We start from the raw sequence: 144,179 nt of genomic DNA, 5'->3' as shown, positions 1-144,179 counted from the left end.
GTTGATTCTCCCCAACTGAGCAAGATTCGTATTCTCTGTAGAATCGAATATCCATCCTTTAAACAAGTCTGCTGTTCTAGCTTTCTTTCGGATGATGAGTGTCTTGGAACACACACCAATTCACGTTTTTTGCCCATCCTTTAACCAGTTTGCGTTTTGGATGATGAGTGTCTTGGAACACACACCAATTCACGTTTTTTGCCCATCCTTTAACCAGTTTGCGTTTTGGATGATGAGTGTTTTGGAACACACACCAATTCACGTTTTTTCTCCATCCTTTAAACAAGTCTGCTGTTCTAGCTTTCTTTCGGATGATGAGTGTTTTGGAACACACACCAATTCACGTTTTTCCAGCCATCCTTTAAACAAGTCTGCTGTTCTAGCTTTCTTCAGGGTGATGAGTGTTTTGGAACACACACCAATTCACGCTTTTTTATCCATCCTTTAACCAGTTTGCGTTTTGGATGATGAGTGTTTTGGAACACACACCAATTCACGCTTTTTTATCCATCCTTTAACCAGTTTGCGTTTTGGATGATGAGTGTTTTGGAACACAAACCAATTCACGATTTCGGATCTTATCCTATAAACAACCCAGTAACCGGTTCAGGATAATTTTCCTTTTGAGTATATTATTCACGGTCTGCCGGTAATGAATAATATGTCTCGTTCACTCTTGGGTCAATCCTTTGTTACTTTCCCCTCAGAGTAAGATTTGCATTCTTTACAGAATCAAATATCCATCCTATAAACAAGTTTGCTTACGCTCACTTCAGGATGATGAGTGTTTTGGAACACACACCAATTCACGTCCTTGGTCGGTCACCTATTATATACCCAGTAACCGGTATCCTTGGTGTTCCCTCCTTTCTGCTCCCTATTATGACCTCGGTCCCCCTGTGGAGTCAGATTTTCCTGAGTTTGTTACCCTTATGCCTGGTAACATCTCATTTCTTTGTTGCTTCCCTCAGTGAAGTTTTCTGTTGCTTCTCCTCCAGGAGTCAGCTTGTGTCTCTCCAATGGATTTATTTTCCTTTGGAATTCTTTCCCAGTGTGAGTCCTTCACTCCCCAGTGAGTTCCCCTGTCTGTTTCTCTGTTTTTCTAATCAGAGTCGTGTTTTGATCACGTTATGTCAGTTTTATCTTCCCCAGTTTGGAGTCGTGTATTGTTCACACATTTCATTTCTTTTATTATCCCCAACTAGAGTCTTGTCAGAATCTCTGTTCCTGGTGAGTGTATTACTCCGATGGATCGTCTTTTCTTCTGTGTGAATCATATTCCCCACAGAATTTGTGTCTTTTGCATGCATACATTTGCATCATGAGGTCTCTTAGGGACCAAAATTTGTCTCATTACTGTTATTTAAGCCCATTCTACCGCGTCGAGATGAAGATTTCTAAACTTCACTTCTCCGGCTAGAATGACCTTAAATAGGGGCATCTGTAAGACCCCAATTTTGGGCCCTAAGATCCCTCATGGCCCATATCATATCATATCATATCATGGCCTCAAGGATCACTGCATGCCTTTGCTCCCCTCCTAGTGGGTAGATTGCTTTGTGAGTGTGGTTCTTGATCACCAAGCATACTTTGCATTTGTATATCTTTGCTTTTCATATGTTTATCATCCAAAAAGTACAAAAATATTGTCAGTCTAACCTTGTTGCTTGCAGTTGAAGCAATCATCAGCAATTAGGTCAAAGTCAGTCAACAGTCAGTCAAAGCAATGGATGGTGGCCATTCTTGCAGAATTTGGGCACCATGATCAATAATCAAGAGTTCATACAACTTGGGATATCATTTGAAATCAAGGTCTCAAAGAATTAGGGTTTGGAATTCATCAGAAGTGGTCCAGTCATCCAAAACCCTAGAAAAGTCAAACTTGGTCAACTGAGGATTTAATCAGAGATTTGATGGATAGAATTGATCTGAAGGAGCTCATTCATGCTTATATAAGCCTCATATATCATGCCAAACCTCATCATGGAAGAATTTGAAGTAAAATCAGAAATTTTCCAGAAATAGAAAGTGGACCTGTAATTTCAACTGCCAAAAATGGAAACTTCTTGATCTCAAACTTACATCATGATACAAGCTTCAAATGAATTTTTGCCCAACATGAAAGTTGAAGATCTTGTCTTCCCATTTTCAAAAAGTCCAAGAACTCTCAAATCCCATGTGTGGTTGTCAAGATATGATCAAATCATTTTCACCAATTTGTGAACTTCAACAAGCCATATCTCTCAAACCATAAGGCCAAATTTGGTGGGGTTTTTTCCTACAAACCACATTTTTCATCCTCTTTCCAAAAATATAAATTTCATTCATCAAAACCCTACCATTCAAAATGGCATTTTTGGACCTTTTTCATTTAAATTCAAAGTTTGACCAAACTTTGACTTTTTGAATTAAGACTTTTTTCACCAATTGGCCAATTGGGAAATGTTTCATATATCATTTGTGATTTGTTCCAAGCCTTAAACCATGTTCATTTCACCCTTGTGCCATCATTTTGGACCAAAAGGCAAAGTTGGCAAATTGTACAATTGGTCTCATTAAGTAAAAGCAAGGTACAGCAATTCATGAAGCAACAACAAACAGCAAAGCATGATGGTCCTTGGCAGCCTGTAGCAGGCTCAAATTCGTGCAGACAAACACACCTCCATTTCCACTTATATACAAACTTGGCAAAATGCATTTTTGATTCATTAAGCAAAACAAGTACAGCAGTTCTGCAGCACACACAAAACAGCATTTGCAAAGGCCATTTACAGCCTGTTGGAGGCCCATTTGAGCAGCCTACACCCTCCAACATTCACTTATTACACAATTAGCAAAATGGCATTTTGATTTCATTTGACAAAACCTGATTAGTACATGATTAAGCAAGGATAAACAGAGAATATAAAGCTCATTCTGAGCATTTTCCAACCCTAGTTTTTGACAGCCACCAAACAGAAAAACACATATTCTCCTTCTTGCATTTTGGCATTTTGGCTCGATTTGAAAGAAACCCTCAAAGACCACGAGTTCCCTTGCATCCTTCAACATCCTACCAACATTTGGAAACCTTTTGGGTCTTTAATCACCAGCTGGAGCTTCATTTTCTCACTCTGTTTTTTACCAAGCATCAGTCATGGAATTTGTGAACTCGAGCCGGATTTGAGCTGATTAAGTCAAGTTGCTTCAAACAATCATCATTACCAACTTGGACCTGCATCTTTTCAAGCACAGCAACATCATTCCATCACTATTTCCAGTTTTTCTTCAAAAACAAGTACTTTAGTTGCTTAAGTTCTCTGAACTTGCTTGCTTTGCTATTTAGCATTTGCTTTGAGGTATAAACCTTCTTCTTCATGTAGTCTGGAGACCCGGTCTGTTATTTGACCGGGCAAACTGTCTGAAGTCTTCCTTAAGAGGCAATGCCTGTGTTTGTTTAAATTTGTCCCAAGCAGGAAAAGTCCTTCAAGTAAGGCAATTGGTGGAAGGTAGGGATAAGCAATCTATCCCCCACTATTCAGTGTGTCCTCTCTTTGCTCCCATTACATGGTTGAAGCATTGAGATAAAAACCCAAGATCTAATCGAGTCAATAATGGGGAAAGAGTTCCATCTTTCTGAACTCCCCCACTTTCTATTATTTGATGCTCTCTCTGATCTGAGATAGAAGCAATGAGGCACACCCCTCATCTCCTATTCATCTGCTTCACCTTAGCCTCTCAATGGCAAGGTTAAGAGCGACCCTTACCTATTACAGTGGACTTTTAAAGTCAAACCCTCTTGTGTGAGCCCCCATTGTTTGGCTATAGAGTGTGTTGTTTGCTATTCATTGATTGACTGTTTGCTTCATGAGCACTTGCTTGCCTATATGCTATGCATTTATCATCATCATCAATTGCCATTAGTGCATGCTCATCTCATTTGCTGTTGTGTGCTATCATTGATTGTTTACCCATTGAGGACAATTGTAAGTCCATCTCTTTTGGCCATTGCTCCTATGACATGGAAGTGAGTATAAGACCATCACTTTGGCCACTCATCTTATCTCTGCTCATTGCTTTGTTTATTTGTATGTGAGGATACAACTGTAAGTCCCTGCAAGTTGGCGTTTGTTATCCTAGGATCATACTGTGGATGTTAGAGTAAGCCCAGACAGATTGGCATCTTACATCCATGTTTTGCTTTTGTTTGTCTATGTGAGGATACAGTTATAAGTCCCTGCAAGTTGGCATCTGTTTTCCTGTGATCATAAGTTGATTTGTTTGATTGTATGAGAAATTGCAATTGTAAGTCCCTGCAAGTTGGCTTTTGCTTTCTCATCATCTCATGTTGCATTGTTCTTGTATGTGAGGATCCTTGTAAGTCCCTGCTATGAGGCATTGGTATTCCTATGATCATGTGTGTGGAGTTAACCTAAGTCCAGACAGATTGGCAGTTGACTTCCACATTTCATATCCCTTTTCTTGTTTTCTTCTGTGGAGATTGGTGTAAGTCCATTGAGTGGCATCTGATATCCCATTCTGTTTTAGGAGATTGGTATAAGCCCAGTGATTGGCATCCGATATCCGCCTTTTGGATTTCATCTTTGTTTGTTTTCTATTATCCATTGCATTCCAAAGGACACACTTGAATCATCTCCCATATGATTTCAAGAAGTGAACCTTCTAAGAAGTTTTACTATCCATCCTCATCCATTCATCATTCATTATGTCCTAGACTTTTCACACTATACCTTTTAAACCTGACATAAGTATTGTGCAAACTTCTTCATGTTTTTCTAACTAAAAACCTGGACTCAAGTCCTTGACCTTTTTTCAAACTCCATTTCATAATACTTCTTCGAATCAATCTTAATCATACTTTGACTTCATTTTCATAATCACAATCAATTAACTTCACTCATTCACTTGTTTTGGCTTTGTCCATTAATCTTTTCATGCATTAGCCATAGGCTTCAATTATCTTTGTGGTTGATGTAAATCTTGCCTATCCTTAGTGAGTCGACAGTAAGACTTCCGTACTGAAAACAGGGCTAACCCCTCTAGTACGTCGAAGCTATCCTCGCATGGTGGATGTTTTTTTGGTCGAGTGTTCTCCCATTGATAATGAAAAGCCTCAGTGCTTGTGTTTAAAACTGAATCCACCCACTTTTGGAAATCTTTTAGCCGAACTACGGCGTTCTGATCCTTACCTTTGATGGAAGGTACGTAGGCAACGGGTTCATCCGTTCGAACCCAATACCCAATAAAAAATGTATATTCTTTTCTCATCATCCCAATCATGTTTGCACAATATTTATGTCATAACAAATAACAATCTTTTACAACAAGTGTGAAAAGGGCTCCCTAGGAGTACCTAGGACGTAGTGGGTGCCTAACACCTTCCCATTGCGTAATTTACCCCTTACCCAGAATCTCTGATCTTTTTATTAGTTTTCTACGTGTAAAACTTCTTAGGCTTTTGTTCGCTTTTTAGCCAGTCCTTTGGATAAATAAAAGTGCGGTGGCGACTCGAAATTTCAATGTATCTCTTAGCTTATGGTTTAATCAATAAATCATATAGCGACGAATACACCGCTACAATATGGTCAAAGTTGACTTAGAAGTTCAATTCAAAATAAATGTTATGAAAAGAAAGTTTGAAAATCAAAAGCATAAGGCTTAGGTTTTTAATGTTTGAAAAGAAATGTTAAATGTTTGCACAAAAGTTTTGGCTTGGGTTAGAGTGGAGGGAATAAGAAGAATGGATAAGTCCTAAGTATACAAGAGATGAAGGAGAAGAAATAAGACCACAAATGGAGTTCCTCTCTTGAGATCATATTGATGATCCAAGTAGCTCCCATCCTTTGGAATATGCAAGCAAAATAGTAGTAAGCTCAAGCAACAATCAAATAAGCCTCTTAAGAGATCCTCAATGCATCTTGTATCTTTCACTTCGGGTGAATATGGCAATGGTTCTTCAATTTGAGCTCTCATAGAATTCCCTAGCACAAAAGCACACACATCAAAAGTTCCATGAAGTAAATCAAGAATGGACAAGAGTGAGTTTAGAGGTTTGGGTCCTTCTAATCCATCTTCAACATTAAGATCCTTTTACTCCAATTTGCATAGGGAAAGTCCTAGAAACTAAGTCCATTTGTCCATTTCTTTGCATTTGGTCCACAACAATCAAAACAAAACACAAGCACAATAATATATACACAATTATGTGCTCAAGTGAGCAAAAGGCAAATTGCATTAACATAAACATGTGCTCAAGTGAGCAAAGGGGAAAAGAAAATGAATAATATGGACAAGAATAGTAAATTTCAAAAATGTAAAAAGAAAAAAGTAAATGTTAATGGTTAATGGTTAATGTTAGTAGTTAGTGTTCCATAAGGCAAATTTAGCGCTATGTTAAGCAATCATAATTGGACTTATGTAGAAGTCATAACTATCTGAGGCCGGTCAATAATAATGTAGGCAATAACACAAGTTAGAGGTCTTGATTAGTGAATCAAACTCCAACAACTTGCCATGCCAAAAAGAAAATGAGAAATGATCTTGTATTGATTTAGGTCATTTGCATGATTTAGAAAGCAATCTATCCTTAATGCAAAGCCATTCACTTGATCCATGATCAAGATGAATTAGATTTGAATCAAGGGAGATTAAACTTCCCTAATCAATGCTAACCACCAATCTTTAACTCATTGATCAAAAAAGAAAAAGAAGAAGGAGAAGAAGAAGAAAGCAATGAAGAAATAAAGTGCATTAAATGAAATGGTATGTATCACTTAACAAGTGTTGACCAAAGATAGAGAAGATCAAGGTCAAACAATAGAAAACAGAAGCAAAATGAATATTAGAAGTCAAGAAATAAACAAAATATTTCTGGCATTTTTAATATTTAAAATAAAACTTGAATTAAAATATTAAAGAAAGGTCAAACTTCAAACTCACTTCAAATCAACTTTGAAAAGTCCAAGTGAATTATCCCAAGTTCAACAAGGTCAAACAAATTGCATAAAAAATCAGAACTTATTTTTAATCAACTTTAAAAACCAGAAACTACTTTTAATCAATTAAAAACGCATAAAAATAACCTAATTGAACTAAAATCTCAAATAAATCTCAAATCAATTAATAAATTGATGAGAATATTTTTCATAGATCTATCATCATTCAAAGAGGTTGAGAAAATATTTTTGTATTTTTTGAATATTGTAACACCTCAAAATTTGCCCTCATCTTTTTGGGACTATTTTAGCATATTGCATTTCATTTTAGGACATTAGGCATTGCATTTTGCATATCATCTGAAAATAAGAAGATCATCCTCCAAAGTCTTTTCAGAAGATTGGAAGTTACATGATTCAAGCCTGAGGGTTTCTATGAATCGATGATCAACCATCTGAGGGTTTGCACTTCAATTAGGGTTTCCTGATCCTTCAAAGGTCTTGAGCATTATCTTGTTTGCAAGGGTATATTATCATCATCATGGTTCTATCATCCACAAGGGCTTCATTGTTCATTCTCAAGTTCCTTTGGATTAGGGTTTTGACCTCTGGTCAACCCTAATCAATTGCATTCTTTCAACCAGGGTTTCTCAAGGAGATGAGGCATTCTATTGATATGGAGGTCACATGGTTATATTGAAGAGCTTATATGAGCTAGGGTTTCATTTTTGAGCAATTTCCTCAGGTGGTAGAGGCTCAAGCTGATCAGGGCATGTCAAGGTCATCTGAGGACCACATAAAGTCAACTGAGGGCTTTGAGGTGGGGAAGTGAGTTGAGACACCTCTTTCATGTTCAAATGAAGTCTATTTGTCATTTCAATCATCTATCTTGAAGATTTTGAAGTCATGGCAAAAGCTTCCAAAAATGGAAAGTGACATGTAATTGAAAGTTTCCAAAAATGGCAAGTTTTTGGTTCACATTAAACTTGATTTTTCAACATCAAAGACGCTTCAAATGGATTTTTGGTTAACACTAAAGTTGAAGATCTTTCTCTCCTCTTTTCAAAAATTCCTATATCATGATCATCTGATGAATGGTTGAGAAGTTATGGCCAAGTGATTACAAAGTATGCATGGAAGTTCAACATGGCATAACTTTTGATTCAAAACTCCAAATTGGTCCACTCTTTTTGCAAAATGCTTGTCTTGACCAATACTTTCCAAATCAACCATTGCCTTGCATTGAAAAAGCTCATGTGATAACTTGTTGATTCATGCACATTTTGGAGGGAAATTCAAGAATTTAAATTTGGTTGATGCTACAAACAAAATACCACTTCCATTCTGTTTATTAGATGATTTTAAGTGGATTTGCACCTCAACATGGCACTGTTCACGTGCACTTTGGCCATGCTACCTCACACTTGTCATTTTTGCAAAACACCTCTCATTTCACTAATCTCAATTAACCAAAGCCTAATTTGATTAACAGCTTGATTAGCACATCATATATAAGCCTAATCATAACTAGTTTTGCTCATAACAACAATTCTAGATCTGAAAATTCATTTTCCCTCCAATTTTCTCTCACTTCAAACTTCATTTTTCTTCACACAATTCATCAATTCCTTTGCATATTCATGATCCTTGTGGAGTTCTGAGGAAGATTCATCCATTATTTGTTGGAATTGAGCAAGATACGAGCAGATTCATAAGCATGAACATGAAGATGGAACTGGAAAATTGAGCTGGATTCGAGTGCTTTCAACCATCATTTCTTGCATCAAGCTTCAAAGCACGCATAGAGGAGTAGATCTGGAGCTCCATAGCAGCTGAGGACACTGTTTTCGATCACTGCAAGTTCAGGTAGGTGAAATTCGATCTTCACCATTTACTATTTCAATAACATGATTATGTAGATCGTGTTGTGCTGGTGATGCTGATAGCTTTAGAATTTGATTTGGTTAAGTATTGAGTTAGATATGTTGATTTAAAGTTTTGATTCCAAAAATGTTTTGCCTCGATCTGTTTGATTCATGGAGAATTAGGATTAGATGATCATAGATTTGGATTCCTCGTGGCGAGACCTTTCGAATGATATAGGGCACGACGAATTCTGGAAATTTTCGTGGCAGAGCTCCGCCTGTCTCGCTGGAGAAGACGGTTGCTCCGCCGTCTGCAACTGTGCGCTAGGGTTTGCCTGGATGTTGATCAAAACGCCGCGTTTTGGCACTTATGGACCGTCCACACGCGGGTTCGAACCTTCGCTCGCGCATTTTGTTTTAAATTCCATTTGAGGGCTCATTTTGGACCTTGTATGCGCGCGCTCGATTCCTGGCTCTGGCATTTTGTGAATTTATTTTGATTTCGCTTGTTAACCTTCATGCCATGTGTTCGAATCTGGCTTGGCGCATGTTGCTGATTTTTCATTTCATATAACATTTTGCATTATTTTCACTATTATTTCCTTTTAGTTCATCAACTTCAAAAAATCATAAAAAATGGTAAACATGTCCAAATTGATCCAAACTTTTTTTCACATTCTTGTTTTGATGTCTATTATTTTGTGATGTTAATTTCCTGATTTTTGTGTTGCTGGATTTTCAATTGTGCTTGATTGTTTGAACATAATGCCAATTTACTATGTTGTGCTAATTGTTTTATGGAATGCTCATGTTTAATCCAATTGCCTTGGAATTTGACATGCTTGATCATAACATGTGAAATGATGTTTTGGCTTTTGTTTGGCATTTTTATCATTTGATACCACTGTTTTGGACACATGAACATATGTTGTCACATTTGGTGTAACATTTTGTTCCTTACACTTGTGCATTTTCATTCATACACCAATTGCTGTCTTCTGGATTTAATTTTTGGTATGATGCTTGTTCATAACATGTTAAACTCACATAAAAAATTTCATGATCATTGGATACATTTCTGTTTTAATGTGGATTTTCTATTCCTGATGTCCAATTTTGATCACATTGCTTGTCTTTGCCTTATCTTGTTCATGTCATGGCTTTGCCTTTTGAATTGGCTTTGGTCCTTTTGAGGACTCTTTCTTGTTTGATTGGATGTGCTTCATGTGAAATATTGACTTCTGTGTTGACTATTTGACTTGCCTTTGACCCTAGTCTTTGTACTAGTGGTTTGTACTTACCAATTGTGTTTTGTGTTTCAGGCTTGAGCATTTAACACTAACGGTTGATGTGATCTCATTACATGAGAGGCCATTTGCTTTGATCACTAACTCTTGTTGTATTGTAGGTCCATTGATGTGATGAACTCACTTGAGTGCTTGTATTTGTGACTTGCATTGTGTAGATATTGGAAAGTTCCACTGTTGTTGTCTGTTGGTTTTTTTTCTGTCTGAGATATTGACTGTTTGGCTTTTGTACAGGTACATTAGTCGCTTTTAGCTCTTGTATGAGCTTTGCTTTGGAGTGTGGTTGATACACCACTGAGGTAGTTTAGCCTTCTCACTCCATGTAGTCTGGAAGCCCTATCGCTTTTTTGGTAGGCATTTGGCTGAAGTCCTCCTTAAGAGGCAATGTCTGTGTTTGTTTATATTTGTGCCAAAGACCTCCAAGTGAGGCATGTTACTTGTTAAGTCCTCCTAAGTGAAGAGGCAATTGACAGATAAAAGGGATTTGCAATCAATCCCCTGTTATTCAGTTGAGTCTTTCATTATTCTCGCACTACGTGTTGATGCTCTTGAACAATGTACCCAAGATCCTTATATAGAGTCAGTCAAGTGGAACAGGGTCCCTCTTTCTGGACCCCATGCTTTCCTGGATTGGAGCTCACCCTGGCCAGGGTTAAGAGCAGGAGGTCTCATCCTCATTACCTTTCATTAGCTTCACCCTAACTCTCAATGTTAGTGGTTAAGAGCTTCAGCATACCCCTACAGTTTTGGCTTGTTTGTCGAGGTTGATATGACCCCTCTTGACTAAAGCCCAACCATTTGTCTGAGCCTCTTGTTTGTATATAGAGTGTGATGGTTGCTTTTGATGTGGTTATCTGCTTTCCACTTCTCATCTCCTTTTCTGTAGGAGTCGTACGATCAACTTTCGAGGAAGTTGAACGTATGTAGAGATAGACTTGAGTTGACTCGCTTCCTGTGTGAGTCAAACTCTTGTTAGAGACCTCAATTTAGGGATTATCGTTTGCATGACAACTATTAGGCTCGAGTCAGTCTCCCTTTTAGTTTGTTATTTCCCTGGTCTCTGGTTAGGGGAGTTTCTCCCCTTTTAAGGGGAACTACGTCGCCCTGATTTTCATACCAGATGAGATACGTAGGCAGGAGATCGAGCGAGATCTCTCCGGGCACCCTTTTTCTTTTTCAACCTCTTTGTTTCTTTTGACGTCTCAACGTCTCCTTCTCTTTGTGTTTGTGTGACAGCTATTAGGCTCGAGTTCCATACTCCCTTTTAGTTTGTCAATTTGACAACCTTTTTCCTCTTTGTGTTTGTTTGGAGTCGGATGTAAGACCATCTATTGGCATTCTGTTTCCTTATTTGTGTTGTTTGTTTGGAGTCGGATGTAAGTCCATGGATTGGCATTCCGTTTCCTATTGAGTGTTTCTTTTGACGTCTCAGCGTCTCTTTTCGGTGTTTTTTTTCGGCGTGCGTTAGCCGAGCTACGAGTGCTCTGATTCTTACTCTGGATAGAGAAGATACGTAGGCATAGGATGCGATGTCCTAGCGAGCATGTTCCCAATTTCCCCGAACTACGTCGACTCTGATGTTTGTTTCTGACAAACTACGTAGGCCTAGGATGCGACATCCTGCCGAGTCCACTTCCTCCATCTTCCTTCCCCTGTTTTATTATTCCAGTGTGCGTGCATTTCTTTGAGAAGTTTAGAAGCAACCTTTTCCTATTCTTTTGAGCGTGGATCCCGTCGAGTACGACGGACGTGAGGGGTGTTAATACCTTCCCCTCGCGTAACCGACTCCCGTACCTTGTAATCTCTGGTCGTAAGACCGTTCCTTTCCCTTTCTTAGGTTAGTCCTGCGCTCCCTTTCCGTCATAGGATGAATAGCGTCGGTGGCGGCTCTTTAAACCTGTTTTTTTTCCGCCCGTTGTTTTTCGCGTTGCGACAGCTGGCGACTCTGCTGGGGACTGAAGTTGACCTCTTGCTGGTCCATCTTCCCTAAGCGAGTCAATCCTAGCGCTCCTTAGAGTAGTTTTGGTTGCTTTTACTGCTTTATTTATTGCATTTATGATTATTTTACTGTGATTGTATATATTTGCCTATATGTTTGCATGCATCATATTATCATTGTGCTGGATTCTGGACAGGTTTGGTTCCTTTGATTTGGGGTGGGTGTTCTGAGTGGGGCTAAAACCCAGGCCCGAGTATACACCTAGGATTAGCATGGTCTCACGTTCCTCACATGTTGGTTGGGCATGTTGTTGTGACGTGACATACCACAAGCCGGACGAGGTTCTTTTGAGAGAGCTTTTCCATTGTGGAGTTTCCACTATGGTTGGGTTACCTCTTCTGAGTTGTTGACTTCGGTGACCGTTCTTTCCCGGATCTTTGGTTTAGATGATCTTATGAGAGCTGCAACGGCACACCCGAAAGGGAAAACCCGTTGAGTATCTTGTCCGATTATCGAGACCATTATCCGCCTTAGGATGACCTTGTTAGAATTCACCTATGAGGGGAGGGTTTGATTTTTACAGATACAGGTCCTGTTGGTGATTTTGGGCAAACCCGTTGAGTATCTTGTCCGATTATCGAGACCATTATCCGCCTTAGGATGACCTTGTTGGAATTCACCTATGAGGGGAGGGTTTGATTTTTACAGATACAGGTCCTGTTGGAGATTCTGTGATGGGGACTTTGGTTCAATCGGATTTATGGATATTTATTTCTGACACGCCGGAGTGTTGTCCGTAGTATTTATCAGCGGGTTCCTTTTATTTCGGATCCCCGGGTTGAATTTGAGGGTACTTATTCAGAGGATCTTGTTGTTATCCGATCAGTGGCTTTCTTGTGATGATGGTGATATATCCTCAGGTTCCATTTATTTCGGAACTCCCGAGTTGGATTTGTGGTTACCTAGTCCCTCAGATGGTTGTGATCAGTTCAGAGACCGGACCTTCCGTACAGTTGATGTTCAGATGACTTGGAGGATGGTACTGTGCATTGCATTCATGCATCTGCATCATTCCCATTTCGAATTCATCTGCATCTAACTCATGTCTATCCATACTCAGGGTACATTCTCGATTGAGATTCTGATTGAGAGACATCCTGATGTCAGAATATTGTTGTCGAATTTTTATCCGTCTCGATAAAGCTAGAATCAAAGGACATAATGTTCCTCATACAGATAGACATTGAATTCATGCATGAATCATAATAACTTGTCTTCTGTTTTGCAGGTGTCGGTTTCTAACGTGTTTGATTGTTTTAGGAATCATTGCTCGCGCACGTAGAATCATTCTTTTCCACGTAGCTCGTCCGCACAGATACCCTACCAGGCGCAACAAATCCAAACTGATGGATCTACCCAACGCTGACATTCTCGAACTGAAAGAGAAGATGGGAGAGTCGATCAGTGCCATGCAAGGGTTTGCCTTGGGGAAGAAAGCACTTGCCGATAAGGTGGAAAAGCTCGAGCGGGCTTCGGCTGCCAATAGTGGCAATAATCAGGAGGGTGTTTCCAACAATGGTCTCGGTGGTTCTAGGGATGGTGGTGATCCCAGAAGGAAGGCGACTACTGCTGGTGTAGTGATCAACAATGGGGGAGGTTTTGGTTTCGCTACAGGCGGAGGGCCAGGTCCTGTAGGCAATAATCTGAAGGATAATCAGTTTCCTCCATTCTTTGGGGCCATGGAGGATAAAGAAGAAGATCAGTTCTCTGTGTTGAATGAGCAATTTGGTCAGTACGGTGTTCAACCGCCAAACAAAGAAATTCAGGTGCTGGCAGAGAAGATCAGGGCTCTAGAAAGCCATGTTACTCCTGGGGCTATCAACATGACAAACATGGGGCTAGTTGAGGGGATTGTGATCCTGCAGAAGTTTAAAGTGCCCATGTTTGATAAGTATAATGGGAGTTCTTGCCCGGAAACTCATCTCCAGGCCTTTGTTCGGAAAATTTCTGCCTATACTATGGACCAGAAGCTATGGATGTACTTCTTCCAGGATAGCTTGTTTGGCGGGTCTCTGGAATGGTATACAAAGCTGAGGTCATCAGATATTAAGAGCTGGCAAGATTTGGGGGATGCCTTCTTTAAACAGTACCAATTCAATGCTGACATGGCTCCTAGCCGTACCCAGCTGCAGGGTATGTCTCAGAAGCCAAATGAAGGGTTTAAAGAATATGCTCAGAGGTGGAGGGAGTTGGCTTCCAGAGTTCAACCACCGTTGGTGGATTGCGAAATGTCTGATCTGTTCATGGGTACCCTGCAGGGGACTTTTGCTGAGAGAATGGTGGGTTGTCCCGTCACGGGTTTTACAGACATTGTGGTGGCAGGGGAGAGAATTGAAAGCTGGCTAAAGATGGGGAAGATATAGGGAAATGCTTCGTCGTTTGGATCGAAGAAGCCATTCGGTAACGGTCAGCGGAAGAAGGAGGGTGACACGAGTGTTGTGTATGCCCAGAGGGGACATGGTAGGGATCGTTACTACCAGCACACTGCTGCAGTAACAATTCCTGCTGATAATCAACCTGCACAACAACAACAACAACAGCCACATCAACGACATCCGTTTCAACAGAGAACACAACGGGTCGGGTATCAAGTGAGAGGACGGATGACTAATCGTCAGTTTGATAGGCCGTCTGTGACATATTCATTTTTGTTGAAGAAGTTGAAAGATCTGGGTTTGGTTCAGCTGAGAACATTGGCTCCGTTGAGACCGGATCAGAGGCCTGCAAATTATGATGAGAACGCCAAGTGCGAATTCCATTCCGGTGCCCCTGGACACAATGTTGAGAATTGTAAAGCCTTCAAGCATGTGGTTCAGGATCTGGTAGACTCCAAGGCCATCAATTTTGCACCATCGCCGAATGTTAATGTTAATCCCATGCCGGCGCATGGTCAGGTGGGGGTGAATGTAATTACTGAAGATCCAGATCATAGTTGTGCGGTGGGTGAAGAGATTGACAGTGACTGCGAGCTCGACTCGTGGATAAAACCGTGCGTACCAGGAATGGAGATCCAGAACTGGATGGCCGAAAAGATCATCACTATCACTCTGCACGAAGAGTAATGTTTCTGTTTTTCAATTCTGTCTGCATGCAAACCATACGTTTTGCCCGAAACGTAATGGTCCATTGTAAGGGCCACCTCATGTGTTTCATTTTGCAACATTTGCATCATTAATAAAAGGATGTTTTTCGCATTAAAAGCGGTGTTCCTTGTTTTTCATTTATTTTTGCAGTTTAAAAAAAATAAAAATAAAAATGGCAATGTTTATTTTCATTTTTCTTCCTTTTAATTTGCTTCGTTCCGGTTCTAAAAGCAATGCATGAATCAACATTCATGCAAATGCGATCATTCTCCGGATCTCATTGATAACAATCTTGTTACACCCTCATATGACTTCGACAATCCGATCTATCATGCCGAAGAAGAAGGCGAAGAAGATTGTGAACTGCCGGGAGAATTAGCCAGGTTGTTGAAACAAGAGGAGAAGGTGATTCAGCCGCACGAGGAGCAAGTCGAGGTTGTGAACCTGGGTACCGAGGAGGTCAGAAAAGAAGTGAAGGTTGGGGCTGCTTTGGAGGTGAATGTCAAGAGCAGAATGGTAGCCTTGTTGAAAGAGTATGTTGATATCTTCGCCTGGTCTTATCAAGATATGCCAGGGTTGGATACCATTATCGTTGTGCACAGGTTGCCATTGAGAGCAGATTGTCCTCCAGTGAAGCAGAAGTTGCGCAGAACTCGACCTGAGATGGCCATGAAAATCAATGAGGAGGTGCAAAAGCAGTTGAATGTTGGTTTCCTAGTTGTCACTAATTATCCGCCTTGTGTCGCGAACATTGTGCCGGTGCCGAAGAAGGATGGAAAGGTGAGGATGTGTGTGGACTACCGGGATTTGAACAGAGCTAGCCCGAAGGATGATTTCCCATTACCTCACATCCATGTGTTGGTAGATAATACAGCTCAATTCTCGGTGTTTTCCTTCATGGATGGCTTTTCTGGCTATAATCAAATCAAAATGTCGCCAGATGATATGGAGAAAACAATGTTCATCACACCATGGGGCACTTTTTACTATAAGGTGATGCCATTCGGTCTCAAGAACGCCGGTGCCACGTATCAAAGAGCTATGGTGACTTTGTTTCATGATATGATTCATCATGAAATCGAAGGCTATGTTGATGACATGATAGCAAAGTCCCAAACAGAAGAGGGGCATTTGGCTGATTTGGCCAAGTTGTTCGACCGGTTGAGACAATTCAGACTGAGGTTGAATCCGAATAAGTGCACTTTCGGAGTGCGGTCCGGTAAGTTGTTGGGGTTTATTGTAAGCGAAAGAGGAATCAAGGTTGATCCTGCTAAAGTAAAAGTGGTACAAGAAATGCCTGAACCGAGAACAGAAAAGGAGGTTCGTGGTTTCTTAGGTAGATTGAACTATATTTCACGGTTCATATCTCATCTAACAGCCACGTGTGAACCCATATTCAAGTTGTTGAGAAAAGATCAAACGGTCAGGTGGAATAATGATTGCCAAGCGGCATTTGAAAAAATAAAAGAATATTTGCAGGAGCCTCCGATTCTGATGCCTCCTGTGGAGGGACGACCGTTAATTCTATAATTGACAGTCCTCGAGGGGTCTATGGGGTGTGTACTGGGGCAGCATGACGAGTCTGGTCGAAAAGAGCATGCAATTTACTACCTTAGCAAAAAGTTTACCGATTGTGAAACAAGATATTCATTGCTCGAGAAAACTTGTTGCGCTTTGGTATGGACTGCTCGCCGACTGAGACAGTATATGCTGGTTCATACCACTTTATTGATTTCCAAGATGGATCCGATCAAGTATATATTTAAGAAGCCAGCATTGACCGGACGGGTTGCGAGATGGCAAATGATTTTGACTAAATACGATATCCAGTACACTTCTCAGAAGGCAATAAAAGGGAGTGTATTGTCTGATTACCTCGCCCAGCAACCCGTTGAGGATTATCAACCGATGAAGTTTGAATTCCCTGATGAGGACATAATGTTTCTCAAATCGAAAGATTGTGAGGAACCTATCCCGGAGGAGGGGCCTGACCCTGAATCCGAATGTATTCTGATGTTTGATGGGGCCGTTAACGTGAATGGTAGTGGAGTTGGTGTTGTTTTGGTTACGCCGAAGGGATCCCACATTCCTTTTGCTGCCCGGCTAACATTTGAGTGCACCAACAATGTGGCTGAATACGAAGCTTGTATCTTGGGGATCGAAGAGGCGATTGATTTGCGGATCAAAAACCTTGTTATCTATGGAGATTCAGCTTTGGTTGTGAACCAGGTTAACGGGAAATGGTATACGCATCAATCTCACTTAATTCCGTACCGGGACTATACGAGGAGATTGTTGACGTTTTTCACCAAGGTGGAATTACACCATGTGCCGAGAGAAGAGAATCCTTTGCCAAATGCTTTGGCTACTCTGGCTGCCTTGATTAAGGTGCAGTGGTGGAATCAGTTCCCTAGTGTTGAGGTGGGACGGTTGGATAGACCGGCTTATGTGTTTGTTGTCGACACAATGCCTGATGATGAAAAGCCGTGGTATTATGATATCAAGCGCTATCTGGAAACCCAAGAGTATCCCGAGGGGCGTCTTAGAAGGACCGAAAGACTCTGAGGAGGTTGGCCATGGTGTTCTATCTGAACAAGGATGGGGTTTTGTACAAGCGGAATTTCGATTGGGTTTTGCTTAGATGTGTCGATGACAAAGAAGCAAGCCAATTGATGAAAGAAGTGCACGAGGGGTCGTTTGGTACCCATGCTAGTGGGAATGCAATGGTGAAAAAGTTGTTACGGGCTGGTTATTACTGGATGACAATGGAGGCCCAGTGTTTCAACTTTGTGCGGAAATGTCATAAATGCCAGATTTATGCTGATAAGGTGTACGTGCCTCCAATTCGTTGAGTTTGATGTCACCTCCGTGGCCGTTTTCTATGTGGGGCATTGATATGATCGGGAAGATTGAGCCTACGACTTCGAATGGGCACCGGTTCATATTAGTGGCTATCGATTACTTCACCAAATGGGTGGAAGCGGCGTCTTATGCAAATGTGACGAAACAGGTTGTTGCCAGGTTTCTGAAAAGGGACATCATTTGCAGATATGGGGTTCCCGAAAGAATCATTACTGATAATGGTTCTAATCTCAACAACAAGATGATGGCAGAACTGTGTCGGGAGTTCAAAATTGAGCATCACAATTCTTCTCCTTATCGTCCAAAGATGAATGGGGCGATTGAGGCAGCCAATAAGAATATAAAGAAGATTGTGCAGAAGATGGTCGTGACCTATAAGGATTGGCACGAGATGTTTCCATTTGCATTGCATGGGTATCGAACCTCGGTGCGTACATCTACTGGGCAATGCCTTTCTCGCTTGTATGTGGGATGGAAGCCGTGCTACCGGTTGAGGTTCAGATTCCTTCGTTGAGAGTCCTGATGGACGTGAAATTGGAAGAAGATGAATGGGTAAGGACTCGGTATGAAGAGTTGAGCCTGATTGAGGAAAAGAGGCTGGCGGCCATTTGTCATGGGCAGTTGTACCAGCAGCGAATGAAGCGGGCTTTTGACCGAAAGGTGAGACGTCGTGTGTACCACGTAGGAGACATGGTGTTGAAAAGGATCCTTCCTCCTCAGAACGATCGTCGGGGCAAGTGGACACCTATTTACGAAGGTCCATTCGTGGTCAAAAAGGTTTTCTCTGGCGGAGCCTTGTTGTTGACGACCATGGATGGCGAGGATTTTCCATCCCATGTGAATGCGGGCGCAGTTAAAAAATACTTCGTATAAGAGACCCGCTGGACGAAAAGAATAAAATAGTCCAGGCAAAAATGGGCATCCCGGCGAACCAGAAAAAAAATGAAAAAGGTTCGGGAAAAAATTAGGGATAAAAAGAGAAAAACTGTACACCCGGCAAGTCGAAAACCCCACAAGGGCGGCTTGGGAAAAACAGGGTATCCCGGTGGACTGAAAACCCGAAAGGGCGGTCCAGGCAAAAGAGGGAATGAAACGAACAACTGCGTCTAGCATGATCGTTTGTACTTTGGTTAAGACACCTGGATAATCCCCAGCAGGGATCAGTCGGAAGCGTCTTGTTCAGAAGGCGGAGAGCACGGAGTGTCTTGAGGACATATGGGGTGTAACCGAGTTGGAACTCGATGAGATCACGGTTTCACATTGCCATTAGGATAGATTTTCCTTTTGTGCGCAATTACCTCTTTTCAGGGATTGCTTCCTGTGTACTGCTCGGTTTCGAGCCACCTTTTTCAATCAATAAAATGCATATTCAGTCAAATAATTTTGTTTTTGTCTTCATTACCGCTTTGATTGCAAAAACATCCAGTTTATTTTGATAAAGAATCTTTGCATTTTGAGACGTAGGGGTCCCTTCCAATGCATGTTCATAAGATTGAAAACATGAAATCTTATTCGGAAGGTTGAGTGACCCAGGTGTTGAAATTTTGGCACGCCTGGGGCACGATTTTATCTAACGATCTCTTTTGCAGGTGTTGTTAGACGTTTTCACTCACTTGCAGGTTGTGATGTGAAGCTTTTTGACAAAAGAATCCTTGGAGGTCCAATCAGGGACAAGAAGTTGAAGGATGGTGTAAAGACGACAAGAGAATTGCGACGATCCTGGAGGATTAATCAAGAAGACTCTTCAAAGTCTGAGGACTGGAGAGTTGGCCCGAATCTAAGGAGATCGATTGTCTCAGAGTAGAGAGAAGTCGAGAATACAAGATGATGAATCAGAAGAGACCAGATGAGTCTGGGAGCTCTCAAAAGTGGAAAGTTGACACGGTGGTTGGATGGTGAATGCTAGTGTTCGACGAGTCGACGGGCGTTCCGTGTCGAAAATTCCGTATCTCCCCAGCAGGTTTGAGATCGGTATTTCTTAGGCAGCCAGGCCTGGAGGTTGTTGTATCTCCCCAGCAGGTTCGAGATCGGTATTTCTTCGGCAGCCAGGCCTGAAGGTTGTTGTTATCCCTAGCAGGTCTGAAGATTGATGTTTCCCCAGCGGAGGTGCGGGTTGGTAGCTGTTTCCCCAGCGAAGTCCCCAAGCGGATCGGGTTCAGTGGAGGTTATCCCTAGTGAAGGGTTATTCTTTCCCCAGCAGCAGTGCTATTTCCCAGCAGGGTTGGAGATTGGAGCGATATCGAGTTCCTCGAGCTCCTCAGTAGAGTCCCCTGAGGGGGATATTTTTTATGCATTCATCATTTAGATAAGCATAGCATATTGCATACCTGAGTGCGTAGCATTTCCATGATTATGGAGCATTACGCTGAAAAACTCATGCATAAGCATTGCATGCATAAACTAGTCTCGAGCCGTGGTTACCATTTGAGAATTGGTTTGGCTGGTTGGTGAAGATGTTACTCTGAGGAGTTTAGCATCATGATTTTGACTTAACAAGTTTCCCCTAGTAGCGCGATATTGGAGGAAGAGATTCCGTCGTATGGAGATGGAGTTTCAGATGGAGAGTGGGGTTCATTCTTTGGCAGTAAGAGTGGCATAAAAGTTTTGGGGTTCAAGAAACGTAAAAAATAATAGTAATAAAAGAATAATCCCCAGCGGAGCGCGAATTGTTCGATTGATCTTGGTATCTAACCACTTTTTCACCAGGATCATCTGAAAGCCGAGGTTGTTCATATCGACAGGTTCACAATGGATTGAATGAAAGACCATCCTGTTTATGACTTATTATCCCCAGCATAGGTCGTTGGCCCGCGCGCCGCCTCAATTATCATTTTCCCTATTTTCTGTCGATGCTGACAGGCATGAAGAAGCTTCTGAAGTTCAGATCGACGCAGCTTGCGGCATTCAGGCCAGGTTTTAGGTATTCAGACTGAAGTGGTATTCAGACCAGATTTTCCGATGTTCAGATCGAAGAAGCTTCCGAAGTTCAGATCGATGCAGCTTGCGGCATTCAGGCCAAGTTTTAGGTATTCAGACTGAAGTGGTATTCAGACCAGATTTTCTGATGTTCAGATCGAAGAAGCTTCCGAAGTTCAGATCGACGCATCTTGCGACGTTCAGGCCAGGTTTCAGGTATTCAGATTGAAGTGGTATTCAGACCATTTTTACCGATGTTCAGATCGAAGAAGCTTCCGAAGTTCAGATCGACGCAGCTTGCGGCATTCAGGTCAGGTTTTAGGTATTCATACTGAAGTGGTATTCAGACCAGATTTTCCGATGTTTAGATCAAAGAAGCTTCCGATGTTCAGATCGACGCAACTTGCGGCATTCAGGCCAGGTTTTAGGTATTCAGACTGAAGTGGTATTCAAACCAGATTTTCCGATGTTCAGATTGAAGAAGCTTCCGAAGTTCAGATCGATGCAGCTTGCGGCATTCAGGCCAGGTTTTAGGTATTCAGACTGAAGTGGTATTCAGACCAGATTTTCTGATGTTCAGATCGATGAAGCTTCCGAAGTTCAGATCGACGTATCTTGCGACATTCAGGCCAGGTTTCAGGTATTCAGATTGAAGTGGTATTCAGACCATTTTTTCCGATGTTCAGATCGAAGAAGCTTCCGAAGTTCAGATCGACGCAGCTTGCGGCATTCAGGTCAGGTTTTAGGTATTCAGACTGAAGTGGTATTCAGACCAGATTTTCCGATGTTTAGATCGAAGAAGCTTCCGAAGTTCAGATCGACGCAGCTTGCGGCATTCAGGCCAGGTTTTAGGTATTCAGACTGAAGTGGTATTCAGACCAGATTTTCCGATGTTCAGATCGAAGAAGTTCCCAAAGTTCAGATCGACACAACTTGCGGCATTCAGGCCAGGTTTCAGGTATTCAGACTGAAGTGGTATTCAGACCAGATTTTCCGATCTTCAGATCGAAGAAGCTTCCGAAGTTCAGATCGATGCAGCTTGCGGCATTCAGGCTAGGTTTTAGGTATTCAGACTGAAGTGGTATTCAGACCAGATTTTCCGATGTTCAGATCGAAGAAGCTTCCGATGTTCAGATCGACGCAGCTTGCGGCATTCAGGCCAGGTTTCAGGTATTCAGGCTGAAGTGGTATTCAAACCAGATTTTCCGATGTTCAGATCGAAGAAGCTTCCGAAGTTCAGATCGACGCAGCTTGCGGCATTCAGGCCAGGTTTCAGGTATTCACACTGAAGTGGTATTCAGACCAGATTTTCCGATGTTCAGATCGAAGAAGCTTCTGAAGTTCAGATCGATGCAGCTTGCCGCATTTAGGCTAGGATTCAGGTATTCAGACTGATGGGCGGCATTCAGGCCATGGTTATTTCTATGTACCTTTTATTTTGGTATCCAGGTTAACATCTTTCGGTATCCAGACCAACTTTCACCGTACCAGACGGATTCTTAATTTAAGATCACCTCTTTGTCGATTCTGACAAGCATTGTTACTTAATTCCCAGCGGAGCGCAAATTGTTCGTTTGTTCTTTGTATTCAACCACTCTTCACTCTGATCATCTGAAAGCCGAGTAACTGGTGACGGGTTTTCTCCTATTTGCGGTCTTCTGCCCAGTAACTGATAGTTGTATATCCTACTTTCCCCTATGAGTCTATCCTTGATATGTTCATCCTATCCGGTGACGAATATTCTCTCTTCGATATTCTATCTAGTAACTGATAGATATAATTCCTACTTTTCTCCGACAGTCTATCCTTGATATGTTCATCCTAACCGATGACGAATATTCTTCCTCTGAGTCTATCCTTGATGTGTTCACTTTAACCGATGACGGATATTCTCTCCTTTTGGTCTTCTACCCAGTAACTGGTAGTTGTAAATCCTATTTGATATTTTCCCCAGTAGGCTATTATTACCCAGTAACTAGTAATGAGTACACTGTAGCGGGGTATTCGTTACCATTAGAGATATTGACTAAATCTAAGGTAAACCATACAAGTCGAGTCGCCACCGCACTTCTATTTATCCAAAGGAATGGTTAGAAAGCGAACAAAAACCTAAAAGTTTTATCGAATCAAAAACTAGTAAAAATGTCAGAGATCGGGGTAAGGGGGTTGGTTATGCAATGGGAAGATTTTAAGCACCCAATACATCCTAGGTACTCCTAGGGAGCCCTTTTCATATTTGTTGTAAGGTTGGTATTTTGTGAAAGTTTATTTGTGCAAACATGATTGAAGAGATGAGTAGAGAATATACAAGTTTATTTACATTGTGTGTTTGGATGGATAAACCCATTGCCTCGTAGTTCGGGGTAAAAATCTCAAAATGAGTTGGTGAATTTATTGGTCCAAAATCCTTAAGGTCTTTTGTTATCCAAGGGAGAAAACTCAACCTAATATCACAAATCCACCATGTGAGGATAGCTTCAACATGCTAGTGAGGGGTTAACCCTATAATAAGCATGGAAGACTCATTGTCCATCACTAAGGATATAGGTGAGTATTACATCTACCTCAAGGATAACTCAAACCTAATAGCTAAAGGTTATGAAAAAAAGTTTGATTAAGAGGGTGGCCATTGAAACCACAAAAAAGATATTTGAATGAGTGGTATTTACCAATGAAAAGTATATACAAAATATGGTCAAAGTTGACTTAGAAGTTCAATTCAAAATAAGTGTTATGAAAAGAAAGTTTGAAAATCAAAAGCATAAGTCTTAGGTTTCTAATGTTTGAAAAGAAATGTTAAATGTTTGCACAAAAGATTTGGCTTGGGTTAGAGTGGATGGAAGAAGAAGAATGGCTAAGTCCTAAGTATACAAGAGATGAAGGAGAAGAAATAAGACCACAAATGGAGTTCCTCTCTTGAGATCATATTGATGATCCAAGTAGCTCTCATCCTTTGGAATATGCAAGCAAAATAGTATTAAGCTCAAGCAACAATCAAACAAGCCTCTTAAGAGATCCTCAATGCATCTTGTATCTTTCACATTGGGTGAATATGGCAATGGTTCTTCAATTTGAGCTCTCATAGAATTCCCTAGCATCAAAGCACACACATCAAAAGTTCCATGAAGTAAATCAAGAATGGACAAGAGTGAGTTTAGAGGTTTGGTTCCTTCTAATCCATCTTCAACATTAAGATCCTTTTACTCCAATTTGCATTGGGAAAGTCCTAGAAACTAAGTCCATTTGTCCATTTCTTTGCATTTGGTCCACAACAATCAAAACAAAACACAAGCACAATAATATATACACAATTATGTGCTCAAGTGAGCAAAAAGCAAATTGCATTAACATAAACATGTGCTCAAGTGAGCAAAGGGGAAAAGAAAATGAATAATATGGACAAGAATAGTAAATTGCATAAATGTATAGAGCAAAAAGTAAATGTTAATGGTTAATGGTTAATGTTAGTAGTTAGTGTGCCATAAGGCAAATTTAGCGCTATGTTAAGCAATCATAATTGGACTTATGTAGAAGTCACAACTATCTGAGGCCGGTCAATAATAATGTAGGCAACAACACAAGTTAGAGGTCTTGATTAGTGAATCAAACTCCAAAAACTTGCCATGCCAAAAAGAAAATGAGAAATGATCTTGTATTGATTTAGGTCCTTTGCATGATTTAGAAAGCAATCTATCCTTAACGCAAAGTCATTCACTTGATCCATGATCAAGATGAATTAGATTTGAATCAAGGGAGATTAAACTCCCCTAATCAATGCTAACTACCAATCTTTAACTCATTGATCAAAAAAGAAAAAGAAGAAGGAGAAGAAAAAGAAAGCAATGAAGAAATAAAGTGCATTAAATGAAATGGTATGTATCACTTAACAAGTGTTGACCAAAGATAGAGAAGATCAAGGTCAAACAATAGAAAACAGAAGCAAAATGAATATTAGAAGTCAAGAAATAAACAAAATATTTCTGGCATTTTTAATATTTAAAATAAAACTTGAATTAAAATATTAAAGAAAGGTCAAACTTCAAACTCACTTCAAATCAACTTTGAAAAGTCCAAGTGAATTATCCCAAGTTCAACAAGGTCAAACAAAGTTTGACAAAAAATTTCAGCATTTTTAAAGTCAGAAACTATTTTTAATCAATTAAAAATGCATAAAAATAACCTAATTGAACTAAAATCTCAAATAAATCTCAAATCAATTAATAAATTGATGAGAATATTTTTCATAGATCTATCATCATTCAAAGAGGTTGAGAAAATATTTTTGTATTTTTTGAATATTGTAACCCCTCAAAATTTGCCCTCCTCTTTTTGGGACTAGTTTAGCATGTTGCATATCATCTGAAAATAAGAAGATCATCCTCCAAAGTCTTTTCAGAAGATTGGAAGTTACATGATTCAAGCCTGAGGGTTTCTATGAATCGATGATCAACCATCTGAGGGTTTGCACTTCAATTAGGGTTTCCTGATCCTTCAAAGGTCTTGAGCATTATCTTGTTTGCAAGGGTATATTATCATCATCATGGTTCTATCATCCTCAAGGGCTTCATTGTTCATTCTCAAGTTCCTTTGGATTAGGGTTTTGACCTCTGGTCAACCCTAATCAATTGCATTCTTTCAACTAGGGTTTCTCAAGGACATGAGGCATTATATTGAGATGGATGTCACATGGTTATATTGAAGAGCTTATATGAGCTAGGGTTTCATTTTTGAGCAATTTCCTCAAGTGGTAGAGGCTTAAGCTGATCAGGGCATCTCAAGGTCATCTGAGGACCACATAAAGTCAACTGAGGGCTTTGAGGTGGGGAAGTGAGTTGAGACACCTCTTTCATGTTCAAATGAAGTCTATTTGTCATTTCAATCATCTATCTTGAAGATTTTGAAGTCATGGCAAAAGTTTCCAAAAATGGAAAGTGACCTGTAATTGAAAGTTTCCAAAAATGGCAAGTTTTTGGTTCACATTCAACTTGATTTTTCAACATCAAAGAAGCTCCAAATGGATTTTTGGTGAATACGAAAGTTGAAGATATTTCTCTCCTCTTTTCAAAAAGTCCCATATCATGATCATCTGATGAATGTTTGAGAAGTTATGGCCAAATGATTACAAAGTATGCATGGAAGTTCAACATGGCATAACTTTTGATTCAAAACTCCAAATTGGTCCACTCTTTTTGAAAAATGCTTGTCTTGACCAATACTTTCCAAATCAACCATTTCCTTGCATGGAAAAAGCTCATGTGATAACTTGTTCATTCATGCACATTTTGGAGGGAAATTCAAGAATTTAAATTTGGTTGATGCTACAAACAAAATACCACTTCCATTGTGTTTATTAGATGATTTTAAGTGGATTTGCACCTCAACATGGCACTGTTCAAGTGCATTTGGCCATGCTACCTCACACTTGCCATTTTTGCAAAACACCTCTCATTTCACTAATCTCAGTTAACCAAAGCCTAATTTGATTAACAACTTGATTAGCACATCATATATAAGCCTAATCATAACTGTTTTTGCTCATAACAACAATTCTAGATCTGAAAATTCATTTTCCCTCCAATTTTCTCTCACTTCAAACTTCATTTTTCTTCACACAATTCATCAATTCCTTTGCATATTCATGATCCTTCTGGAGTTCTGAGGAAGATTCATCCATTATTTGTTGGAATTGAGCAAGATGCGAGCAGATTCATAAGAATGAACATGAAGATGGAACTGGAAAATTGAGTTGGATTTGAGTGCTTTCAACCATCATTTCTTGCATCAAGCTTCAAAGCACACATAGAGGAGTAGATCTGGAGCTCCATAGCAGCTGAGGACACTGTTTTTGATCACTGCAAGTTCAGGTAGGTGAAATTCGATATTCACCATTTGCTGTTTCATGTACATGATTATGTAGATCGTGTTATGCTGGTGATGCTGATAGCTTTAGAATTTGATTTGGTTAAGTATTGAGTTAGATATGTTGATTTGAAGTTTTGATTCCAAAAATGTTTTGCCTCGGTCTGTTTGATTCATGGAGAATTAGGATTAGATGATCATAGATTTGGATTCCTCGTGGCGAGACCTTTCGAATGATATAGGGCACGACGAATTCTGGAAGTTTTAGTGGCGGAGCTCCGCCTATCTCGCCGGAGAAGACGGTTGCTCCGCCGTATGCAACTGTGTGCTAGGGTTTGCCTGGCTGTTGATCAAAACGCTGCATTTTGGCACTTATGGACCGTCCACACGTAGGTTCGAACCTTCGCTCGCGCATTTTGTTTTTAATTCCATTTGAGCGCTCATTTTGGACCTTGTATGCGCGCGCTCGATTCCTGGCCCTGGCATTTTGTGAATTTATTTTGATTTCGCTTGTTAACCTTTATGGCATGTGTTCGAATCTGGCTTGGCGCATGTTGCTGATTTTTCATTTCAAATATCATTTTCCATTATTTTCACTATTATTTCCTTTTATTTCATCAACTTCAAAAAATCATAAAAAATGGTAAACATGTCCAAATTGATCCAAACTTTTTTTCACATTCTTGTTTTGATGTCTATTGTTTTGTGATGTTAATTTCCTGATTTTTGGGTTAATGGATTTTCAATTGTGCTTGATTGTTTGAACATAATGCCAATTTGCTATGTTGTGCTAATTGTTTTGTGGAATGCTCATGTTTAATCCAATTGCCTTGAAATTTGACAAGTTTGATCATAACATGTGACATGATATTTTGGCTTTTGTTTGGCATTTTTATCATTTGATACCACTGTTTTGGACACATGAACATATGTTGTGACATTTGGTGTAACATTTTGTGCCTTACACTTGTGCATTTTCATTCATACACCAATCGTTGTCTTCTGGATTTAATTTTTGGTATGATGCTTGTTTATAACATGTTAAACTCACATAAAAAGTTTCATGATCATTGGATACATTTATGTTTTAATGTGGATTTTCTATTCTTGATGTCCAATTTTGATCACATTGCTTGCCTTTGCCTTATCTTGTTCATGTGATGGCTTTGCCTTTTGAATTGGCTTTGGTCCTTTTGAGGACTCTTTCTTGTTTGATTGAATGTGCTTCATGTGAAATATTGACTTCTGTTTTGACTATTTGACTTGCCTTTGACCCTAGTCTTTGTACTAGTGGTTTGTACTTACCAATTGTGTTTTGTGTTTCAGGCTTAAGCATTTAACACTAATGGTTGATGTGATCTCATTACATGAGAGGCCATTTGCTTTGATCACTAACTCTTGTTGTGTTGTAGGTCCATTGATGTGATGAACTCACTTGAGTGCTTTCATTTGTGACTTGCATTGTGTAGATATTTGAAAGTTCCACTGTTGTTGTCTGTTGGTTTTTTTCTGTCTGAGATATTGATTGTTTGGCTTTTGTACAGGTACATTAGTCGCTTTTAGCTCTTGCTTGAGCTTTGCTTTGGGGTGTGGTTGATACACCACTGAGGTAGTTTAGCCTTCTCACTCTATGTAGTCTGGAAGCCCTGTCTCTTTTTTGGCAGGCATTTGGCTGAAGTCCTCATTAAGAGGCAATGTTTGTGTTTGTTTATATTTGTGCCAAAGACCTCCAAGTGAGACATGTTACTTGTTAATTCCTCCTAAGTGAAGAGGCAATTGACAGATAGAAGGGATTTGCAATCAATCCCCTGTTATTTAGTTGAGTTTTTCATTATGCTCGCACTACGTGCTGATGCTCTTGAACAATGTACCCAAGATCCTTGTATAAAGTCAGTCAAGTGGAACAGGGTCCCTCTTTCTGGACCCCCACGCTTTCTTGAATTGGAGCTCACCCTGGCCAGGGTTAAGAGCATGAGGTCTCATCCTCATTACCTTTCTTAGCTTCATCCTAACTCTCAATGTTAGTGGTTAAGAGCTTCAGCATACCCCTACAGTTTTGGCTTGTTTGTCGAGGTTGATATGACCCCTCTTGACTAAAGCCCAACCATTTGTCTGAGCCTCTTGTTTGTATATAGAGTGTGATGATTGCTTTTGATGTGGTTATCTGCTTTCCACTTCTCATCTCCTTTTCTGTAGGAGTCGTACGATCAACTTTCGAGGAAGTTGAACGTATGTAGAGATAGACTTGAGTTGACTCGCTTCCTGTGTGAGTCACACTCTTGTTAGAGACCTCAATTTAGGGATTATCGTTTGCATGACAACTATTAGGCTCGAGTCAGTCTCCCTTTTAGTTTGTTATTTCCCTGGTCTCTGGTTAGGAGAGTTTCTCCCCTGTTAAAGGGAATTACGTCGCCCTGATTCTCATACCAGATGAGATACGTAGGCAGGAGATCGAGTGAGATCTCTCCGGGCACCCTTTTTCTTTTTCAACCTCGTTGTTTCTTTTGACGTCTCAGCGTCTCCTTCTCTTTGTGTTTGTGTGACAACTATTAGGCTCGAGTTCCAGACTCCCTTTTAGTTTGTCAATCTGACAACGTTTTTCCTCTTTGTGTTTGTTTGGAGTCGGATGTAAGACCATCTATTGCATTTTTTTTCCTTATTTGTGTTGTTTGTTTAGAGTCGGATGTAAGTCCATGGATTGGCATTCCGTTTCCTGTTGAGTGTTTCTTTTGACGTCTCAGTGTCTCTTTTCGGTGATTTGTTTCGGCGTGCGTTAGCCACGCTACGAGTGCTCTGATTCTTACTCTGGATAGAGAAGATACGTAGGCATAAGATGCGATGTCCTAGCGAGCATGTTCCCCATTTCCCCGAACTACGTCGACTTTGATGTTTGTTTCTTACAAACTACGTAGGCCCAGGATGCGACATCCTGCCGAGTCCACTTCCTCCATCTTCCTTCCCTTGTTTTATTATTCCAGTGTGGGTGCATTTCTTTGAGCAGTTTAGCAGCAACCTTTTCCTATTCTTTTGAGCGTGGATCCCGTCGAGTACGACGGACGTGAGGGGTGCTAATACCTTCCCCTCGCGTAACCGACTCCCGTACCTTGTAATCTCTGGTCGTAAGACCGTTCCTTTCCCTTTCTTAGGTTAGTCCTGCACTCCCTTTCCGTCATAGGATGAATAGTGTCGGTGGCGGCTCTGTAAACCTGTTTTTTTTCCGCCGGTTATTTTTCGCGTTGTGACAAATATCAAAAACTATTTAAAATGAATTAAAAATAACCAGAAAAGAAAAAATTACTAAAAAATAGCAAATGATAAAATAAAAAATATTAAAAATCATTTTTAGAAACTAGAAATTAAAAGAGAAATAATGCAATTGGTCCCATAATTTTTGGACCAATAATAAAAGAGATATGAATTTCAGAAAATGGAATGGAATTAAAAAATGAAATGGAAAATAAAATCAGAATTAAAATAAATGGAAAAGCGAGAGCCCTTGGATCTGAGCATATTAATTGAGCTGGCAGATCCAAGCATCCATAAGCGCGCGTCCGACGTGTTCCAAGGTCAATGCAACCACACGCGGTATTAAAAAAAAAGTCATAAGTTTGGATAGATGAGATTAGATCTGGAAATGGAAATGGATGGTCCAGATCTGATCTGGAGACCAGACGGTGGTCAGCGCCACCGTCTTCTTCGGCTAACTCCGGTGGAGATCAAAAATTGCAGGTAAAAAAATGTTAACTAAAATGCACGATCCGGGCACCATTCGAAAGATGAAGTGATGTACATCACTCCTATGCCACTCAATTCCACTCTAGATTCCTATTAAGAGAGAAATCAAAGATGGAACTTTGGTGGTGTTCAACTGAACTTGCTCGATTTCAACAATTAAGAACACAATAATGATGCCTCTATGTAGAGGACTTGAGACAACACAAGATCAAGGCAAATGGAGCAATGTATGATGAGATTCGAAGCAAAATTCAGTCGAGTAAAACCTTTGGATTGTGAAGAATTGAGTCACTCTCTTTGGTTCCTTTTGCAAAGAAAAGCTTCAATGGATCAAGGTGAAGAGGTCTAGGAACTTTAGATCTTAAAAATCGATCAATGCAATTGAATTTCAGATCTGAAATTTTTAGAGAAAAATGAAGTTTGTTCCTTTGGTATGGGTGGGGATTCAATTCAGCGGGGATTTAGGCGCTGTTAGGTTGAAGAATTGTGAAGCTAGGGCATGGTATTTATAGATGGAGAGAGCTGTAAGCAATGCTGAATGTGTGACTTCAAATTTGCATGAATGGAAAGGGCCTCCATGCATGGGCCTGTACAGGCGCATGGAGGGCCCAATTCCACTTGATTCGGCAAGCTGGGATCATGAATGAATGAAATGGACGTGCAATTTAGGTGTAATCAGCTCATGCATGGCAATTGAATTAACTTTTCCCAAAATGCACTAAAAGTTCTCCTATTTGAAAATGATGCTTCCAAACTCTAAATGCAACCTTATGAGTAATGGTTAGAAAGCTTGTTTCATAAGGAACAAATGTCATGTTGATCAAAACTCCATTTGGGCCTTGGAGTTTAATGAAAATTGAACTTGAAGTGTAAGGTGCAAAACATGCATATGTGAAATTTCCAAAATTGGCCAATGTTCAAGCCCTTTTGTCTCAACGATGCAAGCTCCAAATGACAAAATCTTCAACATGAAAGTTGTAGATCTTTTCAAGGTGATGAATTTGGAATTAACGTTTGCATAATTTGGATTTTTAATGAAGAAGTTATGGGCACTTGAAGTTGGACTTTTTCACATTTCAATGCATTTGGTCCAAAGTGACCTATAATGTTTTGCATTATCACATGTATTTATTTTGAGATTTTGCAAATTTTCTCAATATAAAATTTGAAGTAGACACAATAAGCTTTCCAATTAATTAAGTCTCACCTCAAAATCATTAAAAATGAATGAGTTATGTTCTTGGGAAGTTGACCCAAAATTAGGGTTTCAGTAAAAATGACCTATAATGTCTTGGAATGGATGATGACCTTCCAAGCTTCAAATCAAATTTTGATGAACATTAAAGTTTTTCATATTATCCTTAAGAACATTGTTTCTCTTGGGGTCATCTCCATTTCACCAACATATAAAAAGTTAGGTCTCAGTGCATTTCAAAATAGTCAGATGAATTGACTGACCAACTTCTCAAGTCCACAACTCATATCTTGATGAATTGATGATTGAGGGCACTCAAATAAGTTCAAATATGCATGAGATGATGAATTAAAGAACTTCCCTTGATTGTATTTGACCATGGGTTGAGGTTGCTTCATGAGCAAGGCATAGTTGATGATCAGATGAATTAGGGTTTCCTTGGGAAACAAACCTCAAACCCCTTGACTTGCTTTGATGAAAATAATGAATTGAGATACTTGGGAGGCATATTTGATGGATAAAAGCTTGGGGAACCATTACCATGCTTGCTTTCATCTTCTCTTGACCATGTCATTGCACAAAGGATCTCCTAGAAGCTTTTAGACCTTGTGATTGCTCAAGCTACAAACAAGAAATGTTAGTGACATATTTTTGTGCTTTTGGTTAGTAAATAAAATGAGAAAAGCAATAATATACAATTCAAGCATGCTTGGTGATCTCAAACCACTCACAAGAGAGATCCCACCCAAAGATAAGGAGCCAAGGTGCTTATGATCCTTGAGGCTATGCAAATGCCATGTTATGATGCCATGAGGGATCTTAGGGTCAAAATTGGGGTCTTACATACACCTCCTTTTTCCTCAGCGAGTCATCCTTGATATGTTTACCCTAACCAGTAAGAGATGTTTCTTCGTCAGATTATGTTATCTTCCTACCTGGTACCCAGTAATAGATAGTGTAATTATGGTACTCCTGCGTTGAAGTTCATTCTTCCCAAGTTGAGCTTAGGTGCGTATTTCCTTAGTGAAATCACCACTGCCTTGTTTGGTTCAGGTATTTCAGTTTCGTTCTGATCTACCCATTTCCCCTGCAGATTCTTCTTTATCCCTAACCGAGTCCTTCCATTGATTTATTTTCATGAAATTTCCCTCGTGCCTCCAACAATTTTTTAAGTCATAGCCTGGCCTACGCACAACTTTTATTCCCCAGAGTCTCTGTCTCCCCAGTGATTTTTCCTTACGGAATGCATTATGCTTATGTGGACTTTCAGTCTCTCCGAATTTCTTTTCCTTTGTGACAATATTTTCCCCACAGAGATTATTTGAGCATTTTCATATCATATGCATCACGAGGTCTCTTAGGGACCATCATGTTGTTTCATATCATATCATATGGCTTAATGCAACACTTTCAGCATGACCTATGCACGATTTTGGACCTTTGCAAATGATTGTTTGGGCTTTGTGCACGCCCATGCTAGCTCATGAAGAAGCTTCCTATTTTTGAACATTTGAAAGAAAGTGTGTGGAAATCAATTGCATTGGCTATAAATAGGAGTGCATTGTGATCAGAACTCCATCAATACCTTGCCCAAGCTTTGCCAGACCAATCAAAACCCTCAATTCCATAGAATTTCTGAAGATTTCTTTTGAAATCAAGCTTGAACTTCATCTTCTGTTTGGAAGTTCAAACTCCAGAAATTCACTTCCCTTTTCATCTCAATTAGCTTCTGCAAGCAAGAGTAAGAGAAAGCAAGCAAATCCAGATCAAGATCAAGTGAAATCGAAGCAACTCGAAGTTGATTTTTTAGAAACTTCATCTCTTCGATTCTCTCTCAATTTTTCACTATTCTTTGTGATTTTTGGTTGTCTGAAGTCCTACCAATGTAGACAACAAGATTCAGTTGCTTTGAGGTCAAATCGAAGCAACTCAGTTCATGATCCTCAAAATTCAAACCCCTGTATCTTTCTATATACTTGGAATTAGAGAAAATTGAGGCCAGATTCGAGCTCCTGAGCATTTTTTCTTTGAATCCCTGTCCTTGGTTTTTATTTTAGTGATGGTTGATGGCGGACCAGTCCGGTAAGATCCACCAGAGAAGAATATTGGACCCCTAGCCCCGGTGGTGTGTTGTCACGCCTCTCAACCATCAAATCTATTTAAATTGTTTTAATCTTTGCCTTTGGTTTTAATTACCAATGTTGTCACGCGCTGACTTTGGAACACCATGGACATGATCCGTGTGGCCATTAGATCTGCCACCTCAATTGACGAGGGAGATCTGATGGCCCTTGTTTTTTTGAATTTCTTTTTATTTTTTGATTTTCTATTTAGTCCATTTATTTTGTTTAATTCATATATATTTCATTTTTAATCCAAAAAATATGAGACTTTCACCAAAAATCTTTACATATTTTCCTCTTTCATTTTCTGAATTAAAAATATTTTTTGGATTAATTTTGATATTTTTCATGAATTAAATTTTTTTGTGCATATTTTTAATTGTTTAAAAATACTTCTGACTTTTCAAAAATCATGATATTTTTTGTATAAGGTCCTTTGACCTTGTTTGACCTAGGATATATCTCTTGGCCATTTTTTGGTGTTTTGAAGAGATTTTAGGTTTTGACCAAATTAAATTGAATTTAAATGCATTTTTAATTTGATTTATAATTGATTAATTGTGTAAAAATAATGTTGAGCCATTTTTATTGACTTCTAATGTTTGATTATGTGTTTGGGCGTTGGTCAAGGTTGATTTGAATTTTGTTGAGTTAAAATCATTGGAGTTAAGGGATTGATGAAATGTACATTTTATCTCCCAAAATGAATGAATGATTTTAATTTGATAAAATTCCTCCCATGACCAGTTTGTGTTTCTCTCATCTTCCTCCCTCTTCATCTTCAATCCCATTCTTCCCCATCTCTTTCATTGACCAATGAAATTTCAAAAATCCTAAGGCTAATTGGTTCATCAATAACCTTGTGTTAGATGAACCAATACAAGTATGGATGAGATATGTCAATCCTTTGATCTTTTTTTATTTTTAGTGTGTGGTATGTTTTAGGAGTTTGGTTCGATATACCAAATCTCTAACATGCATTAACACCTAAATTTTTATTGTCCGACCTCAGATAGTTGTGACTTCTACATAAGTCCAATTACGATTGCTTAACATAGAGCTAAATTTGACCCCAAAGGCATATCATTCTAGTAAGTGAGATTGTAAGTCTCCCATCTTTCATGGTATTGTGTGAAAACTTGGTCTTTTTTCCTTCCTTTGGAAGATGTCTTGGTTCAAGGATCCATGCTTGTGAATAGATGGCTGAGTGTTCTCCAAAGAATGGCTAAATCAATTGAAAAGAAAAACATCACTAACATCTAATTAACTAACATTTGACTGACTTTTATTAATATTGCTTTTACTTTCAAGTCATTTATTTTTTTATGCAATTTAATTTCTAGTCATTTACCATTCATTGTCATTTACATATCATTTAACTTATTTATGCTTATGCCATTTTCACTTTGCTCATTTGAGCCATATATTGTGATTGTATATATTTGCTCGAGTATTTTGTTTATGTTTGTGGTCTTAGGACCATAAGATACCTAATAAACAACAAAAAATCCTAAAAAATGTTTGTGTGGACTGTTGGGTTTGATCTGAACTTTTGGACTTAGGATTAGCAACATTCCATATGCAAAAGGACTTGGCCAATGCCAACATTTCTGAGACCAAGTTATTGTAATTTTCGCTTTCATCTGATGCAAGTATTGGGATCCACTTGAATTCATCTGCTACATGGTCTTGATGCAACTGTTATTTTGATCTCATCCCTAATACCTTGTTTTGAGAAAAATCAAGGAGTGTTTCATATGGTACATGAGAAGACAAAAGAAGACTATTGGCTATGGATTTGCTTGCTTGGATGTGTCCATATTTATTTGATGCCTTGCTCTTCATATTGCTAATTGCTTATGGATATTTTCTTTATTCAAAGTCCAAAGGGAAAGTGGGTTTTCTATATGACATTCTTGTCTGTTGGATTGCATCCCATTGGTCAGATCTTTTCAACTCTTAACTTTTAATTTTATGCTTAGGATCAGTCACTTCATCTCCTCCGACTTCTTAAATTTCAAAGTCTCCCCCCCCTTTAAAAAAAAAACTCCTTCGCTTGCGATTTCAAAACTTTGACCTTATTTCAAATTAGAAACTTTGGCATTATGCCATTGTATTTTTTTAAACTCTTTTCTTAATTAAAACTTGTAAATGAACTTAACAATATTGACTTAAAATTTCAAAAGACAAAAAGAACTAACACTCATCCAAACTTTTGGGCCCTTTGTGCGTCTTTTAAACTTAAATTTTGATTAAAAGTAATCCACTTATTTTGAAATTGTTACCACGAACTACGAGGTTTTGATCCCTCATTTTTATGTTGGTACGTAGGCACAAGTCCGAAGGTCTTGTCAAACACAAAAATATAATCAATGAATTCTTTTCTCATCCCCAGACTCTATATTTCTCAAACATCTTTTATACCAAAAACACATACACACATAAAAAGAGCTCCTTAGGAGTACCTAGGACACTTTAGGTGCTAACACCATCCCTCTATGTAACCAACCCCCTTACCTGTAATCTCTGACATTTTATTAGTTTTGATTTGAAAACTTCTTATCTTTGGGTTTTGTTCGTACTTTTCCCTTTTCCTTTGGGAACAATAAAAGTGCGGTGAAGACTCTAGTTTTATTAACGTTAAACTTATCCATAGTTTGATGGTCATGAATTTACCGCTATAGTATCCATCACTGGTTAAAGTGAACATATCAAGGATAAACTCAAAGGAAGAATATCCGTCATCAGTTATGATGAACATATCAAGGATAGACCACTAGGGGAAAGAGGAAGAATATCCGTTACCGGTTAGGGTAAACATATCAAGGATAAACTGTCGGGGAGAAAAAAGGAATTATATCTATCCGTCACTGGATAAAAATACCAAAAAGAGAATATCCGTCACTGGTTAGTATGAACATATCAAGGATAAACTCAGCAGGGGAAAGTAGGAATTACAACTACCGGTTACTGGGGAGAATACCGAAGAGAGAATATATGTCACCGTCAAAGTGAACATATCAAGGATAGACCCAAAGGGGAAAGATAAAATAGGAATTATAACTACCGGTTATTGGGTAGAATACAAAGAGGGGGGAGAAAATCCGTCACTGGTTAAAGTGAACATATCAAGGATAGAATCCCTGGGGAATGAAATAGGGATTACAACTACCTTTTTACTAGGTAGAAAACCAAATAAGGAAGAATATCCGTCATCATTTAGAATGAACATATCAAGGATAAACCACCTGGGGAAACGTGGGAACGAATCCGCTAGGGAAAACAGAGAAAGTAGATTACATTTTACCGGGTATTGGGCAAAAGTAATGTACTCAACAATCGAGAAGGATATTACCAGTCACTGGGTAATAAACTCTCAGAGGACCAAAATATTTATCTAGCTAATAACTAGAAAGAAACGGTCAATCAAAAACTCAACCCAATGAGGATATAACTCAAGGGGAGTGGTTCCATCCAGATAATTAGATGGGGAGGAAACTGAAATACTAATCATCCATGAGGAAATAACTCAGTGGGGAATGAGAAAGGTTAAACTCTTTCTGCTTAAGGGGCTGAAACTCTACAATTGAAGGAGGACATACACACCAAATCTGCATGGGGAGATAAAATCACTAAGGCAGGAGATCAGAAGAAAATTCAATGCGATAAAATGCACAATGAAATATTTGATGTTGTATTATATGCACGAATATGCATGTATGTGATTATGATTATGCTGACAAAAACAACACAAAGGATACAAATAAAGAAAATTTGAAATATCACTACAATAGTCGGCTAAACTCAACAGGATGGAAACATCAACGGGAGAAAATGCTAAGGATGAAAATAAATCATCTAGCTCTGAGTAAAACAACTCTGGTCGGGGAAAGGCATGGAGAACATGCTTCCAAATTTCTACGACAGACCTCGTGGGGAGAAGAGAAAATTATTGAGGGAAGATCAACCAATCATATCGAGGGTCAAAATTGTCAACACTGCGCAAAATTTTAGGTCAACACCATATTTAATGGGAGACAACCTTGTAGGGGACTGAAACAAACCGCTAAGAATCCAACATGGTCGGGAACAAGGGATCTTATATCAGAAGATGAACTCCGCCAGGAAATACAAGAGACAAAACTCTGCCCGAGGAGTTAGGCAAGTGTCGGGGATGCTATGACCAAGATCGTTGTATTCCTCAATAATCACCAAATTCTTTTTAGAAATTGTGAAATAAACCAATTCTAAAGAAAAGATAACCGGATCTGATTCACACTAAGGAGAAAACTTTATAAGTTATGCCACACAATTATGCTAGTGGAAATCAAATATTATTCCAGATCTCCAGGGCCCAATCATAGATCACAAATCGGGGGATGCAAACATGAGCACCTCAGCTAGGGAACATGGATTTGCAAAGGGAATTGATCATCAGCTCAACTACTGGGGATGCCAAAATATTTAGGAAGAAATACTCATCAACCGAGCTATGGATAAATGACGAATTGTTGGCGAAAGAGGTTATTTATCAAACCAACTACTTAAGGAGGACCAACAATGCTTTGCACTTCAAGACTTTCCTGTTCTGAAATTGATATTGATATTCCTTACTGAAATTGATTATTCTTACAGTGATTGTTTGTATTATTTGAGAAAAACCATTATTGTTCATTAATTTATTTTAAAATTATCATCATAAAAATTCAATTTTATTTAACAGAAGTAAATAAGAATAGAAATAATTGGATAAAAGCTCAACTTTATTTAATAGAATGGTAGTCCGTAAATGGCGAGACACCATAAATCTTTATAAAGTAGAAAATGGTAATTTTCATGGAAAAGGGCTACATTGAATACAATGATCACTACTCTCCCAACCAACTTCAATATCCATTGTGCTTGTCTTTGGTTGAGAATGATAAACAAGAAACGAATGACTTGCTCGAAACTTCCTCCTAGGACTAGCCGAATGCAGTTACTTGCCATAATCCCTAATTTTTCCCTTGATTTCCCCAAGATGGGGTATTCAACCTATCGGGATAAATTTTCTGTTTTGTGTCTCTAATTTTTGCTTGGATCGCCCTTTCGGGTTTCAACTTAACGAGTTGTTCTTTTCTTTTTTTAGGCGAAGCATTTCTTGACTGCATCGGCATTTATAGGGCGAGTGAACTCTTCACCATCCATAGTCGTAAGAATCAAAGCACCGCCTGAAGAGGATCTCTTAACAACATACGGGCCTTCATAATTAGGAGTCAATTTGCCCCTAGCATCAGGTTTGAAGGATAGAATCTTCTTCAGCACGAGGTCACCCTCTCTAAACACACGAGGCTTGACCTTCTTACCAAAGGCTTTCTTCATTCTCTGTTGATATAACTAACCATGACACATGGCAATCAATCTTTTCTCTTCAATCAAATTCAATTGATCATATCTGGTCTGACACCATTTAGCTTCTGTTAACTTGGCTTCCATTAGCACACCCCGTGACGAGATCTCAACCTCTACTGGGAACACAACTTCCATGCCATAAACAAGAGATAAAGGGGTTGCCCCTGTTGAAGTGCAGATGGATGTACGGTACCCATTCAAAGAAAATGAGAGAATTTCATGCCAATCTTTATATGTCACAACCATCTTCTGTATGATCTTGTTGATGTTCTTATTTGCAACTTCAACAGCCCCATTCATCTTGGGTCTGTAGGGAGAAGAATTATGGTGTGCAATCTTGAAGTCTTTGCAAAGAGCTTCCACCATATTGTTGTTCAAGTTCGATCCATTATCAGTAATGATCTTACTTGGCACAACATAATGACATATAATATGATTCTTGATAAACCTTACAACAATTTTCTTGGTCACATTTGCGTACGATGCCGCTTCAACCCACTTTGTGAAGTAGTCAATAGCCACCAGAATGAAACGATGTCCGTTTGAAGCTTTGGGCTCAATCATACCAATAATAGAAATTCCCCACATGGATAAGGGCCATGGAGAGGAAATGACATTCAACATTGTCGAGGGAACATGAATCTTATCTGCATAGATTTGACACTTGTGGCATTTCTTCACAAACTTGCAACAGTCAGATTCCATTGTCAACCAATAGTAACCTGCTCTCAACATCTTCTTTGCCATAACATGTCCATTAGAATGAGTACCAAAGGAGCCTTCATGGACTTCAGTCATCAATAGGTCTACCTCATGTCTATCCATGCCTTTGAGCAAAACCATATCAAAGTTTCTCTTGTAAATCATATCACCATTTAGGTAGAAGTTGCCAGCTAATCTTCTCAAAGTCTTCTTATCTTTCAAAGATGCCCTAGGCGGGTAAATATGATTTTGTAGGAAACACTTGATATCATAATACCATGGATTTTCATCTTTGATTTCTTCAACATAAAACACATGAGCTGGCCTATAAAGACAGATTACAGTCAAATTGGGAATTTCATTCCAAAATTTCACCACTATCATTGAAGCCAACTTTGCAAGAGAATTTACCATCTGGTTTTCATCTCGAGGGATATGATGAAACTCAACCTCTATAAAAAAAGTTAAAATCCTCCTTGCATAATCTCTATACGGTATCAAACCGGGTTGATTCGTCTCCCATTCACCCTTGATTTGATTCACAACCAAAGTCGAATCTCCGTAGATGTTAAGATACTTTATTTTGAGATCAATGGCCTCTTCGAGCCCCATAATGCAAGCTTCATACTCAACCATGTTGTTTGTACACTTGAAAGTTAATCTAGCTGTAAACAGAAAATGAGTGCCTTGAGGAGTAATAATCACTTCCCCAATGCCATTACCATAAGAATTAACAGCTCCATCAAATACCATATCCTAACGGGAACCAAGCTCTGGCCCTTCTTCAAGCAATGGTTCATCACAATCTTTCATCTTCAAGTACAAAATCTCTTCGTCAGGAAAATCATACTACACTGACTGGTAATCTTCAACCGGTTGGTGAGCCAAATGGTCATCCAAGATACTACCCTTGTTAGCTTTCTGAGATCGGTATTCAATATCATACTCAAATAATAACATTTGCCAAAGTGTAATTCTCCTAGTTAAAGCAGGCTTCTAAAAAATGTACTTGATTGGATCCATTTTGGATATCAACCAAGTAGTACAATTCAACATATACTGGCGCAGACGCTTATCAGCCTAAGCCAATGCGCATCATGTTTTTTCAAACATAGAATACCGAGTCTCACAGTCGGTGAATTTCGTACCGAGGTAGTAGATTGCATACTCTTTCTTTCCAGATTCATCTTGCTAACCAAGAACACAACCCATACTCTCATCAAGCATAGAGGTTTTCCTTCAACAGGAAGAGACAGAATCGGAGGCCTGAGCAGATATTCTTTGATACTATCAAAAGCTTTATGGAAATCTTCGATCCAATCACAAGATTTATCTTTTCGAAGAAGCTTGAATATAGGCGCACACATGGCAATCATATGCAATATAAATCTTGAGATATAGTTCAAGCGGCCGAGAAAACCTCTAACTTGCTTCTCAGTTTTGGGTGCATGCATCTCTTGTATTGCCTTGACCTTGGCATGATCAACTTTAATACCCTTCTCACTGACAATAAAGCCTAACAACTTACCAGAACGAACACCAAAAGTGCACTTATTGGGATTCAAGTGGAGTTTATACTTTCTCAAATGGTGGAATAACTTCATGCTCAACATGTTCTTCTTCATCATTTGATTTAGCAATCATATCATCAACATAGACTTGAATCTCTTTATGCATCATGTCATGAAAAAGAGTGGTCATAGTTCTCTGGTACATTGCACCAGTATTCTTTAAATCGAAAGGCATTACTCTATAACAGAATGTTCCCTAGGGTGTAATGAATGTGGTCTTCTCCATATCTTCAAGTGCCAATTTGATTTGATTATAACCGGAAAATCCGTCCATAAACGAAAACACTTTGAATTTAGTTGTATTGTCTACCAACATATCGATGTGTGGCAGAGGAAAATCATCTTTCAGACTAGCTTTATTAAAATCCCTATAATCAATACACATGTGGACTTTTCCATCTTTCTTAGGAACATGCACAATATTGGCCACCCACTGCGGATAATCGGAGGTAATAAGAAAACCAGTGTCAATTTGCTTCTACACTTCCTCTTTGATATTCACTTCCATATACGGATGAGTTCTTCTTAACTTCTGTTTGACCGACGGGCATTCTGGCTTCAACGATAATCTATTCTCCACAATCTCAAAATCCAACCCAGACATGTCTTGATAGGACCAAGAAAACACATCAGAATAATACCGAAGAAGATCAATCAACCCCTTCTTAGCTTCAAGATACATTTGAGACCCAATCTTGACTTCCTTCACATCATCTTTGGAACCCAAGTTGACCAGTTCAATATGCTCTTCAAACGGCTGAATGGCTTTTTCCTCATGCTCAAGCAAACGAGATAATTCATCAGATACTTCTTCATCATCAATCTCTTCCTTAGCTTCAAACACAGGAGAATCAAACTTTGGAGAGGGAGTAAGATCATTGTATTCAATGGGTTTGAGAACCAACCTGCATAATAATTTGATATTTTGATTTTAGAGGAGTGAAGTGCGAACAAATATTATGCAGATGGAAGATTATTATTTATTTATGTTTTTTGTGATTACCATTTTTAGAAAAAGCAAAAAGTAAAAATAAAACATCATAAGTGTGGATGAATAAAATTGTATTTTATTGATGATAATAATAAAAATGCCCAACAATGCTCATTTCTCTCTTAGGCATAAGAGACGGATTTTTCTTACAAATAATAAAACAAATTACTTAGAATGATGAATGACAACATGAACATCAACAACAACCCAATTGTTGCAAGTCCGACCATGCGTCACAAAGTTGGCGCAAGCTTCGTCTTCATCACCACTGTCTTCAATAATGGCAGCTGTGTGTGTTGATCATTCCCATGAATGAACCCCCCCCCCCACTGCGGAATATCGGTTGCATAACTTTGACTTTGGTGTTGAACGGCCCTGGTTGAAATCCCAATTCGGCTATGTTCTTGTTCCCGGCAATCTCCACAACACGACCCCACTGATCAATGATGCCAGCCTGAATAGCCTCTTGTGCATCCTTCAAAGAAGACATGGGTACCCCAATTTTCTTCAATTCATCATCAATAGATAAGGCTTGGAACGACGCTCCAACCTCCTCCTAAGCATCAAAATATGTGAAAGATCACAGATGGCTCACCAACAATGCCTTCTCTCCACCAACAACGACAAGCTTGTCAATCTTCACAAATTTCAGCTTCTGGTGTAGAGTATATATCACTGTTCCATCTTCATGAATCCATGGCCTTCCTAACAAACAACTATAGGCCGGGTGGATATCCATTACCTGGAAAGTAATCTGGAAATCACTCGGACCTATCTTCAATAGATGGTCCACTTCACCGATGACAATTTTACGCGAACCATCGAATGCTTTGACAACCACATCGTTATACCTCATCAGGGAGCCTTAATATGAGAGTCTTGACAAAGTTGAATTCGGAAGCATATTCAAAGATGACCCAGTGTCAACCAACACATTGGACAAAGCGTCCTCTTTGCAATTTATTGAAATATGGGGTGCCAGATTGTGATTTCTGCCTTCCTCGGGAAGCTCTTCATCACAAACTGATCCACGGTCACATCGTGCTCAACATAAGCATGCTCTAGCACTTTCTGCAATGCTTCCCTATATGCTTCAAAATTCATCAGTAATGATAGCACGAAGATTTTTGATGTAGTTTGGAGTAGCTGCTCCACAACATTGAATTCACTTCTCTTAATCAATTTTAAAACTTCATCATCATCGTTAGTCTTCAACTTGCTGGACTCACCAGACTGACATGTTGAAGCACTAACCGGATTCACCACTAGAATCTCTACTTTCTTGCCTATTGTAACATCTTCTACTATCTTTGGGAACACGGGACTGAACACACAACCGCTACGGGTCGCCTTTTCTATATCTGCGATATTCAGCATTGAGTCTGCGACTGGTGGAGGAACCTCTTGGCCATCTTCAATCACTGTGGCATTGTACTGATATGGAACAGCTTTATCGGATGAGTAGGGAACATGGCCTGCTAACCATATAACCAACGGTGATACCGATCTATTGACATTGTTGTTGCTTATACTATCAAATTGAATAACTACCCGCTCATGGGTCTTGAATACAAGCACAATCACATTCACATTGTCGCATCTCGAAAAATACAATTCCTCGCGATGGTCGCGAAAAAAATTTGTTCGAACAGAGTCGCCACCGAACTTTATTTATCCCAATAAAGGAATAAGAGAATATCGATAAAACCTTTTAAAAATTGAATAAATGGTCGTCGCAACCATATTCGGGTTTGGGAGTCGATTACGCTAGGGGAAGGTATTAGTACCCCTCACGTCCGTTGTACTTAACGAGAACCTTTTAGTTTAATTTGCAATTTGAATGTTAGTTAATGTTGTTTGTTTTCTTCGAGTAATAAAAAAATTGAAAAGAGATGGATGGAAACATCAGAAGAGAGAAAAGGGAGGTTTTTTTCCGCAATAAGGAAATCAGAGCATTCGTAGTTTGGGGAACTATGGTTTGTTGGTATCTTTTACTGAACAACTGTTTAGATCGTATTCTAAAGGCTAAACACTGGCTTGTCTACTCTCGGCGGAGGCTTAAGCACTAGTTTGTTGTGCGCATTAGAAAGGATTAAACAATGTTATTTTTGAAAAGAGTTTCGATGTTGGTCGCACGGGGGCGAGAAATTTAGGTTTAATATGTTTGGTATTTTAGAAGAAGAATGACAAAGTATTAAGCAATATGGTGCACACCAATCGTTCAACCTTTCGAGGAATAACAAGGCGAACACCTCCTATTTCCTTTTTTCGTTTAAATTTTTATTGAAAAGCTGTTTGTGGAAATCGAATATGCACGATAGTGAGGCGTGCGCCTCCCACTTGCTTATTCTAGTAATAATGAGCCGTGCGTATGATGCATTTTGATGAAAATTTCTTATTTTTGTGAGAGAGATTTTTGATATGCAACTTCCTTATTTGGAAGGAAAGTCATGTGTGCTTATTGTATGCAGTGCATGTGGTAATGCAAGATGAATATTGGTTTGTTTTTGGATTGATCTCCCTTTTTGAAGGTGAGACTTTCTGGGTACCAATGTTGATTGGATTTGAGTTTATGAAGACGCCATCAAAGTGGAGTTTTTGTTGTTGCCAATATGGACTGGACTTTGGTTCCGGAGATGCCAATAGGGATTGGACTTTGGTGTTATGAGGATGACATCAAAGTGGACTTTTATTTCTGGTGGTTGCCAATATGGATTGGACTTTGGTTCCGGAGATGCCAATAGGGATTGGACTTTGGTGTTATGAGGATGTCAACAAAGTGGAATTTTATTTCTGGTAGTTGCCAATATGGATTGGACTTTGTTTTTTGGAGATGCCAATAGAGATTCAACTTTTGGTTGGTGAAGGGTTTCGACTTCCCGACACTCTGTACTTTGACTATGTGATGATTGGAGGATAATCATGGATGCTCTTGGTCCCCCCAATTTGATCATTTTCTGATAGACTGTGTGTTTGTTCTTGAGGGAACATCAACTTCTTTGCCTGATATGCCTTGACGGACTAAAAATGATTTAATAAGCTTAGTGATGTAATCAATGTATGATGGTTGTGCTTTTGCTATGCCTCAAGGCTCTTCAGAACTTGTCTACCCCATCCTGTAGGTTCTCTAAAGGCATTCACCTTTGAAAGGAAACCTTGGGAATAATTATGCCATGACTTGAACCAATGTATCCCCAGTGTATGGGCCTTACAGTAGTTTGCCCCTGATTGAGATATTTGAAAGTCTTGCCCCAGATGGACTGGATATTTTGAAATGATTTGCCTCCTTGATCAACTGATGCTTAGAGATTAGTCTTTCATCCTGACCAGCTCTCAGGTTATCATAGTCATTAGATGCCATGCCCCTAATCTATAGGGTTAGGAGGTGGTCTTCATTCGGGTCAGCATTGACGAATGATCAAGTTCTTCTCTGATTGCTTCTTTGAAGTTTCATGATGTCAAGTACTTACTTGCAGTTAAAATTGTTTACGTAATCAATGGTAATTTCAATGCGATATTCATGCAGGTTTGAAAAATCATTTATTGAGGTGATGTGATAGTGTGTGACGAATGGACCATTAGTCCAAATGCAGTGATGGTTTAGCTAGTGTGGAAGAAACAACAAGAATATGATGCCAATACAAGTGGTTAGCAAATATCTAGGAGTTAGTTTAAGCAACCTTGTTGTAGTATGCTTTCAGAATAAACCTGGCTTCAATTAGGTCTTTTAAGAGTTGTGACGTGGCTTGGTTCATGGTTATTGAAACAAAGGATGTAAGGCTCAAATTTTGTTTTAACCCATCCCTTCTTCATGATGATCTCCAATCCTACATTTAGTTAAGTCAACACACACATTCATTTTTTAAGAGAGTTTGGCAGTGTAAGATCTCTTGAAATGACAGTCATCTTATTTTGCTCTTCATGGATGTTGGTGACCCTTTGATTTTGGTATGGTGGTCACCGAATCTTGTTTTGTTTTGTTGAGGGTTTTCACTGCCTCTTTTGATTTTTGTTTTGATCCCTAACTTTTGCTTGGACCATTTTTTGAAGCCTTAGTCCATCGGGATTGCCCCTATTTTTTTATCCTAAGTCGTCTCTTTGGGTGTTCGACTTAACGGGCTCTTTCTTCGATTTGTTTTGGAAAATTATGAATGCCAAGTCATTGGTCATTGAAGAACAACCGACATAACTTTGGGATTTTTCAAGGTTCCTTCGACACTTCAGGATGTGTGCGAAGAATGGCATGTAGTCGATCCTCATACGGGATGTTTCATCTTGTAATTTGAATGCGTAGTCAGATTAACTGAACACTACCTTGCCCCAGGTTAAATATAAGGGTTTGTAGATCCGAAAGAAACTCATACTTCTAGGCTCGAAGTGGTTGACTAGGGATTAAATCCTTATTTCTCCAGTGTTTGGGAATTTGAAACAATTCCTGTACATCATCAGCAAGGTTTATCCATAAGCATACTATTAGAAATTATGGGTATTTCATTTTCGTCATCCTCCCTTCAATATTTGCTAAAACAACAATTTTATAAGTGAATGAGAGACATATCCTTTTGTTTTCTTTTATATAAATGGAAATGGTGAGCGAATATGAAAGGATTCATTTAAAACATGCATGATCATTTTTTTAACATTACCATTAAAGGAAATTAAGAATACTTAAAAGCAGATAAGTACTTAATATGCAAAGAAAAATACAAATGAAATGCTAGGAATAGCCAAATGGTTGCTAGTACAGAGGAAGCTTTCTCGTGTCTGGTTCACTGCTGGGCTAGCCTCCTTTAGAGTAGTGGTAGTTATGCTCATCGAGAACAATATGATAATAATCTTCAGACCTATTCTTGGAAATCACTTCCACAGTTTGGACTAATGGACCTGCATAGCTAGGCGAAGAAGTATTATTGATTTGCAAGCTTCGAGGCACAAATGAGAACATCTTGGAATCAAGAAGGGTTTGTACTTTGCTGTTGAGCAGTTTGCAGTCTTCAGTTGAATGTCCCTGTGCCCCAGCATAGAAGTCACATTGGGCGTTGGTGTCAAAGCCTGATGGGTATGGAGGAATTATTGGATTCAGTTCCTTCGGCACTATCAATCCTCTTTTGATCAAATATGGCAATAATTGACTGTATGGCATTGGAACTGGATCAATGTGTCTCTCTGGCTTTCTTGGCCTTTATTGAGCATGTTGACGCTGTCGATGTGGAAAATCCTGTCGTTTGTATGGTTGCTGAGGTGGAATCTGTCGTTGATACTGAAGAGATCCTTGATTTGTAGGATACCGACCATGTGGAGAGAATGGTGTCTGATGTGAAGCTTGTGGAGCTTCCCAGTCTGCATTAATTTCAGCCTTTTCTTCCTTTTGGGAACTGGGAATAGATTCACTCTCAATGCTATGACTATTTGAGGCGCATTGGATTTTTCCACTTTTGAGGCCATACTCGATGCGTTCTCCAACTGACACCAAGTGAGCGAAGTCTGATGCTGCACTACTAATCATCCTTTCAAAGTAAGGACTTCGCAAGGTATCTTTGAATAATTCAATCACTTCTTTGTCTAAGAGTGGTGGTTCAATATGAGCTGCTAACTCTCTCCATCTTTGGGAATACCCTCTGAAGGATTCGTTATTCTCCTAAGATAAGGCTTTCAGCTGCATGCGGTCGGGAGCCATGTCCAAATTATGTTTTTACTGCTTCAAAAAGGCATTAGCTAGGTCCAACCATGATTGAATGTGACTTCTTTCTAACTTCATATACCAACTCAATGATGCCCCCAGTTAAAATGTCCTGGAAACAGTGAATCATTAACTTACCATTATGGGCATGAGAAGCTATTTTGCGACAAAACATCACCAAATGGTGCTTTGGACAATTATCCCCTTTGTACTTCTCAAATTCTGGTACTTTGAACTTGGGGGGTATAACCAGGCCAGGCACTAAACACAACTTTAAAGCATTCAGTTCAACAGTATCTTGTCCTTCTATGGCCTTAAGTCTTTTTTCTAGCACGCGACATCTTTCAGTAATCTCATCATCTTGTGGTTGTTCAGTATTAACCACAAGGCTTGTCCCATGGGAGTCTGGCATAGAGAATGAAAAACTGTGATACTCAACAACATCATGATAAGACGAATCTTGAACAATATGACGTTCTTGTACAACAGAGTTATTAACTAGGGTTCGCATAAGCTGAGGTTGGATATGACCATTTACTGGAGCTAGCACAACATTTTCAACCATTGCAGTCTGCTGGATGTTGTCTTCCCTCTTTGCTAAAGCTATCATAGCCTCCACAAGTTGGTATATCTGGTTTTTCATCAAGCCAACATCTCCTATTAATGCAATATGTCTTTGCTCCAACGGATCCATAATCTTTCCAGAGCTACTTCAAGTCCGATACGAATGTCGGGAATTCAACTGCGGGTTATGGACAAAGGATGGGATGGGTTTTTTGTTTATGAAAATGATATGCAATGCATGATGATGAGATGAGAATGCATGAAATTTTGTATTTAGGTATACAAAGAAAATGTAATTCAGGTATAGTTAGGATCCAGGATATCATGAGTATCATATGGTACACCCTATACCGAGGTTCTATGTTCTCTACCCCACACACAAAGGATGGCTCCTAAGGTTGTTCCTTTCCAAGACAAAACTTAGAGTCATGGATTATGTTCATCCTTCCATTGCAATAATGGGCTATCCACATCGTGATGAAAGTTATGAATCAATCTATTCTAAGTGGGATCTTCGTATTGTTCGAACAGGGTGTAGACCCCTCGGTTCAATACTACACAATCTCCAATCATGAAGATGTACTTAGGTTTAAGGCGACGTTCCTAGAGTCAGGGATCATGTTCAAAGTTTCCTCGCAATAATGGGCTAACCATATTGTGATGGAAATTCCAAACAGATCTACTCTAGGTGGAGTCCTCGTATTGTCCCAACGAGGTGTATACCTCTCGGTTCAATACTACATAACTCCAGGTTCTATGTTCTTCTCAAAGCTTGGGTACGAAGCTTATCTCATAACATCTATCAAGCACCATAGACCACCCAATATAATAGCAGAATAAATCACATAGCATAAATAATAAAACAAGATATAAAGAAGCAATAAGTAGGAAAACAATATATTAACATTCATAGCAATTTGAACTAAATTAGTTTTGACTCTCTCTAGCTTGGAGCTATAAGCCCCCAGGAGAGTTGCTAGTTGTCGCTACCGGGATTTCACAATAACGAAACCGGGATAAAGAGATGCCAAAAAGAGGCAAAATCAGAAGAGTCGCCATCGAATGTTATTTGTGTGACTCTATCGGAAAGGCGAGGAGAAATAATTGATAAAACCCTCGGAAAAAAGACTCGCACGGGAAGTGCTAAACAAGAATAAGGAATCGGTCTCGCAACCTAGATTTGGGTTAGGAAGTCGGTTGCGCAAGGGGAAGGTATTAGCACCCCTTATGTCCATGGTACTCCATGGGAACCATTTGGGTTGTTTTACATACATGGGATTTATCTATCATTGTTTTATTTTAAGAAGAATATGTGTGAAAGAGGGGGTGTTTTTGTTATTATAGTGCTCGCCAAGGATTGTGGCCCTTGTGCCTACGTATCACTTATTTGGGGATGAGGAATCAGAGCTCCGTAGTTCGGATTAGAAAATGTTTGTGTGTTGGTTGATTTTACCTTTGAAAAAGGGTTTTCGGGATGATGTCCTAAGGCACAAAAATGAGTTTGATGAGTTGTATTATTTTTACCTTGAATAAGGGTTTAATGAAATTAACGTTTGTGATTATATTGCACTAAAATCTATGGGAGGAGGAGATTATTCTAAACAACAAGACAAGCGTCTTGCGTCAAAAATAATCAGAGTAAGGGTAGGAATATTCCATTCTTACTCATTCTCCACCATTTAAGGCTCATGGTGCACAATAATAATCGTAATTATTAAGTGTTTTGAGTTTGATTATGAAAATGCTACTTGACGTTGAATCAAGGGTTTGGCTTATTTGATTATGAAATTTGGCTTATGCAACATGAATGAAAAGTAACCAACAAGAAACTAAAGGGTCTCATTGTAAGGTAGCCCAAGAGAAAGCCTTCTGTGTGCAAAAGTGACTTAAGCTAAATAAAGGATAATGGTCTTATAAACATGTCCCCCAAAGGTGGTGCCATGATGCCATTCTTACAACATGAATGTAAGGTACGGATGAAAATCCAACATTTACAAAGTATCACAAAAGAGTAAAGGAAGGCCTCCAAGCAAAGGTCCTACGATGAAATCCTCTAAGTTCAAGTCGATTAAGAGTGGAGTGAATATTTTTGGTCTTATCATTTTGTCATGTTTTTGTTGTTTTTAATGTATGATGACAATAAAATAAATAACAAGTAAATAAAACATGCATGATGAGTTTGTACAATGATGATGATAATGAGTACTTAAATGTAAATTACAAGATAATAACATAAAAGTAAATTATAAGATAAAAAATGACAATATCACAATAATAATGGTTAATGATAAACAAAATCAGTGAAGTATAATTAGTGGTTAGTAATATGTACAAAATGAATATTTTTTAAGACTATTTCCTAGGCAAAAAAGACTTAAAATATGACACATTAAGTGATAGCTTATCATTGATGCAAAGTATTGAAGATGATTAAAAAATCAACTAACAATAGATTTGTAACAAAGAGAGTTATGCAACCTTAAGTCCATCTATTAAAAAAAGTGATTTGTTCTCTTTCTTTTGTTTTTATTCCTATTTTATTTAGCAAGATGGTAATAGAGAAAATAAATTAGCATAATGTAAATGATATGGTTAGATAAACAATAAACATAAACATAAAATACTTGAAATGAAGTGAACAACAAAATAGATTGCAAGAAAATAAAGTGAAATAATATAAATGTTAGAAGTTAGTAATTAATGAACATAAACATAAAGTAAATAAAAATGAATAATAAAATAAATTGCAAGGAATTAAAGTGCAATAATATAAATGTTAGGAGTTAGTAGTTAGTAGTTAGTAACAATAAGCAAATGGATTAGAAAGTTAGTGTAAAGACATGGTTTCATCTATGTATCAAATGACTCAAATATGGTCGAAATAGAGGCAATCTATCAATGCCTCAAAGTATCATGAATGATCTATTGATCAACCATTAATAGGTTTAAAACATTGAAGATTTAATCAACTCTAAACAACCATGTCCATGATCTAATAGAACTCATCAACCAAATAAATGTAACAACAAGTCAACAATAACTATTAAATGATAACAAAACAAAGCAACACTAAAGAAGGTGAACAAAAAGGTAGTAAGAGTAAGAAATCTAAAAAAAAAAGTGTGTAAACCAAAGTTAATCATTTTACAAGCTTGAGTCTATACCCTCTCAAAAGATCAACCAAGAACAAACAATCATTTTCAACACAAAAACAGGACCCAAAAGTTAACAAAGTTTAAGCTAAAATTATTACCCAAAAATGTTGAAAAAGGGTTGGTTGAAATGGTGTTGAGCTTGGATATGAAGCAAGGGGTTTGGGGATGAAAGTGTTTATGGTGAAAGTTTAGTGAAGGGGCTGAGTTATGAGTGTTAGAGAGTGAGAAGTTTTTGGAAAAAAATGTGAAAGAGGACAAAAAAGTTGGTCGGTGACTTTTTTGTGTGAGAAAGATTTTTTTTGTTTTGACCTAGGTTTGGAGAGGAGAGTGAATGATACTTGGACAAAACTTTTGGAGGCTTGGAAGCATGAAAAATAAGGGGAAATAATACCTCTATTTATAGGGAAAGTAAGTGGAAAAGGGGGTGAACCAAAAAGTACTCTGTGTAAAAAACAGAGCTACTGCTGATGTCCTCGCAGGTTTAATCGATCACCCTGATTGGTGTAATTGATTACAGGCACCAAAAATGGCCTGGGAACCTGATTTTTGCCCAGTAGTTGATTAGCGTGGTTGGTGTAATCGATTACAGGCACCAAAAATGGCATGGGAGCCTGATTTTTTCCCAGTAATCGATTACCAAGGTTGGTGTAATCCATTACACTGTTCAAAAAATGAATTTTTTCCGTTTTAATGGTGTTTTCTCAGGTATGAACGCCATGCCTTGAGCCCGTGCAACATGCCTTTGGTTTTGGATGTTACTGCAAGTATGTTGATGAAATGATGAATGTATGTAGGGGTAATAGGGACACGGATCAGATGAAGGTTGTATGCGAGTAGGGTGATAGATCGAAAGAAAGTTGTATGGGGGTATGGTGAACTTTGGGGTATAACATCACTTTCTTCGTAATGGACATCTATCCAGCCTACAATTGTCTTCTAGGAAGGCCTTGGATCCATTCAGCTGGTGCAATCACTTCAACGCTCCACCAAAAATTGAAATTCTTAGCTGATGATAAACTAGTTATTGTTAAGGGTGAAGAGGACATTGTGGTAAGTCACCTCGCATCTTTCCGATACGTTGAAGGAGAAAGGGAGATGAGGGAAGTCCCGTTCCAATCTTTTGAAGTTATCAATGTTGAAATGGTCGGCCCATCAAAGGATGAATCAAAATATGCCGAATCTCCAATCGCATCTCTTAAGGACGCCCTGACAATCATAAAGGATGGACACCCCCAAGGATGGGGAAGATTGCTTGAACTTCCTGCCAATAAGAACCATACCTGTTTAGGATACAACTCCCAGAATTTGAATAAACCCGTGCCAATAGCTACAAGGGACCAGGGCTCCCGCTATCTGAAAACTTCTCAAGCCTCGGTTACCTTGATGACAATCGTATCTGTGCCGTGGAAGAAGACGAAGAAGAAGATGCCTGATTGATCTTCACAAAGACTGATGGAAAGGGTGCCACCAAATGGACCGAGGTTGAAATGCCTAAAGTGACACTAATTAAAGTGTAATTCTCAATGTTGTTTTCCTTCCCTTTTATATATAAAAAAAGAACCCATGTCAAGCCCATGGCATGGGGGAATCATTTGTAGGGCCTCATCAAATTTCCTTATTAATCATTAATGAAAAAGGTTCATGTTCGTAATCAATTTTGAGATCCTTGTCTTTCATTTATTTATTTCACCTTTTTCAAAATGGCAATTTTCTTTTAATTTTTATTTATTTAAGATCATCATTTCTTTCATATCAATAAAAGCCGTGAACCTTAAATCATGCAGATCATCCTCGACAACCACCAATGATAATTCTGCTACAGTCTCATATGACTTTGACAACCCGATTAATCAAGCCGATGAAGAATGTGAGGAAGAGGCCGAACTCTCTGAAGAATTGACAAGGTTGCTCAAGCAAGAGGAAAAGGGCACTCAGCCGTACGAAGAATTAGTGGAAGTGATTAACCTTGGGACAGACGAGGAAGCAAAAGAAGTCTGAGTCGGCTCTGCTCTACAAGACGAGGTGAAGGAAAAATTGATCGAACTCTTGAAGGAGTACAAGGATGTGTTTGCATGGTCATACCAAGACATGCCCAACCTTGATACTGACATTGTGGTCCACCATCTTCCTCTTAAAAAATAATGCTTTCCAATAAAACAAAAGCTACGAAGGACTTGTCCCGATATGGCTATGAAGATCAAGGAGGAGGTACAAAAATAACTCAACGTTGGCTTCCTAGCGGTTTATGATTATCCTCAATAGATTGCTAACATTGTGCCTGTACCTAAGAAGGATGGAAAAGTGAGAATGTGCGTAGATTATAGAGATCTAAATAGAGTAAGTCCCAAAGAAGACTTCCCACTACCACACATTGGCGTGCTAGTAGACAATACCGCCTAATTCTTTGTTTTCTCTTTTATGGATGGTTTCTCCGGTTATAACCAGATCCACATGGCTCAACAAGATATGGAGAAAACCACTTTCATAACATCATGGGACACCTTCTGCTACATGGTGATGCCTTTTGGATTGAAGAACGCCGATGCCATATACCAACGAGCCATGGTCACTCTCTTTCACGATATGATCCATAAAGAGATTGAGGTATATGATGATGATATGAGATCCAAGTATCAAACTGAAGAGGAATACCTTGTCAATCTAGGAAAGCTGTTTGGGAGGTTGAGAAAGTTCAAATTGAGGCTTAATCCCAACAAATGCACATTTGGGGTAAGATCTAGCAAATTGCTAGGTTTTATCGTCAGCCAACGCGGCATTGAAGTAGATCCCGAGAAAGTAAAGGCCATTCAAGCTATGCCTGCACCCAAAACTGAGAAGGAAGTCCGAGGATTCCTGGGTAGATTGAACTACATTGCTAGGTTCATATCTCACCTCACTGCCACTTGTGATCCAATCTTCAAACCTCTTTGAAAAGATCAATCCATCATTTGGAACGATGATTGCCAAGACGCATTTGAGAAAATAAAGGAGTATTTACAAGAACCTCCTGTGTTGATGCCTCCTATACCTGGTAGACCATTAATCATGCATCTCACCGTTCTTGAAGGATCTATGGGATGTGTCCTCGGCCAACATGACGAGACTGGTAGAAAAGAGCATGCAATATACTACTTAAGCAAGAAATTCACTGATTACTAGAGCATGTATTCGATGCTTGAAAAGACTTGTTGCGCACTAGCATGGGCTGCCAAATGTTTAAGACAGTACATGCTCACTCATACAATGTTGTTGATCTCTAAGATGGATCCTGTCAAATACTTCTTTGAGAAGTCGACTTTAACCGGTAGAGTAGTCCGATGGCAAATGGCTTTAACCGAGTACAATATCCAACACGTCACTTAAAATTCCATCAAAGGGAGTGTATTGTCTGATTATCTTGCACAAAAGCCCTTAGAGGACTACCAGTCTATGCGTTTTGAATTCCCCGACGAGGATATCATGTTGATTAGGGATTGCAACATCCCCGGTCCCAAGGAAGGACCCGAGCCTGGATCCTGATAAACCTTGGTTTTTGATGGAGCTTCTAATGCTCATGGCAATGGTGTTGGGGCAGTAATCACTTCTCCAAGTAATTTCCACCTCCCCTTTACCGCCAGATTATGTTTGGAATGCATAAACAATATGGCCAAATACGACGCTTGTATCTTTGGTATTGAAGCTGCTATCGATCTTAGGATCAAAATCCTTGAAGTCTATTGAGATTCAGCCTTGGTAATCAGCCAAGTCAAAGGAGATTAGGATACTAGAGATCATAAGCTCATTCCTTACAAAGAGCATGTCTTGAAACTAGTCCCCTACTTCGATGAAATTACATTCCACCACATCCCTCGAGAAGAGAATCAGATAGCTGACGCCTTGGCAACTTTAGCGTCCATGTTTAAAGTTAAGTGGAAGAACGAATTTCCATCCTTTCACCTGGACTACTTGGACAAACCTGCTTACTGTCTGGAAGCAGAAGATGAAGCTGACGGTCATCCTTGGTTCTATGACATCATGAAATTCTTAGAGAACCAAGAGTACCATGCAGACACATCCATCACGGACAAGAAGTATCTTCGGAAACTATCATCCAAATTCTTCTTAAGTGGGGGCGTATTATACAAGAGAATTTATGATTCGGTTCTGCTTAGATGTGTGAACAAGCAAGAAGCAAACTAGATTATAATGGAAATTCATGAAGGATCCTTTGGGACGCATGCTAGTGGGAACACTATGGTAAAGAAAATCTTAAGGGCCGGCTACTATTGGATGACTATGGAGATTGACTGTCATCACCACGTTCAAACCTGCCACAAGTGCCAGATCTATGTTGATAGGATCCATGTGTCGCCAATTCCTCTCAATGTCCTAACATCACCTTGGCCTTTTTCCATGTGGGGCATTGACGTGATCGGACGCATAGAGCCAACTGCCTCGAATGGACACCGCTTCATCCTTGTAGCCATTGACTACTTCACAAAATGGGTAGAAGCAGTCTCGTACGCCAATGTTACCAGACAAGTGGTGACTCGATTCCTCAATAAAGAAATCATTTTCCATTATGGGGTCCCCAACAAGATCATTACTAATAATGGATCTAACCTCAATAATAAAATGATGAAAGAGCTATGCCAAGATTTCAGGATCGACCACCACAACTCATCGCCTTATAGGCCTAAGATGAATGGCGCAGTTGAGGCTGCTAATAAAAACATCAAGAAGATCGTGCAAAAGATGGTGGAAACCTATAAAGATTGGCACAAAATTCTTCCATTCGCATTACACAACTATCGTACTTCCATACGCACTTCTACTAGGGCAACTCCCTTCTCCCTTGTGTATGGCATGGATGCAGTCTTGCCAGTCGAAGTAGAGATTCCTTCCTTAAGGATTTTGACAGATGTTAAGCTTGGTGAGTCTGAGTGGATACAAGCTCGATACGACCAACTAAACCTCATTGATGAGAAGCGTTTGACATCCATCTGCCACAACCAACTCTATCAAAAGCGCATCAAGAGGGCACATGACAAAAAGGTTTTCCCCCGCAGCCTAAAGGCCGGAGACCTCGTATTGAAAAAGATTCTACCAATCCATATTGACCTGTAGCGGGGTATTCGTTACCATTAGAGATATTGACTAAATCCAAGGTAAATCATACAAGTCGAGTCGCCACCGCACTTCTATTTATCCAAAGGAATGGTTAGAAAGCGAACATAACCTAAAAGTTTTATCGAATCAAAAACTAGTAAAAATGTCAGAGATCTGGGTAAGGGGGTTGGTTATGCAATGGGAAGGTGTTAGGCACCCAAAGCATCCTAGGTACTCCTAGGGAGCCCTTTTCACATTTGTTGCAAAGGTTGTTGTTTTTTTTTGAAAATTTATTTGTGCAAACATGATTGAAGGGATGAGAAAAGCGTGTATGTTTATCTAATGTACTACTTACTAAAAGAAGGATCAAAAGAAAATGACTCGCACGGACGTCGCATCCACTGCATACGTATCTCATCTGAATCTGAGAATCTGAGTCTTCGTAGCTCGGCTACCTATGGGTTAAAGAGGAGTGTGCTCGCTAAGACATCGCGTCTTATGCCTACGTATCTCATATGGGATGAGAATCAAAGTGAAACAAGGTTCGGCTACCTATGGGGTAAGGGTTGTGTTTTGGGGTGAACGACGTTACTACGCAATCTACCGGATGCTCGACCTTTGGAGACTTACTCGCCTGTAGTAGAAGGAGATAACGTGTTCTTAGGAGAAGAAAAACCAATGAGTTTGGGGTGTTTAGGGATGCTCACGCAAAAAGGTAGTCCTAGATGAAGGAACCGCGCAACCTTAATTGACATGCCACGAGAGGCTATGCGAAACCTAAGAAAGCGGTAAAATGCGGGAAAACTAAAGGGATCGAGAGATCTACCGTACGGATAAAGATCCGAGGTAACAACAATTAAAGAGATAAGAAACCCAGAGATCTCTCAAGCTAGCACCATCAAAGAACGTGAGTTAGTACAGGTAATCGGAATAAACCTCCAGGTGGTATCCCACAAATAAAATGGAACACCAGGCAAGCCATCTCTGCAAGAGTCATATGAGCCCTCACAAAACAAAGCTCAACAAACAGGTTAGAGAAACAAGATAGGGTAATCAACAGTTGCCCCCAAATCAAAATGTAACCACATGAATCATGCCATTAAAATTCACAAAAAGCTCACAAAAAGAAACCAAGGGTAGGAGGCCTAAACCTCTTGTCAAACACATGCATCAAAAGGGTATCAAATTCACCCATAATACCTCATACATTCAGAGCATTCAAATTAAAAGCATAAAGTAATGGGAATAAGGCAAACCTGACTGGAGAGATCGAATGAAATTGAATTGTCCGGTTGGGTTTGCAAAGCAATTTGAGGGTTTATATGAGAGGGAATTGGTTCTTTGCCGATGAGTTCTCTTCAGTCTCTGGAGGTTGCTCTGAACTCTGTTAGCTCTTCTCTTACTATCTTTTTCCTTGCCAGGGTAATAGGAATAGAATGGCCTTTTGTTTCACTGAAACTCTGAATTTATAACCTGATTTTTGTGGACCTTTGGGCTCAAATGTGAGAGGCCAAAGTCCAAAATTTATTTATTTATTATTATTATTATTATTTTATTTTTTTCGTTTTTCGTTTTCTTTTTTCTTTTTTTTTTCTTTTTTTTTTAAACACGTGGGCTTCGCCTTCCGAGCATGACAATTCAAGAAATTCCTCTGAGCGTAGGTGATTCTGGTGGCTTTTCTTGGGACTTGCTAGGCGACCCATTCTGCTCGCCTAGCGAGCATGACAGCTCATGAACAAACTATTGCTCCTTCAAGATTAACGTTTTGACTGACGAATAGACCCCATTTGAACCTGTTGGAAGTATCTCAAGCCATTCCCTTGTGTTGACTGATCATCTAAATAGAACCCGCAAAGTGTCTTGGATGATACTCAAGCTTCAAACAAAAGATGTTAGTGACACATTTTTGTGCTTTTGGTTAGTAAACAAAAGTAAGAGAAACAATGATGTATAATTCAAGCATGCTTGGTGATCTCAAACCAATCACAAGGAGTCCCACCCAAAGGCAAAGGGAACCAAGATGCTAAAGATCCTTGAGGCAATGAAAATGCAATGTTATGATGCCATGAGGGATCTTAGGGTCAAAATTGGGGTCTTACATGACCCAAGGGGAAAATGGACGCCAAACTACAACGACCCGTATGTTGTAAGAAACGTCTTCTCCGGAGGAGCCTTAATCCTTGCAACTATGGATGGTGAAGATCTTCCATCCCCGGTGAATGCGGATGCAGTCAAAAAATACTATGCTTAAAATAAAAATAAAAAGAAAGCCCGATATGTTGAAAACCCGAAAGGGTAACTTATGCAAAAATGGGCATCCCGGTAGACTGAAAACCCGAAAGGGCGGTCTAGGCAAAAATTAGGGATTTAACAAGAGAAAGAGGTTGCATCCCACAAGGAATCCTTCTGCATTCCCCGACAAATCAATTATATGGGTCCCCCAGCAAGTCAATCATATCACTCTCCTTCTGAAAGCAAGATCAAAGGACGACCAAAGGCATAAAAGGCTATACCAGAGTCAGAATTTGGTGGAAACTCGAGATGTTTCATTGCCATTACAATTATCACTTTTCTTTTCGCGATCACCTCTTTTAGGAATTGCTTTCCTTTGTACAAAATTCCCTATTTTTGGGACCACTTGTCAATAAAAATCAGTACCCTCACATGTGCTCCATATTCTTACTTTTCCTGCTTTGTCTGCGAAATATGACATTTTAAAATAAAATTACACGGGAAATTTTCGATTAAAAGACCTTTTTTTTCAAAAAAAAACTATAAGGGAGACAATATCGAATTACACTCCTTTCAGAATTTTGATAAAGATAATCATAACACATTTCCAAGGGCGCCACACAGTTCTTTGGACCTGGCCAGTCATTTCTCTCCCCAGCAAGGATTTTCGAATATTACTTTCAGTGCTTGCATGTACGTCGAGCTCCAATTTCTCAAAGTACCGGAAAGTCATTACACTTTCCCCAATCACCCTTTTTAAGCACAATCACCATTGGCATGCCCCAAATACACTTCCCTACAAAGCCCAATCATATTTGGCATAACTTACAAACCCTGCATTTCATACATTCCCCCGTGAAAGCCCAAACACATATTGGCATACATAACCTCACATCATAAGTATGTCCTTAACTTACTCAAATTAACTCGTCAGGGTTCAAAATTTTCCAACCGTTGTCAGGAATTTTCCCCAATAAAATCAATGTTCATCCTCAAAACATTTCCTAAGCACAACCACGCATTCCAGCAGTTGCTGGGAATCGCCGCTAAGTTGTTTCGTTTCATTGTCAAGTTTCCCTAGAGGAGTCAGGCATTCTAGCCATTGTTGAGAAACATAACTGTACTTCTTCTATCCCTAGAAAGTCATCAACACATTTTTCCTTTTCCCCGTAGAGTCAGGTGTTCTTAGTCGTTGTTAAGAATCGTCACTGAATTCTTATTTTCCGGACTATAAGCATTTTGGGCTCATTCCCCAAGCCGAGTCAGGCATTCATAGCCGAGAATCATCCTTGAATTCATTTTTCTCCAGTAAATGTCAGGTATTCCGGCCATTGCTAGGAACCGTCACTTGACATCTGTATTCTCGTCAGCAGAGCCAGGTGTTCTAGTCATTACTAAGAATCGTCACTGAGATGTTTGATCTTCCCGGAGGATTTCAGGTATTCTAGCCTTTGCTACGAATCGTCACTGTACCTTCAGGGAAAAATTGTATCTCCAGTCGAGTCAGGTATTCTAGCAATCGCTAAGGATCGTCACTGTACCTTCGCGAGGAAAAATTGTATCTCCAGTCGAGTCAGGTATTCTAGCCTTCGCTAAGAATCGTCACTGATTTTGTTTGTTTGACCCCTAATAGATGCTTTGTGTTCCAGCCGTTGCTAAGGAACACTGTATTGTTTTTCCCCAGTCGTTACTAGGAATGATCACCCTTTCTTTTTCTCATTCCCTAGTGAATCTTTCTTCCCTCAACTTTCTTGGGGCCTTTTGACATCAAACTTTTATCATTAAGAAGATACTTAGGATGCATAGATCACATTGCATGCATAATCATTATACCCATGCATAATCCCTAAACAAATATTCATATTATCATCCTCCGGCAGGGCGAATTTCTGGTTACTCTCATTAGTATTTAATCCTCTCTTACCTTGAATACCTTGGAAGTCGTCACTATCCATGTATTCAGGTCCGAGAAAATTAAATAAGGGAAGCTGTCATACCCAAAATTCACCCTACCCCCATACAACTTTCTTTCGATCCATCACCTTACTCCCATACAACCTTCGTCTGATCCGTGTCCCTATTACCCCTATATACATTCACCATTTCATCACCATACTTGCATTAACATCCAAAACCAAAGGCATGTTGCACGGGCTCAAGGCACGACGTTCATACCTGAGAAAGCACCGCCAAAACGGCAAAAATTCATTTTTTGGACAGTGTAATCGATCACACCAACCTTGGTAATCGATTACTAGGAAAAATCAGGATCCCATGCAATTTTTGGTGCCTGTAATCGATTACTGGGTAAAAATCAGGTTCCCATACCATTTTTGGTACCAGTAATCGATTACACTAATCAGGGTAATCGATTACACCTGCGAGGACAGCAGCAGTAGCTCTGTTTTTTACACATAGTAGTTTTTGGTTCACCCCCTTTTCCACTTACTTTCCCTATAAATATAGGTGTTATTTCCCCTCATTTTTCATGCTTCCTAGCCCCCAAAAGTTCTGTCCAAGTACCATTCACTCTCCTCTTCAAACCTAGGTCAAAAAAAAAAAAATCTTTCTCACTCAAAAAAGTCACCCACCAACTTTTTTGTCCTCTTTCACAATTTTTTTCAAAAACTTCTCACTCTCTAATACTAATAACTCAACCCGTTCACTAAACTTCCACCTTAAACACTTTCATCCCCAAATCCCTTTCTTCATATCCAAGCTCAACACCATTTCAACCTACCCTTTTTCAACATTTTTGGGTAATGATTTTAGCTTAAACTTTGTTAACTTTTAGGTTCTGTTTTTGTGTTGAAAATGGTTGTTTGTTCTTGGTTGATCTTTTGAGAGGTTTTAGACTCCAGCTTGTAAAAAATGATTAACTTTGGTTTACACACTTTTTTTGAGATTTCTTACTCTTACTAACTTTTTGTTCACCTTCTTTATTGTTGACTTGTTGTTACATTTATTTGGTTGATGAGTTCTATTAGATCATGGCCATGGTTGTTTAGAGTTGATTAAATCTTCAATGTTTGAAACCTATTAATGATTGATCAATAGACCATTCATGATAATTTGAGGCATTGATAGATTGCCTCTATTTCAACCATATTTGAGTCATTTGATACATAGATGAAACCATGCCTTTACATTAACTTGCTAATCCATTTGTTTATTGTTACTAACTACTAACTACTAACTCCTAACATTTATATTATTGCACTTTAATTCCTTGAAATTCATTTTATTGTTCATTTTTATTTATTTTATGTTTATGTTCACTAACTACTAACTTCTAACATTTATATTATTTCACTTTAATTTCTTGCAATCTATTTTGTTGTTCACTTCATTTCAAGTATTTTATGTTTATGTTTATTGTTTATCTAACCATATCATTTACATTATGCTAATTTATTTTCTCTCTTACCATCTTGCTAAATAAAAGAGGAATAAAAACAAAAGAAAGAGAACAAATCACTTTTTTTAATAGATGGACTTAAGGTTGCATAACTTTCTTTGTTACAAATCTATTGTTAGTTGATTTTTTAATCATCTTCAATACTTTGCATCAATGATAAACTATCCCTTAATGTGTCATATTTTAAGTCTTTTTGGCCTAGGAAATAGTCTTAAAAAATGTTTATTTTTTATATATTACTAACCACTAATTATACTTCACTAATTTTGTTTATCATTATCCATTATTATTGTGATATTGTCATTTTTTATCTTGTAATTTACTTTTATGTTATTACCTTGTAATTTACATTTAATTACTCATTATCATCACCATTGGACAAACTCATCATGCATGTTTTATTTACTTATTATTTATTTTATTGTCATCATACATTAAAAACAACAAAAACATGACAAAATGATAAGACCAAAAATATTCACTCCACTCTTAATCGACTTGGACTTAGAGGATTTCATCTTAGGACCTTTGCTTGGAGGCCTTCCTTTACACTTTTGTGATACTTTGTAAACATTGGATTTTCATCTGTAACTTACATTCATGTTGTCAGAATGGCATCATGGCACCACCTTAGGGGGACATGTTTATAAGACCATTATCCTTTATTTAGCTTAGGTCACTTTTGCACACACAAGGCTTTCTCTTTGGCTACCTTACAATGAGACCCTTTAGTTTCTTGTTGGTTACTTTGCATTCATGTTGCATAAGCCAAATTTCATAATCAAATAAGCCAAACCCTTGATTCAACGTCAAGTAGCATTTTCATAATCAAACTCAAAACACTTAAAAATTACGATTATTATTGTGCGCCACGAGCCTTAATTGGTGGAGAATGAGTAAGAATGGAGCATTCCCACCCTTACTCTGATTATTTTAGACGCAAGACGCTTGGGTTTTTGTTTAGAATAATCGCCTCCGCCCATGACTTTAGTGCAATATAATCACAAACATTCATTTCATAAAACCCTTATTCAAAGTAAAAATAATACAACTCATCAAACTCATGTTTGTGCCTTAGGGCATCATCCCGAAAACCCTTTTTTCAAAGGTAAAATCAACAAACACACAAACATTTTCTAATCCGAACTACGGAGCTCTGATTCCTCATCCCCGAATGAGTGATACGTAGGCACAAGGGCCACAATCCTTGGCGAGCACTATATTAACAAAAACACCCACTCTTTCATACATATTCTTCTGAAAATAAAACAATGATAGATAAATCCCATGTATGTAAAACAACCCAAATGGTTCCCATGGAGTACCATGGACGTAAGGGGTGCTAATACCTTCCCCTTGCATAATCGACTTCCAAACCCAAATCTCAGTTGCGAGACTGATTCCTTATTCTCGTTTAGCGCTTCCCGTGCGCGTCTTTTTTCTGAGGGTTTTATCGACTATTTCCCCTCGCCTCTCCAATAGAGGCACACAAATAAAATTTGGTGGCGACTCTTCTGATTTTGCCTCTTTTTGGAATCTCTTTAGTCCCAGTTTCATTATCATAAAATCTTGGTAGCGACACACATCATCTATATCCTTCGATTGTTGGATCTGGATTACATTCTCATCCATCAACTTCTGGATATCTCTTTTGACAATCATACACCCACGGGGGTCCATGCTACGTATTACACAACCATCATGGTCATGTTCACAGTCACTGATCACACATAAGGTTTTATGCATTTCCACCAACGGCCTACGGATATGTCGAACATCAAATACTCGGAAATTCCCTGGATAGTCGTCCACCATGTTGACAGTAGAATTACCGTGAGCAGGCAATGGATAAGCTTTCACATTTGGCGCTCTATCCTCAAAGGACAACATACCACTCTTCACAAGCTTTTGCACTTCATATTTCAAGGGATAACAGTTCTCTATGTCGTGGCAAGGGGCTCCCTGGTGAAAGGCACAGTGAAGTTCAGGTTCAAACCACCATGGTAGTGGCTCAGGAATTTGTGAAGGATTTCTTGGTTGACTGACGTTCTTGAGAACCAATGATGGGTACAATTCTGCATAAGTCATAGGAATAGGGTCAAAGGATACCTTCTTCCTCTCAAAATTTTGTTGGTGATTATTGTTGTTGTTGTTGTTGTAATTGGTTCTTTGTTGCGATGGTTCATGTTGTTGTTGTTGAATTGGAACTGATTGATTGTTGGAATTGTTGGAAAAAACCGGAATTACTGATGAAACTTGGTGTTGATGTTGACGAGGTTGAGAACTCTTTCTGACATGAGGCTTCCTCTGCCTCCCCACTGATACTGAATTAGTTTCTCCCTCCTTCCTCTTGGAGAAAGTCCCACCATATTTCTTGCTGGCTAATGCTTCTTGTTTAGACAAACGTCCTTCCCTGACTCCTTCTTCTAGCCTCATTCCCATGTTTACCATTTTGATAAAATCATTGGGGGAACTTGCAATCATACGTTCATAATAAAACGAACTCAGCGTCTTCAAGAAGATCTTCGTCATCTCTTTCTCTTCGAGAGGTGGACTTATCTGGGCAGCCAATTCTCTCTATCTCTGGGCATATTCTTTGAATGTCTCTTTATCGTTATTAGACCTCGACCTTAACTGATCTCTATCAGTCACCATATCCATGTTGTACTTATACAGCTTGACAAAGGCTTCTCCTAAGTCATTGAAAGTACGGATGCTTGTATTGTCCAGACCAATATACCACCTCAAGGAAGCTCTAGTCAAACTGTCTTGGAAATAGTGAATCAACAACTAATCATTATCAGTTTGGATGGACATCTTTATGGTGTACATCACAAGATGGCTTAGCGGGCAAGTGTTCCCTTTGTACTTTTCAAAGTCGGGGACTTTGAACTTCATCCAGATCTTAACATTGGGGACCAAGCAGAGTTCAGCAACACTCTTCCCAAACAAGTCTTTTACTCTCAGAGTCTTCAACTCTTTACGCAGCTCGAGGAATTGATCTTTAATTTCATCCATCTTCTCATATACATCTGGGCCCTCAGACGGCTCAAAATGGTAGATAGTTTCTTCAACAAGAGGAAGAGTATGAACAACTGGAGGTGTCACTGACATGACCGGGCTATATGCCGACATAGAAGCAAATGTGTGCGCATACCCGTCCGACACAAAATTGGGTGGCATTCCCCAAGGGAATCGAGTAGGCATGGATTGACTGGTAGCAGCAATTGGAACTTTTGAGGTAGCAACCTCAAAAATGATGGTTCTTTAAGGAGGAGGAGTTGCAGGAGTTGGTGAAGACTGATTTTGTGCAGTAATGATAGATTCCATTAGCGTCGTTAATCTGGCAATCTCGTTCTTCAGCTCTCAGTTTTCTTGCTCTAGATGCTCCATGATTCTCGGTTGATTAGCACGAGTATTACATCGGTGAGTCAGCTTGGCTGATGCACAGAAGAAGAACTGATAAGACATTTGGCGAAAGAAAAACCTGTTGTGCAAATGATGCATGAAATACAATGTTCTTAATTTGTTTAGTTTCAAGGAACATATGAAGTCCTATTTGCAAATATTATTCAAATAATAACAACAATTTGATTGACCATAAAATCCCTTTTATTCATAAAATTTAGAAGGATTACACTGAGTATAATTTCAGAAACCAAAATACAAATACAAGAGAAAAGGAAACTATCATCCTAAGGATCCCTAACAACTGCATCAGATGATCTGGCTATGGGTGCATACTTCCTTCTGATACGTCGAATCTCAGACTCAAAGGATGTCTTCATCCGAGCCTTCTCAAGAACTAGCTGATCAATAATCTTCTTCCAAGCACGAAGGCTGAGGCATGCTAGAGGAAGGTGGACCCTCTGGCTCTCTCTATCTCTTCATTGCTCGGTCTTCAAGAATCTCAATAAGCGCATCCTTGTCTCTCGACTCAAGTTTCAATTCTTCATGTTTTCGGCTCAAAGCATGGAGTCGCTCTTCCCACATATCTTTCTCTTGCTTCATCTTGGTGAGTGCATCTTCCAACTCCTCTACATATCGGTTAGGGGGAGTTGATGGCCCATCCATAACCAAAGGCATAGGTCTTTCACAGGCGTACGACATCTTCAGCTCCAAAGCTCTCTTCTTCACCCAAGTAGTGTAAGCTTCCAAAGCTACACAGTTGAACGGACCAAGCTCGAATCTTCCTTTCCTATGCACATTATGCCAAGCATGTATCATCCTCTGCTTCAAATGATGGGGGTCTTTATCCTCTTGATAGAAAAGACCTTATAACTGAGTATTATTAGGTTTATCTCTCAAAGGGAGCCCAAGTTGACAACGAGCCAAAGCAGGGTTGTAGTTGGTTCCTCATTATGTACCAATAAGAGGCACATTAGAGAACTCACCACAACTATCAATAATATCCACACTACTCAATGCAGAATCATACCAAACAATATCATCATTAGTGAGAGAGATAAGTCTCTGAGACCACCGTAGACATTGCTTATTTTCCAAAAAAGCAGGCGTCTGAGGCAAGTGCGAAATAAACCACTTGAACAGGAGAGGAACACATCACACAATAGTCCTAGCACCTTTAGAATTTATCAAATGCAAATAGAAATACATGTCATCCAACATAGTAGGAACAGGATTCCCAATCAAGAAGATTCTAATGGCGTTAACATCAACAAAACCGTCAATGTTAGGGAACATAGCTAAACCGTATATGAGAAATTCAAAGATGGCTTCTAAAGCATCCATGCTACCGGCTTGAGTAAAGACAGTAGCTTTACCAATGAGGAACTCAGAAGTCAACCCAAGAATACCTTATTTCTTCACCAAATGAGCATCAATCTCAGATTTCTTCAGATGAAGAGCTTCAGCTATGATATGAGATCTGGGAGTTTCCTCCAATCCACTAAAAGGTACTATGTCAGATACGGGTATACCCAAGAGATGGGCATACTCGTATAATGTAGGTACAAGCTGCTAATTTGGAAAAGTGAAGCACCGGTAGAGAGGATCATAGAACTGAACCAAAACACTCAAAAGTTCTTCAACCACATCAGTAGATAACACAGACAAGAGCTTCCCATGACGTTGCTCGAAGTCCAAGGGATCTAACACAAAGGATGACAACTTCCTTAGCTCTTCCAAATAAGGACATCTGAAACTGTACTTCTTAGTGTTCCTTCCTCCATAATCCATGGTCTGAAAGTATTTGAAAATGAGACCTTAGTTCCTTGAAATTTACTTTTCTGTGATGAATGTCATGATGCAGATGTATGCATGAATGCAACAATCACAAACAAGGGATCACACACAATGCAAACACAAACAAAGGTCAAGGGGTGTATCAAGTCATCATCAAGATCAATCATCCATTTTGGTGGATTATGGTTTTCATCTTACCAACAACCAAGTTCCATTGATATTGAAAAGACTTGATCGGATCAACCAAGAATCAAAGGGTTTGTTGTGAGTCACGAGCATGGAGTAAGGTTAAGAATCATCCGAATGGAGTGTACTAAGGATAAAAACCTGTAGATCATGTTCTAAAAAGTTCCCAGAGTCTTAATCATATCTATCAGATATTATGGGTTAGGATGATTGACTCATCAATCCATAATATTCTCAAGAGAAACTCGTGTGAGTGTAGTATTGTGTAACAACTATTATCAAGTCTACACCTGAATAGTCTCCGCACTAAATCCTAAATAGACCAAGTTGGGTTAAATGTTCTACGATCGTCAGCTTCTCGAACCCCAAATCAGAAAAAGTAATGCATATCCACAAATAACTTGTGTGGCATCAGTAACTTCAAAAGGGTCTCCACTGAGTATATGGGTCTCAAGCCAACTTGTTAAGGACTACTCCACATAATTTGAACATGACTATACCATCCTCCTATCTTAGTTGCACTCAAGTTCAGGTTAGAACTTATCTAACCACTCAGAGATCACCAAGCATAACAGACAGATTATATCACACAAACAAACATCAAATATACAAATATATACACATAAAAAAGTAGGCTAAACCCACAGAGGACTACTCCCCAACAGAGTCGCCACTTAATTTCTGTAGCGGTAAATTCATGACCATCAAGCCATGGATAAACTTGACGTAAATAAAACCAGAGTCGCCACCATTCTTTTTTTGTTTCCAAAGGAAAAGGGAAAAGTATGAACAAAAATCAAAGATAAGAAGTTTTCAAATCAAAACTACTAAAATTCCAGAGATTACAAGTAAGGGGGTTGGTTACACAGACGAAAGGTGTTAGCACCCAAAGTGTCCTAGGTACTCCTAGGGAGCCCTTTTTTATGTGTGCATATGTGTTTGGTATAAAAGATGTTTGAGAAAAATCGAGTGTGAGGATGAGAAAAGAATCCATTGATTATATTTTTGTGTTTGACAAGACCTTCGGTCTTGTGCCTACGTACCAACATAAAAATGAGGGATCAAAACCTCGTAGTTCGTGGTAAAAATTTCAAAGTTGGTGAATTACTTTTAACAAAAGTTTAAGAAGAGGGCACAAAAGGCCAAAGGTTTAAATGGGGTTGTTAATTCTTTTTTTCTTTTAAAATTTAAGTCAATATTGCATAGGGAATGTTGCCTAATCCTAAGTCCAAAAGTTCAGATCAAAATCAACAGCCCACTAGATGATTTTTAGGGTTTTTTTGTTATTATTAGCTGTTTTAAGGTCCTTAGACCACAAACAAAGTCAAAACACACAAATAAAATATATACAATCACAAGATATGGCTCAAATGAGAAAAATGAAAATGACATAAACATAAACAAGTTAAACAAAATGTAAATGATAATGAATGATAACTGACTGAAATTTAAAATATATAAAGTAAATGACTTGAAAGTAGGGCAATATTAACAAGAATTAGTCAAATGTTAGTCAAAAGTTAGTCAAGTGTTAGTGGTGATTTTTAATCGCTTAAGTCATTCTTTGGAGAACACTCAACCATTCATTCACAAGTATGAATCCTTAAACCAATACATCTTCCATGAGAAGAGCTCTAACTTGGATAATTCAACAAGTATGCCACTAGCTCTTATGAAAGGAAAAACGGTCAAGTCTCCACACAATACCATGAAGAATGGGAGACTTACAATCTCACTTACTATAATGATATGCCATTAGGGTCAAATTTAGCTTTATGTCAAGCAATCGTAATTGGACTTATGTAGAAGTCACAACTATCTAAGGTTGGGCAATAAAAATTTAGGTGTTAATGCATGTTAGAGATTTGGTATGAAGAACCAAAATCCTAAAACATACCACACACGAAAAGAAAAGTGTTAGTTCTAAGTATTGGCAACAGTTTTGGTAAAAACCAGAGTGTTCACAAATTGTCACATTTGGTGTCTTAACATAAGATATCATGTACCTGCTGGATGTTTAAAATGTGATTATACAGGATTTTACTGAGATGTCAGACCTGATGTCATGACATTTGTATACAGAACATTCAGTCTGAATGTTATGTATTATGTGATTGCATTTTTCATGCTAATCTGTGTATGATTGATGAGATGATTGAACATGCCATCAATCAGTAATTACAACAAGATTAACTTATTTTCCAAAGAGATTTAATCAACTGTCATGAGAAGATATGAATGGAAAATAGTTTTAGGGTTTTCTGATGTCCAAGCCCAGCCAAATGCTTCTATAAAAAGGACATGGAAAACCTGATTTGATACACAAGAAATAACGAACAAAATATTGAGAGAGAATAAGGGTTTTAGTCTTGTGTGGTCGTGTGAATTGTAAGCCATTCAATTCATCCATAGATGATTGAATTGGTCTGATTTTTGAGTTGTAATTTGTCACTCAAAGCTTTTAAGGATGAGTGTGTGTCTACTTGATTGAAGCTGTTAAGTAAGATCAAGTGTGTGTCTTTGAAGAGTGTCTTGTTTTCATTGTAATTCTTGTTTAATATCACTAGTGTGATTGAGGGGGAGTGAGTAGGGTCTCATATCTAAGAGTTCATGGGTAGAAGTCACACGAGTATAGATTAGGTGAAAAGATTGTAACTTGAAGTTGTTTACTAAGGGTCTTTGAACTGATTCTATTTAGTGGATTTCCTTCCTGGCTTGGTATCCCCCAGACGTAGGTGAGTTTGCACCGAACTGGGTTAACAATTGCTTATGTCTCTTGCATTACTGTTCTTTATCTTTTATCCTGTTTGTATTATTCAGATATTAGTGTTATGACATTACCTTCGATATCTCATATCTGATACCAGAATTTCAATTGGTATCAGAGCAGGCATCCTGCTCTGGTTCTGGGTGAGATCTAGGGACGATACTTTCTGGTACTATGGAGAGAGATGGAGGATCTGTTCACAGGCCACCTATTCTGGATGGATCCCACTATGACTACTAGAAACCTCGAATGGTAGCCTTCCTAAAATCTCTGGATAATAAGGCTTGGAAGGCTTTTTTAACAGGTTGGGAACATCCAGTTATTACTAAGGATGGAGAAGCTACTACTGATAAGAAGGTTGAAGAACAATGGACCAAGGAGGAGGATGATTTAGCCCATGGGAAATCTAAAGCATTGAATTCTATATTCAATCGAGTAGATAAGAATATCTTTAGATTGGTAAACAACTGTGAGGTGGCTCAAGATGCTTGGGACATTCTCAAAACCACTCATGAAGGCACCTCTAGAGTGAAGATGTCTAGACTGCAGCTGCTCACTACCAAGTTTGAAAATTTAAGGATGAAAGAAGATGGAAATATTCATGAATTTCATATGAATATCCTTGAAATTGCTAATGCCTCAGGAGCCCTGGGTGAGAAGACGTCAGATGAAAAATTAGTGAGGAAAATACTTAGGTCACTCCCTAAGAGATTTGCCATGAAAGTCACAGCCATAGAAGAGTCTCAAGACATTTCCAATATGAGATTTGATGAGCTAATTGGATTCCTTCAAACATTTGAGATGGGAATGTGTGATGGATCTGAAAAGAAAGTCAAAAGCATAGCCTTCATGTCAAATACTGAGGAAAAATAGGAGGAAAGTGGTCAAGATATTGATGAAGATCTGGCTAATGATGTAGTAATGCTGGGAAGACAGTTCAACAGACTTTTGAAAAAGATGGATGTAAGATCTAAGGTTAATGTCAAGAACATCTCATCTGACATCAGTAAATCCAACAATGCTGGAAGAAGAACAAGGTCATATGAAAAGCCCAAAGAAGGAAAAGGAGTTCAGTGCCATGAATGTGATGGGTATGGACACATTAGAACTGAATATGGAACCTACCTCAAGAAACAGAAGAGGAGTCTTGCTGCCACTTGGTTTGATGAAAGTGAAACAGAAGAATCTGCAAATCTTGTGACTGCCTTGACTGGAAGATGGGGTTCTGATGAAGACTCAAGTGATGATGAAGTAACCTTTGCAGAGTTGGCCACTACCTACAAAAAGTTGTGTCACAGAAGTGCAGAAGTGTGTCAACAAGTTGAAAGCCAGAAGAAAGTGATAGCACAACTAGAGAATGAGAAGGCAGAACATGTGGAAACCATCTCCAAGTGGAAGACTGAAGTTGTATTCTTGAATTCTAAACTGGATGAGATGACAAAGTATGTAAGAATGCTAAACAATGGATCTGACACCTTAGACAAAATTCTCCAGACTGGACAAATAACATGAGACAAGTCTGGCATTGGGTTCAATGAATCTAAACCTGAGTGCAGCCACTCTGGTAGCAAACCAAAGTCCAAACCTAAGTGCAGTCACACTGGGAGCAAACCAGAGATGTCACATCATATGTCACAACATCATAAAGGAAGACAGTAGAAAGGGAAACATCAAAGATGGAGATGCCATTACTGTGGAAAATTTGGCAACATAAAACCATTCTGCTATAAGTTGTATGGCTATCCTAGTCCTGCTCATCATCAACCTAGACTCAAACATCACAAACCTGTCAACAAAAAGCAATGGGTTCCTAGGACTGATGTTACAAGTCTGATAGCTCACACTTCCTTCAGAGTTTCATCCAAAGAAGATTGGTATTTTGACAGTGGGTGCTCCAGACACATGACTGGAAACAAAAACCTGTTAACCGGCCTTCATCCTCATGCCACCAGCTATGTAACCTTTGGTGATGGAGCAAAGGGTGAAATCAAGGGGATTGGTAAGCTTGATTGCCCTGGAGTTCCTGACCTTGACAATGTCCTACTTGTTAAGGGATTGACTGCAAATTTAATAAGCATCGGTCAATTGGGTGACCAAGGTCTAAATGTAAACTTCACTAAAACTGAATGTCTAATTACTAACAAAGAAAGTGAAGTGATCATGAAAGGAGTCAGGTCTAAAGACAATTGTTACATGTGGAGTTCTCAAGAAACTTGTTATTCTTCAATGTGTACTTTATCCAAAGAAGAAGAAGTGAAGATATGGCATCAAAGATTGGGCCATCTGCATCTTAAAGGTATGAAGAGGATTATATCTGTTGAAGCTATTAGAGGAATTCCCAACTTGAAGATTGATGAAGGAAAAGTCTGTGGGGAATGTCAGATTGGAAAACAGACAAGGATGTCACACCAGAAGCTCAGACATGGCACCACTTCCAAAGTTCTGGAACTCCTTCATATGGATTTGATGGGACCCATGCAGGTGGAAAGCCTTGGTAGGAAGAAGTATGTGTATGTAGTGGTGGATGACTTCTCCAGATACACCTGGATCAATTTTATAAGAGAGAAATCTAATGTTTTTGAAGTATTCAAAGATCTTTGTCCAAAACTTCAAAGAGAAAAGGAAAGTCCAATTATCAAAATTAGAAGTGATCATGGGAAGGAATTTGAGAACAACAAATTTGCTAAATTCTGTTCTTCAGAAGGAATTCATCATGAGTTCTTATCTCCCATTACTCCCCAGCAAAATGGTGTGGTGGAAAGGAAAAATAGAACCCTTCAAGAATCAGCCAGAGCTATGATTCATGCTAAGAAATTGCCCTACCACTTTTGGGCTGAAGCCATGAACACAGCCTGCTATGTTCACAACAGAGTGACCTTGAAGAAAGGGACTCCTATAACTTTATATGAAGTCTGGAAAGGGAGAAGACCTACAATCAAATACTTCCATGTGTTTGGTAGTAAATGCTATATCTTGACTGATCGTGAACAAAGAAGGAAGATGGATCCCAAAAGTGATGAAGGAATATTTTTGGGCTACTCAACAAACAGCAGAGCATATAGAGTCTTTAATTCCAGAATAAAAGTAATGATGGAATCTATCAATGTTGTGGTTGATGACCAACAGACTGATGTCACAAACGATGTTGAGACATCTCTGAATGATCCCCCAGCTGATTTCTCGGACCAAAATAAGGAGAGTGATCCTCCTCAAGCTGAACCTGAAGATGACAAAATCAACAAGGGACCCTCCATTAGAATTCAGAAGGATCATCCCAAAGATCTCATTATAGGAGATCCAAATAAAGGGGTCACAACTAGATCAAGGAAAGTGATCTCACATGGCTGCTTTGTGTCCATGATTGAGCCTAGGAATGTCAAGGAAGCCTTGACTGATGAGTTCTGGATCAATGCCATGCAGGAGGAGTTAGGTCATTTCAAGAGGAATGAAGTATGGGAATTGGTTCCTAGACCTGAAGGAATAAATGTCATAGGTACAAAGTGGGTATATAAGAATAAATCTGATGAACAAGGGGTGGTTACTAAAAATAAAGCAAGATTAGTAGCACAAGGGTATACTCAAGTTGAAGGAGTGGCTTTTGATGAAACATTTGCCCCTGTAGCTCGCCTTGAGTCCATTAGACTTTTGCTTGGAGTGGCATGTATTCTGAAGTTCAAACTGTTCCAAATGGATGTAAAAAGTGCCTTCTTGAATGGCTACTTAAATGAGGAAGTATATGTGGAACAACCTAAAGGATTCACAGATCCAAATCTTCCAAAGCATGTGTACAGATTGAAGAAAGCCCTCTATGGTTTGAAACAAGCTCCTAGGGCTTGGCATGAGAGACTCACAATGTTCCTCACTAACAATGGATACAAGAAGGGAGGTATTGACAAAACCCTATTTGTTAAGAATGAAGGAGGAAAACTCATGGTTGCTCAAATATATGTGGATGATATTGTATTTGGTGGGGTGTCAGATCAGATGGTCGAACATTTTGTTAGACAAATGTAGTCTGAGTTTGAGATGAGCCTTGTTGGAGAGCTGACCTATTTTCTTGGGCTAAAAGTCAAGCAGATGGAAGATTCTATCTTTCTATCTCAAAGCAAATATGCCAAGAACATTATTAAGAAGTTTGGCATGGAGAATGCAAGTCATAAAAGGACACCTGCTCCTACACATTTGAAAGTCTCCAAAGATGAAAATGGTGTTAGTGTAGATCAAAGTTTGTACAAAAGCATGATAGGACGTCTTCTATATCCAATAGCGAGTAGACCTGACATTTCCTTTGCTGTAGGTGTTTGTGCTAGATATCAAGCTGAACCAAAAGTCAGTCACATAAACCAAGTGAAGAGGATACTGAAAGATGTCAATGGCACCAATGACTATGGGATGTTATATACTTATGGTTCTGGATCCGTGCTGACTGGATACTGTGATGTTGATTGGGATGGAAGTGCCGATGATAGGAAAAGTACATCAGGAGGATGTTTCTTCTTGGGGAACAACTTGATATCATGGTTTAGCAAGAAACAAAATTGTGTGTCCCTATCCACTGCTGAAGCTGAATACATAGCAGCTGGAAGTAGTTGTTCTCAATTGGTTTGGATGAAACAAATGTTGACGGAATACAATGTCACACAAGATGTCATGACATTGTACTGTGACAACCTGAGTGCTATAAATATTTCCAAGAATCCTATTCACGACAGCAGGACAAAGCACATTGATATTCGTCATCACTTTATTAGAGAAGTAATGGAAGAGAAAATCATAGCCCTGGAACATGTTACTACTGAAATGAAATTAGCTGACATATTTACTAAGGCTTTGGATGCTAATCAGTTTGAATGTTTAAGAGGGAAATTGGGGATTTGTATTCATGAGAATTTATAGCAATTAATTTGAAGTGGAAAAGGTAATAAAAATATTGTCTGCCCACTTAAAAGAAAGTGCCCCATTTATGGTAAATCATTACCTAGTATTGTAACTACCATCTATACCATTTTCACACACGACCTCAACACAACCACTTCCATCTTCATCAAACTATATCGACTATCTCTGCTAGGGCAACAAAAGTTCTTTCACAAGTTCAACAAAATGTCATAACATCCTTCATCTTCTGGTTCTAAACCTACTCACAAAGCAAGAACTCCCTCCATGGATTTTATGGATGAAGACGTTTTAGAAGTTATTCCTCTTTTAGTCATCCCAGGCGACGCCCCTGGTCCATCTTCTACTACAGGAAACACTCAAGGTAACAGTTCTGAATACCCTCCCTTTAAGGATGACATGCATTATACTGATCGTGTCATTAGGAATCTGGTCACAAGGATCCTAAATGAAGGACACTCGGTCAAGGGAGTTTCGACTCCTCTGTCTAGAAGGGACCCCTCACCTGAGGTGGAACCTCAAAATGAGAAAGATGATGATTCATCTAGGTCAGAGAAAGATATTGTTGCAGAAGGACTGTGTTCTTTAGGGAAAACCATGCATAGTAAGAAACCTGTAGATGCTTCTCAGTCTAAGAAGGATGAAACTGCTGAGAAGGTGATTGATTTGGAGGAAGAGAGCTCAGATGATGAAGATGGCACCTTGCCTCATCACTTGGAGCCAAGGGTTGCAAAGAGAATGAAGACTAGGAAAGGGAGGTCTGTGGCTGAGATGATGACAGCCAGAACTAGTAAGAAGGTTGTTGTTGTAGGTCCTTCAAAGCCATGGAGTAAAGTGGAAGTCAAGAAGAGAAAGGTCATAGAAAGTTTTAATTCTGAGGATGATGTTGAAGACGATGTCCCAGACATCTCTGCTGCCAAAAAGCAAACTGTTAGAAAATCTCCAGCTAAGGTTGTTGTTGTGCATTTGGATAACATTTCCTTCCATCTGGAAGATGGTGCAGCCAAGTGGAAATTTGTGATATAGAGGAGAGTTGCTGTGGAAAGGGAACTAGGAAAGGATGTTGTGGAAGTGAAGGAGGTTATGGAGTTGATCAAGTTTGCTGGTTTGATGAAAATAGTTAGTGCATTACCCAATTGTTTTGAAGGTCTTATGAAAGAGTTTGTGGTGAACATCCCGGAGGATATTGCTGACAAGAACAACAAAGAGTTTTGCAAAGTGTTTGTTAGAGGAAGGTGTGTAAGGTTCTCCCCAACTGTAATCAATAAGTTCCTAGGAAGAGGAACAGAAGGAGTTGTTGAATTAGAGGCCACAGACAATGAAGTCTGTAGGGCAATCACTGTTGGACAAGTCAAGGAATGGCCAAGCAAAAAGCATCTCTCTGCTGGTAAATTAACTGTAAAATATGCTATCTTGCATAAGATAGGATCAACCAACTGGGTACCAACAAACCACATCTCATCAATCTCTAATGCACTTGGAAGGATAATATATGCTATTGGAACCAAGCTCAACTTTGATCATGGAAGGTTCATGTTTGAACAAATTGTTAGACATGCTTCCACTAATGCAGTGAAGCTGCCAATTGCCTTTCCCTCAATTATTTGTGGGATAATTCTAAGCTAGCAACTTGGTATTTTAAGCACCAATGATATCCCCAGTAGAAGGAAGCCTTCATTGTCAATTCATTACAAGTTATTTGAAGGCAGTCATGTCGATGACATTGTCATGACATCTGCAATGAAGAAGCCATCCTCTCAAGGTGGCCTGATTGCTGAATTGAGAGAAACCTATAAGGAGTTAGAAACTAGTATTAGGGTGGCTAAGGCTAGGAAAGAGGCTTTAGAGGTTCTAATTAGTAGCTTGGAGCAAGGAGAGATGGATAATGTCGGTGAAGCCAAGGAAACAGATGCCCACACCTCAAGTGAGAGGTTTGATTCTCAAGACAAATCTAGTGGCAGTTCTGGATCTGAAGGTGAAGAAGATGCTAGCTCCTCAGACTGAGTTGTGGTGATGATGGTCCCCCTGTTATAATGATGTGTGTTCTGGATGCATGGATGTTGGGATGCTTTGATGTTTTCTGTTTGATGTTTGTAGTTTTTTTTTGCAGTCTTTTTTGATGCCATGATGTAATTTTTGGGCTCTTTATGAGTTCTATGGATTTCTGATTATCTCAGCTAATGTAGCTGTGTATAATTATGGTTTTGTACCACCTGACATTTTGTTTTAACATTTTATATGTTATAACATCCTTTGTGACATTCTCTGCTGGACTGATTGACATTTATTTTGTCTAATTGGTCACTTTGGTCTATTTTGACTAAAAAGGGGGAGAAGTTAATATGTGGAGTTACTGCAGTTAAGATATGGAGAGTTGTAGTTATTATGTGCTGAAATAGCTAGCTAGGCTAAACAGGTAACAACAGATGTTGAACAGAATAATGTTCTGTGGTATACAGATGATGTTGAAGGAGATGTCAGAGGGAGGTTCTGAATGTTACAGGTGCAGTTGTTGTAAAAGGAGATGTCTGTGTTGAACAGACTTAGGGGGAGAAGAAGCACCTATGTGTTTATTGTGTGTTTATTACTAGTTGCTATTATAGCTAGTAATTGTGTGGTTATTGCTTCTGCTCCTGCTTAACTGCTGATATGTTTTTACTCCTGTGAACAAATGGACTGATATATGTTTTAGCCAAAATTTGCCAAAGGGGGAGTTTCTTGGTTCTAAGTGTTGGCAGCAATTTTGGTAAAAACTAGAGTGTTCACAACTTGTCACATGTGGTGTCTTAACATAAGATATCATGTACCCGCTGGATGTTTAAAATGTGATTATGTAGGATTTTACTGAGATGTCAAACTCGATGTCATGACATATGTATACAGAACATTCAGTCTGAATGTTATGTATTATGTGATTGCGTTTTTAATGCTAATCTGTGTATGATTGATGAGATGATTGAACACGCCATCAATCAGTAATTACAACAAGATTAACTTATTTTCCAAAGAGATCTAATCAACTTTCATGAGAAGATATGAATGGAAAATAGTTTTAGGGTTTTCTGATGTCCAAGCCCAGCCAACTGCTTCTATAAAAAGGACATGGAAAACCTGATTTGATACACAAGAAATAACGAACAAAATATTGAGAGAGAATAAGGGTTTTAGTCTTGTGTGGTCGTGTGAATTGTAAGCCATTTGAGTTGTAATTTTTCACTCAAAGCCTTTAAGCATGAGTGTGTGTCTACTTGATTGAAGCTGTTAAGTAAGATCAAGTGTGTGTCTTTGAAGAGTGTCTTCTTTTCATTGTAATTCTTGTTTAATATCACTAGTGTGATTGAGGGGGAGTGAGTAGGGTCTCATATTTAAGAGTTCTTAGGTAGAAGTCACACGGGTAGAGATTAGGTGAAAAGACTATAACTTGAAGTTGTTTACTGAGAGTCTTTGAACTGATTCTATTTAGTGGATTTGCTTCCTAGCTTGGTAGCCCCCAGATGTAGGTGAGTTTGCACCGAACTGGGTTAATAATTACTTGTGTCTCTTGCATTACTGTTCTTTATCTTTTATCCTGTTTGTATTGTTCAGATATTAGTATCGTGAGATTACCTTCGACATCTCATATCTGATACCAGAATTTCAAAAAGAATCAAGAGGGAGGGAACTATCTCAGTCATACTTGTATTGGTTCATCTGACACAAGGTCATTAATGAACCAATTAGCCTTAAGACATTAGATATTTCATTGGTCAGATGAGGGAATGAGAGAGAATAGGGATGAAGATGAAGAGGGGGGAAGATAGAAACACAAATTGGTCATGGAAGGAGTTTCATAAAATCAAAACCATTCATTCATTGTGGGTGATGAAATGTCATAAGTATTTTTAAAAACAATTAAAAATATGTGCAAAAAGCATTTAATTCATGAAAAATATCAAAATTAATCCAAAAAAATAATTTTAATTCAGAATATGGAAGAGGAAAATATTTAAAGATTTTTGGTGAAAGTCCCATATTTTTTAGATTAAAAATGAAATTTCTATGAATTAAACAAAATAATTCAATTAAAAGTAATTTCAAAAAATAAAAAGAAATCTTAAAAAACAAGGGCCATCAGATCTCCCTCATTAATTCAGGTGGCAGATCTGACGGCCACAGGCGCGCTATCCATGATGCACCTCAGTCAAAGCATCACACACGTGGTAATTCAAAGGAGGGGATGAGATTAAAATGTTTGAACATGATCTGATGGACAGGAGGCGTGCCAACACACCACCGGAGCTAGGGCCGGGGTCATCTTCTCCGGTGAACCTCACCAGACTGGTCTAACTTCATCTAAATGAAAAATTAAAAATGAGGACACTATTTCAAAGATAAAATGCTCAAGATCTCGAATCTGGGCTTAATTTTCTCCAATTCCAAGTATATCAAAAGATACAGGGATTTGAATTTTGAGGATCATGAATTGAGTTGCTTCGATTTGACCTCAAAGCAAATCAATCATGTTGCCTACATTGGTAGGACTTCAGCCAAACAAAAATCAAAGAGAATGGTGAAGAATTGAGAGAGAATCGAAGAGATGAAGTTTCTGAAAATTCACCTTCGAGGGAGCTTGAATCTTGCTTGATCTTGCTTCCAATTGGCCTTGGCTTGACTTCAGATGCTTGCAGGAAGTGAAATGGATCAAGGAAGGGCTTGGATTCTTGGAGTTTAAACTTTAAAATTGGAGGGAAATTGAAACTCGATTTTCAATTGAAAACCTTTAAGTTATCCTCTAATGGTGAGGGTTAGGATTGTAGGTTCAAAGCTTGGGCAAGGTGTCCCAATTCTGAGAAGACGGGGGCTTATTTATACGCTATGCATCTGCTTTCCACACACTTCATTCAAAATGCCAAAAATAGAAATCTCACTTGCATGGATGCATGGGTGTGAGATAGGCCCATCAAATGATGCCAAATGATCCATAATTCTGTGTTATCCAACCTGAAATGATGTCACATAGCCATGCATAAAGGAAATGAATGTTGGCCATAATCTTACCAAATGGAACCTTGTGAAGAACCCATGCGCAAGTCCCTAAATTCTTGGCCAAATGAGGTGATCTTGGACTTTTTAGAAAGCTGAGATCAAGGGGAACAACTTTCATGTTGAACAAGTTTCCATTTAAAGCTTGGATTGAGATGAATTGTAAGGTGTAAGTTTGGAAAATCAAACATAATTGAAAATTTTCTAAGTCCCAAGTGAAATGTTCACTTCTTCCACATTGAATAACTTTTTCTATGGACTTCAAATGTAAAAAGTTCCTTCATAAAAATTGTAACTATTTCAAGCATCTTCAAGTTGGTCACAAATATGACCTAATTTGGATTAGGCATGAAAGAGTTATGCATTTTAGAAGTTGAGGAAAATCTCTTGTTCAAGGGTAATGACCCAAAATGACCTATAATGTTTCTTCTTGGCACAGGCATTTGAAAGTTGAATTTGAAGTTCCTCAAATATTAAAATTTGGATAGGGAATCTTGAATTTGATCATGAAACTTGAATGGCCTTCATATCATAAAAATTGAGCAAGTTATGGTTCTTGGAAGTTGATCTCCTAAAAAATGACCTCAACTTCCAAGGTCAACTTCCAAGGACCATAACTTGCTCAATTTTTATGATATGAAGGACATCCAAGCATCACGATCAATTTAAAGATATCCTATACAACTTTTATTCTTTGATAAATGTCAAATTCAACTTGCAAGGGCATGTGTCAAGAGGAAAGATTATAGGTCATTTTGGGTAATTACCATTGGACAAGCAATTTTCCTCAACTTCTAAAATGCATAACTCCCTTATTCCAAATACAAATAAGGTCAAATTGGTGACTAAATTGAATAGAATTGAAATAGCCGCAACGTTGATGAAGGGACTATTTCCATTTGAAGCTCATAGCAAAAGTTATTCAAGGTGGAAGTAGTCATTTGACTTGATACTTAGAAAAATTTCAATTATGTTTGATTTCTCAAACTTCCACCTCAAAATTCATTATGATCCAAGCTTAAAATGGAAAAGTGTTCAACATCCAAATTATTCCCCTTAATGTAACCTTTCTAAAAAGTCCAAGATAACTTCATTTGGACAAGATTTAAGGGACTTTCACATGGATCCTTTGTTGGGTTTGTTTTGGCAAGTTTTGGATTCAAATGATCATTCCTCTTTGCATGCTTCCATTTGATGACCTCAATATTCATTATGCACGAATTGAAGTTGCATTGCATCATTAGTTGGGCCTAATTAATTACCCATGCATCCATGCACCATTGTTTCTAATTTTGGCAAAATTTTAAAGGGTGCAAAACTGAATTCCATTCCCTATATAAGCAAGTGCATTGCCTCAAGATGAGCACAGACACCTTGCCCAAGCTTTGCCAAGTGATCCCAGAACCTCACACCTTATAATTCCTTGAAGGTTTCTTTGAAATCGAGTTTGAATTTCACCTTCTGTTTTGAGATTCAAACTCCAAGGATTCATTGCCTTTTTCATCTCAATTGGTCACTGCAAGCAAGAGGAGGAAGAACCAAGCAAATTCAGATCAAGATCAAGCCAGATTCAAGCTACCCGAAGGTGATTTTTCAAGAACTTTGAGCTTTCGATTCTCTCTCATTTCTTCATTATTCTTTTTTATTTTTGGTTGGCTGAAGTCCTACCAATGTAGGCAACAAGATTTAGTTACTTTGAGGTCAAATCGAAGTAACTAAATTCATGATCCTCAAAATTCAAATCCATGTATCTTTCAATATACTTGGAATTGGAAGAAATTGAGGCCATATTCGAGTTCCTGAGCATTTTTCGTATAAAACCATGCACTTACTTTTTATTTTGGTGGTGGTTTATGGTAGACCAGTCCGGTGAGGTCAACCGGAGAAGATGGCCGAAGCTAGGGCTCTAATGGTTTGCTGGCATTGCCCAGACTATCTGATCATGTATTCACGATCTAATCCTGACCCTTGTTTTTAAATACCATGCATGTACACGCGTTGAATGAGGTGTTTAATGGAAGCGCACGTTTGGCCATCAAATCTGCCACCTCAATTGATGAGGGAGATTTGATGGCCATTGATTTTTCATATTTTCTGTTTTTTCATTTAATTGCCTTATTTTATTTAATTCATAGAAATTTCATTTTTAATCCAAAAAATATGGGACTTTCACCAAAAATCTTTAATTATTTTTCTCTTCCATATTCTGAATTAAAATTATTTTTTGGATTTATTTTGGTATTTTTCATGAATTAAATCTTTGTATGCATATTTTTAATTATTTAAAAATACTTCTGACTTTTTTAAAATCATGAAATTTTTTGTCTAAGGTCCTTAGGATAAATCCCCTGGCCATTGATTTGGTGTTTTGAAGGGATTTGAGGTTTTTTCCAAATTAAAATGCATTTTAATTCATTTTTAAATTGATTTTTAATTGATTAAATGTTTAAAAATTATGTTGAGCCATTTTTATGGTCTTGTGATGTTTAACTTTCTGTTTGGGCCTTGATCATGGTTTGATTTGACTTTCGTTTAATCAAAACCATTGGATTTAGGGGATTGATGAAATGTACATTTCATCTCCCAAAACGAATGGATGGTTTTGATCAGATGAAATTCCTCTCATGATAAATTTATGTTTCTACTTCCCCTTCCCTCTTCATCTTCATCCCTATTATTTCTCATTCCCACATTTGACCAATGAAATCTCTAATGTCTAAATTCTAATTGATTCATCAATAGCCTTGTGTCAGATGAATCAATATAAGTATGATTGAGATATGTCCCTCCCATTTTATTTAGTGTGTGGTATGTTTTAGGAGTATGGTTCTTTGTACCAAATATCTAACATGCATTAACACATATACCTTTTATTTCCTGCTGTAAGACCCTAATTTTGTCCCTAAGATCCCTCATGGCATTATAACATTGCACTTGCATTGCCTCAAGGATCATAAGCATCTTGGTTCCCTTTGCCTTTGGGTGGGACTTCTTGAGAGTGGTTTAAGATCACCAAGCATGCTTGAATTGTATATCATTGCTTTTCTTGTTTTGTTTACTAACCAAAAGCACAAAAATATGTCACTAACATCTTTTGTTTGTAGCTTGAGCAATCACAAGGACCAAAGCTTCCAAGAGATCTTTTGTACAATGATATGGCCAAGAGGAGATGAAAGCAAGCACGGTAATGGTTCCTAAAGCTCTCATCCATCAAGTATGCCCCCCTAGCATCTCAATTCATAATTTTGATCAAAGCAAGTCAAAGGTTTTAAGGTTTGTGCCCCAAGGAAACCCTAATTCATCTGTGCACCACAATGCCTTGCTCTTGAAGCAACCTCAACCCATGATCAAATACAATCAAGGGAAGTTATTTAATTCATCATTTCATGCATAATTGAACTTATTTGAGTGTCCTCAATCATCAATTCATCAAGATATGAGTCATGGACTTGAGGAGTTGATCAGTCAAATCATCTGACTATTTTGAAATGCACTGAGACCTAACGTTTTATGTGTTGATCAAATGGAGATGGCTCCAAAATAAAAAATGTTATTAAGGATAATATGAAAAACTTTCATGTTCATCAAAAATTGATTTGAATCTTGGAAGGCCATCTCCCATTCCAATACATTATAGGTCATTTTGACTGAAACCCTAATTTTGGGTCAACTTCCCAAGGACATAACTCATTCCTTTTTTATGATTTTGAGGTGGGATCAAATGCATTGGAAATCTTAAGATGTCTACTTCAAATGTTATTTTTAACGAAATTTCAAAATCTCAAAGGAAATACATGTGATAATGCAAGACATTATATGTCATTTTGGGCCAAATGCATTAAAAGGCAAAAAAGTCCAACTTCAAGAGCCCATAACTTCTTCATCAAAAATCCAAATGATGCAAAATTTAAGTCCATTTTGATTGTCTTGAAAATATCTACAACTTTGATGTTGTAAGTTTTTTTCATTTGAAGCTTGCATCATCAAAACAGAAGGGCTTGAACATTGGCCAAATTTAGAAACTTTGCCTTGACATGTTTTGCACCTTGCACTTTAAACTCAAATTTCACCAATTTCCACATCCCAAATGGATTTTTCCCTAACATAACAATTGTTCCTTACATCAAAACCTTTCCAACCATTACTCATATGATCATGTTTGGAGTTGGCAAGTGTTAGTTTCGAAGAGGAGAAGTTTTTAGTTCAATTATGCATAACATGTGAGAATTCATTACACAAGCCAATGCAGCTCTAATTACACGTCCAAATCATTGGCATCTGAGTTCAGCTTGCATTTCCATCCATTTTTGGGCTTTGCACGCGCCTGTACAGGCCCATGTATGAGAAGTCCAAATTCCATGCACATGAGAATTCACCTCGCTTGCAGTTTATTTTGCTATAAATAGAAGTGCTCAACTTCATTCAAACTCAACCTAAAGGCGCCTGAAACCCTGCTGAAGTGATTCCCCAACCTCACCAAAGAAGCTATTTCCATTTTTCTTCAAATTTTTCAGATCCAAAATTCAACTACATCTGGTTGAATCTTTGGATCCAAAGCTTCTAAACCTTCATCATTCATCTCACAGATCTTCTGTTTTGGCAAAGAAAGCAAAGAATCGAGCTCAAGTTTCCAGAATTCAAGCTTACTCTTCAACTGGTATTTTCTTCAAATCTCATCATCCATTGACCTATTTGCTTGGATCTTGTGTTGGCTGAAGTCCTCTCAATAGAGGCATCATGATTATGCATTTAATTTTTGAAATCCATTGAGTTCATGATGAACACCAGATTTTCAACCTCTGATTTCTCACACCATGGAAATCTAGAGTGAAAATGGATGGTACAGGGGTGATGTACATCATCCCAGCTTTCCAATGATGTATAGATCGCGTGATTTGGTTAAGCTTTGGTTGTCTGCTATGGCGGCCGGAAAATGCAAGCTCACCGGAGAAGAAGGTGGCTCCGGTGGCTGCTTGATTGCCAGATCCAGTCTGGACCGTGTGATTGCATTTCCAGATCTAATCCATGCCATTCATTGTTATGACCTTTTTTAATACATTGCGCTTCGCCTTTGACTCAAGCCTATGATACGCGCGCGCATGTTAGCCATCTGATGTGCCACATCATTTAATGAAACTTGATCCAACGCGCTAGGCTTTTTGCATTTTCTGATTTATTTCATTTTATTTTGTTTATTTCATTTTATTTCAAAAAACCATAAGTCTTTCATTTTAATTCCAAAAATTATGGGACCAATTGCATTAGTCTCCAAATAAATTCTAGTTTCTATTTCTGATTTTTAATTTTTTTTATTTTATCATTTGATATTTTTGGTGAATTTTCTCTTTTCTGGTTGTTTTTAATTCATTTTGAATAGTTTTTGATATTCAAAAAATACAAAAATATTTTCCTAACCTATTTGAATGATGATGGATCTATGAAAAATATTCTCATCATTTTTTTAATTGATTTGAGATTTATTTGAGATTTTAGTTCAATTAGGTTATTTTTATTCATTTATAATTGATTAAAAATTGTTTCTGACTTTTAAAAATGCTGAAATTTTTTGTCAAACTTTGTTTGACCTTGTTGAACTTGGGATAAATTACTTGGACCTTTCAAGGTTGATTTGAAGTAATTTTGAAGTTTGACCTTTCTTTTAGTTTTTAATTCAAGTTTATTTTTAATATTAAAAATGCCAAAAATATTTTGTTCATTTCTTGACTTTCAATCTTCATCTCACTTCTGTTTTTGATTGTTTGACTTTGACTTTCAATGTTATTGGTCAACATATGTGTCGTAACCTGAAAAATGGAATGCGAAAAAAAACAACCGGCGAAGAAAGACAGGAGAGTCGCCACCGTGCGTTATTTATCCGAAATGAGGGAAAGGAAACGCTCGAAGTAAACCTGGAAAAAGGAAAGGACAAGACAGGGTCTCGCAACCAAATCTTGGGTTCAGGAGTCGATTATGCGAAGGGAAGGTATTAGCACCCCTACGCATCCGTAGTACTTTACGGGATCCACTTTTGTAGTTCTTGTCTAAAGGGTGTGGGTTTATCTAATGTGTTATTTACTAAAAAAAAGGGGTCAAAAGAAAATGACTCGCACGGATGTCGCATCCACTGCATACGTATCTCATATGAATATGAGAATCAGAGTCTTCGTAGCTCGGCTACCTCGGGGTTAAGGATAATTGTGCTCGCTAAGACATCGCGTCTTATGCCTACGTATCTCATCTGGAATGAGAATCAGAGCAAGTCGTAGTTCGGCTAACTACGGGGTTATGGATTGGGTTTTGGACGAACGACGTTACTACGCAATCCACCGGATGCTCCACCTCTGGAGACTTACTCGCCTGTAGTAGAAGGAGTTAACGTGTTCTTAGGAGAAGAAAAATCAATGAGTTTGTTTGTGGTTTTGGGGATGCTCATGCAAAAAGGAGTCCTGGACGAAGGAACCTGTAAAACAAAAATAAACACACAAAAACATTGCCTCCTATCGAGGTCTTCCAGCTAGGAAAGTAGTAAAATGAGGGGAAAATGTAAAAGGTACCACGCGGATAAAGATCCGAAGTAACAGCAATTAACGGAACAAGGAAACCATGAGATCCTCCCAAGCTAACACCATCAAAGAAAGTGAGTCAGTACAAGTAATCGGAATAAACCTCCAGGTGGTATCCCACAAATAAAGTGGAATATCCAGCGAGCTATCCCTGCAAAAGTCATGTGAGCCTTCACAAAAACTCAACAAAAGGGTTAGTGAAACACGATAAGCATTTTTTTCATGGATAACAATATGGTTTCAGAAACCTCAAACCTTGTGGCATACACTTCAGAAATTAAACGATTAAGCATTCAAGGCATTATTTATACATTCATACATAATTATGAACCCGTGGGCAAAAACCTAATGAAATTCATCCATCATACCTCAAACATTCAGAGTATTCAACTTCAAAGCACAAAGGTAATGGGAATAAGGGCAAACCTGATTGGAGAGCTTGATTGAAATTGAGTTGCACCCGTGAGGTTTACAAAACAATCTTTAGGGTTTATATGAGGCAGAGGTGATTCTGTGCAGTTGAGTTCCCTTCAGGGTTTGGAGGCTGCTCTGAGTTCTCTGTCAGGTTTCTCTCCAGGTTTTGTCCAGGGTTTTGTTTCAAGGAAACCTCAGAGTATTTTGCTTTTCTTCCTTTTTCTCAAGTGAAGCCTTGGTATTTATAGACTAATATTGGTAGCTTAGTGGACTTTTGAGAGAGGTCCAAGTTTGAGATTTTATTTATTTATTTATTTAATTATTTGTTTTTTTTTGTTTTTTTTTTGTTTTTTGTTTTTGTTTTTTTTTGTTTTTTTGTTTTCTAAAAAAAAACTTCTTGGATCTGATTCTGATTGACATGATGAAATGCAATATGAAATGTTAAATGACCTAAAAATGAATGCATGAATGAGGAGGGCAAATATTTGGGTGTTACAGCTGCCCCTATTCAGTCATCAGCTGACCCGAGCAGGATGAAAGCGAACAGCTTATCAGACAAACATGGTGAGTTGTGATTGAATACCAAAGATAGACTGAAAATTTATCCTCCGAGAACACCACAAAAATGCTGAAATACACCGCGCTGTTTATTTCTCTTCGGATCCTCTGGCTGAATCTGAATTAGTCTTTTGACTTAATCTGAAGTTTCGATCATCTGGCTGAATCTATACTCAATTTAGTCCTCTGGTTGGATGTTAATTTTAATCCTCGGGCTGGATACGGTTTCAATCTTCTGGCTAGATCTTCTTCGATCTTCTGGCTAGATCTTCTTTGATCTTCTGGCTAGATCTCCTTTGTTTCGATTCTCTGGCTGAATCTATTTCGATCTTCTGGCTAGATCTGAATTGTTTCGATTCTCTAGCTGAATCTATTTTCTTTGATTCTCTGGCTGAATCTATCTATTTTTAGGTCTTTCGGCTAGACCTGACTTTGATCTTCTAGCTAGATCTGGATTGTTTTGATGATAAATTCCCATCATCAGGATCTCGCATCTGGGGCATGCGCTGGTTGACCCTCTTTCGAAATCTACAGTCTTCATGTTAGATATGCAACTTCGAGAATATCCCACTTTTGGGCTTCGTACATATTCTTCAGGCTAAAACATGTTAAAACGACTCTTCGATTAGACTTTGTTTTTTTAATACAATCCGCGGGCTGGATCCTCTTGTAGGTTGATTTTCTGTTGAGCTGTCAATCTATTCCTCCAGCTGGCTTGCTAGGGAAATAACGCTCGTAATCGACTCTCTGGAAAATGATTCTCAAGCTGAATCTTCGAAATGACCCTCAAGCTGGATCTCTGGAAAACGATTCTCAAGCTGAATCTTCGAAATGACCCTCAGGCTGGATCTCTGGAAAACGACTCTCAGGCTGAATCTTCGAAATGACCCTCATGCTGGTTGTAAAGTAATTTTTCAGTCTTCTTTGAAGAACCTGTTTATCAGCTTATGTGTATGTTTGATATGCATGCAAATGCAAATGCAAATGTTATGCGTGGTGCAAAAGAAAAAAGAAATCTGCTTGGGGAAGAAACTCTGGCAGGGAGCGGATCGTTGTATCAATCCTTGAATGCTCTGTGGGGAACGATCCGTCTGCCGGGACCGGGGAGCCACCGAAAATAAATCGGCCTTTTTTAAAAAGTTGACCTTGTTGAGGAAGTATCAATTATGGAAACTTGGCTTGGCGAGGCTCTGCGAGGAGAGTCTGTGAGGAAAGCACTTCCTGGGGAAATGTCGTAGGAATCGACCTTTGCTGGGGATATGAACTTGCTAATTGTCCTCAGGCTGGGGATTAAAATAAATTTGTTAAAAAAAATAATCTGCTGGGGACGAGATGAACACTGGGAACACCACCCTCTTGTCTGTTGGGTATGCGACTACTCCGCTGTTGCTGGGAAGATACAGTCTGGCACTGTCGACTCCGCTGGGGATATACAGTCTGGATACTGTCAACTGAAGGAGAATTGCGATCCAAAACGCAGCGGAAATTAAAATTTTCTCCTTTAGAGATCCTTACGAATGGTCATGATCAGTGATAGAATATTTACCTCTTGTGACGATTGAAACCTTTGGTGCAGATCTCTTGGGACGATTGAAACCTTTGGTGCAGATCTCTTGTGACGATTGAAACCTTTGGTGCAGATCTCTTTTGACGATCAGAACCTTTGATGCAGATCCACGGAGCGATCATGAACGTTGAACGATGACAACGTCTCTACTCAGTTCACACGAACGGATTCCTTCAATCTCAGTGCTAGCTGGCACGAATGAAGGCTTTGAGTGAGAGAGAGAGAAAGAGAGAGAGAAAACGAAAATAATGCAACCGCAATGAATGCTTCTGCAGAAGGGTTCTAAAAATCCCACTTAAGTGTATTTTGGCCCATATCTTATAATATGCCCAAAATCACTTAAGCTCATGGTACCTTACCATATTGCGTATTCTACTTAAGTACACCGTACCTTTACGATGTTCTACAATTCACTTAAGGACACCGTACCTAACGGTGTTCCTTAGTTACTCTATCTCTCATCAATCCGTCCTTTGTGTGTGACCCTGTAGGTTTTCGCGGCATTGGCAATTATATTAAATCATGTATTTAACATAATAAATAGTGAACGGTATCTAGCAACACATCACTGCTACCCAAGACACGAAAATGTCATGTGATCTGACAATTCCTTATGTGATAATACTTTTGTGTATAATTACCCTTTTGCCCTTATGTCTATATTGAACACAAGGCATAGACCGTGTCATCCTTGTCCAGTCCAATATTGGGCCCATAGACATTTATCCTGTTATGCAGGATGGGCAAATTCCATCTAGGTCACTCATGTCCCTCAGTATGCTTCGTGGAGTACCCATCAACTGTCTTTATGGTTATCCAGTTACGGACAATGTTTGATCAGCAATAAAGCACTCGACTCTACATCTAGGGTCCATAGTGGTTTCAAGTTAAAGAGTGGTATACACCATTATCACCATGAGAATAACTTATGACACTTTGCATAACTTTCTATATAGTATTCTCATAGCGGGTCAATGCGGTATAAATATGACTCTTAATATTCATACCTATGTTTAAGACTTGATAACTCCTTATCCATGATCCATGAGATATGATCATCAGTCTATATACATAATAGTCTTAATGCTTTAATGTCATCCCACTTCACAATAAAGCTCGACTACGGATACTTTAAGAATAGTGTCCTTATGTTTAATGTGATCTCATGATTAAGTCATACTTGATACATTAAATAGACTAGCTATTCTAGGGACTTTATTAAATAAACGTAATAAAGAAAAAGCCTTTTATTATTAATAAATAATTCGATACAAGTACCAAAAATATTGGCCTCTAGGGATTACACCAACAATCTCCCACTGGCACTAGAGCCAATCAGGCATACCCTTAATACCATAGATCTAGTATGGCCATCATGCTTCTGCTGCGCAAGAGGCTTTGTCAGTGGGTCAACAATATTGTCAAGTGTAGGTACTCTGCATATTTTCATATCTCCTCTATCTATCATCTCTCGAATGAGATGATAACGCCTAAGTATGTGTTTGGATCGTTGGTGAGATCTAGGTTCCTTGGCTTGTGCGATAGCACCATTGTTATCACAGTAGAGACCAATGGGATCCACAATGCTAGGAACTATGCCAAGTTCACTAATGAACTTTTTGATCCAAACAGCTTCCTTTGCTGCACTTGAGGCAGGAATATACTCGGCCTCGGTTGTAGAATCAGCAACTGTATCTTGCTTTGAACTTTTCCAACTCACAGCGCCACCGTTTAAGCAAAACACATAACCAGATTGCGATCTAAAGTCATCCTTATCTGTCTGGAAGCTAGCATCGGTGTATCCAATTACAGCCAACTCTTCCTGACCTCCATATATCAAGAATGAGTCCTTAGTCCTTCTTAAATACTTAAGGATATTCTTGACAGCTACCCAGTGAGCATCACCAGGATCAGATTGGTACCTACTCGTTGCACTTAAAGCATACGAGACATCTGGTTGAGTACATAACATGGCATACATGATAGATCCTATTGCAGTTGCATATGGAATCTTATTCATGCGATCCCTTTCTTCCTTAGTTAAAGGGGATTGTGTTTTTGATAGACACAGGCCATGTTGCATAGGTATGAATCCTTTCTTGGAATCATGCATATTAAAGCGTCTCAACACTTTGTCTATGTATGTACTCTGACTTAGGCCAAACAATTTTTGTGATCTATCTCTATAGATTCTGATTCCTAATATATAGGCTGCTTCACCTAGGTCCTTCATAGAAAAGCATTTCCCCAACCAAGACTTTACTTGTTGTAGGGTAGGGATATCGTTTCCAATGAGTAATATGTCATCTACATATAATACCAGGAAAATGATCATGCTCCCACTAACCTTCTTGTAGACACAAGGCTCATCTTTGTTCTTGATGAATCCATATTGTTTTACTGTTTCATCAAAACGAAGATTCCAGCTTCTAGAAGCTTGCTTCAATCCATAGATTGATATTTGTAACTTACATATCTTTTGGGCTTCCTCTGGTATGTCAAATCCTTCAGGTTGTGTCATATACACATCCTTAAGAAGATTTACATTAAGGAAAGCAGTTTTGACATCCATCTCCCATATTTCATAATCATGATATGCAGCGATAGCAAGTAAAATCCGAACAGATTTAGCATTGTAACTGGTGAAAAGGTTTCATCATAGTCAATCCCATGAATTTGTTTATATCCTTTTGCAACCAGTCTTGCCTTATAGGTATGTATCTTACCATCCATGTCAGTCTTCTTTTTGAACACCCACTTGCATCCTATAGGGTTAACTCCTACAGGAGGCTCTACCAAGGTCCAAACTTGGTTTGTGTACATGGAATCCATTTCAGATTTCATGGCTTCTAGCCACTTCTCAGACTCGGGACCAGTTATGGCCTCGTGGTAGGTCACAGGCTCATCTTGATCCATGAGTAATACATCACCTTGATCAGTTATGAGATATCCATATCTCTCAGGTAGTTGACGTATCCTGCTTGACCTACGCTGGTCTTGTTCTACTTGAGCAGGTTGCTCTTCCACAACTTCTTGTGTTTCCTGCTCTAATTCCTCCATGAATGTATCTATGCTTTGTGATTCTTGAATTTCTTCAAGCTCTACTTTCCTCCCACTGGTTCCTTTGGAAATAAAATCCTTTTCTAGGAAAACTCCAGTTCGAGCGACAAACACTTTGCCCTCAGAAGGATTGTAGAAGTAATACCCTCTTGTTTCTTTAGGATACCCCACAAATAAGCATTTGTCAGATTTGGGCTCAAGCTTAGTTGAAATCTGTCGTTTCACATAAACCTCGCAACCCCAAATCTTTATGTAAGACATATGTGGTTTCTTACCACTCCATATCTCATATGGTGTCTTCTCAACCTTTTTGGATGGAACACGGTTTAGTGTGTAAGCTGCTGTCAATAGTGCATGTCCCCAAAAGGAGTTTGGAAGATCGGCGTGACTCATCATGGATCGGACCATGTCTAACAGGGTTCAATTTCTTCTCTCATATACACCATTCCATTTGGGTGTTCCAGGAGGAGTAAGATGGGATAGGATCCCACACTCTTTCAGATGGTCATCAAACTCTAGGCTTAAATACTCGCCACCTCGATCTGATCGAAGAGTTTTAATATTCTTACCTAGTTGGTTTTGTACTTCATTCTTGAATTCCTTAAACTTTTCAAAGGACTCTGATTTGTGTTTCATTAAATACACATAACCATATCTACTGAAATCATCAGTGAATGTGATGAAGTACTGAAAACCTCCTCTGGCTGGTATGTGAAGGGGAATTGCGATCCAAAACGCAGCGGAAATTAAATTTTTCTCCTTTTATAGATCCTTACGAATGGTCATGATCAGTGATAGAATATTTACCTCTTGTGACGATTGAAAACTTTGGTGCAGATCTCTTGTGACGATAAAAACCTTTGATGCAGATCCACGGAGCGATCATGAACGTTGAACGATGACAACGTCTCTACTCAGTCCACACGAAAGGATTCCTTCAATCTCAGTGCTAGCTGGCACGAATGAAGGCTTTAAGTGAGAGAGAGAGAGAGAAAACGAAAATAATGCAACCGCAATGAATGCTTCTCCACAAGGGTTCTATTTATAGAACCACTTGTGTGGGCTTCAAGCTAAAAAGCCCACTTAAGTGTATTTTGGCCCATATCTTATAATATGCCCAAAATCAATTAAGCTCATGGTACCTTACCATATTTCGTATTCTACTTAAGTACACCGTACCTTTACGATGTTCTACAATTCACTTAAGGGCACCGTACCTTACGGTGTTCCTTAGTTACTCTATCTCTCATCAATCCGTCCTTTGTATGTGATCCTGTAGGTTTTCGCGGCATTGGCAATTATATTAAATCATGTATTTAACATAATAAACAGTGAGCGGAATCTAGCAACACATCACTGCTACCCAAGACACGAAAATGTCATGTGATATGACAATTCCTTCTGTGATAATACTTATGTGTATAATTACCCTTTTGCCTTTATGTCTATATTGAACACAAGGCATAGACCGTGTCATCCTTGTCCAGTTCAATATTGGGCCCATAGACATTTATCCTGTTATGCAGGATGGGCAAATTCCATCTAGGTCACTCATGTCCCTCAGCATGCTTCGTGGAGTACCCATCAACTGTCTTTATGGTTATCCAGTTACGGACAACGTTTGATCAACAATAAAGCACTCGACTCTACATCTAGGGTCCATAGTGGTTTCAGGTCGAAGAGTGGTATACACCATTATCACCAAGAGAATAACTTATGACACTTTGCATAACTTTCTATATAGTATTCTCATAGCGGGTCAATCCGGTATAAATATTACTCTTAATATTCATACCTATGTTTAAGACTTGATAACTCCTTATCCATGATCCATGAGATGTGATCATCAGTCTATATACATAATAGTCTTAATGCTTTAATGTCATCCCACTTCACAATAAAGCTCGATTACGGATACTTTAAGAATAGTGTCCTTATGTTTAATGTGATCTCATGATTAAGTCATACTTGATACATTAAACAGACTAGCTATTCTAGGGACTTTATTAAACAAACGTAATAAAGAAAAAGCCTTTTATTATTAATAAATAATTCGATACAAGTACCAAAAATATTTGGCTCTAGGGCTTACACCAACAATCTCCCACTAGCACTAGAACCAATCAGGCACACCCCGTATGCCCATTGATCTAGTATGGCCATCATGCTTCTGCTGCGCAAGAGTCTTTGTCAGTGTGTCAGCTATATTGTCAAGTGTAGGTACTTTACATATTTCCACATCTCCTCTATCTATTATCTCTCGAATGAGATGATAACGCCCGAGTATGTGTTTGGATTGTCGGTGAGATCTAGGCTCCTTAGCTTGTGCGATAGCACCATTGTTATCATAATAGAGACCAATGGGATCCACAATGCTAGGAACCACGCCAAGTTCACTAATGAACTTTTTGATCCAAACAGCTTCCTTTGCTGCACTTGAGGCAACAATATACTCGGCCTCGGTTGTAGAATCAGCAACTGTATCTTGCTTTGAACTTTTCTAGCTCACAGCGCCACCATTTAAGCAAAACACATAACCAGATTGCATTCTGATTCCTAATATATAGGCTGCTTCACCTAAGTCCTTCATAGAAAAGCATTTCCCCAACCAAGACTTTACTTGTTGTAGGGTAGGGATATCATTTCCAATGAGTAATATGTCATCTACATATAATACCAGGAAAACGATCATGCTCCCACAAACCTTCTTGTAGACACAAGGCTCATCTCCGTTCTTGATCCATGAGTAATACATCACCTTGATCAAATATCCATATATCTCAGGTAGGTGACGTATCCTGCCTGACCTACGCTGGTCTTGTTCTACTTGAGCAGGTTGCTCTTACACAACTACTTGTGTTTCCTGCTCCAATTCCTCCATAGGTGTGTCGATGCTTTGTGATTCTTGAATTTCTTCAAGCTCTACTTTCCTCCCACTGGTTCCTTTGGAAATAAAATCCTTTTCTAGGAAAACTCCAGTTCGAGCGACAAACACTTTGCCCTTAGAAGGATTGTAGAAGTAATACCCTCTTGTTTCTTTAGGATACCCCACAAATAAGCATTTTTCAGATTTGGGCTCAAGCTTAGTTGAAATATGTCGTTTCACATAAACTTCGCAACCCCAAATCTTTATGTAAGACATATGTGGTTTCTTACCACTCTATATCTCATATGGTGTCTTCTCAACCTTTTTGGATGGAACACGGTTAAGTGTGTAAGCTGTTGTCAATAGTGCATGTCCCCAAAAGGAGTTTGGAAGATCGGCGTGACTCATCATGGATCGGACCATGTCTAACAAGGTTCGATTTCTTCTCTTAGATACACCATTCCATTGGGGTGTTCCAGGAGGAGTAAGTTGGGATAGGATCCCACACTCTTTCAGATGGTCATCAAACTCTAGGCTTAAATACTCACCACCTCGATCTGATCGAAGAGTTTAATATTCTTACCTAGTTGGTTTTAACTTGTTAGGTTTCACCCTTTTAGTATTAATGTTATTAATAGGCATTTCGAGATCAAGGACATATAGTCCATTGCTCATTTGTGCAGTAGCATAGAATATATCATTCAAATAAATTGAGCAACAATTGTTCTTTATTATGAAAAACCAAACTTGTCCAAACAAGAAATGGAAATAATATTCCTGCTAATTGCAGGTACATAATAACAGTTCTCTAACTGAATTATAAAACCACTAGGTAAAGTCAATACATAAGATCCTACAGCTAAAGTAGCAACCTTTGCTCCATTGCCAACTCGTAGGTCAACTTCACCTTTTGCCAAATCTCTACTCCCTTTCAGCCCCTACACATTTGTACAAATGTGAGAACCGCATCCAGTATCTAATACCCATGATGCAGAAGTAGATAAGTTAATAACAAAAATACCTGAAGTTGAAGTCTCTACTCCATTCTTCTTATCTTCCAGGTACTTTGGGCAGTTCCTCTTCCAGTGTCCGGTCTTACCGCAATGGAAGCAGGTGCCTTCTTTTGCTATGCCTCCACTAGGCTTTAAAGCAGCAACGGTGGGTTTGGGTTTGGCAACTTCCTTGCCTTTCCCTTTATCACCCTGCTTAGTGGGCCTTTTGTTCTGTCTCTTTCCATTTCCGATCATCAGAATGGACTTCCCTTTTGACTTCAGATTCAGCTCGGCAGTTCTTAACATGGCGAGCAGTTCAGGAAGAGATTTGTCCATATCAATCATATTGAAATTTAGGACAAATTGACTGAAACTATCTGGCGACGATTGCAAGATCAAATCAGTCGCAAGTTCCTTTTTGAGGGGAAAACCCAATCTCTCAAGGTTTTCCACATACCCAATCATCTTGAGTACATAGGGACCTACAGGGGCTCCCTCAGCTAACTTGCCTTGAAAAAGGGCTTTTGAAACTTCAAACCTCTCATGCCTAGCTTGCTCTTGATAGAGCATCTTCAGGTGATAGATCATATCGAACGCTGACATGTTCTCATGTTGCTTTTGCAATTCTGAGTTCATGGTAGCTAGCATGAGACAAGCAGTTTCATTGGCATCATCGACATGCTTCTTATAAGCATCTCTTTCTGCCTTAGGTGCAGAACTAGGAGGTTCCTCTTCAGGAACAGGTGTCTCCAAGACATACAGCTTTTTATCATGTTTGAGGACAATCCTCAGGTTTCGGTGCCAATCCAGAAAATTTGTCCCAGACAATTTTTCCTTATCAAGGATTGATCGCAAGATGTTGTTAGAGGTGTTTGCTGTCATGGTAATCTACACAAGGATTAATGAAAATATAAGTATCATTGACATATTTAATTAGGCCTTTAATCAAATATGCTCCCACTATTTTACTCAAAACAAATGACCCTCATCATTTGATTCGGAAAATCCCGTTGGAAGATTTTCTAGTGGGTCGAGATCCATATTTCACTTCATTCTAAGTCCGCGTAGGCGGATTACACAAAACTAGGTTATTTAGGTAGGAACTCCTTCCAGTTGTATCTCATACAACTCTCGAAAATTTCAGTTGGGTGAATAACTCCTTATTCCAATCCATCATATGGATTATTCCCAACTTATGCTTCTAAACATATATAATAAAATTATAATTAAGTTTGACTCATCGTTTTAGCAGTTGGATATTACAATTATCCCATCGCACCTTAACTAATACAAAACATGCACCTCGCGTAAGCGAAACCTACATTATTCGATACCAGTCTTGATGTGTGCTAAAACTTGGAAAACAAACATATATAATATTCTCATAATTTGTTTAGTTAAGTTTGACCCATTGTTTTAGCAGTTGGATATTACACTTATCCCATCGCACCTTACTAATATAGAACATGCACCTCGCGTAGGCGAAACCTACATTATCCGATACTAGTCTTGATGAGTGCTAAAACTTGGAAAGCATAAACTTAATATTTAGTTTGAGGGAATTGCAATTGTCCTGATCTCACCGGCTTATTTATCATATAAATCGTCTCTCACGTGCATCAACATATATTCACATGCATCAACATACATACACATGCATCAACATACATACACAATGAAACCGTTATGGCCCCTAGCGCAATTGTTCTCCCAAGCCAATGAGAGAACCTAAGCTAACCTAATAACGATCTAAGCTTCTCCAAGCAAGATCTTCAAGGTTGTCCTCCTTTAATATTGAATTCTTCTCTAAGCTTCTCCAAGCAAGATCTTCAAGGTTGTCCTCCTTTGATCTTCAAGGTTGTCCTCCTTTGATATTGAAATCTTCTCTTTCTTCATAACATTGTCTTCTTCTCTTTCTTCATAACATTACATTCCAGAAGAAACTCGTTTTACATACGAGGGTTTGAGATGAGAAAATAAGTTACATTAAGAGATCAAAAGGAGAGGCACGACACACAGGTCGTATTTAAAAAACCCAAAACAAAATGAAGGAAGACTAAGGCCATAACTGATCACAACAAGGCAATAATAACAAACACATTTCTATTATTAATTTTTAATTCCTTTAATTAATTAAAACCAAATTAAATTTCAGCGACCGATCAAACTATGCAGAGTTAATGAACAATACATTTGAAATGGACATTGTTTTGCATCAACACAACCCTTGCGTAGTCACAAAACAGAAACCCCAAAATTTTGACTCTGTGAGTGTGACGACCGTCACAGGCGTGTGACGACCGTCACAGGCAATTTTGGATCTGTGAGTGTGACGACCGTCACAAAGCATGTGACGACCGTCACAGGCTTGTTACGACTGTCACGGGCTTGTTACGACCGTCACGCATCCAGCTTGTTACGCTCGTCACGAGCTTCACGCTGCCAAAATAATAGAACTTTGAAACAGTCTACAAACCTCTTCCAAAAAGCCCTAAATTCACAACTCCTTGACGGCACAATGCTTGCACCGTCATCAACCCTAATGCACCAATTTCAGACCGTCAAACATACCTCAATTGTTGATTCAGTATGATTGATCAACAGGTCATTGCTTCACCATACTAATGTCGGATTCCGAAGCAAATGACCATTGATCGCTCAAAGGAAAACAACCATTTAGTGTTTGAATGAACGAAACAGAAATAGTATATCACATATACCGTACTTTGCATTAGGATTACTTATATCATATATAAGTTGATCGGTCTCAATTGCATAACCTATGGACGATCGATGTATCGCTGCTTCACCATACTAATGTCGGTACCGAAGCATAGTCAACATCAATCATCCAACTCGTACACTCATGATGCCAAATTTAATTACACGTTTAATTAATTGATTCATTCTGTCTTTTAATCATATTAATACAGAAAATAAACAGCTATCCGAGTCATGGTTTTGTAAGTGGCTCTGATACCACTGAAGGAGAATTTGCGGTCCAAAACGCAGCGGAAATAAAAGTTTCTCCTTTAGAGATCCTTACGAATGGTCATGATCAGTGATAGAATATTTACCTCTTGTGACGATTGAAACCTTTGGTGCAGATCTCTTGTAACGATCAAAAACCTTTGATGCAGATCCACTGAGCGATCACGAATGTTGAACGATGACAACGTCTCTACTCAGTCCACACGAACGGGTTCCTTCAATCTCAGTGCTAGCTGGTACGAATGAAGGCTTTGAGTGAGAGAGAGAGAGAGAGAGAGAGAGAGAGAGAGAGAGAGAGAGAGAGAGAGAAAACGAAAATAATGCAACCGCAAAATGAATGCTTCTGCACAAGGGTTCTATTTATAGAACCACTTGTGTGGGCTTCAAGCTAAAAGCCCACTTAAGTGTATTTTGGCCCATATCTTATAATATGCCCAAAAACCTCTTAAGTCCATGGTACCTTACCATATTTCGTATTCTACTCAAGTACACCGTACCTTACGATGTTCTATAATTCACTTAAGGGCACCGTACCTTACGGTATTCCTTAGTTACTCTATCTCTCATCAATCCGTCCTTTGAGTGTGACCCTGTAGGTTTTCGCGGAGTTGGCAAATATATTAAATCACGCATTTAACATAATAAACAGTGAGCGGTATCTAGCAACACATCACTGCTACCCAAGACACGAAAATGTCATGTGATCTGACAAAACCTTCTGTGATAATACTTATATGTATAATTACCCTTTTGCCCTTATGTCTATATTGAACACAAGGCATAGACCGTGTCATCCTTGTCCAGTTCAATATTGGGCCCATAGACATTTATCCTGTTATGCAGGATGGGCAAATTCCATCTAGGTCACTCATGTCCCTCAGCATGCTTCGTGGAGTACCCATCAACTGTCTTTATGGTTATCCAGTTACGGACAACGTTTGATCAACAATAAAGCACTCGACTCTACATCTAGGGTCCATAGTGGTTTCAGGTCGAAGAGTGGTATACACCATTATCACCATGAGAATAACTTATGACACTTTGCATAACTTTCTATATAGTATTCTCATAGCGGGTCAATCCGGTATAAATATTACTCTTAATATTCATACCTATGTTTAAGACTTGATAACTCTTTATCCATGATCCATGAGATGTGATCATCAGTCTACAAACATAATAGTCTTAATGCTTTAATGTTATCCCACTTCACACTAAAGCTCGACAACGGATACTTTAAGAATAGTGTCCTTATGCTTAATGTGTTCTCATGATTAAGTCACACTTAATACATTAAACGGACTATCTATTCTAGGGACTTTATTAATCAACCATAATAAAGAAAATTCCTTTTATTATTAATAAATAATTCGATACAAGTACCAAAAAGTATTGGCCTCTAGGGCTTACACCAACAAAAAGGGCTCCCCAGGAGTACCTAGGATGTTTTGGTTTCCTAAAACCTTCCCATTGCATAACCAACCCCCTTACCCAGATCTCTATTTCTTTTACTAGTTTTTGTTAAAACTATTAGGTTTTTGTTTGCTTTCTAACCATTCCTTTGGATAAATAGAAGTGAGGTGGCGACTCGACTTGTATGATTTACCTTGGATTTAGTCAATATCTCTAATGGTAACGAATACCCCGCTACACCCGGCCTCAGATAGTTGTGACTTTTACATAAGTCCAATTAGGATTTCTTAACATAGAGCTAAATTTGACCCTCAAAGCATAGTATTTTAGTAAGTGATATTGTAAGTCTCCCATTCTTCATGGCATTGTATGGAGACTTAACCTTTTTTCCTTTCATGCGAGCTAGTGGCATACTTGTTGAATTATCCAAGTTGGAGCCCTTCTCATGGAAGATGTCTTGGTTCAAGGATTCATACTTGTGAATGAATGGTTGAGTGCTCTCCAAAGAATGACTTAATCAATTAAAACTCAACACTAACATTTAACTAACCATTGACTAACTCTTATTCATTTTTGCTTTTACTTTCAAGTCATTTACTTTATGCAATTTGAATTTCTGTCATTTATCATTCATTTCCATTTACATTTCATATAATTTGTTTATGTTTAAGTCCTTTTTCACTTTGCTCACTTGAGCCATATCTTGTGATTGTGCATATTGTTTGTGTGTTTTGATTTTTTTTGTGGTCTTAGGACCCTAAAACACCTAATAATAACAAAAACCCTAAAAAAACATTTGTGGACTGTTCGGACTTGATATGAGCTTTTAGACTTAGAATTAGGCAATTTCCCTGTGCTAAAGGACTTGGCCAATGCAAACATCTCAGACTGAGCTATCTTTGACAATGACTTTCATCTGATGCAAGACTTTGGATCTCTTTGATTCATCTGCTACTTTGTCTCTGTGCCTAATTGTTATTTTGTTATTGCTTATGTTTGATGTTTTGATTTGAGTTGATCAAGGAATATTTCATCTGATGCATTGGAAGATAATGAAGATTGCTAGCTATTGGAATGCTTGCTTGAATGTGGCTATTTTTATTTGATGCCTTGATCTTTATGATGTGTGGATATTTCTTATTGTCTGTTGATTATTGCTTTGTCAAAGTCCAAAGCAAAATGGGTTTCTATATGACATTCTTGGCTGTTGGATTGTATCCCATTGATAAGATCTTTTCAACTCTTAACTTTAAAAAATTTGGTTAGGGTAGTCTCTTCATCTCCTCCCACTTCTTTAATTTAAAAATCTCTCCCTCTTTTCAAAAACCTTCTTTGCTTGTGATTTCAAACTTAGACATGTTTTAATGATTAAAAACATTGTTCTTATGCCAATGAATTTTTAAATCTTTTCATAATCAAATTTGTAAATAAACTTAACGATATTGACTTAAATTTCAAAAGACAAAAAGAACTAAAAACCCCATTCAAATCTTTGGTTTTTCATGCCCTTTTACTTAAACTTTTTTGTTAAAATCTATTCATCAACTCATTTAAATTTTTTACCACGTACTACGAGGTTTTGATCCCTCATTTTTATATTGGTACATAGGCAAAAGACTGAAAGTCTTGTCAAACAAAAAAATATAATAAATGAATTCTTTTCTCACCCCCACACTCTATATTTTCTCAAACATCTTTTATACCAAAAAACATATGCACACAAAAAAGGGCTCCCTAGGAGTACCTAAGACACTTTGGGTGCTAACACCTTCCCTCTGTGTAACCAACCCCCTTACCTATAATCTCTGGCATTTTATTATTTGATTTGAAAACTTCTTATCCTTGGGTTTTGTTCGTACTTTTCCATTTTCCTTTGGAAATAATAAAAGTCCGGTGGCGACTATGGTTTTATGGACGTCAAGTTTGTCCATAGCTTGATGGTCATGAATTTACCACTACGGAAATTAAGTGGCGACTCTACTGGGGAGTAGTCCTTAGTGGGTTTAGCCTACTCTTTTATGTGTATATGTTTGTATATTTGATGGTTGTATATATTGTTTGTGTGATATAATTTGTCTGTTGTGGTTGGTGATCTCTGAGTGGTGAGATAAGTTCTAACCCAAACTTGAGTGAAATTAAGATATGAGGATGGTATAGTCATGTTCAACTTGTGTGGAGTAGTCCTTAATAGGTTGAATTGAGATCCATCTACTCGGTGGAGACCTCTTTGGAGTTACTGATGTCACACAAGTTATTTGTGGATAGGTATTATTTTCTATGATTTGGGGTCCGAGAAGCTAAGGACCGTAAAACATTCAACCCAAATTGGCCTATTTAAGACGTAGTGTGGAGATTGTTCAAGTGTAAACCTGATAACAGTTGTTACACGATACTACACTCAGACGAGTTTCCTTGAGAATACTATGGGTTGATGAGTCAGTCATCCTAACCTATAATATCTGATATATGGGATTAAGACTCTGGGAAATGTTATAGAGCATGATCTACATGTTTTTACCCTTAGTACACTCCTTTGGGATGGTTCTTAACCCGACTTCATGCTCGTGACTAAAATAAACACTTTGATTCTTGGTTGATCTGATCAAGTATTGTCAATATCAATGGAACTTGGGTGTTGATACGGTGAAAGCCATAATCCACCAAAATGGATGATTGATCTTGATCCATCCCTTGACCTTTATTTGTGTTTTCCTTGTGTGTGATCCCTTGTGTGTGATTGTTGCATTCATGCATGCATCCGCATCATGACATTTATCACAGAAAATAAATTTCAAGGAAACTAAGGTCTCATTTCCAAACATTTTCAGACCATGGATTATGGATGAAGGAACACTAAGAAGTATAGTTTCAGATGCCCTGATTTGAAAGAGCTAAGGAAGTTGTCATCCTTTGTACTAGATCCATTGGACTTCAAGCAACATCATGGAAAGCTCTTGTCTGTGTTATTTATTGATGTGGTTGAAGGACTTCTTAGTGTTTTGGTTCAGTTCTATGACCCTCTCTACTGGTGCTTCACTTTTCTTTATTATCAGTTTGTGCCCATGTTGGAAGAATATGTGTAGCGGTAAATTTATGATCATCAAGCTATGGATAAGCTAGAGATGAAATAACAAGAGTCGCCACCGTTCTTTTATTGTTTTCAACGGAAAAGGGAAAAAGTACGAACAAAACCCAAAAAGTAAGAAGTTTTCAAATCAAAACTAAAAAAATGTCAGAGATTACAGGTAAGGGGGTTGGTTACACAGAGGGAAGGTGTTAGCACCCAAAGTGTCCTAGGTACTCCTAGGGAGCCCTTTTTGTGTGCATATGTATTTGGTACAAAGTTATGTTTACAAACAAAGAGAATGGGGGGATGAGAAAAGAATTCATTAATTATATTTTTGTGTTTGGCAAGACCTTCGGTCTTGTGCCTACGTACCAACATAAAAATGAGGGATCAAAACTTCGTAGTTCGTGATACAAATTTCAAAGTGGATGCTTTGCTTTTAACAAAAATTAAGTTTGAAAGGCACAAAGGCCTAAAAATGGTTTGAATGAGTTAGTTATTTTTGGCTTTTTTGAAAGTTTAAGTCAAGTATAGTTAAGTTTATTTACAGGTTTGATTTAAGAAAAGAAGTTTGAAAATGCAATGGCATAAGGCCAAAGTTTCTAACTTTTTTACAAAATGGTCAAAGTTTAGAACAAAATAAGTTCAATCAAAGAAGATTTTGAAAAAAAAGGAGGGAGATATTTTGAAATTAAAGAAATGGGGAGAAGATGAAGAGAGTCATCCTATGTACAAAATTAAAAGTTCAAAGTTGAAAAGATCTGACCAAATGGGTAGCAATCCAATAGACAAGAATGTCAATAGAAACCCAGAATTCCCTTGGACTTTTAGAATTAAGCAACACAAATGCACAATTATATCAATCTTGAAGAGCAGGGTATCAAATAAAGATGGCCACATCCAAGCTTATCCATTCCATGATCATCTTCAAAGTAACCCATGTAACTGATGAATTCCACAAGTCACAGGTTCAAAATAACAACTTCACAATGATCATGTTGCATATGAACTTAGAGAGATCTTGAATGATGTATCAGATGAAGTTTCAAATTGCAAGCACTTGGTTTCTCAATAAGTTGGCATTGGCCAAGTCCTTTAGCATATGAATGTTGCCTAAGTTCTAAGTCCATTTGTCCAAGATCAAGCCAACAGTCCACACAAAAGGATTTTAGGGTTTTTGTTGTTATTATGTAAATTAATGGTCAAAGACCACACAAACAAGCAAAGTATACACAAACAAAAAATATCACACAATATGGTCCAAGTGGACAAAGTGAAAATTGCATTAACATAAATAATTAGAATGATATGAACAATGGCAAATGTATAAAAGCTAGAATTAAATGAAATTAATGTAAAGGGCTTGAAATTAAAAGTTAGTAGTTAATAGGTCAGAAGTTAGTATTGTTTTGTTTTTGCTTTTCATTCTTAGACATTCTTTGGAGAATACTCAACCCACTTATCACAAGCATGGATCCTTGAACCAAGACATCTTCCAAAGGACGGAAGAAAGACCAAGTTTCCACACAATACCATGAAAGAGGGGAGACTTACAATCTCACTAACTAGAATGCTATGCCTTTTATGTCACAAATTTAGCGCTATGTTAAGCAATCGTAATTGAACTTATGTAGAAGTCACAACTATTTGAGGCCGAGCAATAGAATTTTGGTGTTAATGCATGTTAGAGACATAGTATTATGAACTACGCTCATGAAACATACCACACACAAAAAGAATATGCAAAAGTTGTGGCCTAATCTCATCCATACTCATGTTAATTTTTCAAATAGCTAGCTTTAGGACTTTGAGATATCATAGACCCAATGAGATGAATGCATAAAGAAGGGGAATGAAATGAAGTGGAAGGGGAATAAATGAAATCTCAAATTGATCAAAGGAGGAATTTTACCAAATTAATATGATTAATTCATTTTGGGAGATGGAATGTGCATTCCATCAATCCCCTAAATCCAATGATATTAATTTGACAAAGTCAAATCAACCTTGATCAAGGCCCAACAACAAGAGTCAAACATAAAAAAGTCATCACAATTGGTCAACAAAATTATTTGGCATTTATTCCAATTAAAAAATACTAAAATAATGGATTTAAATTAAATATGGTTTGTCAAATTCCTAAAACCTCATCAAAACACCAAATAAATGGCCATGAGATTTATCATAGGTCAAACAAGGTCAAAGGACCTTGGAGAAAATTTTTCAGATTTTTTAAAGACTTAAAAGTATTTTTAAACAATTAAAAAACAAATGAAAAATCAATTAAATCATGAAAAATATTAATAATGATCCAAAAAATAATTTTAATTCAGAATATGAAAGAGGAAAATATTTGAATTTTTTTGGTGAAACTCTCATATTTTTTGGATCAATATTAAAATTAATAGAAATTAATGAAAATAAAGCAATTAAAATGAAATTCAAATAATCAGAAAAAATGTGGACCACTTGATCTCCCTCATTAATTGAGGTGGCATATCAAGTGGCCACCAACGCGCATTTCATGGTGCGCCTGAGTCAAACATCCACACGCTTGGTAATTAAAACGTACGCTCATGATTAAAACAAATTGAACTCATTTAATGGCTCAGGACCACACCACATCATTGCCGGAGAAAGCGTCGGTCGTCTTCTCAGGCGACCTTGGCCGGACTGGTCCATTCATCACCACATCATAAATGAAAAAGAAGGACATAATCTGAAAGGAAAAATGGTGTAGATCACGAATATCACCTCAATTTTAACTAACTCCTAACATATAGAAAGATATGAGAAGTTGAAATTTGAGGTATTCAATTGAGTTGCTTCGATTTGACCTCTAAGCAACTCAATCTTCTTGCCTATATTGGTAGTACTTCAGACAACCAAAGAATCAAGAGAACTGAGCAAGATTGAGAGAGAATCGAAGAGATGAAATTTTATGGAAAATACCTTCAATGCAAGTCTGGATTCAATTGTTCTTGCCTTGGCTTGTGCTTGATCTCACTCAGAATTCTTGCAGGAATAGAATGAAATGCACAAAAGGTCTTGGATCCCTGGAGTTTTGAATCTCAAAATAGTGAGATTCAAACTCAATTTCAAGATGAAATTCTCAGGTTTATCCTCACAAATGGAAGGGTTAGGGGTTTAGGATCAAAGTTGGCGCAAATGTGTGTTCAATTCTGATGCTAGAGGGCTCTATTTATAGTTGCAGCTCATGATATTTGCACCTTCAAATTCACTTTCCAAAATTGGCAAATGATGATGCATGGGTGCATGGGCGTGTACAGGCCCATGAGATCATTGCTTAAGGTCCACAAATGAATGTAAGAGAGTCTGAAATCAACTTGGATTGCAAGGCAAGTGTGTGTGAAGATTTGAAGTTTGATCTTTGCCAAATGATGATACCACAATCACGCCATGCGCAGCCTTAGCAATTCTTGTCCAAAATGGATGAACTTAGACTTTTTGGAAAGCTTAGATCAAGAGGAACAACTTTCATGTTCAACACTTTTCAATTTGGAGCTTGTATCATGATGATTGGTAAGGTGGAAGTTTGGAAATTTCAACATGTTGAAATTTTTTCTAAGTGTCAAGCCATATATCTCAATATTCCACCTTGCTTAACTTTTTATGTGAGATTCAAATGAGAAAAGTGTCTTCATCAAAGTTGTAGCTTTTTCAAAAAATTTAAAAATGGTCACCAATATCATGTCATATGGTGAAAAATGTAGGAGATAGGGTCTAGGGAGACCCAATTTTGATCAGATGAATTCATCTGGCCAACCACCATCAACCAACTTGCTAATCTTCAATTATCTTGACTTTATTGAATTATGGTAGATCATATATGCATAAGATGATGAATTTTGAAGTGTCCTTTGAGAAATTTGATCAATTTGTGAGATAGATTGTTGGAGAAGTTACTCAAGATACCCAGTTAAACTAGGGTTTCCAAGGCAAATCACCCTCAAACTCTTGAAGAAAACTTGATCAATATAACATGTAGGAATCAATGGAACTCATATATGATGGCCATAACAATTCTTGTATCAATTCAATGGTTTTTCTCTTTGTCATGAGGGTCTCAAACCCTATATATGAACTTGATAGATCAATGGAGATCATGCCCTACCTACAAAAGAGTTAGGCAAATGCAAAGACATATATTTTGGTATTTTGGTTAGTAAAATGATAATATACAAGTATGATACAATCACAAAGTACTTGGTGATCTCTCCCAAAACAAACCCAATGAAGGAGGGGTAAGGAAGATGCCAAGGTATGATCCCAATGCTAATGCTTATGATGAAAATGCATGAGGGATCTTAGGGTCAAAATTGGGGTCTTACAGCTGCCTCTATTTAAGGACATTCTAACTGAGGAGGTGAAGGTTAAAATCTTCATGTCGACTCAGTAGAATGGGCTTAAATAACAACATATAGAAACAAATTTTGGTCCTTAAGAGACCTCATGATGCATATGATATGAGTGCAAAAGTAAATTCTTTGTGGGGACATATTACCATAAAAGAAAAGAAATCAGAGCAACTGAATGTCCGCAGGAGTATAATGCATCTGGGAGACAGAGACTCTAGGGGATAAAGGGTTATGCACAGGTCAGGCTACGACTTAAAACTACTAGGGGACTGAGGGATTCCATACAACATGGAAAAGACTCAGTCGGGAGATAACAACACCTGCAGGGGATACGAGTAAGTCAGGATAAAACTGAAGTACTTGAATCATGCAGGAAAAAGCGATTTCACTAAGGAAATGCGTATTTAACTCGACTGGGGAAGCAATAAACTTTGGCACAGGAGGAGCATAAATCTATTATCTACTACCTGTATTGGGTAAGGAGATAGTAAAGATATGATAGAGAGAACATTCGTCACCGATTAGGATGAACATATCAAGGATGAGTCGATGGGAAACAACATAAGGGAATATTCATTATCGGTTACTGGATAAGAATAGCCTTGATGGGCGGAACTGCAGAAAATAATATTTACAACTACTAGTTACTAGGCAGAAGACCAAGGGTGAGAGTATCCGTCATCGGTTAAGATGAACATATCAAGGATAAACTCAACAGGGAAGAAAATTCGTCACCGGTTAGGATGAACATATCAAGGATAGACTTTCCTGGGATTGTCAAGGAGGATACCCGTCATCGGTTAAGATGAACATATCAAGGATAAACCAACTAAGAAAAAAGTAGGAATTACATCTATCGAATATAGGATAGAAGACCAATCAAAGAGCAAATCCGTCACCGGTTAGGATGAACATATCAAGGATAGACTCTACGAGGAGATAAAATAGGAATTACATCTATCAGTTACTGGATAGAATACCAAGAGAGAGAATCTGTCACTAGTTAAAGTGAATATATCAAGGATCACCTCTGCGGGGGGAACAAAGTAGGGGGTACAACTACCGGTTACTGGGTAGAAGACCGCAAAGAGAAGGAAACCCGTCATCGGTTAGGATGAACATATCAAGGATTAACTCTCTGGGAAACGAGAATAGGGATTACAACTACCTTTTTACTGGGTAGAATACCGAAAAGAGAATATCCGTCATCGGTTAAGATGAACATATCAAGGATAGACTCAAGCAGGGGAGAGAAAGATACCCGTCACCAGTTAGGGTGAACATATCAAGGATATACTTCCTAGGGAATCAGATCCACTGGGGACTCTACTGTTGGCATACTTTTGCCGGGTATTAGGTAAGAAGTAACAAACTCCAAACTACGAAGAAGATTACCAGTTACTGGGCAATAGACTCTTAGGGAACTCAAAGTATTTATCTAGGTAGGAGCTAGAAAGAAACAGTCAATCAAGACTCAACCCAATGAGGACATAACTCAAGGGGAGTGGTTCCATCCAGATAAACGACTGGGGAGGAAACTGAAGTAATAATCATCCATAAGGAAACAACTCAGTGGGGAAGAGGAGAAAGGTTAAAGTCTTTCTGCCTAAGGGGCTGACACTCTGCATTTGAGGAAGGACATACACCGAAATTTGTATGGGGATAAAGTACCGCCATACAAGGAATGAGAATCTCAAACCAACAATTTAATCAGATATGCGAATATGCAAATATGAAATTATATGAATGTATATGTATATGATGATTATGCTGACGAGGACAATCACAAAGGATACAAAGGTGTCGCAAAGAAATTGAATCATCGGTACAATCCCTGGTCAATCCACAAAATATGGAGACAACTGCTGGAGAACAGAGAGATCAACAAACCAAAAAGGCTCAACCCTAACTGGGGAAGGAGGAGATCTGTTGAGGAAAGAGAAATATCACCGAACATGTGAGGAATTTTAGGTCAAGACCATAAAAATGGGAGACAACCCTACAGGGAAAATAAACTGCTCAGGAACCAGGAGGAAACTCTGATAGGGGAGCAAGTCGAATGGCGATTGGCGGGGAAAAATGCGATCTACTAGGGAGATCACCCTTTTCTGCTGAAGGAACACAAACTCCATTGGGGAAGGCAGAAACTCTGTCGAGGGAGACAAGTCGTAGGGTACCTGAATCACCCAACTCAGCTAAGAACAAGGAATGAAGCTCTAATGGGGAATCAAAAATTCCGCTGAGGAACTGAATCAACACAATCGTCTAGGGATACCCGAAGGGTTAACTGCTTAGGGAACCTTTGATGTTTCGCACTCAAAGACTTGTTATCCATCAGAATGCTGTTGATATTTATTTTAATTGCTTTGGAAATTTTTTGCTCCTTATATGTTTTAAGAAAAAGAGCTTTAAAATTTTTAAATTTTCAAAAAATGATCAAAATAAAATTTAAACTATTGACTGAAATACATAAGAGTAGAAATAATTGGATAAAAGCTCAACTTTATTTGATAGAATGGTAGTTTGTAAATGACAAGACCGCATAGATTTTTACAAAGTTGAAAATGGTAATTTACATGGAAAAGGGTTACATTGAATACAAATGATCCTTAATCCTTCTACCAACTCTTGATATCCACTGTGCTCTCGACCGCTGGCGAGGTGATGAATTTATGTCAACCCTTGTGCTCAATCAAATTTTGAAAACACTGAAAATCAGCAGAATGTAGTTAGTTGCCATAATCCCTAATTTTTGCATAAGTTGCCCCAGGGTGGGGTACTCAACTTATTGCGAAATTCTTTCTGTTTTTATGTCTCTAATTTTTGCATAATTTTTGCGAAATTTTTTCAATCCACCGAGACGCTCCTTTTTTGCCAAAGACGCCCTTTCGGGTTTTCAACTTAGCGAGTTGTTCTTTTTCTTTTTAGGCGAAGTATTTCGTGACTGCATCTGCATTCACAGGACGAGTGAACTCTTCACCATCCATAGTTGTGAGTATTAATGCACCGCCTGAAAAGGCTCTCTTAACAACATATAGGCCTTCATAATTAGGAGTCCACTTTCCTCTAGAATCTGGTTTGAACGATAAAATCTTCTTGAGCACAAGGTCACCTTCTCTGAATACACGAGGTATGAACTTCTTATCAAAAGCTTTTTTCATCCTTTGCTGATATAACTGACCATGACACATGGCAGTCAATCTCTTCTCTTCAATCAAATTTAGCTGATCAAACCTAGTTTGACACCATTCAACCTCAGTCAACTTGGCTTCGATAAGCACATGCAATGAAGGAATTTCAACCTCTATGGGGAGCACTGCTTCGATACAATACACAAGAGAGAAAGGGGTTGCCCCTGTTGAAGTGCGGACGAATGTACGATACCCATGTAACGCAAATGGGAGCATCTCATGCTAATCCTTGTACGTGACAACCATCTTCTAGATAATCTTCTTAATGTTCTTGTTTGCAGCTTCCACAACCCCATTCATCTTGGGTCTGTAGGGAGAAGAATTATGATGTGCAATCTTGAAGTCTTTGCAAAGAGCTTCCACCATATTATTATTCAAGTTCGACCCGTAGTCAGTAATGATCTTACTTGGCACACCATAACGGAATATAATCTGATTCTTGATAAACCTTACAACAACTTGCTTGGTTACATTTGTATACGATGCCGTTTCAACCCATTTTGTGAAGTAGTCAATTGCCACTAAAATGAAACGATGTCCATTTGAAGCTTTGGGCTCAATCATCCCAATCATATCAATTCTCCATATGGAGAAAGGCCATGGGGAAGAGATAACATTCAATAGTGTTAGAGGAACATGAATCTTATCAGCATAAATATGATACTTGTGGCACTTCTTCACAAATTTGCAACAGTCAGATTCCATTGTCAACCAAAAGTAACCTGCTCGCAACATCTTCTTCGCCATTGCATGTCCATTGGAATGAGTACCAAAGGAACCTTCATGCACTTTAGTCATCAAGAAGTCTGCTTCGTGTCTATCCACGCATTTGAGCAAAACCATGTCAAAGTTTCTCTTGTATAATATATCACCATTCAAGTAGAAATTACCGGCTAATCTTCTCAAAGTCTTCTTATCTTTCAAAGATTCCCCAGGCGGGTAAATCTGACTTTGGAGGAAACATTTGATGTCATAATACCACGGCTTCTCGTCTTTAATATCTTCAACAACAAACACATGAGCTGGCCTATCAAGACGCATCACAGACAAATTAGGAACTTCATTCTAATACTTCACTACAATAATTGATGCCAACGTTGCAAGAGCATTTGCCATCCGGTTTTAATCTCGAGGGATATGATGAAACTCAACCTTTGTAAAGAAAGTTGAAATCCTCCTCACATAATCTCTATATGGTACTAAACCGGGTTGATTTGTCTCCCATTCTCCTTTGATTTGATTCACAACCAAAGCCGAATCACCGAAGACATCCAAATACTTGATTCTGAGATTCATGGCCTCTTCAAGCCCCATAATGCAAGCTTCATATTCTACCATGTTGTTTGTACATTTGAAAGTCAATCTAGCTGTAAATGGTAGATGCGTGCCTTGAGGAGTAATGATCACTGCCCCAATGCCATTTCCATATTGATTAACAGCTCCATCAAATACCATGCCCTAACGGGAACCAGGTTCTGGCCCTTCTTCAAGCAATGGTTCATCACAATCTTTCATTTTCAAGTACAAAATCTCTTCATCAGGAAAATTATACTGCACTGACTAATAATCTTCAATTGGTTGGTGAGCCAAATGGCAGCCAAGATACTACCCTTGATTGCTTTCTGAGATCGGTATTCGATATCATACTCTGATAACAACATCAGCCAACAGGAAATCCTCCCAGTTAAAGCAGGCTTCTCAAATATATACTTGATTCGATCCATTTTAGATATCAACCAAGTGGTATGATTTAACATATACTGGCGCAGACATTTAGTAGCCTAGGCCAATGCACAACAAGTTTTCTCAAGCATAGAATATCGAGTCTCACAGTCGGTGAACTTCTTACTGAGGTAGTAAATTGCAAATCCTTTCTTTCTAGTCTCATCTTGCTGACCAAGAACAAAACTCATACTCTCATAAAGCACAGTCAAATACATGATCAACGATCGTCCTTCAACAGGTGGAGTCAAAATCGGAGGTTCAAGCAAATATTCCTTGATACTGTCAAAAGCTTTCTGGCAATCTTCGGTCCAATCACAAGACTGATCTTTCCGAAGAAGCTTGAATATAGGCGCACATAGGGCAGTCATGTGGGAAATGAATCTGGAAATATAATTCAAGCGGCCAAGAAAACCTATGACTTGCTTCTCAATTTTGGGCGCAGGCATCTCTTGTATTGCTTTGACCTTGGTAGGATCAACTTCAATACCCTTCTCGCTGATAATAAAGCCCAACAACTTACTAGACCGAACACCAAAAGTACACTTATTGGGATTCAAGCGGAGTTTATATTTCCTCAAACGCTGGAATGGCTTCAGCAAATGCTCAACATTTTCCTCTTCATCAATCGATTTAGAAATCATGTCATCGACATAAACTTCAATCTCTTTATGCATCATATCATAAAATAGAGTAGTCATTGCTCTCTGGTAATTCGCACCAGCATTCTTTAGACCGAAAGGCATCACTCTATAAAAGAATGTTCCCCAAGGTGTAATGAATGTGGTCTTCTCCATATCTTCGGGTGCCATCTTGATCTGATTATATCCGGAAAATTCATCCATAAACGAAAAGACTTTGAGTTTAGGAGTATTGTCTACCAATATATCAATGTGTGGCAGAGGGAAATCATCTTTCGGACTAGCTTTAATCAAATCTCTATAGTCAACACACATGCGGACTTTTCCATCTTTCTTCGGCACTGGCATAATATTGGCCACCCATTGCGGATACTCAGCAGTTACAAGGAAACCGACATCAATCTCCTTTTGCACTTCCTCTTTGATTTTCACAGCCATATCGAGATGCGTTCTTCTCAACCTCTGCTTGACTGGCGGGCATTCTGGCTTCAACAACAATCTATACTCCACAATCTCAGAATCCAACCCAGGCATGTCTTGATAGGGCCAAGGAAACACATCTGAATACTCTCAAAGAAGATCAATAAACCCCTTCTTGAATTTTGGACCGAATCAAGACCCAATCTTGACTTCCTTCACATCATCCTCGGAACCCAAATTGACTAACTCGACTTGCTCTTCGAATGGCTGAATGGTCTTTTCATCTTGCTCAAGAAGACGAGATAATTCATCACTCACTTCTATATCACTTTCCTCCTCGGCTTCAAACACATGGAATTCAAAAATTGGAGAAGGAGAAGGAGAAGGATCACTGTATTCAATGGGGTTAGGAACCAACCTGCATAATGATTTGATATTTTGATTTTAGAGAAGTGAATTTCTGACCAAATATTATGAAGATGGACAATTATATTGTTTATTTATGTTTTTTGTGATTACCATTTTCAGAATAAAGCAAAAAGTAAAAACAAACATCATAAATGTGGATGAATAGAATTAATTTTATTGATGATCAATTTGAAAAGACCCAAACAATATTCACTTCTCCCTTAGGCATAGGAGAAGGATTTTAAAACATATAAAAGAAATTACTTAGATCGATGCAAAATAACAGGAACATCAACAACAGTCCAATTGTTGCAAGCCTTTCCATGCGTCACAAAATTGGTGCAGTCTTCCTCTTCGTCATCCTCTAGCACAGCCGCTAAGTGTTATTCATTACCATGAATGAACCCTCTGCTATGTAAGCTAAGTTGCATATCTTTAGACCTTGCAGTTGATGAACCTTTTTGGATCCCCAAACCGGTTCTGCCTCTGTTGTCGGAGACCTCTACCATGTGCCCCCACTGATCAACATTGCCTTCTTCCACAATCTTTTGAGTATCTTTCAACAAGGATATAGGTGCCCCAACTCTCTTTTCAGCAGCAATAGATAAGGCTTGGAACGGAGTTCCAACCTCATCCTCAGCTTCCACATAAGATAAATATGACAAATGGCTAACCAACAACGCCTTCTCTCCACCAACAATCACTAGCTTTCCATTCTTCATAAATTTGAGCTTTTGGTGTAAAGTTGAAGTAACAGCTCCAGCCTCATGGATCGATGGCCTTCCCAACAGACAACTGTAGGCCGGGTGGATATCCATTACTTGAAAAGTAATTTGAAAATCACTCAGACCTATTTTAATTGGAAGGTCCACTTCACCAATAACAGTTTTGTGCGAACCATCAAAAGCTTTGACAATTACACCGCTATACCTCATGGGCGCTCTTTGGTAAGATAGCTTTGACAAAGTTGACTTCGGAAGCACATTCAGTGATGAACCGGTGTCAACAAGCACATTTGACAAAGCATCCTCTTTGCAATTCATAGAAATATGCAAAGCCAAATTATGATTTCTGCCCTCCTCAAGGAGTTCTTCATCACAGAAGCTAAGATTATTGCAAAAAGTGATGTTAGCCACAATATGATCGAATTGATCCACTGTAACATCATGTTCTACAAAAGCTTGCTCTAGAACTCTCTGTAGTGCCTCTCTGTGCGCTTCGAAATTCATGAGCAGAGACAACACTGAGATCTTTGAGGGGGTTGGAGCAGCTGCTCTACCATATTAAACTCACTTCTTTTACTTAACCGAAGTACCTCATCATCATCATTGGGTTTCAAGTTGCTGGGTTCACCAGGCTTATCTTTTGAACAACCAACCGGGTTTTCAACAGGCACTTCCACTTTCTTACTCACAACTGCTTCTTCTTTATCCTTTAGGAACACCGTCCCAAACACTCGACCACTGCGGGTCACCTTAGTAACATCAACAATGCTCACCACTAAATTAGTCGTAGGTAACGGGACCTCTTGACCATCCGTCATCATTGTAGCATTATATTGATACGACAGAGCTTTATAAGATGAATACAGGACTAGGTCCACTAACCGTATTACCAACGACGATACTGATCTTTGACTGTTGCTGCTACTGGAGTCATACTGGATCGCCGACTTCTCAGGCTGCTTAAAAACAGGCATTATGACATTAACATCGTCATCTACATGACAGGATTGAACAATTTGGATCATGCCTTCATCCATCAGTCGTTGGATGTCCTTTTTCACAACCTCGTAACCCCTCGGGTTAACACTACAAACAGCACAACCATCATGGTCGTGATCACAATCACTTACCAAACAAACATCCTTATGCATCTGCACTAAGGACCTCCTGATAAAATGCACATCAAAAACTTTAAACTCCCCAGGACAACCATCCACCATATTCACAGAATAGTTCCCATGAGCGGGCAACGGGTTCACTTTCACATTCGGTGCACGTTCCTCAAAGGACCCCATACCACTCTTCATAAATTTTTGAACCTCATACTTGAGCAGATAACAATTTTCAATATCATGTTCGGGTGCTCCTTGATGAAAAGCACAACGGAACTCAGGTTTATACCATCAAGGAAGTGGTTCTGGAATCTGTGGCAGGTTTCTTGGTTGGGTCAGGTTCTTGAGAACTAAGGATGGATAAAGCTTTGCGTAAAACATATGAATTGGGTCAAAAGAGATCTTCTTCCTTTCAAAGTTTGTTGCTGATGATTGTTGTTGGTATTGTTGTTGTTGTAGGTGTTCCTTCGTTGTTGCGGTTGTTGTTGTTGATGTTGGTGTTGTTGAACTGGTGTTGCTTGTTGATTGAAAATACTGGGATAACGGAAGATACTTGATGATGATGATGTTGACGGGATGTTGGATTCCTTATGATCTGAGGCCTCATCTGCCTCCCACTGCTTATTGCATTCGTCTCACTGTCTTTCTTCTTACCAAACTTACTACCATACCTCTTGCTTGTTGATGCCTCATCTCTTGACAAACGTCCCTCTCAGACTCCTTCCTCAAGCCTCATCCTCATGTTTACCATTTCAGTAAAGTCACTAGGGGAACTACAATCATTCGTTCATAATAAAATGAACTCAGAGTTTTCAAGAAGATCTTTGTCATTTCTTTTTCCTTCAAAGGAGGAGTGATCTGGGAAGCCAACTCCCTCCATCGCTGCGCATACTCTTTGAATGTCTCTTTATCCTTCTGAGACATAGACCTCAACTGGTCTCTATCTAGCGCCATGTCCACATTATACTTATACTGCTTGACAAAAGCCTCCCCCAAGTCATTGAAAGTGTGAATGTTGGCACTATCCAATCCCATGTACCAACGAAGCGCAGTGCCGGTCAGACTATCTTGGAAGTAGTGAATAAGCAATTAACCGTTGTAGGTATGAGTAGACATCTTGCGAGCATACATCACGAGATGACTGAGCGGACAAGAGTTACCCTTATACTTTTCAAAGTCAGGCACTTTGAACTTCACTAGGATCTTGACGTTGGGCACCAAACACAACTCGACAACATTCTTCCCAAACAGATCTTTACCTCTCAGCGTCTTCAATTCCTTGCGCAACTCAAGAAACGGATCCTTCATTTCATTCATTTTCTCCTAGATATTCGGTCCCTCAGACGGCTCGGAGTGATAAATGGTGTCCTCTACGCGAGGCAAGGTGTTCACAACAGAAGGTGGCACGGACATGACCGGGCTAGATGCCGGCATGGAAGCAAAGGTAGGCGCAAAGCCTTTGGGCACAAAGTTGGACGGCATTCCCCACGGGAATCCCGCAGGCATAGTTGGCACGAAATGGGCGGCAACAGCAGGCACGGTAAAGGTAACCACCTCTGAAATAACAGTTCTCGCAGGACGAGTTGCAGGCGTTGGAGAAAATTGACTTTGAGCAGCAAGAACTGACTCCATCATGGAAGTCAGGCGGGCGATCTCGTCCTTCAGCTCTCTGTTCTTTTTCTCTAGGTGCTCCGTGATTCTCAGATGATTGGCTTGGGTATTGTACCGGTGAGTCAGCTTGGCTAAAGCACAGAAGAAACACCAATCACACATCTGGCCAAAACCTACTTATGCAAATGATGCATGAAATGCAAATGCTTGACCATTTTTACTTTTTAAGGAACTTACTATATCATTTACAAATATATATATTTAAATGGTAATTTCAACAATTTGATATGACCAAAAATCTCTTTATTTATATAAATTGGAAGGATTACACTGAGTACAATTTCAGAAACCAAATGAAAAATACAAGAGAAAAGGAGACTAGTCATCCAAAGGATCCCTAACAACAATGTCAGAAAATCTGGCTGAAGACGCGTACCCTTCGAATGCGACGAATCTCGGTCTCAAAATAAGCCTTCATCTGAGTCTTTTCGAGGACAAGCTGGTCAACAATCTTCTCCCAAGCAACATAAGGCTGAGGCATGCTAGAAGATGAAACCTCTGGCTCTCTCTGTCTCTTCGTCACTCGGTCTTCTAGTAGCTTAGTAAGTGAATCTTTGTCCTTAGACTCCAACTGCAACTCTTCATGATTTTTGCTGAAAGCACGGAAACGCTCTTCCCACATGTCCTTCTCTTGATTCATCTTGATGAACGCGTCTTCCAACTCCTCTACATCTTGGTTAGGGAGAGTTAATGGATCAATCACAACCATAGACATAGGTCTTTAACAAGGATAAGGCATCTTCAACTCCAAAGCTCTCTTCTTCACCCAAAGAGTGTAAGCTTCCAAAGCTACACAATTGTGCGGACCAAGCTCGGATCTTCCTTTCCTATGAACATTATGCCAAACATGCACAATCTTCTGCTTCAAATGTTTGGGATCTTTATCCTCTTGATAGAAAAGACCTTCTAACAAAGTGTTACTAGGCTTGTCTCTCAAGGGGAACCCAAGTTGACGATGAGAAAAAGCAGGGTTGTAGTTAATTCCTCCTCGTGTACCAATGAGAGGCATATTAGAGAATTCACCACAACTATCAATAATCTCCAAACTGCTCAAGGACGGATCATACCAAACTATATCATCGTTATTGAGAGACATAAGTCTTTGAGACCACCTTAGACATTATTTGTTCTCCACAAAAGCAGGTGTCTGAGGGAAGTGCGAAATAAACCACTTATACAGAAGAGGAATGCAACAGACCATCGTTCCACCACCTTTAGAATTCCGTAGATTCAAAGAGAAATACATATCACCCAACAAAGTAGGCACATGATTCCCAATCAAGAAAAGTCTAATGGCGTTAACATCAATAAAACCATCAATGTTAGGGAACAAAGCTAATCCATAAATGAGCAACACAAAGACAGCTTCAAAAGCGTCCACACTACCGGCTTGAGCAAAAGCAGTAGCTTCCTTGATGAGGAAATCAGATGGCAACCTAAATGACCCTCATTTCTTCACCCAATGAGCCTCTATCTCAGACTTCTTCAAGTGAAGAGCATCAGCAATGATACTAGATCGGGGAATCTCCTCCAATCCACTAAAAGGCACTCTACTAGAAACTGGTATCCCCAAAAGATGAGAGTACTCCTCCAAGGTAGGCACAAACTGAAAATATGGGAAAGTGAAACAGCGGTAGAGACGATCATAGAACTGCACTAGCACACTCAAAAGTCCTTCAACCACATCAGTAAACAAGATGGACAAAAGCTTCCCATGACGTTGTTGAAGTCCAAGGGATCTAATACAAAAGATGCTAGCTTCCTTAACTCTTTCAAGTCGGTACATCTGAAACTGTACTTCTTAGTGTTCCTTCGTCCATAATCCTTGGTCTGAAAATATTTGCAAATAATACCTCAGTTCTTTGAAATTTGTGTGTGATGAATGTCATGATGCGCATGAATGCATGAATGCAACAATAAAAAATAAGGGATCACACACAAGAAAAATAAAGGTCAAGGGATGAATCAAGTCATTGTCAAGATCAATCATCCATTTTGGTGGATTATGGTTTACCCCTTATCGACACCCAAGTTCCATTGATATTAACAAGATTTGATTGGATCAACCAAGAATCAAGGGCTTGTTGTAAGTCACGAGCATGGAGTTAGGGTAAGAACCATCCCAAAGGAATAAACTAAGGATAAAAACCTGTAGATCATGTTCTAAAAAGTTCCCAGAGTCTTAATTCCATCTATCGGATATTACAGGTTAAGATGACTGACTCATTGACCCATAATATTCTCAAGAGAAACTCGTCTGAGTGTAGTATCATGTAACAACTGTTATCAAGTCTACACTTGAACAGTTTCCGCACTACGTCCTAAATAGGCCAAGAGGGGTTAAATGTTCTATGGTCCTCAGCTTCTAAGACCCAAATTAGAGATAGTAATGCCTAACCATAAATACTAGTGTGACATTTCCAAATCCAAAAGAGTCTCCACTGAGCGGATGGATCTCAAGCCAACTTGTTAAGGATTACTCCACACAAGTCGAACATGACTATACCATCCTCCTATCTTAATTTCACTCAAGTTCGGGTTAGAACTTATCTCACCACTCAGAGATCACCAAGCACAACAAGCAGATTATATCACACATACATATATACAAACATCACATATATACAATTAATACATATAAAAAGTAGGCTAAACCCACTGGAGACTACTCCTCAGCAGAGTCGCCACTTAATTTCTGTAGCGGTAAATTCATGATCATCAAGCTATGGATAAGCTAGAGATTAAATAACAAGAGTCTCCACCGCGCTTGTATTGTTTCCAAGGGAAAAGGGAAAAAGTACGAACGAACCCCAAAAAGTAAGAAGTTTTCAAATCAAAACTAAAAAAATGTCAGAGATTACAGGTAAGGGGGTTGGTTACACAGAGGGAAGGTGTTAGCACCCAAAGTGTCCTAGGTATTCCTAGGGAGCCTTTTTTGTGTGCATATGTATTTGGTACAAAGTGATGTTTACAAACAAATAGAATTGGGGGATGAGAAAAGAATTCATTAATTATATTTTTGTGTTTGGCAAGACCTTCGGTCTTGTGCCTACGTACCAACATAAAAATGAGGGATCAAAACCTCGTAGTTCGTGATACAAATTTCAAAGTGGGTGCATTGCTTTTAACAAAAAAAAAGTTTGAAAGGCACAAAGGCCTAAAAATGGTTTGAATGAGTTAGTTCTTTTTGGCTTTTTTGAAAGTTTAAGTCAAGTATAGTTAAGTTTATTTACAAGTTTGATTTAAGAAAAGAAGTTTGAAAGTGCAATGGCATAAGGCCAAAGTTTCTAACTTTTTTTACAAAGTGGTCAAAGTTTAGAACAAAATAAGTTCAACCAAAGAAGATTTTGAAAAAAAAAGGAGGGAGAGATTTTGAAATTAAAGAAATGGGGAGAAGATGAAGAGACTAATCCTATGTACAAAATTAAAAGTTCAGAATTGAAAAGATCTGACCAAATGGGTAACAATCCAATAGACAAGAATGTCAATAGAAACCCAGAATTCCCTTGGACTTTTAGAATTAAGAAACACAAATGCACAATTATATCAATCTTGAAGAGCAAGGCATCAAATAAATATGGCCACATCCAAGCTTATCCATTCCATGATCTTCTTAAAGGTAGCCCATGTAACAGATGAATTCCACAAGTCACAGGTTCAAAATAACAGCTTCATAATGATCATGTTGCAGATGAACTTAGAGAGATCTTGAATGGTGTATCAGATAAAGTTTCAAACTGCAAGCACTTGTGTCGCACCTCGGAAAATGAGAGCACGACTTAGCGAAGCGCAATCGCACGCTCGCAATGATGGACTGAACAGAGTCGCCACCGAACTTTATTTATTCCTAAAAAGGAAAGGGGAAATATCGATAAAACCCAAGAAAGAACGACAATGATTATGGTCGTCGCAACCAAATCAGGGTTCGGGAGTCGATTACGCAAGGGGAAAGTATTAGCACCCCTCACGATCGTTGTACTCAACAGGAACCATTTAGTTAGTTGTATGTATTAGTGTTAGTTGAAATGTTAGGCTTTAAGTTATTAAGTGGGAAAGAAAGAATAGAAGAGAGGAGAATATTTTTGGATTTTTAACGAAGGACTAAACCTAAGTTTTTTATTAGTGGGCCTGACAAGATTTATAAATCCTGCTCCTACGTATCTCAATAGAGAAATCAAGGATTACGTAGTTCTGGGTAGAAAATGTTTGTTTGTTGGTCGATTTTAGCGAAAGCTATATTGTATTAATCGATGAAAACATTGTTTTACCCAAAACAGATGAGGAGCGGACGTATACCACACATCGAATGGATTTACAAATCTACATTCGGAACAACGTCACTTATCTCAACTCAACAATTGTGGCCAAAGTATTGCTTTGAATCATCTTAAGACAAGATGTCTTTCGTTTATGAAAATGGTTTTTTGATTAATCGCACGGCGGCGAGAAAGAGTTTGATTGGTTGGATGTATTTTTGAGTAATGGCGAGAACTTGGATGAGCGAGATATCCATCTCGAATCCTAGTCTCAGGAGTGCGTGGTATCCACCACGTTCCATTTCCATCTTACTGGAAAAAATGTTTAATAAGAATTAAGTGTTTTGAGGTTTGATTGAGAAAGGGTTTGAAGAAACCGCATTGACAATCTTAAACGATGGCGAGAGCTAAGATAGGCGAGGCATCCACCTCGAATCTTAATCTCAGGAATGCACGGTATCCACCATGTTCCATTTCCATCTTATCGAAAGAAGTTAAGATAGGAATGAAGTATTTTGGAGATTGAAAGACGAGTACTTGTGACTTGCAAGCTCTTACAGCTTGGGTCTAATACTCGGGACTACGTCTGGATATTCCACCCAAGTAGTCTGTTTCTTTCCACTATTGCTTAAAGAAATGGTTCGAATATTTACAAGTGTTCTGGAGGGAAGACGAACACTTACGGCTTACAAGCTCTTACAACTTGTGCCTAATGTTTGGGACTACGTCTGGATATTCCATCCAGGTAATCTTTTTCTTCCAACTTTGAGAAAAGAAGTTTCAATATTTAAAAGTATTTTGAAGAGAAGACGAATATATATGGCTTACAAGCTCTTACAACTTGAACCTAATATTTTGGATTACGACTGGATATTTCATCCAGGTAATCTTTTTCTTCTAACTTTGTTAAGAAAATGATTTGAAGAATGGAGTGGGGAAGAGAAGACGAATATGTATGGCTTGCAAGCTCTTACAGCTTGAGCCTAATATTCGGGATTATAACTGGATATTCCATCCAGGATAATCTTTTTCTTCATATTTTAATAAAAAGATACGTTTGAATAGAAGGATTAATGTGAAGGTTTGAGGTGTTGGTCAATTAAGTGAATATGGCGTATGAGTTCGTGGAGAATATGCCCAAGAGTAAGCTGAACGAAATAAATAAATAAACAAGTTATTTACAACACATTAAAAATTAAACCGGAAAGAATAAAATCAACAAGCGTGAAAAAGAGGACTAGATAAAAAGGTAGAAAATGGTAAAATAAATAGTAAGAAGTTATAAAAAAATTTAAATAAAATAGCAAGCATAAAAATAAAATAAATGGAGATATGTTATTCCCAAGTATCGAACCCATCCCACTAAAGAAAGATGAAATTGCTTTCTCCACTAGGCCACTTATGGTCATTTATTACCTTAACAATAACTTAAATATATAAACAAGAATAGATAAAGATAAATTAAAAAAAAACTAGCTAAAACGAGATGGGCTGCTGGGTCATTTTTTAGAGTAAAACCCAACTTAAACAGAAGGTCCTAAAACGATATGGGCCTGGGTCGGTGAAGATTTCTTTCACCATGAATGGTCCAAACACAGAAATAAGCAAAGGAGACTAACAGACCAAAACCCTAGCCGCCTAGCTGTCGGGTATGAACTACGAAGATTCCAAACACTAATAATTGTTGTCAGTAATTAATAAAAGGTTAACGCAAAAGAAAACCAACAGGTAGACTTAAAGAGGGCACAGTAAAACAAAAGATGACATTAGATGGAATAAAGCTATTCCCAAAACCATTAATCCCATCACAGAGAAGTAAAATAAACTTTTAAAACAAAAAAATCAGAAGCTATAACCATGTGGACGAAAGAGAAAGCGGGAGAAGCAGAGGAACGATCGTCCCTTTCCTTCAATCAAAAGGTTTTTTTTCTCTCATAACCAAAACCGATTTCCTTCTCCACTTACAGTTACGAAGAAACTTTCACACCACGATTCAAACATCGACTAAGAGTAAGATTCGAGAATGGCACTAACCAGCTGCAACGAAGCCGACCAACGAATGAGCAGGTTAGAGTCTTGCTGAATCTTCTTCACAACGTTCCTTTCCTACAGGTTCGTCCGTTATCGACCACCGCTCACTTTTTGTTATTGAAATTTTTAGGGTTTCTCTTCCCTCTTCAGTAGACGTCGAATTCTCTAGGGTTTTCGTTTTTTCCTCCTCCTAGAATCCTGGCCGCCCCTCCTTTTATACTCACCCTGCTAGGGTTTTGAGCTGGCTTACTGCAATCAAAAGGGGTATGCTCTTGGAAGTGCTTTAAGGTGCTTCAGTTGTCTACCTTGTTTGGTGTTTGGTCTGGAAAAGGTAACATGAGCCCTATACTTTCTTCTTTTAAATTTGTCTCAATTCCTTTTTGGGTTGCTTGTGGAATTTTACCGCCGGTGAGAAAAGTTTCACCACTGTGAACCCACTTAGACGAAAATAGGACATGCTTCTTCTCTTTTACTCTTCGAAATTTACACTGATTTTATGTTGTTGTAGCAGCTTTGCAAGCTCTTAGCAATGGAAATATCCTGTCAACATGCAGCTCTTGTTTAATCGTGCGCTTGTTCTTGTGGAGGATGGTGGGTTTTTTCGGAAATGCTGCATCTCAAAAGTATCTCTGGCCTCGATTGTGTAAGTTTTAGTAAGATCAGTGGCATTTCCTTACGAGAATCCTGCACTATTTATCTGAAGCCTGTTGTGATTTGGACATGAAGTGTGATACATGCAGGTCTTTGATTGAGCCTGGTTTTGATTTTTTTGTGTTAATGTCGTGATTTCATTTCAATGGCCAATCTTATACAGTTAGCTGCCAATGCCATAATGTTTTTCATTTCATATTTCTCATGTACATTTTTTGACCTTTTGCAGACGCATCCATCAATCGAGATGCTCCAAAGCATTCAACAAATGACATCAAAGCAGGTATATAATCAATCTCAAAACCAGCAGCAACAGCACGTGCAAATGTCATGCCTTGCTCTTTCTGCAGCACTGATTTCCGCGCCTCTAGGACTTTCAAAAGCTGAACCATTGAGTTTCCTTATGATAGGGTGTTTACGTTTACCCAACTCTTGATGGCTTCAACATGAATGTATTTGGAAGTGGAGAGGATGCTCATGAAGTTCAGAGTGCAGATAGAAGATTGGATTTGAATCTCAACTTTCAGAAAGGAAAAGATCATGCAGATGATTCCCTTCACAGGTAAGACCAATTCGAAAATTTAACTTCAAACTTCAAACTACGATACATTCACTGGAAGGCTCTCCACATTGTTCTGAAACATACTACACAAAAATTGGGAAATTAACTTTGAAGTTGTATCTATTGCAACATGGAACTGAGTTATCCTTCATCCTCTCCTATCTTCATAAAGTAGATTTCTTTTGGGTGATTATTGCTTCTATGTTAAGAAAATGGAATTTCCAAAACTGTTTTTTCATGTACGCATAAAGGCACCTTCACCTACAGATGATAATTGTTCATGCTTATGTACCCATACACTAATTTAGAGTTTGTTTTTATTGAATTTGGTTTATTTTATTTTGACATTGTTCCTTAACTTAATTGAAGGTACGAAGTTTTTATAAATCCCAGCATCAGTGATGTGCTATGCACAACTACTGTTGAGGGGCTTGCCATGGGAAAATTTGTAGTGTATGTTGATCATCCTTCAAATGAGTTCTTCAGCTCATTTCCCAATTGTTTGATTTACCAGACACCTGAAGACTTTGTAGAAAAAGTTAAAGAAGCATTAGAAAATGAGCCTTATCCTCTCACTCCTGAACAAAGATATAAACTTTCTTGGGAAGCTGCAACTCAAAGATTTATGGAATATTCCGATCTTGACCAAATCCATAGTATCATTAGAAGAACATTGAAATCTTGATGATGATGTTGTTGATGGATTTTCCAAAACTGTTTGTTTTTTCTTTCCTGTGCGCTTTATTTCTGAAACTTGTTTGCTGGCGGCGGAGATGAAAATGGAAGGCAAACCCAGTAGATTTAGAAACAGCAGCCATTAGAAGAGACTGATGTTGTGCTAGCATGGCATGCTAAATTTCCTATTCTTGCTGACTCATCTATGTTTTCAATGCTTAGCTTGACGAATTGAAACTGGCCTTATGCTGTGAATTATCTGGATTGGTGGAATAATTGGTCGTGTTAATTTCATCTGTTGTTGATACTTGCAGGACATACGTCACGCCGAGTTGAATTTTAGCTGAGGTTACTAGCATTGCATAATTTGTTGTAGGAACTTGGTGAAGCACCTGTAATGCTTTTCCATGCTGTTTTGGACGTATCGGTAATATGGACAGATTCAACGGCTAGAAGCTGATCTATCATGCCCATAAGATGAATCAACAAAGATGGAACGACACAACAATAGACATATGGGAATAGCAATTCGCAACTCGCCACACTTGTGCCACCTTTTTCATCAATTTCACAAGAATACCATACTTTGCAATATCATTTATTTTTTCAATCCAAGAACGGATAGTCCCTTGTAACACTAATACTTCTGTGCTTTCTCTATCTATAAAGTCTGCATCTTGTATATACAATTGCATTTTCTTATAGAAGGATTGTAATACGTGTAGCAGTTTTTTTTCATTGGAACGTAGTAAACTTAGAGCAGCCAATATTATTTCCAAAACTATATCAACAACTAAGCACGTGTCTTCTTGTGACTTGGCAACACCCAAATGCGTGATGTATGAGTGCGCAAGCAAGAGGACGAGTTCAAGCATAGACTTATAATCATACACCCTTTTTTCCCCTTCACAGCTCAGACAAGCACCGATAAAATGCGTGTTAAATGCCAGGTGTTTCCAATACTAACACACTCGTGCACTTCCTTATATAAGCAAACCCATACCAAATTCAACTCTTTGGGCTCCCTTGTCTCACAAATTCTATGATGTTCTAAATGGTTTCTGACTCTTGATCGGCTCCATCAGCAATGGTATGAATTGTTTTTCTTGTGAATAATGGTAACAATAGAGCCTTAATGAGTAACCTTTCATGATATTATAAAGCAATAATTCAACACCAGACTCTTAGCATGGAGACGGCTTCATCACAACCTCAGATATAACTCTTCTAATTCATATTTTGAGTTGCTCATGTGGGGCCTTTCTCAAAACAAACGACATTGTCTCTGCCCTATGAATGTTAGAGGATATTTTGGTGTTACAGTGGTACCACCACAATTTACAACTGAATGTGATTTGGTTGAGTATTTGGCATATGTGACCAGTAAGAAGGTAGTGAATGTGACATACTGCATATTACTATCACTCATCTTGAACAAAAGTCCACCTGGGGTATATCGTAGATGAGGGACCAACTCCATGAATCAAAGAACAAACAAAATTGTTTGAAAGGCCCTTGAATATGAATGGAAAATTTTCCAATGTGAATGAAGAACTAAAAATTTCTTTGAATCATGAATGAATGAGAAAAAAATGCATATGAGTGATGATGGAAAAATTTTCAGGGCCAAAATCAGGGTATGACAACTTGGTTTCTCAATAAGTTGGCATTGGCCAAGTCCTTTAGCATAGGAATGTTGCCTAAGTTCTAAGTCCATTTGTCCAAGATCAAGCCAACAGTCCAAACAAAAGTTTTTTAGGGTTTTTGTTGTTATTATGTACATTAATGGTCAAAGACCACACAAACAAGCAAAGTATACACAAACAAAAAATATCACACAATATGGTCCAAGTGGACAAAGTGAAAATTGCATTAACATAAACAATTAGAATGATATGAACAATGGAAAATGTATAAAAGCTAGAATTAAATGACATTAAAGAAAAGGGCTTGAAATTAAAAGTTAGTAGTTAATAGGTTATAAGTTAGTATTGTTTTGTTTTTGCTTTTCATTCTTAGACATTCTTTGGAGAACACTCAACCCACTTATCACAAGCATGGATCCTTAAACCAAGACATCTTCCAAAGGAAGGAAAAAAGGCCAAGTTTCCACATAATACCATGAAAGAGGGGAGACTTACAATCTCACTAACTAGAATTCTATGCCTTTTATGTCACAAATTTAGCGTTATATTAAGCAATCTTAATTGGACTTATGTAGAAGTCATAACTATTTGAGGCCAGGCAATAGAATTTTGGTATTAATGCATGTTAGAGACATAGTATTATGAACTATGCTCATGAAACATACCACACACAAAAAGAATATGCAAAAGGTGTGGCCTAATCTCATCCATACTCATGTTAATTTTTCAAATAACTAGCTTTAGGACTTTGAGATATCATAGGCTAAATGAGATGAATGCATAAAGAAGGGGAATGAGATGAAGTGGGAGGGGAATAGATGAAATCTCAAATTGATCAAAGGAGGACTTTTACCAAATTAATATCATTCATTCATTTTGGGAGACGGAATGTACATTCCATCAATCCCCTAAATCCAATGATATTAATTTGACAAAGTCAAATCAACCTTGATCAAGGCCCAACAACAAGAGTCAAACATAAACAACTCATCACAATTGGTCAACAAAATTATTTGACATATATTCCAATTAAAAAATACTAAAATAATGCATTTAAATTAAATATGGTTTGTCAAATTCCTAAAACCTCATCAAAACACCAAATAAATGGCCATGAGATTTATCATAGGTCAAAGGACCTTGGAGAAATTTTTTCAGATTTTTTAAAGACTTAAAAGTATTTTTAAACAATTAAAGAACAAATGAAAAATCAATTAAATCATGAAAAATATTAATAATGATCCAAAGAATAATTTTAATTCAGAATATGAAAGAGGAAAATATTTGAAAATTGTTGGTGAAACTCTCATATTTTTTGGATCAATATTAAAATAAAATGAATTAATGAAAATAAAGCAATTAAAATGAAATTCAAATAATCAGAAAAAAAACGTGGACCACTTGATCTCCCTCATTAATTGAGGTGGCAGATCAAGTGGCCACCAACGCGCGTTTCATAGTGCGCCTGAGTCAAACGTCCACACGCTTGGTAATTAAAACGTACGCTCATGATTAAAACAAATTGAACTCATCTAATGGCTCAGGACTACACCACATCATTGCCGGAGCAAAGCGCAGGTCGACTTCTCAGGTGACCTTGGCCGGACTGGTCCATTCATCACCACATCATAAATGAAAAAGAAGGACACGATCTGAAAGGAAAAATGGTGTAGATCACGAATGTCAAAACAGTGAGATTTGAATCTCAGAATGCTTGCAGGAAAAGAATGAAATGCACAAAAGGTCTTGGATCCCTGGAGTTTTGAATCTCAAAACAGTGAGATTCAAACTCGATTTCAAGATGAAATTCTCAGGTTTATCCTCTCAAATGAAAGGGTTAGGGGTTTAGGATCAAAGCTGGTGCGAATGTATGTTCAATTCTAATGCTAGAGGGCTTTATTTATAGCTGCAGCTCATGATATTTGCACCTTCAAATTCACTTTCCAAAATTGGCAAATGATGATGCATGGGTGCATGGGCGTGTACAGGCCTATGAGATCATTGCTTAAGGTCCACAAATGAATGTAAGAGAGTCTGAAATCAACTTGGATTGCAAGGCAAGTGTGTGTGAAGATTTGAAGTTTGATCTTTGCCAAATGATGATACCATGTTCATGCCATGCGCAGCCCTAACAATTCTTGTCCAAAATGGATGAACTTGGACTTTTTGGAAAGGTTAGATCAATAGGAACAACTTTCGTGTTCAACACTTTTCCATTTGGAGCTTGTATCATGATTAATTTTGAGGTGGAAGTTTGGAAATTTCAACATGTTGAAATTGTTTCTAAGTGTCAAGCCATATATCTCAATATTTCACCTTGCTTAACTTTTTATGTGAGCTTTAAATGAGAAACGTGTCTTCATAAAAGTTCTAGATATTTCAAAGACCTTCAAAATGGTCACAAATTCAATGTCATTTGGATTTTAAGTGATAGAGTTATGCATTTTTGAAGTTTGGAAAAATCACTTGTTCAATGGTATAGGTCAAAAGTGACCTATAATGCAGCCTCATATCACATGCTCATAAAAGTTGAATTAGCTCTCACTCCAAACATAAAAGTTGAATTAGACATCTTGAATTTGATTTTTCAACTTGGAAATCTTTCATCTCATAAAAATTGAGCAAGTTATCACCTTGGGAAGTTGACTTTCAAATTAGGGTTTAGACAAAATGACCTATAATGTTTCAACATAGAAAATAATTTTACAAGCAAAACTAGATCTAGGTCTCAACATGAAAGTTGTTTGGAATGTCATTTAGAGTAATTTTTCAATTGGAATAATTTTCATATGGTGAAAAATGTAGAAGATAGCGTCTAGGGACACCCAGTTTTGATAAGATGAATTCATCTGGCAAACCACCATCAACGAACTTGCTAATCTTCAATTCTCTTGACTTTCTTGACTCATGGTAGATCATATATGCATAATATGATGAATTTTGAAGTTTCCCTTGAGAAATTTGATCAATCGGTGAGATAGCTTGTTGGAGAAGTTACTCTAGATACCCAGTCAAACTAGGGTTTCCAAGGCAAATCACCCTCAAACTCTTGAAGAAAACTTGATCAATATAACATGCAGGAATCAATGGAACGCATATATGATGCCCATAACCATTCTTGTATTAATTCAATAGTTGTGCTCTTTGTCATGAGGGTCTCAAACCCTAGATATGAACTTGATAGATCAATGGAGATCATGCCCTACCTACAAAAGAGTTAGGCAAATGCAAACACATATATTTTGGTATTTTGGTTAGTAAAATGATAATTTAAAAGTATGATACAATCACAAAGTACTTGGTGATCTCTCCCAAAACAAACTTAATCAAGGAGGGGTAAGGAGGATGCCAAGGTATGATCCCAATGCTAATACTTTTATCTGATAAGGTACCTTTCACTGGATTGGAAGAGATCCCGAGATCTCATATTTTAGCTGAAGCTCTTCATCTGAAGAAGTCTGAGATTGATGCTCATTTGGTGAAGAAAGGAGGAATTCTTGGTTTGACTTCTGAGTCTCTCAATGGAAGAGCTAGTGTCTTTGCTCAAGCCGGTAGCATGGATACTTTTGAAGCTATCTTGGTATTGCTCATCTATGGCCTGGCTTTGTTCCCTAACATTGATGGTTTTGTTGATGTTAACGCCATTAGAATTTTATTTATTAAGAATCATGTTCTGACTCTATTGGGTGACATGTATTTCTATTTGCATTTGAGGAATTATAAAGGTGGTGGGACTATTGTTTGTTGTGTTCCTCTTCTGTACAAGTGGTTTATTTCGCACTTGCCTCAGACGCCTGCTTTCATGGAGAACCGACGATGTCTACGGTGGTCCCAGAGGCTCATGTCTCTCACTAATGATGATATTGTTTGGTATGATTCTGCATTGGGTAGCTTGGATGTTATTAACAGTTATGGTGAGTTCTCTAATGTACCTCTCATTGGTACACAAGGAGGAATGAACTACAACCCAGCATTGGCCCGTCGTCGACATGAGTTCCCCTTGAGAGATAAACCTAATAACACTCGGTAAGAAGGTATATTTTAGAAAGAGGGTAAAGATACCAAACTTTTGAAGAGTAGGATGGTACATGCTTGTTATAATGTGCATAGGAAGGAAAGATCCGAGCTTGGCCCACGCAATTGTGTAGCTTTTGAAGCTTACACTATTTGGGTGAAGAAGAGAGCTTTGGAGCTGAATATGCCATACGCTTGTGAAAGACCTATGTCCTTGGTTATGGTTGAGCTATCAACTCTCCCTAACCAAGATGTAGAGGAGTTAAAAGTCGCACTTGCCAAGATGAAGCAAGAGAGAGATATATGGAAAGAGCGGTTCCATGCTTTGAGATAAAAGCATGAGGAGTTGCATCTAGAGTCTAAAGACAAGGATGCACTTATTGAGATTCTTGAGGATCGTGCAGTGAAGAGAGAGAGGGAACCATAGGGTTTATCTTCCTCTAGCATGCCCCAACCTTCCGGTGCTTAGAAGAATATTATTGATTAGCTTATCCTCGAGAAGGCTCAGATGAAGACATCCTTTGAGTCTGAGATTCGATGCATCCAAAGGAAGTATACACCCATAGCCAGATCATCTGATGTAGTTGCTAGGGATCCTTAGGATGACATTTTACTTTTCTCTTGTATTTGTACTTTGGTTTTTGAAATTGCACTCAATGTAAACCCTCCAAATTTTATGAATAAAATGAGATTATATGGTCAATCGAATCACTATTATTATTAATTGATTCTGTATATTTGCAAATAAGGCTTAATATGGTCCTTGAAATTAAAAACAATAAAAAACATTGCATTTCATGCATCATTTGAATAACAGGTTTTCTTCCGCCAGATGTCTTATCAGTTCTTCTTTTGTGCATCAGCCAAGCTGACTCACCGCAATAACACTCGCTAATCAAACGAAGAGAATGGAGCATATAGAGCAAGAAAATAGAGAACTGAAGGACAAGATCGCTAGACTTATGGTGCTAATGGAATTCGTGATTGTTGCTCATAATCAACCGTCATTGTCTCCTGCAACTCCTCCTCCTCAGAGGACTGTCATTTCTGAGATTGTTTTATCAAATATTCTTGTTGTTGCTGCTAGCCAACCCATTCCTGCTATGCCTGCTGGATTCCCTTGGGGAATGCCACCAAACTTCGTGCTAGAGGTATATGCGCCCACATTTGTTTCTTTGCCGACATCTAGCTCGGTCATGTCAGTGCCTCCTCCCATCGTTCATACTCTGCCTCGTGTTGAGGACACTATCTACCATTCTTAACCATATGAAGGTCCAGACGTCTATGAAAAGATGGATGAGATGAAAAATAAAATCCTCGAGTTGCACAAAGAATTGAAAACTCTGAGAGGGAAAGATTTGTTTGGAAAAAGTGTTGTTGAACTCTATTTGGTTCCCAACGTTAAGATCCCGGTAAAATTCAAGGTCCCAGACTTTGAAAAGTACAAAGTGAATACATGTTCGTTGAGTGATGTTGTTATGTATGCCGGGAAAATGTCTACTCAAACTAATAACAATCAGCTGTTGATTCACTATTTCCAAGATAATTTAACTAGACCTGCCCTGAGATGGTATATGGGTCTGGATAGTGCAAGCATTCGTATTTTCAATGACTTGGGTGAGGCCTTTGTCAAGCAGTATAAGTACAATGTTAATATGGCGCCTGATAGAGACCAGTTGAGGTCTATGTCGCAGAAGGACAAGGAGACATTTAAAGGATATGCCCAAAGATAGAGAGAATTAACTGCTCAAATCAGTCTGCCTCTTGAAGAGAAGGAGATGAATAAGATTTTCCTGAAGACGTTGAGTTCGTTTTACTATGAACACATGATTGCAAGTTCCCCCAATGATTTTACCAAAATGGTAAACATGGGGATGAGACTAGAGGAAGGAGTCCGTGAAGGGCATCTGTCCAAAGAAGAGGTGTAAGCTAGTAAGAAGTATGGTGGGAGTTTTTCTAAGAAGAAGGAAGGAGAGACTAATTCTGTGTCAGTAGGGAGGCAGAGGAGGCCTCATGTCAGGAAAAGTTCTCAACCCCGTAAATATCAACACCAAGTTTCTTTAGTAATTCCTATTTTTTCCAATAATTCCAACAATCAATCAGTTCCAATTCAGCAAATAAAATATCAGCAACAACCGCAACAAAGAAACAACTACAACAACAACAATCATCACCAGCAAAATTTTGAGAGGAAAAAGGTCTCCTTTGACCCTATTCCTATGACGTATGCAGAGTTGTACCCATCCCTAGTACTCAAGAATCTAATCCAGCCGAGAAACCCTCCGCAAATTCCTGAGCCACTACCATGGTGGTTCAAGCCTGATCTTCATTGTGCTTTTCACCAGGGAGCCCCTGGTCATGATATAGAGAACTGTTATCCATTGAAGTACGAAGTTCAGAAGTTTGCGAAAAGTGGTATGGTGTCCTTTGAGGACAGGGCGCCAAATGTGAAAGCCAGTCTGTTGCCTGCTCATTGTAATGCTTCTGTCAACATGGTGGACGACTGTCCAGGGAATTTTGGAGTTTTTGATGTGAGGCATATCCGAAGGTCTCTGGTGGAAATGCATAGAACTTTATGTTTGATTAGTGACTGTGAACATGACCTTATTGGTTGTGTCATTTGCAGTGTGTACCCCTGTGGGTGTGTGATTGTCAAGAGAGATATCCAGAAGTTGATGGGTGAGAATGTAATCCAGATTCAACTGTCAAGTGATATGGGAGATGATGTGAATGTCATTTCATAAGGTGTTAGGAAAAGCTTATGTTGAACATGATGTAATTGTGGATCAGTTTGACCACATTGTTGCCAACATCAATTCTTGTAACAATTTGAGTATTTATGATGAAGAGCTTCTTGAGGAAGGCATGAATCACAATTTGGCACTCCATATTTCTATGAATTGCAAGGAGGATGCTTTGTCCAATGTGTTGGTTGATACAGGGTCATCACTGAATATGTTGCCAAAGTCAACTCTATCAAGACTCTCCTACCAAGGCGCCCCAATGAGGTACAGTGGTGTGGTTGTTAAACCCTTTGATGGTTCCCGTAAAACTGTCATCGAAGAAGTGGACCTTCCAGTAAAGATAAATCTGAGTGATTTCCAAATTACTTTCCAGGTAATGGATATCCACCTGGCCTATAGCTGCTTGTTGGGAAGACCATGGATTCATGAAGTTGGACCTGTGACATCTACTCTACACCAAAAGCTGAAATTTGTGAAGAACGACAAGCTTGTCGTTGTTGGTGGGGAGAAGGCATTGTTGGTAAGCCATTTGTCATATTTCACTTATGTTGATGCTGAGGAGGAAGTTGGAACATCATTCCAAGCTTTGTACATTGTTGATGAATTAAAGAAAGTTGGGGCACCTATGTCTTCTTTAAAAGATGCGCAAGAGGCTATTAAGGCTGGCAGTATTGATAGGTGGGGCCGTATTATGGAAGTCACCGAGAACAAGGATAGAGCAGGGCTAGGATTTCAACCAGGGCCATTCAACGCCAACGTCAAGATTATGCAACCAGTATTCCATAGTGGAGGGTTCATTCATGAGAATGATCAACACTTAGCTGCCATTATTTAGGACAATGGTGATGAAGACGAAGCTTGTGCCAACTTTGTGACGCATGGCCAGACTTACAACAATTGGGTTGATGTTGGTGTTCCTGATGTTATTCACCATTCTAAGTAATTTTTTTTCATTTATTTTAAGAAAAATCCTTCTCTTATGCCTAAGGGAGAAGTTAACATTGTTGGGAATTTTCTTTATTATCATCAATGAAATAAAGTTTTATCCATCCACATCTATGATGTTTATTTTACTTTTTTCTTTTTCTGAAAATGGTAATCATAAAGAACATAAATAAATAGTAATCTTCCATCTGCATAATATTTGTTTGCACTCCACTTATCTAAAATCAAAATATCAAATCATTATGCAGGTTTGTCCTCAAACCCATTAAATATACTGATCATACTCCCTCTATAAATTTTGATTTCCCTCTGTTTAAAGCTGAGGAAGAGAATGATGATGAAGAAGTATCTGATGAGTTATCTCGTTTGCTTGAGCACGAGGAAAAGGCCATTAAGCCGTTTGAAGATCAGATTGAAGTAGTCAACTTGGGTTCAAATTATGATGTGAAGGAGGTCAAGATCGGGTCTCAACTGTGTCCAAAAGCTAAGAAAGAGTTGATTGATCTTCTTCGAGATTATTCGGATGTGCTTGCTTGGTCCTATTAAGACATGTCTGGTTTGGATTCTAAGATTGTGGAGCATAGATTGACGTTGAAGTCAGAATGCCCGCCAATCAAGTAGAAGTTGAGAAGAACTCATCCTGACATGGCAGTGAAAATCAAAGAGGAAGTGTAGAAGCAGATTGATGCTGGTTTCCTTGTTACCCCTGAATATCTGCAATGGGTGGCCAATATTTGTGCTTGTTCCGAAGAAAGATGGAAAAGCCCGTATGTGTGTTGATTATAGAGATTTGAACAAAGTTAGTCTGAAAGATTTTCCTTTGCCACACATTGATATGTTGGTAGACAACACAGCTAAATTCAAAGTCTTTTTGTTTATGAACGGATTTTCCGTTTATAATCAGATGAAAATGACACCTAAAGATATGGAGAAGACCACATTCATTACACTTTGGGGAAAATTCTGTTATCTAGTGATGCCTTTCGGTTTAAAGAATGCTGATGCAACATACCAGAGAGCTATGACCACTCTTTTTCATGATATGATGCATAAAGAGATTGAAGTTTATGTTGATGATATGATTGCTAAATCAAGTGATGAAGAAGAGCATGTTGAGCATTTGTTGAAGTTATTCCAGCGTTTGAGGAAATATAAACTCCGCTTGATTCCCAATAAGTGTGCTTTTGGTGTTCGTTCTAGTATGTTGTTGGGCTTTATTGTCAGTGAGAAGGCTATCGAAGTTGATCCTACCAAGGTCAAATCAATACAAGAGATGCATGTGCCCAAAACTAAGAAGCAAGTCAGAGGTTTTCTAGGCCTCTTGAATTATATTTCAAGATTTATATCACACATGACTGCCTCATGTGTGCCTATATTCAAGCTTCTTCAGAAAGATCAGTCTTGTGATTGGACCGAAGATTTCCAGAAATCTTTCGATAGTATCAAAGAATATCTGCTTGAGGCTCTGATTCTGTGTCCGCCTATTGAAGGAAGACTGTTGATCATGTATTTGATTGTGCTTGAAGAAATTATGGGTTGTGTTCTTGCTCAGCAAGATGAGTCTGGAAAGAAAGAATATGCAATTTACTACCTCAGTAAAAAGTTCACTGAATGTGAGACTCGGTATTCTATGCTTGAGAAGACATGTTACGCATTGGCTTAGGCTGCTAAGCATTTGTATCAGTATATGTTAAATCATACTACTTGGTTGATATCCAAAATGGATAAAATCAAGTACATTTTTTAGAAGCCTGCTTTAACTGGGAGGATCGCCCGTTGGTAGATGTTGTTGTCTGAGTATGATATTGAATAACGATCTTAATAAGCAATTAAAGTTAGTGTCTTGGATGACCATTTATCTCATCATCCTATTGAAGATTATCAGTCAGTGCAACATGATTTTCCTGACGAAGTGAAATTCTAGTTATCAGACTTTCGATGTCACACGGGTTGTTATGACATCCAATTCTGCGCAGACAAGAATTATGCAAAACTTAAAAACTAAGTGCAGTAAATAACACAAGTAATTGTTTACCCAGTTCGGTCCAACATGACCTACGTCTAGGGGCTACCAAGCCAGGGAGGAAATCAACTATTAGTAGTATTAATTCAGACCTTAAACCAACTATTTAACCCTATCACTTAATACCTACCCAATGCAATTTCAATCTTACACTAAGATCAGAGTTCCTACTCACTCCCCCTCAATCACCTCAGTGATTACAACCATTAATTAAGATTAAAGACAATTGTGAAGTCACACTTCAAACAACTCTTGATTGTGCTTATTAACTTTAATCAAGATAAACAGCACTCACGCTTAAAAGCTTAGAGTGACACAACACTTACAACTCAATGAACACCCTATACCAATGCAATCATCTCAGTGATAATTGCTTGGCTCACAAGATACACCTAATACAAGACACACAAAAATACAACAGTGAAGTATGATGGACACGCAAAATCTTCACGCCTAAAATCCCCGAGTTCTGAAAGAAGGATTGCCATCCTTTTATATTGCAGCACTTGGGCCTTGTACTTGTATTTCCTGAATTTAAGGTCAAGCGAGTTAACCTAAATTCCACAACTAGGTTATTAGCAAATAGGCTATTTGTTAGGTTCATTTATTGTAGCTTAGTTGTTGGTTTCCTAGATTTTAGCTCAGCTGTTGACTTCCTGAAGAATAACCTGAGAAAAATGTTGAAACAGAAAAACTAAACAACCTACAATTTAGCATATGCTGCCTGGAGTGAATGTCACAACATTTAGTTTGACATCCAAAGCATAGACCATATGCTAAGTCTGTTATCTTCCTGAAAACAGACTGTACAAATTTGTTGTACTGTACAGGACCAATCAGTCCATACTTCAGTAACAGCGTACATTCATAAATGTCAAAGCATCCAATTTGACATTTACACAATGAGCCTTACGTCAGGTCTGTTATCCTCTTGATAAGCAGACTGAGAAATATATTGAACTGTAGCAGACAACTAACCTGCCTATTATTCAGTATATGCTGTCAATGATGAATGTCATAACTTCCAGTTTGACATTCAGATAGTAGGCTTTATGTCAGGTCTGTTATCCCCTTGATAAACAGACTGGAAACAAATACTGAGTTATTAAAGAACACCAGCTGTTCTATTCCTCAGTAACTGCTGACAGGGATGAATGTCATAACATATAGTTTGACATTCAATAGATCCTGTATTAGCTAAACATGCAGCATACAACTCAAGTATGTCATGACATCAGTCAAGACATCAGAGTACAGTTAGATGTTCTAACATACAATGGAGTCAAACAGTCATCTCCACAGCATGTCATGACATCAGTCAAGACATTAGAATCCAACTAGTGTTTTACCATACAATGCAGCCAATCAAACATCTACAAACTCCCCCTTTGGCAAATTTTTGGCTAAAACACTTTGGCCTCACAACAGAGTCCACAGCAGCGGAAAACACACATCTAGCAGGAAATTAACCTAGCTAATACACTCAGAGTAGTAGCACACTCACACACATGGAAGTTAAATAAAAACTTCACATATCAGCACACATACAGAAGTTAAATAAAAACTTCTAATTGCAGCACACATAAACACACTCACACTCATGGAAGTGGAACATCAGCTGCAGCACAACCTCTGGATTAGAGGATCTTGAATATCTGTCCATCTGTTGTCCTGGGGCATCACAGGTGTTACTCCCCCTTTTTGTCAAAAATGTTGCCAAAGCAACACTTTAAATTACAGACCAACATAACATAAACAGAATTACACACAAATGACAGAATTACAGACTTGATTTTACTTCACAGTTTCAATCAAGAATATCCCCTCTTGATCTTGCTTTATAGCTTTGATCAAGACATCACCCACTTGACCTTGCTTCACAGCTTTGATCAAGTAGTCACACACTCTTGCTTTACAGCAGGTACACCCATATCAGATGCCATGACTTTGAGTCTGACATCTTGAACCACTCCTGTATGAACACTTTCTTGAAGTCCAGCAGGCACACAGGATGTCTCATGTCCGAATATCCCCTTAACATCTTGTTACTACACTTGCAGCAAGTAACATAGCTGTGAACTGTTGTCCAGTCATATCACACTTTCAATTGTTTAATAGGTTAGGATATTAAACAATACATCACAAACATCATTGGTTGCTATAAGTCCTCAGAAAGGCATATTCCCAGTTTGCCCCTTAAATTTTCAAACTGGGTAGCATCCAGAGCCTTTGTAAATATGTCAGCCAGTTGTAGTTCAGTGGCTACATGTTCCAAGGTAATCACTTTGTCTTCCACCAGATCTCTGATGAAGTGATGTCTAATGTCAATATGTTTGGTCCTGCTGTGTTGGATGGGATTCTTGGAAATATTGATGGCACTGAGAATATCACAGAACAATGTCATGACATTTTGAGAGACATTGTACTCAGTAAGCATCTGTTTCATCCACACCAGTTGGGAACAACTGCTTCCAGCCGCTATGTATTCAGCCTCTGCAGTGGACAGAGATACACAGTTCTGCTTCTTGCTGAACCATGATATGAGATTGTTTCCCAAGAAGAAACATCCTCCTGATGTGCTTTTTCTGTCATCAGCACTCCCAGCCCAATCAGCATCACAATACCCAGATAGGACAGGCTCAGAGCCATGAGAGTACAGCATACCATAGCCACAAGTCCCATTGATATACTTGAGAATTCTCTTGACTTGATTCAAGTGGCTCACTTTGGGCTCTGCTTGGTATCTAGCACACACTCCAACTGTATAGGAAATATCAGGTCTACTTGCAGTTAGGTATAGTAGACTACCTATCATGCTTCTATACAAGCATTGATCAACACTGGGACCTCCATCATCTTTGGTTAACTTTAAATGGGTAGGTGCATGAGTTCTCTTGTCCCTAGCATTATCCATACCAAACTTCTTAACTATGTTTTTGGCATACTTGCTTTGGGAGAGAAACATAGAATCCTCCATTTGGTTGACTTGCATTCCAAGAAAATAAGTCAGTTCCCCAACCAGACTCATTTCAAACTCAGATTGCATCTGGTGAACAAAATGTTTCACCATTTGCTCTGACATTCCACCAAAAACAATATCATCCACATAGATTTGGGCAATCATGATTTTTCCATCTGTATCCTTCACAAACAAGGTCTTATCTATCCCACCCTTTCTGTACCCATGAGAGGTCAGAAATTCAGTCAACCTTTCATACCAAGCTCTAGGTGCTTGCTTCAACCCATACAAGGCTTTCCTCAACTTGTACACATGTTTAGGTTGGTTAGGATCACAGAACCCTTTAGGTTGTTCCACATAGACTTCTTCATTTAAGTATCCATTTAAAAATGCACTCTTCACATCCATTTGGAGCAATTTGAATTTCAGAATGCAGGCTACACCTAACAGCAATCTGATTGACTGAAGTCTAGCAACGGGTGCAAACGTCTCATCAAAATCAACCCCTTCAACTTGAGTATATCCTTGAGCCACTAGTCTTGCTTTATTCCTAGTGATTACAGTCGCATTACGCGAAAAACCGGCGGGAAAACGAAACAACAGAGCCGCCACCGTGCGTTATTTATCCCAAAAGAGGGAAAGGAAACGCTCGAAGTAAACCTGGAAAAGACATGGTCTCGCGACCAGAGAGAAATGGGATCGGGAGTCGGTTATGCGAAGGGAAGGTATTAGCACCCCTACGCATCCGTCATACTCGACGGGATCCACGCACAAAAGGAAGGATAAAGGTTGCTAAACACTTCTCACAAACATCAAACACTGGCTGAAAGGAGACACAGGAAAACAAAAGAAACTAACTCGGCAGGATATCGCATCATGGGCCTACGTAGTCTGTCAGGCACAGACATCAAAGTCGACGTAGTTCGGGACAGGGGGAAACATGCTCGCTAGGATGTAGCATCCTATGCATACGTATCTTCTCGGACTAAAGAAGAATCAGAGCACTCGTAGCTCGGCTAACGCACGCCAAACAAAACCACACAGGAAATCAACTGCCAAAGTAGCTCGGTTTCCATGTTTGCCTACTCATGTCAGACTCCACACAAAGTAGGCAAACATGGAAACCGAATGCCAATCACTGGACTTACATCAGACTCCGAACCAACAAACACACACAGGAGACCAACTGCCAATCGCTGGACTTATGTCAGACTCCAAACAAAACAAACCAGACACAGGAAACCAACTGCCAATCGCTGGACTTATGTCAGACTCCTGCACAACAAAGGGTTGAAAAAGAAAAAAGGCGCCCGGAGAGATTTGCTCATCTCCTGCCTACGTACCTCATCTGGTATGAGGATCAGGGCGACGTAGTTCCCCTTCGTAGGGAAAGAACTTGCCTCACCAGAGACTGGGAAATGACATACTAGAAGGGAGACTAACTCGAGCCTAATAGTTATCATGCAAATTCACCATGGTCCTAGGTCAAGGTTTCTATCTAACTTGCACAGGGAGCAAGCTAAACCTAAACAGCACAAGCAAAGCAAACAATCACACAGATAGCACACACTATATACAAACATAGTGGGCTCACACAAGGTTAGGCTGTGAAACACAAGCCAACTGGAATCAGGTGATGTTAGCTCTTAACCCTAACATTGAGAGTTAGGGTGAAGCAGATGAAATGGGAAGTGAGGGGTGTGCCTCATAACTCTTATCCCTGGCCTAGGAGAGCTTGACTCAAATAGAAGGTGTGGGAGTTCAGAAAGCAGGAACTTTTCTATCCACATGACTGACTCAACAAGGATCTTGGGCTAATATCCACAATGCATCAACATGTAATGTGAGCAAATGGATGACACACTGAATAGCAGGAGATGGACTGCACATCTCTTTTATCTGCCAATTGCCTTATCAAAGGTCTTTTCCTGCTTGGCACAAAAATAAACAAACACAAGCATTGCCTCTTAAGGAGGACTTCAGACAGGTTCCTGCCCAAGTAACAGGATAGGTCTTCCAGACTACATGAAGTCAGTGAGTTATACCTCTAATGGTTAAGCAACCAAGCAAAAGCAAAAGCAAGTTCACAATGAACTTAAGCAACTATGTACCTGAAAACAATCCAACTCAGTCAGTACACAACTCAAAAAGTCAAACAGACAGTTCAACAATCAACAGTTAACTGTACACAGTCAAACAAGCAAGGCAACATTGTGAAAGGCACAAGCTCAACTCAAATGAGCTACAAGCCACCTACAAAACAAGTCAATATTAGCTAATCATCAGCCAAATAATCCAACTCAAGCAAATGAATCACTTCCCTTATGACCATATGCTCCTTATCCTGAAAACAAAGCTCAAACATAAGCACCAACCACTAGGACAAGGCCTAGGGTCAAAGAGGGAGAAATAATTCAAAACAGAACATGAAAATTGACATGAATCAACTTCAATCCAATAAGAACATCATCCAAAAAGTTCCACATCCATATCATGCACCAAAATCATTTCACAAGTCAAATAAGGCAAGGCATGCAAGTTCAAAGCTCATTGAAGCAACAGAATAAACAAATCCACATTAATTCCAAAATGAATCAATAAATCCCAAGAAAAATCATGGCTAACCAGAACACATCACACGATCAACATACCAAAAATCAAGGCATTTGGACAAGTTTAAGCATGGCAATCAAATTCCATAAGGCAAGGTAAGCACAAACAAGCTCAATTGAGACACAAAATGCTACATCAACTTAGCACAAGCCTAAAACAGAATTCAAACATGATAAAGACCTCCAATCAAAACCACAATAAACTTCAATATGTTTAGAATCAATGTGCAAAATTTCAAATCCATACGATACACAACCAGCATTTCACAAATCACTGAAGTTCATGAGTATTCAAAAGTCCACAAATGGCAATCCAGAAAGAAAAATCTCAAACAAATAAGAAATCAATCCAAAAATTCCATAAAATTTCATGATCAATCCTAACTTCCAGAAGAAGCAACATGCAAAAAATCACATCATTTGGCATTTATTTGGAATGGCAAAGAAAATCTTCAAGATGAGCAAGCAAAGGTGTGACACACATTGTCACACCTACATTAACCAGATCATATCTCAACAACCATAAATTCTAAAAATGCAAACTCAACACCAAA

The 144,179-nt window shown here is 38.6% G+C and overlaps 1 protein-coding gene across 1 annotated transcript; it reads left to right on the top strand.

Annotated features, from left to right (window-relative positions):
* The first annotated feature begins 54,117 nt into the window (after positions 1-54,117).
* LOC127103951 (digalactosyldiacylglycerol synthase 1, chloroplastic) lies at positions 54,118-126,692 on the top strand. Its single transcript, XM_051041179.1, has 6 exons — positions 54,118-54,141; positions 54,196-54,270; positions 54,379-54,537; positions 125,675-125,728; positions 125,856-126,007; positions 126,377-126,692. The coding sequence occupies exons 1-6, from the start codon at positions 54,118-54,120 to the stop codon at positions 126,690-126,692; spliced, it is 780 nt and encodes a 259-aa protein (XP_050897136.1).
* Positions 126,693-144,179: the final 17,487 nt, after the last annotated feature.

Source organism: Lathyrus oleraceus, chromosome 7 (genome assembly GCF_024323335.1).
Source record: "Lathyrus oleraceus cultivar Zhongwan6 chromosome 7, CAAS_Psat_ZW6_1.0, whole genome shotgun sequence".
In the NCBI taxonomy this organism is placed as follows: Eukaryota; Viridiplantae; Streptophyta; class Magnoliopsida; order Fabales; family Fabaceae; genus Lathyrus; species Lathyrus oleraceus.
This window is presented reverse-complemented; position numbering and strand designations above follow the sequence as displayed.

Bases quoted from the DNA above. Each gene is read 5' to 3' on its own strand.
- LOC127103951 (XM_051041179.1), top strand. From the start codon at position 54,118: ATGGCTATGAAGATCAAGGAGGAG. The intron at 54,142-54,195 runs GTACAAAAATAA...TATCCTCAATAG, and splicing joins CTATGAAGATCAAGGAGGAG to ATTGCTAACATTGTGCCTGT. The intron at 125,729-125,855 runs GTATATAATCAA...TCCTTATGATAG, and splicing joins AACAAATGACATCAAAGCAG to GGTGTTTACGTTTACCCAAC.